General features: G+C 40.4%; 2 protein-coding genes across 11 annotated transcripts; one reads left to right on the top strand and one right to left on the bottom strand.

The window, feature by feature from the left end:
• The first annotated feature begins 25,062 nt into the window (after nucleotides 1-25,062).
• MAP7D3 (MAP7 domain containing 3) lies at nucleotides 25,063-80,067 on the top strand. Of its 9 annotated transcripts, none has more exons than XM_075187275.1 (21): nucleotides 25,063-25,169; nucleotides 43,143-43,241; nucleotides 43,321-43,401; nucleotides 43,599-43,762; nucleotides 46,529-46,634; nucleotides 48,852-48,884; nucleotides 51,100-51,204; nucleotides 52,527-52,625; nucleotides 55,723-55,818; nucleotides 56,879-57,004; nucleotides 60,495-60,643; nucleotides 61,226-61,356; nucleotides 62,753-63,006; nucleotides 64,191-64,326; nucleotides 64,758-64,938; nucleotides 71,643-71,747; nucleotides 72,351-72,404; nucleotides 73,981-74,038; nucleotides 74,673-74,877; nucleotides 75,942-76,225; nucleotides 77,926-80,067. In XM_075187275.1, the coding sequence occupies exons 1-21, from the start codon at nucleotides 25,124-25,126 to the stop codon at nucleotides 77,931-77,933; spliced, it is 2,520 nt and encodes an 839-aa protein (XP_075043376.1). In that variant the 5' UTR covers nucleotides 25,063-25,123; the 3' UTR covers nucleotides 77,934-80,067. The 9 variants fall into 9 exon arrangements, with proteins under 9 accessions (XP_075043376.1, XP_075043375.1, XP_075043374.1 ...); XM_075187274.1 differs by having other exon boundaries at nucleotides 48,789-48,884; nucleotides 60,519-60,643; XM_075187273.1 differs by having other exon boundaries at nucleotides 48,789-48,884.
• Nucleotides 80,068-83,824: 3,757 nt separating this feature from the next.
• FHL1 (four and a half LIM domains 1) lies at nucleotides 83,825-141,012 on the bottom strand. Of its 2 annotated transcripts, XM_075187284.1 has the most exons (7): nucleotides 140,997-141,012; nucleotides 140,587-140,609; nucleotides 89,598-89,779; nucleotides 88,049-88,223; nucleotides 87,375-87,544; nucleotides 86,234-86,420; nucleotides 83,825-84,790 (listed from the first exon to the last, which is right to left on the bottom strand). In XM_075187284.1, the coding sequence occupies exons 3-7, from the start codon at nucleotides 89,751-89,753 to the stop codon at nucleotides 84,636-84,638; spliced, it is 843 nt and encodes a 280-aa protein (XP_075043385.1). In that variant the 5' UTR covers nucleotides 89,754-89,779; nucleotides 140,587-140,609; nucleotides 140,997-141,012; the 3' UTR covers nucleotides 83,825-84,635. The 2 variants fall into 2 exon arrangements, with proteins under 2 accessions (XP_075043385.1, XP_075043384.1); XM_075187283.1 differs by lacking the exons at nucleotides 140,587-140,609; nucleotides 140,997-141,012 and adding an exon at nucleotides 102,607-102,712.
• Nucleotides 141,013-144,179: the final 3,167 nt, after the last annotated feature.

Raw genomic sequence — 144,179 nt, 5'->3', positions numbered from 1 at the left:
GAGTACATTTGTTCTTGGACAAACCATGTTACAATGCAAGGGGTGCAAATAAGTTTATTATTTTACGTGTAAAAAAAATACTGTCTGCTGTTTCATGTAGTACACAAATACTTGGCAGCTTTAGGATGCAGCAGTGCGACTTTATTAACACTGACACTAGCATTGTTTCTTTTCTTATACAATGTCATTTGGTGCTGTAGAATTGTCTGAGCACAATTCCCCTTTTTTGCTCATACAAGATTTAGGCTTATGACTTGGTACATGTTCATGTTCATCTGACCAGCTTCGAACATGGAATATGTGAAAATGCGCAGCAGCTCCATTTCGGCAGTACTGTACTATGCAGCAGCCGCGGCACTGTCAAAGAAGCGTCCGCGGCGGTGCTGTATACAATACAGCACCGCCACAGAAGCTTCTTTGACAGCGCTGCGGCTGCTGTATAGTACAGTGCCACTATGTAGGGCACTTTTTTAGCGGAGGAGATGGGTTTCTGGAGACCCAGAAACCCCCCCCTGTGTGCGCCCCTGCTTTTTCTGTCTCCTGTCACTGTAGTCCTTCCGCGGCGAGCTGTAAGCTTCTTGCTGAGGAGATCTCGTGAGAGTGAGACTCACGAGAGCTCCTCAGTAAAGAGCTTACAGCGCGCGGTGGAAGGACTACAGTGACAGGCTCAGCAGCATTGATCGGGCAGGGGACGCCCCCACCCCCGCACCAATCAATAATGCCGCTGAGCACTGTCAAGGGCCCCTTGGATGCCCGAGGCCCCTGGGATGTGGCCTACTTAGACCTCAGGTTAACCTGGCCCTGTTTATACTCAGAGGTCGAGGTGGACATTTGAAAGTGACAATATGAAAAATGTAATGGGAATGTAAGTGAATGGAATTTGATAGGTTTACAATGAAGGCAGTAGGAGGAGTGGTGGTATGCCATACTAGTGTATACACCCCCACTTCTATCACTGCTTATACTGTAAATGATTGTAATTTAAGATGTACTTTGTTTTCAACACTGCTAAAGCCTGATATATTGTTGTGAAACTCTGCAAAGGTGTGACTAAATTAAAAAACTCTAAATTACAGTTTGATAGAGGGAATGACATCCCTCCCAGCTGTCCCGATTTAGGCAGGACAGTCCTGATTCTGGGGGACTGCATCCTGTCCTGGCAGCTGGGACATTTGTCCTGACTGCTGAAAATTTAAAGGAAGTATGTCCCACTGGTGCATGTGGCAGTGCAAGGTTGTATTCAGGGGGAAAGGGGGATGGGTGCAGCCTAGCGCTTCAAATGCGCTAGACACAGCCCCAGAGGATGTGGCCTTGCCCCTATTGTGGCACTGCCATGCTCCCTTATGGCACAACCACGCCTCCACTGTGAACTAGTCATGCCCCTATCCCGATTCCAAAGCTTGGAGCATTGGGAGGTATAGCATGATATAGATTCACAGGTATCACTGACATCTGAACTGCAACCATGGGCTAGCCAGCTTATAGTTTCATGAGTTTGACTCATAACTTCTTAGCTTTGGCTTAAGGGTAGATTTGTTTGGGCTACTTTGTTATGCATGTTGTCATTGTCTATAAAGAAACTGATAGCCAAATCAATAAACTTGATAATGTGACTTGTGACAAAAAGGGCTTAAATTAGAGGGAATGAACAGAATGACTAATGATAATAAATAATGCAGTAAAAAAAAATGTTGCATCGATAAGTGCATTGAAAAAAATATATCAGTTGAGATACAATGTATTTTCGGATAATTATATACTTCAATAGCATAAAACACTAATGACAAGTGCAGAAAAATTGCATTATTCAGCAGTAAGTGATTTCTAAAGTAGAACACCAGTTGAGCTGCCTACAGCATACCTCCCAACTGTTGCAATTTAAGAGGGACTGTACGGAGGTATGCTGTAGGCATCTGCCAATGCAATGCACAGCAGTTCAATGGCCATTTAAATTGAAGAGGGGTTGGCACTAGATATGCCCCTGTGGGGAGTGGCACGTCCCCAACATGGCATGACCTCACTTCCACGACTGCATTATGCCATGGCGGCATGCACAAGTTGTCCCAATTTACCCTGAGACAATGTTGGGAAGTATGGAGATACCAGTGCTTTGCCTGTATTGCAGAGACAAAGGCATTTGCTTATGCCAGTGTGCTGTAAAACAATACACTCTTTGAGTGAGCAATAGTAAGCAATGGATAGCCTGGGGTATTTAAACATCTATATAAGTAATAAACAGAAACAATGGGTTTTAGATTGATTAAAGTACTGAATTAAATAAAAGGAGATCTTTGAAGATATGGGCAATTTGTACAATGGATAAAAACCTATAGAAATATATTTAACTCAGGAGGATGTAAAATAAAACATAGACAGATCCGGGCAATGCAGCTGAACTGTTCAAACATCTATATACCAAATACAGTGTACACAACAATGGGAAAAAGTCAGTGGCCATTGATAGTCACAGCTCACAGCTCAGGTTACCAGTCACAAATAGCATTCACAAATGTTTTCTCCTTAAATAAGAGAATGGGATCCAGAATGAAGGCTATAAACGTGACATTTATTGATGGTTGCTGAATGGCTTATTTACATTCCGTGCACTGTGATTGGCCCGATTCTCTAATAAGTGTAAATTATCTAGCGGATTTTGAGCAACTCTGCACCAATTCACAAATTAACTTCCAAATAATGTTATCACTTTGATTCACCCATCTCTATACACACCTCTAAATACCCAAATATCTATCCATTTGGAAAGGCCAGAACCATGGCCTCCAACTTAGAAGAAATATAGATATTGTTTTATAAAGCACAGTGGTTAAAAACTCCATTTGCCTGATATGCGTTAAGCTATCTTTGACCTGTGCAATGGTATAGGATTACTTCAGCTGGTCGATACCATAGTTTGCTGCCATATGGAAATAGTTAACCAATTTCTTTGCTGAGTTGACAAGGCATTAAATATAAAACCAAAAGTAGGAAAGGGATTCCAGATATCCCCACCATGCTGCAAGCCTTCTTTGGGGGAATTCAATTCCCCCCGAGGTACCGCCGCGCTAAAACTATTACCGTTATTACAGTAATAGTGCGCCTAATTACCATTACTACGGTGGCTCTAACGCCGGCTTTTTGAAAGCCAGGTTAATATTACTGTAATAACGGTAATATGTATAACGTGGCGGTCCTTCAGGGGGATTGAATCCCCCCCTTTGTGTGCATCTGTGTCCACAGGACTCTGCTTGAGAAACGCAACAGTTCTGCTGGCACACTATGGCTCGCTTTTATTCTCTTGCCCCTTTGGAGGGGCCTTGGCTTGGGCAAGTGTCACAGCTCCTTCCCTTACAACATGACCACTCCCTGGTTCTACTTGGATGTTGGACAATTTGTGTGGGAGCACCACCTGGAGGGAGCTAAACCAGACTTGTGGAAGCCCAAGGCTATCCACAAGCTCATCAGAGCTAAGGACACGATGGAGTCTGCTCCAGGGCTCCCTGCAGCAACTGTACAACATGTGTGGGAGAATGTGGCCTCTAAGAGGCTGACTAATAGACACAATAACTTGGCATGGATGGCCATCCAGGGGAGTTGCCTTTCAGGACATTCATGCACTCCCGGGACCTGTGCAGATATGTTCACTGCCCTGGTGCATTGTCATCAGGAAGCATCTCAGCGTATTTTTTGGGACTGTCCCACTGCATAGGCACTGTTGGAGATAGTGTGCCCAGTACTTGCCTTTCATAGCATTCAGTATTTTATGGATTATTTCCCGGGACTCACACGTATGGTGAAATCCACACTTATGAACAGTTTCTAGATTATTTTCCTTCTCCCACCTTGTGCCTGTTTTCAACAAAGCTTTGGGCCTGCGACTCCCCCTCCCTTACCCCCTCCATCCCATTCCCCCATCACACTGTTTGAAGTTTTGTTTATTGTCTCGTCTGTATTTATGCCCATTATATGTGTCTGTCTATCAATAAAGCTTTGGGCCTGTGATTCACCCGCCCCCCCCCCCCCCCACCCCCCAGCTTACCTACTTTACCTACCTCCCCCTCACATATATTGCTTATTGCTTGTTGAAACTGTTGTCTTGTTATAGTGATGCATGAATAGTACAGTACTTGATGTATAGTGTAGGATGTCATATCTTGTGCCATAGGTCTTGTGTTGTGTATAAAGTATGTATGATTTATGTTTCACAGTGTACTGTGCTTTCAGCTGTGACGCAGTTCACTTGAATGTAATGTTTTATGTCTGTTTTTTTATCTGTATGCAAAATAAAGTTACGTTTTTCAAACAAAAATACATTCATTTTACTGATTATATGTGGCCTATTCAAGAAATAGAGTAGAAATACCTCGTACTGACATATGTACATATTTGTTTACAAAGTGGAAGGAAATTCTTCCCATATAGAGACGGGTAATGAGGAGTCAGCTGAATTCCTAGATAATGTATTGAGTACTTACAACACTTACATAAAACCAACTTGTTCCCTGTCAATAGATGCTGGCAGAATAAAGGTTGATCTATTCTGTAGTGAATCATTTAAGATCTGAATTAAAGAGCAGTATTGTACAGGAATGCTGACAAATTCTTTGGTAATGATCAAAATGATATGACTGGAGTGGGCAGGCGCAGGCTGGGCTGGGGGCAGGGGGCATCTGCCCCCCAGGTCGGTCCCATAGTGGGCTACCTTGGGCTGGGTCACTGGGCCACCTGCATTTTTTTTTCCTTTAAAATGTTCCTTATTGGCTGCTGAGTCGAGTCTTGCCTCCTGGACTAAAATTTGCCAACCCTCTCCTGTACCTGGCTTACTCCCATAATGTTATTAAGTAAAAAGTAGCCTTTGAAGATATAATTTTATAAAACATTTGGGTGATTATGTTACCACACAAATGTATCAGCTACCACACATAATGCATTAAAGTTGTAATATATCTATCAAACAAGGCACAGTTTGAAACTCTAAGGGGTATATTTACTAAACTGCGTGTTTTGAAAAAGTGGAGACGTTGCCTATAGCAACCAATCAGATTCTAGTTATCATTTATTTAGTACATTCTACAAAATGACAGCTAGAATATGATTGGTTACTATAGGCAACGTCTCCACTTCTTCAAACCCGCAGTTTAGTAAATATACCCCTAAGTCTTCATGAATTGTGGTTTAGCTGGTCACAGTCAAATTTTTATATATTGCTGACAATATAATAAACTTAATAATATACAATTCCCAGCAATGTCTGACTAACACTGATAATGATGATAATGAAAGATTGGTTGACCCCACTTTGCATTCAGCTCTGTCGTGTCACATTGCTGCTAGTAGGATGTAAGACCGTTTTTCCTGTCAGCTATTTTGACCTACTATATGCAGGACTTCTCTCTTGCTGACCTGTGCTGGAATCTGTGTCTGCAATGCAGAGAATCTTCACTATCATTCTTGGCAAACAGACAAACTGTAACATTAAGATCCCACCAGCAATCTCTGCTAAAGGCACCCCCTGCTTTGTGAGAATGAATGCATAAAAAAATATAACAAATACATTTTTTAACATGCTACACAGTAGTTAGTATTGCTATCTTACAGTGCTGGGGTCATGGGTTCAATACTAGTCAGGGCAATATCTGTGTGGGGTATGTATGTTCTCCCGTGTTCATATGGGTTTTTTTTCCAGAAGCTCTGAATTTCTTCCACAGCCCAAAAACATACTGGTAGGTCATACTTTCCAACATGGGCAAGATGATTCCCGGGAGGTCCGTGGTACAGGTGTGTGTGTGTGTGTGTGGGGGGGGGGCTAATTACACAATTCATCTAGCCCCGCCCCCAAAACGGACATCACTACTCTGGGCCAATAAAAACAGGGGGTGGGGCCACGATAATGAGTGGGTGACATCAGTAGGCCCCACCCCCTCTGTTTAGTTTACACAGCCGGCCAGTATTAGGGAGAATTGCCTGCCCTCCCGGAAGTCCGGGAAAATTCCCAGAAGTTCGGGAGTCTCCCGGATAATTCCGGGACAGTAGGCAACTATGCTGGCAGGTATGGGGTCTTCTGAAAAAATTTACATGTGTGTTTGTGTGGTTGAAAATTTAGACTGTCTACTTTACTGGGACAGGGACCGATGTAAAATACATTCTCTGTAAAGAATGGTGTAAAATGTTGGCTCTATATAGAGGATAGAAGAAATATTAATACACAATATAATGCAATAAACTGAGCCCTGAGAAACTCAATTTGGTTAAGGTGTGTAAAATGCACCAAATTTATTTTGATTTTACTATCATCATCATCATTTATTTATATAGCGCCACTAATTCCGCAGCGCTGTACAGAGAACTCATTCATGTGCATGCACTGTAGGGCTTCCCAGCCCCTCTCTCACAGGCTGGCGCTCCAGCATGGTACGCTGATTGGGTGCCGGTCACGTGACTCGGCCCCGACAACCAGCTCCGCTGGTCAGATCACCAAGTGTGCTGGCACAGATAACCCCTCTCTCCCAACTAGCCCATTTCTGCTGAAAATTTGCCAAGGGCAAGCGAGGCTGTCCCTGCTCCAGCTTGGATTCTCCCCTTCCCCTCAGCAGACATTAGGTCCAGCCTCAGTGGCTATACAACCGGGGTTACCCCATACCCATCCCTCTCATTCCTATCCCACAGTGTACCGTCCGTACCCGTGGCCAGGTGTAGTGAGGGAATCCAATATCGAGCCATCCTTAATTTTGAGCTTGCCCAATAGGGACAGCCCGCCAACTCCAGGTTTCTTACCCCATGCCCTAGGACTGCAGAGAGTTCGCCAGCACTCCCCCTTTTCCCTCAGTTTCGCACTCGTGACTTAATCTCCCTTTAAAAGCTAACGTGTCATTGTCTTCAGTATCACAAGTACCGTTATCAGGCCCGTTATCAGGCCCGGCCAAGTCCTGCACTAGGAGGAAATCCTCCAGATGTCAGGGGCTACACAGCAGGAGTCTTTTCGTCCAGCAACAGCAGCTTATGAATCAGTGCATGACACCTCTGCAGACGGTGGCGGTGAGTATGTTGCTGCTAGCATATTACACACACTCACTCCAATTCCTCCTGTTTACACTACTAGTGATAACTCTTCCTCTTCTTCAGGGCAGGGCCCATGTAAACTCATGAAGATTCTCAACACATACTTTGGGTGCAATAAGAGTCATAGATCCAGTCATTTAGGCCAAAAACACCACACCGACACCTCCACAGTTCCCATGGTTCGTGTTAAGGAAAAAATTAATAGGGGTTTATATGTGGACATGTTTGAACTTATGGTATCAGCAAAGAAAGATTTGGATGCAGCCTGCGCCAAGGGTGGCAATGGGGAGCAGGCCCATAAAACTTTTGCGATCTGGCTCAACAGGTATTGCGTCTTTTCAGCATGCTATATTGAGACAAGACCAGAGGAGTCGATAGATGTCTGGAAATACCTACACCTTATTAATGAAATGCACATTTTGATAGTCCAGGGACCTGGCGTACATATGATGAGACATTTAGAGGAAAAGTTGGCGGTAATAAGTCCATACCCCTGGGCTTTAAGGACGTAGAAATATGGATGGCACTTAACTGTGCAGCCTTGTCCACTTCACAAGGAGGTCACACGTTCAGGTTTCAGCAAGTGGGGAGACGCGGCGCTCCTCAATACAAATAAAACAGATGCTTCGCATTCAATACTGCACCTTGCGGAAGGGGAGAATCCTGTCAATATCATCACACCTGCTCCAATTGCCTTGGATCACATGCAGCCAAAGAGTGTCCACGGAATGCTTTTGGAAATGGAGGGCCTTTGTCAGGTCAATTAGTGCCGGGCCGTGAGTCTGTTGGAGGACCATGGCGGTGGGTGGAAGAGCATCGCAGTCAGCAGTTGGTTAGCATTTGGTGCTGGTTAGTGTTAGGTCATGGGTCACTACTCCCTGTCAAAGTCATCAGACTCTTGGTCTGCCTGTGAGGAGGACACCTTGGCCGGATTTATACAGGGCACACCACTGTCGAGTCCAGAGGGGGGCGCAGTCAATCCGTATGACAAAATTTAGCACCGACCAATAGATAAGGTTTATCCTGGGTTGGTGGTATAATGGTCTGACCTTTCCACCTTTATTGGTTTTGCAAAGACTGGGCTGACTGCCCTGCTCTCCCCACCACATATTTACAATTTGTATTCAATAAAACTGTGTCCTTCTTCCAAGCCTTAGTTTGATGTCTGTGTCTTTTATTAGGTAATGCTAAGATTGTATAGAAATTAGTTTGATTGGGTTGTGGACTAATAGGAAGCATCCACGCTATGCATTTTATGAAACAATGGGCTCTTAATCTGTGCTCTTCAAAAATACAGGTCAGCAACCCACATCCAATACCTCAAAGCTGGAGACAATACCTTCCAACAAACCTCAGAAACAACAGCGGAGGGATTCTGATGTTGCTCATCTTATCTGTACATTAACATGTTTGAATTGTCCTGGCAAAATATACCAGGATTAGTTTGCCTAAACTCTCAGCTTGTAGATGCACTGGAAAAAGACATTTCAACAAGGGGATTTCTTTGGTAGTTAAGTAAGCCCTGATGAAAAGCCCTGGGGGTATATTTACTAAACTGCGGGTTTGAAAACGTGGAGTTGTTGCCTATAGCAAGCAATCAAATTTTAGTTATCATTTATTTTGTACATTCTACAAAATGACAGCTAGAATCTGATTGGTTGCTATAGGCAACCAGGACGCCAAGAGGAATTTGGGGCCCCGGTACAGCAACTTTTTGGGCCCCCACCTCCACAGGCATGCAGGAAAAGAGACATATGCCGCCATGCAGCGTCGGCAGTGAAGGGGCGTGGTCGCATATTGTTGGGGGCGTGGTCAACATGGGGTGTGGCATAACATATTGGGGGAGATTCAAATGCTGGCGATGTGACACACAGATATCGTGCAGCGCACATTGCTGCCTATTACGGTAGAAATCTCCGCTCATTATCCCTTGGGAGGAGAAATGAATGGTGATTTCTGTCAAATTTCAGCCGCAAAGTGTCTCGAGGACGTTTCGGAGACACTTTGCAGCTAATTGAATTCCCCCATTATGTATTAAAATGTTTTTTACTCTCTCCTACCGGTTATTGCAGCTGTCACAACCTGGTACTGGATTCTTGCATAGATCCTGGAATGTTGAGACCTGTTGGAAAATGTATATATGGAAAACCGAGCAATAAGTGACCATCGTACATGACACAGATCACAAAGTATAAAATACATACTTTATAATAAAATATCACATTTATCACCAGCTACATCATGCCACCCCTCAGACACATCACGCCACATCCCGCATCACGCTACCCCCTGCCACATCACGCATCACACCACACCACCCCCCAGATAAATCACGCCACCTCACCGACAAATCACGCCACCCCCAGTCACATTATCATGCCACCTCCCAGTCACATTATCATGCCACCCCCCAATCACATTATCATGCCACCCCCAAGACATATTATAACCCTCCAAAACACATTATAACTCCCCCCAGACACATTATGACACCCCCCAGCCCGCTGTACTTACCTATGCAGCTGACATAGCAGTAAAAAAAAAACGCTTTGCAGAGTGAGCAGGTAAACTCTTAGGGCTAGATTTACTAAGCTGCGGGTTTGAAAAAGTGGGGATGTTGCCTATAGCAACCAATCAGATTTTAGCTATGATTTTGTAGAAGGTACTAAATAAATGAAAGCTAGAATCTGATTGGTTGCTATAGGCAACATCCCCACTTTTTCAAACCCGCAGCTTAGTAAATCTAGACCTTAGTCTCACGAGATTTGGAGCTCCAGGTCTGCTCTGCCGGCTGCTGGACAGTGTATGATGAAACACACTGTCATCACACACTGTCCGTGGACAGCTCCCCCCAGAGTTGGTTTAAGGCATTGGGGGCTGGGCACTTAAGACAGGGGGGGCACTATGGTCTAAAATGAAGATCATAGTATCATAATTCACGAAAGAGAGAGTTACCTACTAATCCATAATGTATCAAAACTTTACCATTCAGTCGCTCAGCAAAAATTATTAAAATCAGAAAATTGAGGTTAATGCCAACCTCAGGTTCAGTTTGGTGGCATCATTATTATTATTTATCATCGTAGATTTGTAAGGCACCACAATCCTCCATAGCGCCATACAGTAGGGAAATAGTACATACATTAAACAAGGACATACAAGGTAGACAAAATAAATGAAGACATGAAAACAAAGGATATGAAGCATCCTGCTCATTAGAGAGCTTACATTGTAAGTGGAAGAGGGCACAGCTTAAACAAGAGGAGTGAGTGTGCTCAGATTGGAGATTAGGACAGTTGTGAGGGTGCATTAGTGTGACTAGTGTTATCGAGGATAAGGTCACCGTTAAAAAAGAGACGGGTTTTCAGAGAGTGTCTAAAGATTTGACAGCTGTGGGAAAGCCGGATTGGGCGTAGCAGGGAATACCATAAGTGAGGAGCAGCACGGGAGAAGCCTTGTAGGCGGGAGTTAGAGGTGGCATTGGACATGGTTGTGCACAGGGGAAAAGTAGATGCTGGGTAAACAGTAGAAGAAGGTGAGGAGATACATGAGATAATAGGGGCAAAGGGAGGCAGACACCCAAAGGGGAAGAAGGAAAGGACAGACACCCACAATGCAAAGACAGAGACACAAACACAAAGAGTATAGAGGTGGGGTTAGAGGGTGCACAACGCATGTGTACAAAGAGGCCGTGCACTGTCTATATATGGCATCGTGCAACCCTGACTGACTGTGCCTTGAGCATCTAGTGTGCTTTACAGAACTGGCAGAGCCCCAGAAAAACATACATATAGCAGCTCTGGGAGGTAGTGCAGCTCTAAAACAAACATTGTAAGAATATTCCTAACCCTAGCTTACAAACAACACTGTCGGATTATACCGCTCATATAGAGCTTTAAATACCGGAGACCAATAACTTCATAATAATCAATCTCAATAACAAGTTTATTCTGACTTATAAAGTAAAGCAAAATAAATAGATATGACAGTATATTTCAATATCTCAATATATCAGTTAATTCATTAAGTTGATGGCTAAATAACCATCATCAACTAGAGCTAATCAGTTAATTAATTATATTCATTAAATAGTGTTTGCTCATATATAAAAAATAGAATGACATTTCCAGATGGTTTGTGTTCAGTATATCACAGTCGTCTTTTTTATGTTACCTTGCCTGTTGTAGCACAGTGTAAAGTGCTCCAGGCTTCCTCGTTCAGACACTGCAGGCGGTCCTGAGCAGCATATAGCACCTCCCTGGCAGATTTCAGCCCAGGGGGTGCACAGGCGGCCGCATAACATCGCGTGTCATGTGATGCGGCCGCCTGTGCGCTGACGCGGCTGCATCCTGTGTCATGAGATGCGGCCGCCGGTAAAAACAGGCGATATTGCATCCGAGGGGCGCCTAACAGCGGTGAGACTGAGTGGCCCGGGGGGGGGCGCTGCCCCCCTGCCCCCCGGTCCAGCCCGCCCCTGACCCTGCCATGTACTTGGCACCGGAACGCTGTCTTCTTCACTCTTTAAGATGGGTGCCCAGTTCCTGGTCCGTGCCCCCTGTAACAGTCACCCCCCTACTCGCGGGTGCGTGTGCCACCTACTGGAGGGGGAAAAAGTACTTTCTAAAAAATAAAAATAAAAATAACTATACCACTCCAATGACGGCCCGGGCCCCCCAGGCAGCCGGGCCCTGGTAATTTGTACCCCCCATCCTTCTCGGCCACCCTGTAGGCAACATCTCCACTTTTTTAAACCCGCAGTTTACTAAATACTGCTTATTAATACAAAAAGTGTGTAGGTGATCATATATTCCATAGAAGCTACTCCATACAACTGTATGTGAAGTTCCTGTTACTGTGTGACCTCCTGTTACACGTTAATTTATTTATCTTGTGCGATTGGTCATAAATAGACAACAGTGTCGCTTAAAAAAAATATGCCCAGCTATAGATTTACATTTCTATTAATTGTGGACCATAAATTGTACATTAAGGTTGTAGTGAATAGGCTGCATCCCATCCTTTCACCATTCACTGAACAAGTAGACTTTGTCTCAAGACACTGAGGAAAGGACAACAGTACGATGTGCAAACAGGAATATACCAAGCCTGGCTAATCCCATGGAGGGGTTATTAGTTTAAACAGCAATCTCTGCAGCAATGGTGGTCCAATTAAACTCAGCATTTATAAAGTGCATACTGAGTTGAATATTGAAATAATTGAATGTATATTATACTTACAAAATGTTTAAAAAGTAAAAACTTAATTACAGTATGATACTGTATCTATACTACTATATTTTGTCTTCTGTTGCAGAACTATTTATTTGCACTTATCTATTTAGCAACTGGGCCCATTCCATATACCAGCATTGCATGTATATATTGAAAGAAATCATTGATGGTGACAGGAAACGGAAACATTCTTACTAGCCGATACTCTGCCGTTCCATGTTGGTCTGGTGAGTCATTTGGCTGTCTATTCATGATGCCTTTGTACCAAGTGCTTCTGACGGCTCCAGACGGAACTAGCGAGCCGTGGGCCCAGGTGCAGGTTAGCAGGGAGGAGGGAACCTGGGCCCACAGCACACTAGTTCCCTGTGCAGCAGGCCCCATTACCTCCATGGGCCCCGGTGTACAGCACCTGCTGCACCAATGATAGTTCCGCCACTGGACAGCACACCATTGAGGGCTACCTTTGCTTAGAGTTTACCCTTTTAATCTGTAAGCCCCATACTCAGGATTAGTTGAGCACAGAGTATCCCTATCTATACTTTTCTTTGAGGAAACTGGACTACTTTCCTTACACTAGCAGCTGACTCTCCTATATTTGTTGTAGAGTTTCCATCACTAAATTTATTATATACTGCCAATACATTAAAATATACTAATTCATCTAAGAAAAATGTTTCCTCTGATGTTCTTTTCAGCAATGACGAGAAAGTCATTGAACTTGATGCCTACAATAGTGGCATGGATCATGGCCCTATATACTAAGCTAATGGTTGGCTCTTAGCATAGGTGTTTATGCACAATAACACCAGGCAGGCATGTTACCTGTACCTATCACAATATTTAAGGTTCTGTCAAGTAGCATTTATTTTAATTAAAATATTGATGATAGAACCCAGAAAGCACAAAACTCTCCTACAATATCTCTACCCAATACATTTTCGAAAGATGTCACCATTTTGTTTAATTTTAAAATTATTTTAACCAAATTAAGAGCTCAATTAACTTAAACTTCATTCTAGAACATTGAATGTAAGTCCCTTTCCATATAGGTCCTCCTACTTTATATATCTGTGCGTCTGGCTTCCAGAAGATTGTGGTCTACTTCATAAGCTCAATTGTAAAGCTTTCCCCAATGTAGTCTATGTTCAGTGCTGGGACTTTCCGCTGTCAGTCGTGTTGTGGAGATTCAGGTAGGATGAAAATCCATTTGATTTTAAGTCAGTCAATATTCATTCAATTATTTGAATTAACTTTAGGACTTTGACCAGATAATAGTAGGGCTAGGATTTTCTGAGATTTCAATGTTAGAAACTCCAAAAACCTTGACGAAATTAATTAAAAAGGCCATGACTACATATCCTGCATTTATGGCACCCTTGATAGGCGGCTGGGCAGACTCACAGGAATTATACAAGTTTGGTTAGTAGTTTATTAGCTCACAACTTTTTAATAGATGGGGATATGGTGCCTGTAGTGGACATTCATGACTATTTTGGCAATCACCACTGGCTGTCACTGGCAATATTAGCAAGTGAAAAACCTCAAAAGTGATGAGTGCCTTAATGGAGTGGACAATGGGCCACTCCACCAGAACACTCACCACTTTTGAAAAGTCTTCTGGCCATATTCTAATTATCATGTTCAGTCCTGGACCAGCAGCTATTCTCTGAAAATTCTAGATCACAACTCTTATAAGGGGTTTGTAAATGTTTCACTCCTAAGAGTTGTCACTCCAGTCTTTCTACACCCACATCTACACGGCTCGAGGTCTCCGCCACACTAATCCTCTCAATTTTGATGCAAACATCGCTGACAACTGGCTCCAGTTCAGGAAGGAATGGAAAGTATACTGCATCGCTAGGCTATCTGAGAAGTCGAAAAAGGTACAACTATATACATCTACAGTGAGACAACTGCACCACTAAGACAGCTCCTACACCAAGATACAGAATGGTGCTGGTGCAGGCAGCAGTTACAAAATTAAAATACCTGTTAACAAGACCTCCTGTACTTCAGTACTTTAATGTGCATTTACCAGTGGTGATCTCCACAGATGCCTCACAACACAGACTGTCACTGTTGGGACGGACCATCAGCCACTCATCTCCACACAGAGGAAGCCTCTGCATAATGCTTCTGACCGCATACAAAGAATAATTCTCAAGCTACAGAGATACCATCTGGAAGTCGTATACAAGCGTGGCAAAGAATTATTTGTGGCTGATGCCCTCTCCCTGGCTTACTTACCTCACACTGAGTGCCCACCAGTTGAGGATGAATATGACATCATGTCTGCTCAAATATTATCCTCCAACTGAATGGATAACTCAAATCATACTACAAGGGTGATCCCAATCGTCTAGGGAGAGCTCACAAGATTTGTGCCCCTTCTTTGCCATGAGAGATGAGCTTACTCTGTCTGATGGAGTCATCCTGAGAGGTCAATGATTCATAATACCATACACCCTGCAGAAGCAATATGCAAAGTAGCTCCACCAGGGGCACCCGGGCCTTGAAGCCACCAAGCGCATGGCCAGAGAGTCACTATATTGGTCCACCATGTTCAGTGACATTAAAAGAGAAGTCTCCATGTGTATCCCCTGCAATGCCCTCAAAGCACATCAACCAAAGGAAACTCTGCACCTACACAAGATTCCTGACTTGCCCTGGTCTGTCACTGCTGTAGACGTCTTTGAATGGATATTAAAGTAACATCTAGTTTTGGTGGACTCAAAAACTCAATAGACGTTTTGGTATCCCACAACAACTCATCGCAGATAATGCCATGCAATTCATGAGTAGAGAGTTCAAAGGGTTTGCAAATACCTGGGACGTTCAACACTCTACCATCAGCCCCCACTATCCTTAATCCATTGGGCTAGCAGAAAGAGCTGTTTGCTCAGCCAAACATCTGCTGGAAAAATGAACACATGATAACTCTGATATCTTTGCAGCATTACTTAACCTAAGAAATACACCACAAGATGGTTTACCATCATCTGCCCAGCAGATATTGTCGTGCTGCACCAGGACTCTCATCCTTGTTATAAAGCAACAATTGCAACAGCAAATACGAACACAAGTACAAACAGTAGGTACCTCAAAACGTCTGTCCAATAAAAGAAGTTATGCCTGAGCAGCACATCATCTTCCACATCTTATTCCACGTCAAGCTGTCTAAATGAATATAATTGACCTCCCACCATCCTCAGAGAAAATTGCTTGTCCCAACAGTTACGTGGTACAAGCTGAGGGTGTCACCTATGAGCATAATCATCGCTACCTGCTGAGTGTGCCTGAGAAAGTCCCTCCAGCAACCAATTCAACTATGTTTCACTCCTGAGAGTTGTTGCTCCAGACTTTCTACACCAACATCTACAGGATCTTTTTACAACTTTAGGCTCTAAAAAAATGGGAGAAAGTGTTGGAAAGTATTCACCAAAATATTACTATAAGCTGTTAACTACATGTCACAGTGTCACGCTCCAGACATTCGGCTTCCATTACCGAAGCTTGGCGCACTTACCTGCTCCCCGCTGCCACCACGCTCCGCCCCTGCCATCCACTATCTTATTTTCAGGTCTGCGCATGCGCAGACCCGATCTCCTTATTTCCTCTGCTGCTTTCTCATTGGCTGGCTAATTTGGCTCCAAACCTTAAAAGGTACTTTCTCCAGCTACTCAGTGTCTGTTCTTTTAGTTACCTTCCTTAGTTCTAGATGTGGCTCCTGTATCTCCTGCTGGATTTCTGCATCTCCTGGTATTCGTCAGATGTCCGCAGACTATTACTTCTCCTGTGAACACTCCATCATTCCAGTGGCAACCTGCTGTCCGCAGACTATTTCATCTCCTATGGACACTCCACCATTCTAGTGGCAACCTGCTGTTCTCAGACGGATTCATCACTGTGAATTCCCCTCTATGTCTCGCCTGGTACTCCCAGTAAGGGTCGCGACTTGTGGTGCAGATGCAGCTAACACCAAACCACCTTGCGGCGGACCCTGGTGAACATCATCTACCCGTTAGATTCCGCGCCTTGCTGGAAGTGTTGCTAAATTGGGCAGATCAAGGATCCAGACCTAAAAAAATGTGACACACAGCACTGGATGGGGATATGGTGAACAACTTCATACATTTGATCAATCATGCTCAAATATATGCTTGTACTACAAAGGGTACACCTGTTCTACCATGTAGGGGGGTTTCCATGCCATGCCACCAGTGTATGCATGGGGCGCAGCTATCATTTGAGACAATGTTAGGCTGTTCTCTTACTCTTGCCATCCCTTTCAAATACACGGGCAATGATAACCAACTGTCCAGATTCTGGTGGGGTAGTCCCATTTTTATGTGACTGTCCTGCTCAGTCAGGGTTGAAAGGATAGTTTGGATGTATGTCCTGTTTCACACTGTACTGCTTATTAAGGGTGAACTGTGCATACAGCCAGGCCCGGCGCTCCCATTAGGCAACGTTAGGCAGTTGCCTAGGGCGCCGGGCTCTGAAGGGCGCCACAGGATCAAAAAGCAGGTATACTTTATACTGTAAAACTGTGCGGCGACCACGGGCATACCTTCCACGGCCGCCGCACAGCTATGGATCACCATCGCCGCAACGGCCCCCTGCAACAGCTGATGGGGCGGGCGCACCTCCGTCTCCTCCACTCCCCCTCCCCTCATTGACTGTTGGGCGTGACATCATCATCAGGGCCCGACAGTGTCAGTGAGGGACGGGACCCTGCAGAGAGGAGCAGCGTTATGGAGTGTAAGGTAAGGAAAGTCCTGGGGGCGGATATTTGGGGGGGTGGCGTTTTTTTTTTTTGGGGATGGGTGGCGGATTTATTTTGGGGGGGGGATTTCAAAATTGCGCCTAGGGCACCGGGGATCCGAGGCACCGGCCCTGCATACAGCTTGCCTGTAACAAGCAGTACAGTGTGATGCAGGACAAAGTCAGGGCTGAGCGGGACATTCAAACAAAAATATCACTGTCCCACCAGAATCAGGGCATTAGGCAGACTGTACTGCTGTCTCCTACCTGTTCTTGCAGCTTTCGCTACCTGCAGCTACTAGTCTCTTAAGCACAGTTGCTGCTTGTCTGGATCCTGGAATGTTTGGAAAAAAGGGATTGGTACATAAAATATGGAAAGTCTTCCTCGCCCCAACCAGCACTGACATTCACTAATCAGGCCTCCCTACCTGAAACCAGCCCAGACATAAATTAATAAATACACATATTTCCAACAAATTAGCCCCAATATTAAATGATTAACATTCCCATTTAATGATTAAACCTATTTCCCCCCAAAATTACACCAATATAAAAAAATTGGTAGTCACAATTAATAAATATCCCTACTTCTCCATAATCTCAGCCCTACATTAAAGTAATAATCCCCAAACCAACCTAGCATTAATTAAATAATGTCATCACAGCACCTTAAATTAATAGTCATCGCTATGACCCCACTATTAAACTAAATAGCCCCCCCATAAAATTAAATGCCCCACCAATTAATAGTTTCCATCTACTATTAAATGATTATCACCCATCCTCACCTTTAAATTAATACCCAGCGTACACCCCTATTACAGTAAGAGCCCCCACCCCCAACCTTACCTTCTACCATCTGACTTCAGAGTAGATTTCAGAGGCAGACTCTTCGGTCTGCCTCTCATTTCCTGCACACGTGGGACTGCACTGTCATGTGCTGCATGCCCTACGAAAAAGGGGGACGGGACGTACACTGTAGAATGGAGGAGATAGATCCGTGGCACTAAAATGGTTGGCCCTGAAGGATAGCTGCATATATTAGGAAACTATTACAAAAACCTCAGTAACTGCAAATTAGACCAGGATATCTCATATCAAACTGCTCTTTCTTAACAGTCCCTATATTGCCCATCTTTGAAGGGATTTCCCTGGTATAGCATTGTCAAAGTCGTATAATTGTATGAAAGAAAGTATATTGATTAATATTGTTTTACTGTGCAATGGCGATCAGTACGCCACGTGTTACGTGTCATGGCGTGATCGCACGATAAAACACGCACGCATACAATCGCACTTTCACATTCATTTATTTATATATTTCATATTTATAATGGTTCCATTCCGCAGTCATTTATGAGCAGATGTTATTTGGTTTCTAGTTATATATTATAAGGTTATATGCACACTTTAGTGATATTTTAAGTTCAGGTCACAGGAAGTATGTCATGTTTAGTATCATTCTAATCCCCAATTTATTCGCAGACATCCGATGCAATCGCCAAACAGAACGCACATTGCGTATGGTAGTTATAGATTGTAGGGAATAAATGATTAGAATGGTATTGTCTGTGTAGTGTAAATAGAGTAGTTTAAACTGGATTCTGGCCGGGAAAATCGGAGTGCATCCCCTGGAGAGCTGACCCCCACCTTTGGATATTTTCGTTTGAACTGGCCTATGACCTGCATTACACTGGACCCTCCTGTCTAGCAAGCCACTATAGAAGCAAGCCACATCATCTGTATTGTTTTCTCTGTATCACTGAGTGTATGTATATATATATATATATATATATATATATATATATATATATATAGCTCCTTGGGACCAGCTAAGACAGTCATCACTGACCACAGTCTTCTGGACTGAAGGACTGTTTAGCTGGATCCAGCAGAGAGCGCAGCGTATGTATGTATGCATGTATGTATGTATTTATTTGGTATCGGCTGTATTGTACTTGTTTATTGAACTGCTAAGCTTTTGCTTTTTGCTAAATAAATTGCTTGTGTTTTGTAACCACATAAATCGCTTAGACAATGCTTATTGAAAAACAATTAAATTACTTTAATAGCATTGCTTGTCTCCTGGTTTTTCTGTAATCTTGTATTTTCACTTATTTTTGTCTTACCCTTTTGTATCTTCTTCCCCATTCTCTCCTGTCTTCAGGATATATTGTTGTGATGAACACATGAAATAACCACAACTGTAAACAGGGAAACACGATCTTACTTCACATAGGTGGTTATATTGGCTAATCTTCCCGTTATGCAATGTCATACTGGTTGTTCCCTTTTGAAAATAATTATAAAAACTTATGAACTAAATAAAAGATAAATACAAATAGTACTGGTATTTTAAGAATTGAAAGTGAAACCCCCAAATCGGTCTAAATCCAACTAACGACCAAAATGACCAAATTATTTAATTCATCTATACTGCAAATTTAGATAAGAAATAGTGGAGCCCAAAAAGTCTTATATGAATTAAAAGTTTAAAAACAAAACATAGAACAAAAAATATAAACACATTAGAAGATCTAAAATATTAATTATAGTGTAGTATATCTCAGGTTAATAATCATAACTTAATCTCCAATCCTCAGACAACACTATATTCTGACTAGGAAAAGCAATCAAGGAGAGCAAACATGGTACCCCCCACACTTAAATTGTTAGCGGAATTGGCTACTAATTGAACCTCCATTTATCACTCTACGGACAGCGCATCTCTCATGACTCAGCAATGTCACTAATTGCTAGAGATCTCGGCCGTCCCAGATAATGGCTACCTTCAAGCTCACTGTGTGAACGAGTTTGCACGATGCAGGAATAATGTTTGACGCAGAGACTTCTGGGACGAAAAACAGACAACTAAATTGAGGGGGCCCTTTAACTCCTTGATTTAATCCTATTTATACTTAGGGCATGGAGTTTCTGCGCTTTTTATGAAGCCTTCATAAAAAAAATAAAAGAAAGCATGAAAACAAAACCCTCCAAGGTCCCCTACATATGTGTGACATTATCACACCTGGAAATGCTTAACTTCAGGAAGAAATAAATCCCTTTAGTTCTGGAGTTAACTGGATCTGCCCTGTCCAAGTCAAATAATTAGATGAAAGAAACTATATATAATATTGTTTTACCGTGCGATTGTGATCAATTCGCCACGTGTTATGGCGCAATCACACGATAAACAACGCACACGTATACTTACACATAGATAATTTTTATAATAGTTGCAACCCACAGTTGTTTTTTAACAAATGATATTGAATTTATAGTTAAATATGATAATGTTAGAAGCACTTTATTGAGATCTAAGGTTCAGATTACAGGAAACATATCATGTTTGGTGTCATTCTAATCCCCTATTTATCCTTAGTGATCCAGTTCCATCGGCTATGAGATCGCACCTCGCGTATGCTAGTTATGGAATATAGGGGGTTAATGATCAGAATGGTATTGTGTGTATAATGTAAATAGACCAGTTTGAACTAGCTTTCGGTGGGAAGATTGGTATGCAGCTGTTGGAGAGCTGACCCACACCCTTGGAGGGCATTGTTTGAACTGACCTATGAACTACATTATACTGGACTGTCCTGGAGACTGAACCTATGGAAACATGCCAAGTCATCTGTATTGTATTTACTGTAACACCAAATATATATATATTGCTCTCTGGAACCAGCATACAGTCTCTTTGACCCCAGACTTCAGGATTGAATGACTGTAAGCTGGAACCAGCATACAGTCTCTTTGACCCCAGACTTCAGGATTGAATGACTGTAAGCTGGATCCAGCAGAGCGCGGCGTATGTATCGGCTGTACTTATTTATTTAATTGCTATTCTTTTACTTTTGCTAATAAATTGCTTTTTGAGTTAGAACCACACAAATCGCAGCAGACAATGATTATTGGTAAACGATAAAATAACTTTAATAGCCCCATCAGCAAAAAGGTTAATTGTAAACCAATAACAGAATACAAATGGCTGTGTATGTATTGTATTGATAATGCCACACAGACCTATTAGTGCACACTGAAAAAAAAAAGACTGATTTTTGTTTCACAGCATAGGTTTTGACCTCAAACAACAACTAATAATCAATACAAACTGAATGAAATTGCATTTAAAAAGTACTAATAAAATAAATAATGTATTTGGGTTATATTTTTTGATTAGGGCCTATACACTAACTGTTTTTCACAAACGTGCAAGAATTAATAATAGCAATAACGAATCCATTTTTATCACATTACTAAAGGGAAACTTATCCAACAAGCTGTGTCGATAATCTGTGTCTGTAATAAGGCCTGGTGCATCATGGAACTACAGTCAATGACAAATTAGAGTTTCTCCTAAACCACCAAGGTGGGCATGCATGGGCATTATACAACTGTGGTACTCTGCTAGGAAGGTGATGTGTGCCCTTCCACCCCCCCCCACCCCCCCCAAAAAAAAAAAAGACTGCATTGACTTTTTTAATTAAAGGGGAGCTCCAGCTAAAATTTAATTTTTCTCAACAACCCTCCAAGCTTCATGGCGCGGTGTTGACAATCAAGAGCAGTTCACATTCAAGCAATGCACTGGTTTGGCAGAACCGTGGATCTGTGCACTCAGCATCTATGTTAGAAACTGACATGTCAGGGCAAGGAGCATGGTGTCTCTAGTGGGGGTGGGCTCCCTAAAATAATCGGTGGTTTCCCTAAAATAATTGGGACCTAGGCATTGAATCTCAACAGTATTGTGCAGGGGCAAACGCAGGATTTGTAGAGGGGGGTTTCCACACCACGCCACCAGTGGGCGAGACCAGCATGCATGGGTGCGTGGCTATAATATTAGACAGTGCTTGGCTGCTCTCCAACTCTTCCTATCCCTATAATATACATGGGCAATGCTGCATGCACTACTGTTAGGTGCACACAGCTCTCGCTTTTCAAGCGGAGTCATGTGAAGTGGGTCAGGGTTCTTCCACTTCAATTATACAGTGCCCCAGGCTTGGGGGGGTTTACAGGCACTAGGAAACCCTCCCTAGCTTTGCCTATGTTGTGGATATATCGATTCGTAACCACAGGATTTGACACAAAAAACGTTAGTTACCCGTTTAAGTGCTCTACACTAATGATACTTATTAAGAATTTATACCACAGCATTGTTTACTTGCAGTTCAATACTGTTCCAGTAAGCAATTTTCATGTCCATGACTCGCATTACTGGCAAATTACATTGTCCCCCTTCTTGAAAGAATACGACCTGATGGCATTTACTTATTTGGGAATCCAAGTCTAGATTCTACCAGCAGAAAATATCACAATAGTTCTGGACTTTAGCTTTTACTTTAATACAGTTATTTATATGCAATATATTATTATAAGCCTAAACTGTTGGCTATACACAGCCATTTATATATACAATGCTGCCTATTTTAAATGTGCTCTAGTTCAAAAAGATATTTTATTTCAAAAATCAATTATAAAATGTACTTAGGACTATCTGTCACCCATAATTATTTATATATATTGAATAGAGCTTTGAAAAAAAAATATTGAATGAGAACTATATTTAGGGCCCTTATTCACGGTGGTTTTGTGGCATGCTGCCGAGAGCTGCATTTACCAGGAAACCAAAGTCATTCATTACCAGTTTTTTTCATCACTCAAGCTGTGTTCATCTTCTGGTGAACAAAAGCAGAGGGTCACACACCATGGACAGGATGTTAAACTGCCGGTGAGGGGCATATTAACTGTGAACAAATTGGTAAATTGTGTGGCTGAAGATTTTCTGTTGCAGCAGTAGGAAGTCTTGCAGGGTCTTGATAAATGTACCCCTATGTGTGGGAAGCAGTAAGCTGCTGCACCTGTACTTTTTGTTTGTTAATAAACTGACTTGACCAGGGGTTGCTGGGTATACCTAACCCTTACCTGACTGTACCATGCAGGGTTGTGGTGTAATATCCAAAATGAAGAGAAAATTATGAAGTGTATAATTGACACTGTTTAATCGACTAGGGGAAAATGATATTGAATATTATAAATAAATGTGTCACCTAAAAAGAAGAGACTACTCAGCCTACTTACCATTCTCTATACAGAGTGGGTGTGGCAGAGTGGGTGTTTTTTCCACATTAGAGGAAGGGGTTAACTTCTCCAAAAGCATGGGATAGCTCCGTCATTTCCTCAAAAAAGACGGGCTTATGACCTTCAAAAGGCCCAATATGGGATTGGTTACTAACAGGAAAGAGTACAGTATGTTGTCTCACTCTGTGCTACTCTCGGGTAGTCTAAATATATAGCACATAGTATATATAGTCCCTCAATACCCAATCTTTACTTCTGTTCCTATATTGCTGTGTTTGGTTTTCCTACACTTAAGTGTAACAAAATAGATGTCAAACTCTACGGGGTATATTTACTAAACTTTAAAAATGTGGAGATGTTGCCTATAGCAACCAATCAGGTTCTAGCTTTTATTTATTTATTGCATTCTTCAAAATGATAGCTAGAATCTGATTGGTTGCTATAGGCAACATCTCCACTTTTTCAAACCCGCCGTTTAGTAAATATACCCCCTAGGCTGTTTTCCAGAGTCCACTCCATCTCTGCCCTCCACAGTGGGGAATACGGTTTACCAACTGAAGTACTCCAAATTACCACCAAGTATATGATTGTTATTGTTCTGGACTTGTTCATCTTTGTTTAAAGTTCCGAGTTCCATCTCTACTTAAGGTTCTGAGATTAGTAAACAATGTAATATCCATAAGGTTGTTAAAATCTCCCATAACAATCATAATTTTTGTAACATTTTGCTACTGATGGGTATATTATTTTTATTATTATCCTTTATTTATAAACAGCTGACATGGTACACAAGGCCGTGCATTGAGGGGATCATGATACAAACAAATTATGTACAATGACATAAAACAGAAGCTAAAGATAGCCCTGCCCAAATGAGTTTACAATCTAAGAGGTGTGGGGAACACTTGATAAATAGATTAGTGGAATAACATTGTTGCAGTTGAGTACATATGAGCATCAATTTACTTTTGATGACTATATTAGTGGCATATCACCCCTCTGGGAGATCTCCAAAGTTGGGCGTGCATATTATAGCAGGGGGCAGGGCCAGGATGACGCGATTACCACCGCTCCCCCCACTTCACCAAAAATTCAGGGTCTCCCGGATATTCCGGGAGTGTAGGCAACTACGATATTACTACTAGTGAGTGTATTTTACTGCTTATGGGTATATTAGTGTTATTTTACATAAAGTGGTCAGTCCGGTCACACTTCCGCAGTCACCGGGGGTAAGGGGGCACATATGGGGTCCAGCGCATGTGCAGTGAAGCCCTGTCTGTGGTTTCAGCTCTAGCCCCCATGGGTTTCGCTGCACATGCTCAGAAGAGTGGAGACTTCTGGAGCAGATTACCAGGTCTCACCCCACTATTTCCTATGGGACCCAGTGTTATGCCCCTGGCCCTAGGTCAGGCATTAAGCTGGTGGGGAGGGGTGTGCGAGACCCACTAATTAAATTAAAATGTTTGCTCTAATGCTCTTCCTCCTCTTGTGTTGTTAACATTATAAAAATGTTAATGACTGACTAAACCACTATAGACAGCAGTAACAGCAGAACACTTATACCTGCAGGGTATAGAAAACTGAGCAGATAAAACCCTCGCAGTACAGTAAAAATAACAGATTGATACAACTAATAAAACTGGTTATTCTTCTAATTGATAAATCACACGTGTTAAAATATATCAAATATAGTATTGATAGTTTTCCTTACAAAAATCTGCAAAAATATAAAGTAAACTAAAAATAAAAAAGAAACTTCCCAGAAATCAATACTAATGACTACTCCTCCAGGTAAAGCCTGCAGGAGCCACAAGCAATCTGTGGGCCACTGAGGTATGACTGCAGCCTGCCCCGGCAGGGATGGGGTTAAGCCTAATCACACAGTTCTCCCTAGCAACAGCAGCAGCAACAGCCGCTGCGCGTGATCCCCGCCGGCGCATGCGCAGCCCGGGGCTGGACAGAGAGAGAGCGGCAACACCGGGGGGAGTGGAAGATGGCGGACAGCAGCGGCAAACTCAAGGGTCTGCGGGAGCAGATGGGTAAGAGAGACTAAGCCGTGGCCGGAGGAGGTGGGTCGGGCGGGAGAAGGGTGACAAGGCGGTGGAGGGAAGGGGCGAGCCGCCTGCTGTGGGAAGACGTGGCCTGTCATGGAGGGAGCACTTAGGAGGGGCTGCTATAGGCTGTGACCGGGGGTTATAGAGGGAAGGGTCCCTGTGTGGTGGACGTGTCACCCAGACCCCAGCTCTTATCGGTGTCCTCAGTCCCTGATTGTAGTATCGTCACTCATCTGCTGCAGGAAACTTTACACGTCTCCTTATAGGAGAGCTGCTGTCATTTGGGAGATCTGTAGGTTGCAGTCCAGCACCAGCCCATGCAATCCCCTCCCCATGTCTGCTATACACTCCTGGGATAAATGGGGCTGTAAAGAATGTTTAATGTGACTTGATGTGATCACTGACTGATGTCTGTGCAGCTTCCTCTCACTGCTGTGAAGATCTCTGCTAGCTCTGTGGCTGGTTTCCTTCCCATCACAATGACTACAAGAAGGCCTGAAATGTGACAGTCATTACATTTCCGGCCTTTTTATGAGTTTCCTAAGGCATGCATCTGAGATTATTGCACATTACTTATGTTCTGATTCTGCCTCCATAAGGTTTAGGTGCCAGGGTTAGTATTATACACCATGACTTGTTTATCACCTTTATTTAGCTGCTGCAGAACCTTATGAGCATAATATCCATCATTGCTAGGTTATGCTTTAGGAAGCATAACAACATGTTTCCCAGTTGCAAAGTTGTTTCAAGCACACTTCGGTGAGTGAAATATATTTTTTGCAGTTCAGCTTCTTGGAAATGTTGGTACTGTGTTGGATTAAACCAGTATTTTTAGTTTACCACATCTGCCCTGTTTTTAAGTAGGAATTCTCTGCATTCTGTAATACAATAGGGTCCATTTATAAGAACTGGAGCAAAGTAAAAAGGTGCTCTTAGCAACCACTCAATTTGTAACTATCTAGTGCAGTTTACAAAATGAAAGCAAATATTGTGGGTATGTGTATATAATATATATTAGCATTCCCCCCTTATGCATGGGAGGTGTGTAACTATTGCTTTAAATGTATTACACAGTTTTAAATATGGCTCTTTCCATATTTTGGGAGTGCTTTCAGTGATAACTCAGATTTATGTATCAATGCATAGAATAAGGAAATATACAGCAACATCCCACAAGAGGAAAGGATAGTAGTTCTGATTGTTATCATGTTGAGTCATCCGTCTGCTTTGTTCCTCTGGATTGTAAGCTCTCAAAGCCTTGGCATTTATTGCATGCATGTCTGAAGTGTTTGTACTGGCCAAATATAATAAAAATAGGTTATGGCTTATGCTATGAAATACAGTTTTGGATGTTTTCATGAATGGATAACTCCACTTTGAAACAAGTGTATATAAGTATATTAAGTCCAAATATGTGTATTTGCTAACTTAGAACATAGTTAAGATTATCCAGTGATGCCTGACTATCGGAAGAACCATATGGTTGCTGTGGCTACCATACACTGCTATACAGTTTCGGTACTATCTGGCCTGTCCACTCCAACTTGAAACTCCATTTTGCATTATCTTTTCATCAGGTGTTCACAGAATAGAAACATTAGATGGGGATGTCACAGGGAAGAGACAGAGAGTGTGTTTAGTAGTTTTTGCAATGAATTATATGGGTTGTAGATTAATGTCACAGCGCTATGCAATAACTGCGACATCACAATAACCTGCTCCTCCACCACTAAAACTGCATTTTGGAAAAATCGAAAGTTTCTACAAGGATTCACCAAAGCTCCTATAAAACCAATTTCTGGTGTCACAACAATAAAACAAGATCATGGGCATTGGACATTTCTTGGGCATATATTGGCGTTATTACAGATATTATTCTCTTGCCCCATCCACTTGTTTCCCACCATCTCCATTGTCTCTATTTGTTCCCTGCCCCTCTAGTATGTTAGCTCTCACAAGCAGGGTCCTCTCTTCCTCCTGTCTCTTGTCGTCATGGAAAAGTTTATTTACGTTCTGCTCTGTCTCTTCCTATGTTATTGCTATTTTCTCATGTCTCATACTAATGCAAATGTTTGTTCTCTTGCTCCTATATGTGTTTGTATGATGTATCTTGAACGCTTCTGTTCTGTGTATTGCTGACTGTAGGGCGCTGTGGAATCTGTGGCGAATCATTAATAAACAATAATCTTATTTAATCATGGAATTAACTCTTAAAGCCGGGGCCTGAGTGTGAAACTGCTTGAGCACAGCGCACCACTTTTGTTCTGGGATCCATCTTGCATACATCTATGACATATGTCCATTCCCCATGAATTACTTGTGCAGCACTAAATTTAGTTAATAGTTTTTTTTCTTGCGCTATTGTTTGGTGTCATTCATCATCCATGTTGATCTTACTATAAAATGTCATTCAGAGATGGATGAAGACTGCTAGGTTGTATTTGTATTCTTATTTATGTGACCTTTCCAATAAGAATCTGCCATGCGAACAATGTACAAATGACATTAAGTGACAAGCTTCTAAGATGAACTCCAAATGAGATTCCTTCCCTGAAGAGCTTCATTCTTTTGTGTCTTGTCAAAGGAAACAAGGTGATTGTTTGTAATGTGGTTCATTGTTGCTCTTTCTGTAGATTACAGAAGTGTCCACATGTTTAAGGTATTTAATAATTTTCAGGTTTTTTTAATGATGTGTTGGGGTGTCGGTCTCCCTCTAGTTGCTGATAACGCAGATAAGGAATACAGCACATTGTGATAAGTTCCTCCTGCAGAGTCTATCAATGCGGTTAACACTGGTGCCAGATTAGGGCTAAAAATATCAGGTTAGTTGAACAGAAAGTCTAACATGGTTGCCTATCACTATTATGATTTATATGGTGCCCATCTTTATTGATCTTCTTATAGGGTAAAAGTTTGGGGGGGGGGGGGGATGTATCGTGGTCTGTAAAAGTGTGTTGCTAGTGTGCACAGCACAAGTGAAAAAGTAAATACTTAATCTGTGTAATATGGCAAAAAATTATAGCGATAACATGCTCAGCATAATGGCCTCATGTATACCACAGTCCACATTCGCTTCATGACCACTGTTCACTGTTGCTCACATATTATTCACAGCTCTGTGCCCAGATTAACAGGCCTGTGCCAACTATACACAACCCTCTACCCAGCATACTTTTCTCATTCCCACTATATACAAAATAGATACATATGATATATATGTCACTTTAAAACTGCCTTAATGAGCTTTTTGGGCTGCAAAATGGAGTGACCTGTGACACTTAGCAGTGTCTGTACAGCAAGAGTTTGTAACCTTTCAAGGAACAATTTATCTTCTTGCAATATATATTTTAGTTATACAGTCACCTACAAGAAAACAAATATTGTTGCTTGTTTCATGAAATTGACATATTGTCACCCCAAATATACAGGCCTGTGGTTAGTCTTTTATTTGAAGTTCAGAAACTAAAGCCTGCCACAATTATACATTGTCAGACCATGAGCTGTTTCCCACTATAGAAAGTATAGTCCACATATTCATTCACATACATATATAATTATATTGTACATCACCACTTGAATGCTACTGATACTTTGAGATTTATTTAATAAATTAAGTTATGCAATCAATACAAGCTGCCAAAGCCCTCTGAATTCTAAATTCCTTGTATTTAGAACACAATCCAGTGATAGATGGACTGACCTAGCAAATGAATTCGGATGCTGTAAATTGTTTAGTGATTTGAAAGTCTGACATACATAAAGTTTAAAAGTTGTGTTTTGGAGGACAGTATATACACAGGTGTTGGCCGAATAATCAGATTTTTTCATCTTTAAATCCTTTTTTCTCCCCTCCTATAAGCACTTCGTACTAGCAACGCTCTAGGTCTGGAGTCTGGTTGTCTCTTATTGGATCCAATGTCCGGCACGCTCCCTATTTCCTCCTTCTCGTCGCTTGTGTCCGCTCCCTCTCCATGCTGCTGCCCCACTCTGCTATAGTGGGTATTAGTGGGTGTTCGGCTGTTCAGGCAATTTATACTTGTGTTCGTGTGGCCGCTGACATCACTAAGCACGCCTAGATTGACTCTGTGAGTTCCTTTAAACCCTGCTCAGTGCACAGTTCAGTTCCAGAGTATTAAGCTCCGTACCTGTACGCCAGCATTCATGTGCATACTCTTGTGGTTGTTTCCAGTGCTACCAACCCAGACTGCTCTTTGACCGTTGTCCTGCCTGTCGTTTTGGTACTCTTATTTCTGATTGTGCTCCTGACATTCCTTGTTGTCCTCAAGTTTTGGCGTTGTGCAGGCCGACCATGTACCAGTTCCGGATTGTTGACCAGACGTCTCTGCTTGGCACCAGCTTGACACTTTGGGGGAGCAGAGGGTTGTGGATCTTCCAGCATCAAAGCCCAAACCTCCTTGTGGGGGTCTCTGGTTAAAACTGAGACCTCTGGTCCTGCCTGCGCCAACCACGACTGACAAGAGACTTCACTGAATTCCATGCTGAGATGGTTAAAACCAGCCTGTTTAGATATATACTTGCCCAAAAGTGTTCCTCAAGTTCTACTGCTGCAATGTTTATTACTCAGCCTTAATTCATTACTATGCAGAAGTGCCAGTCTTCAGTCTTATGTACAGCTGGGAACAAGCGTTAGCTACAGCAAGCATAGGTGCACTGATCTCTGCCACTATACACATCCAGTGATTGCACACTGCTGCTGCTACTACTGACAGCCAATCACATCTCACAGAAGCACCATCCCTTCTATGAGGTTATGTATAACAGTTAGAAAGTGTTGGAAGGATAGACATAACCCCGGCCTCCAGCTGTGCATTGCATGGAAGACTGGAATTACTAAGTGTAGGAAGATGGGCCACCATAGTAATAAATCAAATATCCTATAAACATGTGCACTGCAGCAGCACATCATGGAACAAAAAAACATCTACATCAACAGTAGTGCTGTTTTATCCTCTGCTGCTAGGGGCATGGAGAAAGTGGCTATACCTGTGAGAATGTGTATGTTTCAAAGATATCCTGTGGTAGCCTCTTCTGTGATTGTCTAGTGCTTCACGTTAGCTATATTGAGGGGGCATGACACTAGATCAGTTACCATGACATTTTATTCACATAAAACTGTTCTACGGCATATTCTTTCTGGTTGCCTGAGTTATATTAGAGCACTTATAAACCGTTTTAGGTGACGCATACATAAACATGGACATGCTTGATAAGACCATAACCTTTTCAGAGTATAACTTAAATCCTTTTTAAAAAGGTTACCCTTTCAACACATGCCAATCCATGTGTGTGTGTGTGTGTGTGTGTGTGTATATATATATATATATATATATATATATATATATATATATATATATATATATATATATATATATATATATATATATTATACAACACAACTTGGGATAGATTTCACTTGAATATAGTCCTATCCATTATGCCAACCAGAACCCACTGAACAAAGGTAAATATTAATGTCTCCATAAGTGACAGCGGAAAAGAGTGTAAAAGGAAGCTGTTTATTTTAGTTCAGCTTCGCTTGTGTGCCCCAACCATCCGCTTCTCAAGCCCCCAATATGGAGGTTAACATAAGACATCCTTATCCTTTGTTTTTTGTTTACGCCACAGTGGTACCTGCTGTAGGTGATAGATTCAGTTCACATCAAATCTTCTAACCCTGAATTGATGGTTGAATGTAATTTTTCAAGTGCCGATTTGTGTGTACAACCATACTGTAGAAAAATGCCTAACCTGATCTAGTTTTAATGGTGCAATCATTTACCTTTAAATAACTTGCCATGGATGGCACTGCTATGCTTATTTCCTTGTTTTGTTATAGCCCTAACTCCTGAAGATATGACTTGCAAGGAATGACAATTCCCAGGGCACTAAACAGTGTACGTGTTGTTTTGTTGAGGTATTTCCTCACTTGCCGATGCAAACCACAGAAAGCACAACAGCCTTCATTTAAATCTAAAAGTGTGGTGATATAGAAAAAGTTCAAATGGCAGAGTATATAATATGTTCATTATGCTTGACTGCTGACAATGTCCCTATGTGAATCCACCAATCTGCAATCTGTACTCAGCTGTTCAGACACCCTGGTGGTTGCAGGCCAATGCTTTTCAAGACAAGTTACATATAGTGTAAACACTCCATTTATTTCACGTATATTATAGTGGTGCAAAGACTGATCTATATATATTACAGCGCAAGTCAAGCCACTATTTGACATTAATGGATATCGGAGGATTTTTAATATTGCGCTGAATAATATACATGAAATAAGTGTAATGTTTATACTTAATGATGAAGACCTTGTGAATGACCTACTAATAGACAGGTGATTAAGCCCCCTGATGAAACACGCCAAGGTGAACACAGACATCACTAGGACTTGTGAATATTATTACCCTAATACACTGGCCTACCTCTTGTACCTATAAGGCGGGAGAACTTGGCTTCCATCCTGTTCATCTACCTGGGAACTTGTATTGATCCACATAAGTCTTAATGGGTTTGTGTTTTTGTTTTTACATTTATCTAACACTTGTAAACTTTGCTAGACTATGTTTAGTATTTATTGTCTGAAATTCCAAGTTTCTCATCTTCTACAAACAAATTATGGGAACCTTCAGACTGATACATGTAAGCCTACTCAACTCACATATTGATGCCATTTCAGATGTATATACTTTTTAATGTTTGTGCGTTTGTGTTATTTTATTATTTGAAATTCCACTGTATCTACATAAGTGTATCCTCCTCAAATGAAGAAACTGGGAAACTCAAGACTGATACAGATTCGCCTTATATATTCATATGTTTGATATGATGCCTCTCACTCTCTTTACTGTGTACATTACTGTACGATAAACTTAACTCATTGTTGGCCTCCACTTACAGTCTATTAATTTTTCGAGAGACCCTTACATCTGGGAAACTAAAGGTGCCTCAAGGACACCTACCACCCTCAATAAATAGGGGAGTGAAAGTGTTTTTGTTGTTACTTTTTCAAATTCACTATGCTCTTTCCTTCACATCAAATTGCCATGTTAGAAGGGAGGGGTTTCTATAGCAGCCACAAGTGACTGACAGATTGTCAGACTTGGTTCTGTGTAGATTGGTTGATTTATACATAGGGGCAGAGCCAGTTGTGTCAAAGTAAATCAAATGACTACTGCAGTGGATCCCAAACTGTGTGCCGCGACTCCCTGGGTGCCAAAGCCGGTTGTAAGCAAGGTGGATGACTACTTGGTAATTATTTTGGTTTAGGAGTGCCTTGAAAAAATTATGGAGACCCTAAGGGTGCCTTTAACTGATAACGTTTCGGATCCACTGGACTACAGTCTCTGAGTTTTATCTGTATTATTAGGACTCTGTTCTGAAGATATGGGTGGAGCTTCAACTGTCTGTAATGGAGAAAGGAGGTCATGCTCTTTAACAGCGCTGCACTGGAATATTGGCTTAATACCGAATAACCTTTATGGCTTATGTCTGAAGAATGAAAACTTTCAGTTTAGTTTTCATTTATTTGATACCTATTGCAGCTACCAAACTAAACCTATGTGGATCAGTGTGGGAAAACATATTTTTTTTCTGCGAATATAAGCCTTAATTTTAATAATCTTTCATTAAAAATGCAGATTAAAAACATGGTTTGAACATCTGTGACGATCACAACTACTTGTGATCACAAAAGAATATAGAATGTTAAGTGTATATTACTCCAACATTGTGTGTGTGTGTGTATATATGTATATATATTAGAGATGCTCAGGCTGGGTTCCTCGAGAACCGAACACACCCGAACTTAGGGGATCCGAGTACCGAGCCGACTGTTGCGCGCCCTCGGAATTGAAAACAAGGCAAAACGTCATTGCGACGTCTTCGGATCTCGCGATTTTTTTAATTCCTTTTTAAGATCCAACGTATCGAGGGGTGGGAGGGAGTTCAGACCCCCACTTTTCTTTCCTGCCACAGCTGTGTGCCAATGTTCCCTATATGTTCTAGGAACTGCCGTTTGTTTGTATCATTGCTCTATCGCTTACCTTCCAGCCAGGTCGCTGCAGTATTTGTCCGAAAGTATATGAAAATAATATTGTGACCTGTGAGGTGGTCAAAATTGACTGCAAATTACTTGAAATTAGTGTTATTGAGGTTAATAATAATGTAGGGGGGAAAATGAGCAAAATTATGTGATTTTAGCATATTTTAGGATTTATTTTTTTTCTAAAAAATCCAAAACCAAAACACAAAGCTAATCCAGATCCAAAACCAGTTCACGGAGGTCAGTAAGCATCTCTAATATATATATATATATTTGACAACAAGATGCAGTATTCAGCCATCACAAGTTACTGTAGTAGACCCTTAGCTTTCAAACAGGAACAGTTGTTTATCATCGCACCTCAGGACTTCAGAGTACTCCAGCTATGGAAACACACGAGTGCCTGCATGTACTGCATGTCAGTAGTTGAAAAGACAACGTTCAGAAACATTTGTGTGACACCAGCATTCGTGGTTGCAATATTTTGGTTCATTATTCTTATCATTTTAAAAATAATAATTTAATATTGCTATTAATTGAGAAATCTTTTGGCACTGTAGTATTTTGCTGATCATAGAATTCAACACAATTTCCTGATAAACCGGAATTGTCACAATTCTCTGTGTATCTGATAATGTGATGATTCCCATAAAAAATTGTAACTGGAGCATCCACAGTCGAAAAGTGGACGACAATCTTGAAATAAATATCCTGTTTATAAACTAGGTATCATAATTCAGGATAAAATCTGATGCTCGCAGCAAAGAGGCACTGTGACTAGTCTAACCTATGCTATAAACATGACAGTGGATTATAGCCCTGTCTTCATGTCTTATTGTACCTTACAGGCTTTTTAAAGATCTAGGGAAGAAGTTTGCATACAGGGAGAGTTGATTCTCGGTGAAGTTTCTCCGGAACGGGCCATGAAGGCATTCTGCTGCGATGCATCTCCGTTCAGTTTCCCTCACAACCCATAGAGGTGACAGGAAAATGAGCGATGCGCTTATTTCCAGTTACTACGGTACATGAGCATCGGCACACATAGGGGCATATTAGGGGCATATTCAATTCTTGGCGTTACTGCCAAAAGTAACGCGCCGGGCGCACTATTACAGTCATTACGGTAATAGTGCTCGTAAATACCGAACGGTACTTTTCTCGCTGGATTTCAGCTCGTGGCTCAGGGAGCCGCGAGCTGAAATCCGGATTACTATTACCATAATACTGGTAATAGTTTTTTCGCTGCGGAAACTGCGGAGAATTGAATATGCCCCATAGGGGCGCGTTACTTTTGGCAGTAACGCCAAGAATTGAATATGCCCCATGAAATCTTTCACGGAATCTATAGAAATTACTCTTAACAGTGAGCACCATGACTATCTTGCTCATTGTGGCTTGTCTACAGACATTTGGTATTCCGCACAGAGACACTTATTTTTAAGAGCCTTTCTGTTTATTTTCTAGCTAAAAAAAAAAACCACAATACCAAAACAGGGCCTGAAGTAATTGCTGAGAAAGAATCCTCTCTCCTGGTTCTCTCAATAGAAGAGGTTGCTCATAAGGGGACTGTAGGTTCAAATAATATAATGCATGAACTTCCCATAATGATACTTTTCCATCCTTATGACTTGGTTTTTGTGTCATAGGCAGTGCTAAATATTTGTATCTATATAGGGTATCTTTCTATACATTTTCTCTCCTGATCCTCAATTTATCACTCGGGTAACTTGCTGTAGTAGACGTTCTTGTTCAGCTTTAAGTGGGATAGCTGTCAGTTTGACATAGTTGGCGATACCTTGTTTTTTCCCCCACAGCCTTGCTGTGCATCAGCCCTGTAAGATGAGCATTGCTGTATTCTGCAACTGCCTGAGGAACATTTAGGCATTGTTGGCATTTCTTTTCCATTCATGTGAGTTGAAAGTGTATTTAAAGTATTTTTTCAATGTAGTTTTTGTGTATTCTGTCTTCAGTAGGATTGTGCTGTTTGCTGTATGCATACTGGAGCAAAATGTGACTTGTGGGCTTTTATGTCATGCTTTTGCTCACTGCTAGGGATTACTGCCATTGATAACCCCCAAGAATGACCACAGAAAATAGAACTTATTGTAATTGTTCATCTTCCCTGGCAGCGGGACCATTGTAAGTCCTTATAAAGATATAGCACGGGCATGACACAGGCAGCATGGTGGCTTAGTGGTTAGCACTTCTGCCTCAGAGCGTTGGGGTCATGAGTTCAATTCCCGTCCATGGCCTTATCTGTGTGGAGTTTGTATGTTCTTCCTGTGTTTGCGTGGGTTTCCTCCGGGTGCTCCGGATTCCTCCCACACTCCAAAAACATACTAGTAGGTTAATTGGCTGCTATCAAAATTGACCCTAGTCTCTCTCTCTCTGTCTGTCTGTGTGTGTATGTTATGGAATTTAGACTGTAAGCTCCAATGGGGCAGGGACTGATGTGAATGAGTTCTCTGTACAGCGCTGCGGAATCAGTGGCGCTATATAAAATAAATGATGATGATGATGAACAGAGGCGGAGAGATGAAGTCATACATAGTTTTGGCCTTTTTGTCACATCCAGTGCCACAAGCTTATTTATTGTTGAAGGAACAGGAATGCCATATATTGTAATTATTAAAATGCTTTTTTCTGTTTATATCTTTTACAATATGAATAACAACTGCCAAAATATATGATTTGTAGCAATGACAGAACATACAAATATATTTTAATAGCTTTGTACCATATAGTTGCAAATTAATGCAAAATACTGACCTTTGGAGTGGTGTGTATGTCAGCATGCTAGTGCTTCTCTGTTACTAATGGGAAGAGAACCAATGGTTTATTCATCAATCCACAAATTCTGAAGCATTAGTTTGTCTATATAATCGATATGAATGGTAATTAGTGAGCAATGTTATTTTCCAGGTTGTCTGCTCTTGGCAGGGACCTCCTAAATCTCCGTCAGGGCTTGCTGACACTTATGTGCTTTTTATCTGGTTTCTAAGTAGCCAAGCTTTTCAAGTGTAATCCATTATGTCAATCTAAGGTAATATATTGGCCAGAATATACTGCAGTAGCAGGTTATTACAGCCCAGGAGAGAGAATGGGCTTTAGATCACAGGAAGAGCAAGTATTGTCTTTAAATGGGGTTATTTAAAATGTTTTTTTTTAATTGCGCAGTAACATCTAAATGCTGTATAACAACATTTTTCTGCATATCTTTATTAAAATAAATATAATCTGCATATTGTCTGTGTAAGGGATAATTAAATGTATATGTAATAGCTTAGAGTGGGATAGCACTCATAGTGGGAAAAGTATCAATTAAAATTTATAATATCTGCTTATTTTTAAGATTCATTGACTTATGAAAAAGTATGCCTTGGATAATACTTGTGTGTTTTTGTTGTTTTTTTTTATTCTAATTTCAAAATGTCATGTTTCACTGTGTTTCTTTTTAATGTTGTTGCTTATACATCAATTTGGTGTTCAGAGCTTGGTCAATGTCTTTGAAATAGAGCCATTTTGACAATGTTTATTGCTGCACTGCTGACCAGCTTGTATGTTCTGTGCTAGATTCTGGGAGGAGAATGGTTAACAGCTTTCTGTTTATTCCCTGGGATATAGAACAGTAAACTGCATGCTTCTGCACTCCTGCCTGTTCAATCACATGTCTGCTGTTGTGTCAGAAGTAAAATGAAATTCTAATGTTCTATGCAGTGATTTGACTCAGCACAGTAGTGTCCTTATGATGAACCAGCGTTCAATAGATACATTCAAAGGTTGTCAAAGCAGCTTTGACACTTTTTAATGTGTCTTCAGGTCCCTGAAGAGGTATGTATGGTGGTATATATCTGCTGGTGTGTGCTGACCACTACTGGACATTCTCTTTCTGTGCGGCCGCAGGCACGCGCTGTGCATTCTCTGTCTGTGCGGCCGCAGGCAGGCGCTGTGCATTCTCTGTCTGTGCGGCCGCAGGCACGCGCTGTGCATTCCCTCTCTGTGCGGCCGCAGGCACGCGCTGTGCATTCTCTGTCTGTGCGGCCGCAGGCACGCGCTGTGCAGTCTCTGTCTGTGCGGCCGCAGGCACGCGCTGTGCAGTCTCTGTCTGTGCGGCCGCAGGCACGCGCTGTGCAGTCTCTGTCTGTGCGGCCGCAGGCACGCGCTGTGCATTCTCTGTCTGTGCGGCCGCAGGCACGCGCTGTGCAGTCTCTGTCTGTGCGGCCGCAGGCACGCGCTGTGCATTCTCTGTCTGTGCGGCCGCAGGCACGCGCTGTGCAGTCTCTGTCTGTGCGGCCGCAGGCACGCGCTGTGCATTCTCTGTCTGTGCGGCCGCAGGCACGCGCTGTGCATTCTCTGTCTGTGCGGCCGCAGGCACGCGCTGTGCATTCTCTGTCTGTGCGGCCGCAGGCACGCGCTGTGCATTCTCTGTCTGTGCGGCCGCAGGCACGCGCTGTGCATTCTCTGTCTGTGCGGCCGCAGGCACGCGCTGTGCATTCTCTGTCTGTGCGGCCGCAGGCACGCGCTGTGCATTCTCTGTCTGTGCGGCCGCAGGCACGCGCTGTGCATTCTCTGTCTGTGCGGCCGCAGGCACGCGCTGTGCATTCTCTGTCTGTGCGGCCGCAGGCACGCGCTGTATAAATGTGAGCATTGCTGCTACATGCTGGATACTGTGGGTGTGCGTTAAATGCATAATGAGTGACAAGATGCTTGGAGTTGCTCTATGGGACCCCGCTATGAGACCTTTACTGCTCTGATAATTGAGGGCTTGACAGTTTTTACAAATACCTTTTTGTGTTTTCTGACTATCCTCCTACTAGCAACTAATCTGGTAAAATGACTGTGCTCATAGCTCAGGTAGCATTGATTAAATGTAATGGAAACACTGAAAAGCTTTAGTTTAAGCACGAAGAGCCGTAATATAGCTTCCATCCCAGTGCGGTGTTGTGCGAGCAGTTGGTCCTGCTAGGCCTTTTCTTTCTCTCTCATCTGAGAATTTCAAACTGCATAATATAGGAATTCATCATTAGCCTTATATCCTTCACTGAGTTTCATGTTCTCTCACTTTACCTTGGGGACTCTTCTTATACTGACAATACAAGTTACCATGGTGAAATGTTCTTTCCTTCCTTTCTACTTTATGATTGCATAGTCGCTAGTAGACATAGACTATGGCCTGTGGAGTACACAGTCATTAGAGAATTGAAGACTGCAGCTGAGTCAGGAAACGGCCCACATTTTTATATTAAAGTTACAGTAACTCATAGGAAGCAAGTGGACTTTGCAGCAAATACATGTTATTATCCTTGGTTTCACTCTCTCCAGTCTGTGTTCAGCCTTCACATTAATTGATGAAAATGAATGAACTGTAAAGACTTTGCTTTCTGTAAAATTGTGGTTTACAAAAACTAACTCCATGAAGCAGATCCACCATATGAATTATCCCAGGAGCCAAGTACCAGGGCTCCTTAAACAAATAAATGAAATAATAAAGAAGAAATGCTGCTGCCATCTAACATTTAGGAATAATTTCGGTTGAGGTCGGTGGGCGCAAATCTTCCTTGGCTCCTAGACTTAACTAGCTCCTGGATTTGGTATTGTCAAACCCTAAATTAACAAATGTATGACATAACCCAATAGCACCTCCTACCCTTTACATACATGTCTGTATTTATTTTGTGTACCTTATGTCCCAGTTTTATGTATGCTCTGTCTATCCCCCCTCATGATTTTCAATTATATACCTAAAACTAGTGACACACAGGCAACACTGGTACGAAGTAAAGTCTTTTTACCTGCCCCTCTTTTTTTAAATGATCAAACTTCTCAAGACTTGATCAGAATTGTTATATAAATGGAAGCAGACCTTATTGCTTGACGCATTGAGTGAAAAGAGTACCTGAAGAATTTCCGCCATTAAATGACAACACTTACAGTGCAGCACAATCCTAAATGCAAGCAGTGTAATTACATTACTCAGAGAATAATTTGCATATTACATCATAGGGTCCAATAAAGGCAGTCTATGTTGAATTGGATTTAAACAATTTCAGTCCCTCATCAGTTAAAAAAAATGATGTGTATTTGGTGATCTATTCCATATATGGATTGGGTCTTCATTTTAAATTGATTCAAGTTGTGGTCCCCATATAATGAATGTATCACACAGCATCAGACCATGGATGCATGTCATGAGCCTCAACACTGTAGAAAAAATACATATTCTACAGTATATTATTTGTATATGCTTACAGAAACACTGAATCTGTGTATGGATAGATAGATATGGGTATCTAGCTATTAGAGAGGCTTCGTGCACTATACTTCAATAGGCCTAATGATAGAAATGCTGGTTTGTATAGGAAAAATGCTTCTCCTGCTATATCCTTTCCAAACATACAAATGTTTCCAGAAATAATTGTGAATGGTTCCTGCAGTTCTTTTACATCAAAATAACTTGCATTTTAGGATTGGTGGAGATGGTGCTTTAAAATGTTATATAGTGACCTTGTTCTCAGCCCTGCAGATGGGAATTTCTATATATAACGAGTTCTTTGTAGATTTTCTGCTGCCTGGGTGGACACTTGTCATTTGTTTGCTTATACTAAATGGACTTTTTGTTTTCCCTATTTCTGAGGCTTATCCCAGCGACATAAAGACATTTGCTTATTCTGATGTCATTCTGATAGAACTGCTTTTATATAGAATTTGTTGTGTCAAAGCAATTAGCAGCCAAATTGTTAGTAGTAATCAGAAAATAGCTAGCTATAAAACTATATTTTGTACTTTAGACTTTTTAAAGCCTGATAACCACAACGCTTAATAAAAGTACATCTTCATTCATTCAGCCTCTTGTTGCTTGTTTGGTCAGGCCGATGAGATCTGGAGGTGGCTGCCAATTCATTCAATTAACATTTTCTTTTTTGATTTGCAGACAGACTGTTAGTACCAGCTTTAAGTGCTTACCCCATGTATCATTTTGAATTTAAATGAGTTGTAAAGTTTTCTTTAACAAGATTCTACTTAGGCCGAATACTTGGGATCCATGAACTGATTCAGAAAGTGTACTTGGCTGCTATTTAGCGGTCTGAGCACGTGTCACTTGCAGTTAAAGAAGAGCTCCACTCAAAATATTGAGTCCTACCCCACTCCATTTAAAGCCACCTCCGCCACAGGTTACAGGTCTGGTGGGGATCTGTTCACTGAGACGCTTATTTTACCATCAAAACTGAAGCAGGGTCTGCAATTTTCTGAACCTCAAGGGCACTTGAGAAATTGAGACATGGAGGTAGATTCAGTTAGCCGCAAGGTACTGCTGGACATCGCCTCTATCTGGCTGCGCACATTGCCAGCTAGTACAGTACAGAAATCTCCACTAATTTTCCCTTTGCAGACGTGAGGAAAATGAGAAGAGATTTTAGTAAAAACTGTCTCTGCGAACTGTTCCGGTGCAGAACGCGACACCTTGCGGCTTATTGAATCTGTCCCATGGAGTCAGATTTAAACTAGTATCTGTGTGGAGAGCACACAGAGAGCGACACCTGACTGGATTGCACGAACACCTGCTTTCAGGCTACATTCCCCTTTAGCTATTATCATTTTAGTCATTGGATCCCCACTCCAGCCAAGGGGAGGCTCACAGGACCAATCGGGGTGGATGGGTGTCTTCCCTAGAGTGAAAATGACATACTTCTGGGTCATAATTAAAAATATATTGTAGGCTGGATTTATTTATAGTGCATATGGCCATAATCACAGTTCCACTTTCTTTTTCCTATTTTGCTCCAGATCATGCTGAAAGATTCTCCTCTTGCAATCATTACAATAATCTGTGTGCTTTTTTTGTTGTTCGTTTTTTAGTCTTACTGTGTGACTGATAATAAAACAAATCTACTTATGTCATTTTCAAGGTGGAAGAATTTTTACAAATCAATCCATAGTTTTCTTTCAGTCTAAGGTTATGGCATCGATATGCAACCTGATACGCTTCAAGGGTCACACATTACTCTTAATGTCGGTTATATATTAGAATAAAATCTGACAATTCAATGTGACTTCTGGGTGACCAGATTGTCCACCTGCCTTTGAAAGTTATTTGTAAGGCTGGATCAGGCACAACACAATTCTTCAGAGATAGCCATCAGTCATCCTGCTGTGCTTGTTTGTAAATGTCTTTTCACATGTGTAAGTGGAACCAAAAATAGACGACAACTTTGTAGTACACTGGTACTGGTGCCTATGAGGGCCTGCCTAAGCACTCTTTGGACCTTTAATGAAATAAGCAGGGATCGCACAGCTAATGTCCGCAGTGAAAAGAGGGAGACCTTGTGGTACAGAATACATGTCCCCCCCCCCCCCCCCCTTCTCTTATGTCAGATGTGTTGATCACACTGCGTGACGTCCCAGCGTTGTACCAAGGCACCACGTGATGCGGAAGTTGGCAATTCCGGGCAAAAAATATATATACGCAAGTTCAGGCTTAGTCTCTGTTTTGCGACTTGAGCTTTCTGTACGATATATAATAGCTGGGACTGATGAAGTGTAAATCTGACAAAAGGATCGACTGGGCATAAAGAGGGAAAGAGCGGTGGGCAGCATGTGGCCCATCACTGGGTTATAATAACCAGATAGATCTTCATTCCAGTATTACAGACCTGTAAACATTCTCGTAATTTTACTTTAATGTCCTAGGTGATTTAAAGATGCCTTATGTCTGAGTTGTATTATGTTCTCAGGGTAGACTTTTATTTGCTTTACATGAAAAGCTGCCTGAATAATGAGGTGTAATTCGCTTTTGGTTGTTAGTTTATCTGACCTCTGCCTGGGTATCTCTGTTTACCTATGAACAGCACTGCAGGTTAGAAGTTGTGGCTTCTTGTGAGCTTGTTGCCTCACTTAAAACAATGAAAAGGGTTAGGGAGAGTTTTGTGGTCCTCCCTAGAGACAATATGCAAATAAGCAACTGATGTGGCATTTCTACTGTACAAGCAAATGAAAAACTGCATTTATTTCTTGAGCAAATTATAAAGATACATGCAGATCAAGAGACCAACCCACACTCCACTATAAGAGATATCAGCACTTGTGTGTGGTGCAAGGCTCCTATAAAGACTCAGCAGGACACCTTAATGATTGCAGGTTAATAAAGTTAGAAACAATAATATGAAGTTTATTTTTTTGTAGTATTATGTGAAAAATATTAAACTACATCTTAAAGCGTAGAACAGTGGCACTCAACTGATTTTTTTATTTAGTTCTTTTGTTTTTGCTTTGTTCTTTGTGGGTTTTTTTAGCTGGGACCCCAAGTGCCAGTATGTAACTGTTCTGGGACCCTGAAAAAGGCAGTACATGCCTATCTGAGCACCTGGGAGCCCCAAAAATCAGTTTTTGGTACCCCACTGACCCACAGCTTTGGTGTAAAACACATTGTTACTGTTCATTTAGTAATTCATACAATAAAACACATGGATTGGGCTGAGCCAGCCAGTTTCACACTTCCCACAGTACTTCTGTTTTCTATTTCCTACAGAAAAAAAATGTAGTTGATAAATTGTATCCATCTCTACAACTATTAAAAGATAAGTGTACTTTAAGTCCTTTATTGTTATTGTTACTTATTATGTAATATCAGCAAACTACAAACAAACATACACAATAGAGAGCTGTGTACACATACTCATAAGTTACCCAAGATAAGTTTTTATTGGCTTAGCTGAATATTCTTAATAAAAGGAATAACTGTTACATATGTTGATGTCTTAAGAATAAGAACTAATTTTCTTTTTATAATCAGTGGTAAATGGGAATATGTTCTGTAATTACTGCTTATACCCATTGCACTTTCTTCCAGTATTGCAGTTCATGTCTGACATTGTTTGTATTATTTTGTACAGTGGCCGCAGCACAGGCGCTAGCTGATGAGCGGAGAAACCAAACTGCCTCTAGTCCTGTTCCTGTCCCTTCCTCAGCCAGTACAAAGACAACTAAGCCAGGTAATCTTTATCTCCTATAAAACATTGTGTAAGGTGTAACACAATGCTGCATTAATCTGTCATGTCTGTCTTTTTATAGTAATTGATGGCTCAGCTTTAAGAACTGATGAGCGGCAAAGATTAGCTCGGGAACGCAGGGAAGAGAAAGAAAGACTAAGTGGTAAGCTTTTAGACTTTGTTACAAGCTATTACATTTATAACTATTATATCTTGGTAACAAAAAAAACACTAGATCCAAAGCCTTCCATTGTCCAGTGCACCAGTTTTAAATGATAACAATTTAAGTGATCTCATTCAAAACCGCTTCTTCCGCATGCGTATTGGCTATAATAGTCAGTTTTTGTTTTTGCAATGCAGCTGCCAAAGAGAAAGATTTAATTGAAAAAGAAAAAAAGGCAAAACTTCAATATGAGAAGCATATGGAGGAAAAGCAGAAGAAACTTGAAGAGCAGAAACAAAAGGACGAGCTAAAGAGAACAGCGGCAGAAGAAAAGAGAAAGCAGAAGCTGCTGGAAGAAAAGGTTTTCCGCATTTTCATTTGTGCCAGCGGGGAAAGCCCCACATTAATCACATTAATTTCAAAGTGCCAACTTAAGAAACTCAAATGTCTATGAAGTTGTTGCACAAGCATAGAATAGAGTAAACAAAACTGGAATATTTTTAAGGAGTGGTACAACTAAGACATACTTAACCTGGGTCTGTATTGTATGTCTGTTGCACATCATTTTCTAATTGCTTAATTAAATATTTTAGTCCCAGTTTGTGACACGCAAGACCTAAGAGTCTGGTTGCTGCATGTTCTCCTTCCATGAGCCAAATAATCTAATTTCGAACACAACTACAATATTTTGTTAGTTGTACTGTGTATAGCATCGGTGAGTCCTAAGGTCAGCTGTTCAATGACAAAGTGTATGTATACATTTTCCATTAATTCTGATGTTTCCTTATGAACATAGTGGCTCAGTAGTTAGCACTTCTGCCTCACAGCACTGCGGTCATGAATTTGATTCCCGACCAGGAACTTATCTGTGTGGAGTTTGCGTGGGTTTCCAATGGGTGCTCCGAGTTCTATGTACAGCGCTGCGGAATTAGTGGCACTATATAAAAAAAATTATGTTGATGACTATTCAGTGTGAAAGGTTAATGTAGGAAGCGTGTTCTTGGGCTACTTCTGTGGTGGAAGAGTTAGGATCACTGGAGACTGGAGCACAGTGAGCTAGACCTAGGTGTTTGTAAATTAAGCAAAACCACCAACAGGGTAAATAAGGAACATATTTAGTACATTTTATAGGGGTGCACTAAAATGCATAGCCATGACATTATATATTTTTACTATTTTTGTCTAATTTAGCCGTTAACACTAAAAATACAATAAAAGGCTTTTTATTAAACAACTGTACCAAAATAAAGCACTATCTGCCATTAACAAAAGTTAAATTCAGTCCGATAACCAAAGTAATAGAAGGGAAAAAAAGGTCATTAAATATGCTTTGTGACAACACTACAAAGTACTCTGTAATTTTTTTAACCCCTTAGTTGCGTACAGTCATGGCCAAAAGTTTTGGGAATGACACAAATATAATTTTTTTACAATGTCTGCTGCCTCAGTTTTTATGATGGCAATTTGCATATACTCCAGAATGTCATGAAGAATGATCAGATGAATTGCAATTAATTTCAAAGTCCCTCTTTGCCATGACAATGAACTTTATCCCAAAAAACATTTCCACTGCATTTCAGCCCTGCCACAAAAGGACCAACAGACATCAGGTCAGTGATTCTGTCGTTAACACAGGTGAGTGTTGACGAGGACAAGGCTGGAGATCACTCTGTCATGCTGATTAAGTTAGAATAACAGACTGGAAGCTTTAAAAGAAGGGTGGTGCTTGAAATCGTTGTTCTTCCTCTGTTAACCATGGTTATCTGCAAGGAGACACATGCAGTGATCTTTGCATGGCACAAAAAGGGCTTCACAGGCAGGGAGGGATATTGCTGCTAGTAAGATTGCAACCTAAATCAACCATTTATCGGATCATCAAGAACTTCAAGGAGAGAGGTGCAATAGTTGTTTAGAAAGCTTCAGGGTGCTCAAGCACATCCAGCAAACGCCACGACCGTCTCCTAAAGTTTATTCAGCTGAAGGATCAGGGCACCACCAGTGCAGAGCTTGCTCAGGAATGGCAGCAGGCAGGTGTGAGTGCATCTGCACGCACGGTGAGGCAAAGACTTTTGGAGGATGGCCTGATGTCAAGAAGACCAGCAAAGAAGTCGCTTCTCTCCAGGAAAAATATCAGGGACAGACTGATATTCTGAAAAAGGTACAGAGGGATTGGATTGCTGAGGACTGGGGTAAAGTCATTTTCTGTGACGAATCCCCTTTCAGATGGTTTGGGACATCTGGAAACACGCTTGTCTACAGAAGAAAAGGTGAGCGCTACCATCAGTCCTCTGTCATGCCAACAGTAAAGCATCCTGAGACCATTCATGTGTGGGGTTGCTTCTCAGCCAAGGGAGTGGGTTCACTCATAATTTTGCCTAAGAACACAGCCATGAATAAAGAATGGTACCAAAATATCCTCCAAGAGCAGCTTCTCCCAATCATCCAAAAACAGTTTTGTGACGAACAATGCCTTTTCCAGCATGATAGAGCACCCTGCCATAAGGCAAAAGTGATAACGAAGTGGCTCTGGGATCAAAACATCAAAATTTTGAGTCCATGACCAGGAAACTCCCCAGACCTTGATCCCATTGAGAACTTGTGGTCAATCCTCACAAGGCGGGTGGACAAACAAAAACCCACACATTGTGACAAACTCCAAACATTGATTAGGCACATTGGGCGGCCACCAGTCAGTATGTGGCCCAGAAGGTGATTGACAGCATGCCAGGACGAATTGCAGAGGTCTTCAAAAAGAAGGGTCAACATTGCAAATATTGACTATTTGCATAAACTTAATGTAATTGTCAGTAAAAGCCTTTGACACTTATGAAATGCTTGTAATTTTACTTCACTATACCATAGCAACCTCTGAAGAAAGTGTCTTAAAACACTGAAGCAGCAAACTTTGTGAAAACCAATACTTGTCATTCTCAAAAGCTTTTGCCATGACTGTACAGTAGTACAGTTTTGCTAAATTTACTTTTTGTTGGTTAAGAGGAGAGCATTCATGCTTTGGCTATTGATATTTTAGTTCTGTTTCTCGAAGTATGGTAATGAAGCAGCCAAATGTGTGTTTCTGATGCTCTCATGGCACAGTATGTTGCAACTGGAGAATTGTTTGATTTAGGAACGTCGGGAGGCAAATGTACGACGCACCCTTGAACGCAGCAGCCAGTTAGATCACAGGCAGAAACGATGGTCTTGGGGAGGATCAGCAGAAGGTGACAAACAAGGTAAATATAAAATGTCATTCTTTTTAAATGATACATTGACATTGTGTGTTCTGACATCAAAGGACTCCCTCTCCAACCACCACCAAGCTCTTCCCTTTATAAGATGACTACTACTTGGAAGGAGATTATGTGAGGCAGAATAGAGAAGAGATGGCTGGTGATTGGTGATCGAGGCCCTCAGTTCGTAACTGACAGTTCTGACTTAGACCAAATAGGTGTTTTGTGAAATATCCATATGTAAATGAGGGCAAGGACATTGCAGAGATTTAAAGATCAGGTAGCATTGTTTCCTATAAAGGGAAGGAGAAATACATTAAAAGTGATACACACTATAAACACAAGATTCTATTTAACTAAAGCAAGTATCACCCAGTGCTGCATTTGCAGTGCCTGAGTAGACAGTAGTATGAAGACCATCAGTAGTACACACTATGTTGTGGATATTTCTATAACAATAATGATAGAAAGGAATGAGAGAATCTACCAGTGGAGTCGTCTTAGTGCCTAAGATATATTAATAAAGCTAATAACTCTTATAATCATGCTTAATTATGTAACCTAGATGACTAAAATTGTATATTCATTAATAATCACATAATGTATAGTCCTATATGTGCATTATATTGACAATAAATTCCTGGATGATATTGAAGTACTATAGAAGATTAGGTAAAACGTTGTCCATAAATCATAACCATTATGTTTCAGGGATGTTAATGTCTCTGCTTTGCATAGGTAAGATTTTCTTTCCTTCAGATACAAGTCATTAATGTTTTATCTAGATTCATTCATATATCTTCGTCCTCAGTTTTACTAGTAATACCAATAATGTGAGAGAACATCGGATCTTTTAGTGCCTTTTGTTGATTACCGCAAATAAAATAAATAAAGTACCAGACTAATCCCCAAAACTGTTGCATAGTGTATAAACTGGGTTGTACTTGCACTTAGAAGTTGGATCTTCTTCCCCTTTATTGGGTTTGTTGTGTCTTGTGCTGAGCCTCAACCTAATAACATTACTGATGTGGGTTCTCTTTTGAATAGGGATATCCTGACTTCCTGTACTGTGGGGAATACTGTATATGACTACACCACAAACCCAATTAATGGGAAGGTGGAATCCTTTCGTATCAACAGACAAATCATTCTTTCGTGGTTTTGCCTAAATCTGCACAGTGAGCGTCGGAGGTTGCGTCTTGCGTTACAGGCCATTCGTACTATGTATTGCTGGCCACTTCTATGCGCTACTTTGTGCTTACTGTCACTTTATATACAGCCGTCCTGAATACCTTCCCTTTTTCCATGCAGGCCCACTTGCTATTTCCATTTCTTAGGCACTATTCAATACGGCATCCCTCCACACTTCTGTCATGTGTCTAGAGCTGTTAGGAGGGAGTCAGATTACTCCTTCCTCCTAATGGTGAAGTGTAGATTGCTGCTCTGTACCTAAAATGTATTTTATTTCCACAAATGTTTAAAAATGGATAGCTGACTTTGCTAAAATCCAGTGCCTAAGCACGTGTCTTAAAAAGTATTTAACCAATCTATCAAAACATATAACTAACATTTAATGCGTAATACATTTTAATAGATTATTGTATTTTAAAATGTCTTAAATTGCACTGTAAGGGCCACTTACCTCTCTGGCCACAGTTACTGTGCTGGGGGGGATCTCACATGTGGTTTAGAGGAGATTTTGTATAGGTAATCCGCTGAATGTTCTTAGTGTGGCAGATAGCAACGTCAAAGCCTAATGTTAATGTACTATGCTTTACATTTTAATGATTGCAATTGTCAGCAGTGTGAACATTTATTGTTTTTTATGTTTTATATCCAATACATTTTTGTTTTCTCTTCTGTATTGTATGATTATAACTCTTAGCCTTTCTGTACAACAGACATATTATACATCGCTTTACAATCCAAGAATGCTTATTCATCTACATCCTTTCCTGCCCCAGTGAAGTTTACAATGTAATTTCCTTACATAAGGCGTACAAACACACACACACACACACACACACACACACACACGTTTGTAGCTAGAAGCTAGTTAATCTACCTGTGAATTAGAGTTGCTGTTTATAAAGTAAGAACACATTTGTCAATGTCATTTGTATGTCCCCCTGTTTACATTTTGTTGTTCTTGCATAGGTCTACCTGGAAGTAGTTCTCCCAGCCCTGTAGATATTATAGACAAAATTTCTTCCTCCACAGAGCCGCAGCCTGAAGATAAAAGTGGATATGGCGGTATTTATTTCATTTCATTCTTGTTGTCCCTTGTAAACTAACCTCTAACATTCTGGCTATATCTTCAAACACTCACTTGAAGGGGTTAGCTACTTTTGGACACACTCTTCCTTACCTACCCTCCCCCAGTATGGAATATAGGGAGGGTCCTTCCCCTGGCACCCCCACCCCCACATTCCTGAAAGCTGGGAGCCATATCATGCTGTGAGTACGGAGTGAATCCGCCCAGTCCTCTTCCGTAGGTATGCATGGAGGGAGAGGGCAGGTCGAAAAGTGAACAACCCATTTAAACATGGGAAATGTCTTACTCACAGCAGTTAATATGATAACATAGTCAACCAATTTATGTTCTGTTATTGTAATATTATGTAGTTCATTGCATATTATTGAAATGGCATTAAACCTAATTGAATGTCACAGCTGTTAAATTATTACTTATCTGCATGGTTTTAAAATACTTTTCATGCCTGCAAAAACAACTGGTTTAATGAAGTGGTCCTTATAACTAGGTCAGTGTCCTCCCCAGCTCCTATTTCCTGGGTGCTGCAGCCGGCTGTTTTTACTTGGAGCCCAACAGAGTCCTATTATAATAAATTAAACCATTGTTTCTCCTGTTAGAACAGGCACCATATGAGCACTACAGCCAGACCACTGACCACCAGTCCTGGCAGGTCCGGGCAATAACCTCCAACATTTTTATTTATTATTGTAAAGTATTACAACTGCCCCCATCCGGCTGCTTCTTAATGCCACCCAGCTGGCAAAATTTTCTAGGGAGAGCACTGTAGGTTGCTTTCAATGGAACATACCTTTCCACATATTACATTTTTGCCATGTAATTTGTTAGATCCATTTGTTCATAGGTTGCATGTGTACTTCATTTCATCAGTAATGCCTAGTACAGGGAATGTATATGCTGTCAGCTAGATTTGTTCTCCCTCTGTGCAGGTTATGAGCAGACTTGAGGTTGCGTCTACTTGCCAGCAATCAGTCATATTTTTGGTCCCTTCTAGACCTGGCCATGCCCTCCATGTGGAATGTGTGTGACACATTCCATGTCGCTAGCCCACTCCCCTTAGCTGTTTTATCACCAGAGGATTATCAAAACTCAACAAAACAGGACAGGTCTAGGGAGAGAAACTATAGAACTATACTAAATGGTGAGCTTTGCAAGCGCACTTACTAGCAGCATGATGGTAACTAGACAAAATCATATAACATGTATCTTTTATTCATTCTTGTTTACATTGCACAAATGCAAATAAAATAGAGGTAATTCATTTTATAATATTGCATAATCTGTAAAGCAGTTTGGATCTGTACAGAATCTACTTGTAGATTCCATGCTACTTGTACCATGTACTTGTAGATGCCTTCTTTTTTTTATAGAGCAAAAGCCATTGCCTTTAAGTGGAAGTTGTTTTGATTTTTATTTACTCCTATTTGTATTTTATTACTCTTATGTGCACTCCATAATATACTAATAATCTTGTTCTGCCAAATATTTGTTTTCCACTGCTTCGGTACTTACCCTCCATATCCCCATTTAGTTCACTGTGTCTAGGTTCGGCTTTATTTTACCCTCGTAGCCATCATCTTGTTGATTTTCAAAAGCAATCTCAGGTCGGGACTCATTTTTGACCTGTAGACTCCCACAGTTTGAGAGATAACATTTAAGATAATGTTCATATTTGTGATTTTGTGAAAATTTTCAAATTTTAAATGCCCGCATTATAAATATATTTGTAGCATCCCTTGATACCTCTACCTGTCCTAATCAGTAGGTTTTAAGAACAGAAACAAACTGGTTACATCATGAATGTTTTACCTGTGTATATGACTATTTGCAATGCTCTTTGAGTTCGGTATTATCTAACTCCGTAATGGGCAGCCTGAAACACTTCACGACACCTATCTGTAATGACAGCAGGCATTTTAAACAAGTGATACAAGTTATAGCAAGCAAATCTGACAAAGCAGAAAGGAGCTGGCGTCGCAGGTAAAGGCTCGGAGGGCCGCCTGTTGTCCATCACTGATCTAACTAGTGCTGGCCCCACCTCAATTTTTATTAATGCACACCCTAAGCATTCAGGTTTTGGTTCCTATATCCTTTATATGTATAGCATCTAACAGTGTTTGCATGTTCTTTTAACTACTGTCTCACTGAGTTCCACATCCCCCTGCTTAACATGTTGTACATGTTTTATCTCTCCAGCAAACAAGCGTTCCACATCCTCATCTAACCTAAAGCAAACAGACAGCGTCATACATAAACGTTTGTCATCATCGTCTGCGACTCTTTTGAGCTCTGCTGAAAAAGGTACATTTATGGGTTAATTATTGATCTTCCTGCTTATGAATTTCTGTGGTTAAGTGTATTATTTTCCTGGCAGAAAAGATTGGTTGTGTCCTGGTTTTTGCGTATGTTCTTAATTAGACTGCTATGAAAGCTGTGACTTTTAATATTCAACTATTCTTCTTCCCTTGTTTCCTGCTCATTCACTATTGATGCTTTTTTTTTACATTCGTAATGATGTAATTCATAAAAACCTGTTTTATATTATTATTTAATTTGCACATAGTACTTTTTCCAGTCTGTCCATTTCAATAATTCACAAGTTACATGCAAATATTTTTTTTAAAAGATAATCTAAGTAGTGGAGGAGATATCATCCTTGTAAGCGGTAATAACCAGTTTTCCTTACGTGATTGTTGGGTGAAAAATGAAATCAATCTATTATTATTCAGGGCACCTCTATTGAATATTGATTCACCAGAGTTGAATGTACACCTAGAAAGCGCTTTCCGGACAGCCCATGTCATTTTGTGTTTTTGGAGTAGGGCAGCAAGATAAATGTCCCCCACTATATGTGTGACACAAGTATTCCATCTGCATTCACAGTATCTCAGTGACATCCATATATCATTTGTATATTTCTGCTATATTGTAGTCTATTGACAGATGGGGGGTAATATTACAGTATTAGAACTGTATTACTGTGCCATGACCTATGTTAATTATGGAGAAATGGCAATATAATGGTTTCAATTTTTTTTAAAAAAAAGTATAAATGAAATGTAGTGAAACTAAAAGATTGGCCCTGTTGCAGAAGGGGGAAAAGAGGAGGCACTTAGGACCCAGGGAGACTGGAAGTAAGGACAGGCTGTTACTGCAGAGTTATTCCCTTTGCCATTGTTAATGCTATTTAGAGATGGCATTCATTTTAGGAGAGACTATATGTATATCGTTGCTTGATAGTTAATATTTTCTGCCCCTATAGAGCCTTGCGAGGGACACAGACTCATTTTGCTTTCGCTGCCCATGTATCGCGGGAAAAGAGGCCGGTTTGCCAGGCATAACCCCCATTTTAACGGCAATAGGGTTTTCGTCCTTTGGTAACTCTGGCCCACAGCACAAGGCCCCAAACTCTTGCTGATTTTCTTTCAGTCCCTTTGTACACAGGTTTGAGATGGTGCAGTATTGACAGTTTTTTGTTAGCAGTTTTAACATGAATTGTTTCTGCATTCCTGATTACATTTAAATGTTTTATTTACTAATTATAAAGACACATTTTCATCCGTTTTTTCCAGTGTGTTTGCAGAATCAGTGTAATTGCTGTTGTTAACTGTGCACTTTTACAGGTACCAAGCAGAGGAGCTCATCACTAAGCAGGCTGAGTAACAAAACTCCTCTCAGTCCACAGTCTCCCTCGCCTAGGGTTTCAAACCTGGAAAAGAAAGGTGCAACATATGAACAGCATATATAATTTTAATAACAAGTTCCATTTAACCCTTAACACATCCAGACTCAAATGAAGAAGCTTTTATAAAGCTTTGGTCACTTACATTTCTAAAACTGTTTATTATTAGATCTTACTTCGTCATACTTTATGGGGCCGATTCAATTTAAGGCGATGTGCGTTAGGCGTCTCTGTGATTTCCGGCTCTGCATGTTTTCAGGTACTTCGGTACCCCTACATCAAAGATTTTTCCTAGGCACCTATATGGGGTGTGAGTAAAAATCTGCAGTGTTGCATAGCCGCGGAGTGCCATCACGGCCATTCCGGAGGCACTCCGTGATTCATGGCTTTTTAATTGAATCGCCCCATTGATGTCTAGTTTATCACCTTTTACAGATTTTTTGTCAATACCAAGAGTAACTATGTCTGAGTTTAGCCATCTCCAGTCCACCTGATAACGTTCAAATACAGTTGTTTTAAGGGCAAAAACACATAACTATTTAGATCTCACAGATTACTTAAAGGTGACGTCCACTCATGCTTAATATTTAATTAAATCCCCCTGAGCAACAAAGTGGCCAGGGTCCAATGTCAAGGAGTCCTGCAATTCAGAAAATAGCAATGTAACTGATCATTCTTCTGCTACAGTCGGGAGATTTTATACATCTCTTAACTCTTGTGTCAAAGCTTCTGATTGGATAGGTGCCTCCACCAACCGGTCAACTGCTCTCAACACTGTGTAAACTGCCAGTAGGAGAATGATCAGTAATAGTTACTGGAGGGTTGAGTGTCTCCTGAATAACAGGAGTGCTCAGCAGGGTATTTAGCAATAAAGGGGTTATCTATTGGGTTGATGACTTCGCCCCCTTCTATTACTTTTACTTTTTAGTATGTAGCATTTCGGTATTGTTCTCTCCCTTGGGACTCCTACCATGACCCATAGCCTTGGATCTAGACTGCACTGTTTATGAAAAGGAGCTGCTACCAATTACAGAGCAGCACTCTGGTCTATTCATGCTGATTCAATCTGCCACAATCGTATAATGACGGCCTCTACCTAGACAGGAGTGTCTTCATCCAGTCACTGGTGACGTTCATTTCTAAGTTGGTTTGGGTGAATGGAGTGCAGCAGCTATCTAGACATAGAGAGCGTAGTCTGACCCCTGGCGTCTTTCAACAGTGGAGCCCCAGGGGAATGAACCCATCCCATTGAGGGATGCAGGACATAAAGAGGAGACTTATCTAACTTTGCACTCTAGATTCTGGGAATGTCATGGGCTGTATTTTAGACCAAATATGATTTAATAACGCTTTATGAAATAAGTGTCCTTTAATTCACAGCATGCCAAAACAAGTAAGCAATTAACACTTAAAGAGGACCTGTCACCATGGGGGAGAGATTTTTTTTTTATATAAAGTAGTTACTGTTAAAGACTTAAAGGAAACCTGCTGCAAATATACATATCGCACATAGATTTTAAAATGTGTGTGTATATATGTGTGCGTGTGTACATGTATGTATATATGTATGTGTGTATATATAATATATATCCACACGTGTGTGTACATTTTTCTTTATTTTTAATGGGTTAATGCTTGTTCTGTTACATTTTTATTTTTGTTCAGTTCCCCTTCTCTAGTATAGCTAGCGAGGTCACTTGGATTCCCTAGCAGTGCTGAGCAGCTGTTTCCTATTCTGGCTGATATAGGAAGTACAGGAAGAACCCCAGAGCCTACCTGAGTTGTACAGGGGGCTCTTGATAATCAGCCTAAGCTGCTAATTGGCTTTTTGTTAAATTATTAAAAGCACCTTCTCCTGATGTAAGGGGTGTCCCATTACAAAATGGGGAGTATAAAAAAGAAAAGCTATATGAAAGGTGCAGGGGGTGTTGGTGGAGTATTAAAATTGGCATCTAGCTGTGATAGAGCTCAGCCCCATAAATACTACTGGCCTGGGCTTGTAGAAATGGGGTAAAGAGGTTAGCAGAATCTATGGTCATGTCACTAGAAGACCTCATCTCAGAAGGAAAAAATATATTAATATGGTAAAACTATACGAAGCATAAATGGCTTTAGGATCCAGACTAGAACACTAACAATCCGGTCTGAAATCTAAAGTAATTTATGGTGTATAGAAATTATACCAGAATCTGCCTTGTTTACTTTTAAAACATTAAACAATGACCAAGTTGGAACATTTTAATTTGCTCTGATAAAGCTGCCATTAGTTTTATAATTTCACCAATTTCACCGGAACAATACTGTTTATTAGCTTGGTTAGGAATGCTGATCGATAGCGGAAGGGCTAGAGGTGGAGATACTGAGCGCTAAGTGCTCAGGGGCAGTTCTAATCCACTTGTGCTGCTTTCCCTTTGTCTTCCAGTAGACAGAGGAGAAACACAGAATTTCTAGGGAGGGATCTTATCCCTATGAGAGAAAACACTTTGCACCCATCTATCCTGCATTATGGGAAGTGTAATGTGCCTTATTGGGGTATTGATTCCTAGTGTGCCTGTGACTATAATCTTCCTGCATCAGTATGACAGGATATTCACATGACTTCTGTGCGCCCTTCACTTTCCACTGTTTGTCTCTGAGTATTGCTTCCCACTTGCCCTCCCTCGTTCCCCTCCTCACATCATGACACTGTCCTTACCACATGCAGCCCTGTCATCATTTACACAATCACACAAGTGTACTGTCCAGATTGCTGCACAGTCCCTGAAATACTCTGTGACTTTGTGAATATTTCAATAATATCAGATTGGATGAGCAGGAGATGAAAATTGAATACAAGCTTTTTAATGAGGTGTCTTGACGTTAGTAAAAATGCATCTTTAAAAGCTGAATACAGCACAAGTTGAAGTTTAAGGGAGGGGGTTTATTTCTTACTAGCAGTATATACTTAAGTAAAAGATAGGCGCTGGGTAAAAGGAGACGGGTCCTCTTTAAGAGAATGTACTGGAGATGTTTACAGATTTTTAAAGCCCAGATGTACAATGGTAAAGTTTAGGAACCGCATTGAAATGATTGATCATGTACAGTGTTTTTGGTGTGTTTCCGTTTGACAAGCAGTATTTTGTTGGTTTGACATTTAGGCGGAGCAGGACAGAAGAGAAGCTCCTCCCTCAGTAGACTGAATAGTAAAAAATCCTCTCCGCTTCTAGAGGGTGTGAAAAAGGAAGAAACCCCAGGTGTTTTGTCAGTCTGCTTTGTGTGCTTAGCAGGGCTCCAGTCTAACAACCACTTGCTGTGTCCATGACACCCAGCCTCCAATGCACAACACACAATGGATTGGAAATGATTTATCCAAGCGCAAACAATTTACAATATAGATGAATACACAATGCATACATACTCATACTTACAATTGCAGAAATACAACTACTCTTTTTTTCGTTTCATACGTTGTAAAACCACACAAGTGAAAATGAGTCACTTGGCATTTCAATCACACAACCTAAATTACGAGTTGAAAACTTTTAAAATTTATATTTAAAAGTAGGGTTTCACCATAAAGGGGCTTATTCAACAACATGGTGTTATGTGCACAACAGTGTGTAGTCCTCATCAGCCAAGCAGATTCTAGCTGTTTATCTAGGATTGGTTAGAAGATGAAAGCTAACATCTGATTGGCTGCTGCACATTTGTACATATTACTCTTTGTCGTTAAATAAGCCCCAAGGTTTGTGTTTGCTTACAAGCATGATTCTCCATGTAATGATATGAACCTGCGTGTGTGTTGCTGGCCTGCATTGTTATGCTTGGAACTAATATTTTGTTTCTTGTACCAGAATTTAACTACAGTTGTTGTTGTTCTAATATGCATCACTGCTATGTATCTATTCTATCCTGCCTTCTCTAACATGCCATTTATAAAGCATTTTTTTCCAGCCGTCTCCTTATAAGAATGTTAAATAATGTCAGTTTTTTGTGCATGATTAACACGTTATTATTACAACATAATATTTGTTACAAAGTAAAAACACAGTGTTACTATGATGTATGGTCAAATCAGTTTGAAAAGTAATGACTTTCAAATGTTAATGCTCTGACTTTTTAATTTTGTACTAAAATCGCTAAACAAGTTGCCTGCAATTTCTGTGGATGATATCACTTTTTATATTATTTCCATCTAACTTTTAATACTATTTTTTTCTCTTGGTGTTTTGATCCAGTTTCTACCTTTTTGTTTATTTGTATGTTTTGCATTGTACATATTCATGACAAAGCCCATTTGATTTGTCCATTTAGCTCATCGCCCCCCGACCAGTCCTCTGGACAATAGTATAATCAGTCGCCTCCTCGCCCCCACTCAGTCTTCCCTAGCTAGGAGTAAGAGTGCTGCCACATTATCAGCTGATGGAAAAGATCCGCCAGGTAACATCAAGAGCCTGGAATTTGCACTTGCATCTTCTAACCTGAGTGCTCCACATGCAAATTACTAAGTCCATATTGGAAATCTGTGTCCTGTAACGCAAGCATCATGGAGAATGGCCCCTGATCTCGCTTTTAAAGGCCTGAGGGTCCAGTAATGCTTTGACCCATTTTGCAGCACAGTTATCATCAAAATTAAATAAGTTAGGGGTTTTAATAACAAAAGAACACTCCCCAATATTCTGTTGCTAGGTCCAGAAATAAATGGACAATGACACAATTTTCATAATTTTTGCTCTGTACGCCACCACAATTGGTTTGAAATTAAACAATGGAGATGCAATTGAAGTGCAGACTTTCAGCTTTATTCAAAAATATCATATGAAACATGAGGCATTGCAACCATTTTTATACACAGTCCCCTATTTTCAGGGGCTCAAATGTAATTGGACAAATTAACATAATCATAAATAAAATGTTCATTTTTAATACTTTGTTGCAAATCCTTTACAAGCAGTGACTGTCTGAAGTCTTGAATCCATGGACATCACCAAATGCTAGGTTTTCTCCATTGTTTTGCTTTGCCAGGTCTTTCTTTAGTTGTCTGTTAGTGGGTCTTTCTACCTTTAGTTTTGACTTCAAGTGAAATGGATGCTTGATCAGGTTGAGATCAGGTGATTGACTCGCTCATCGCAAAATATTCCACTTTTGCCTAAAAAATACAAAACTGTTCTGCTGCTTTCACAGTATGTTTTTTTTTTTTTTGGTTTTTTTTTTATCATTGCCTGTCTGTACTGTGAAGTAGTTTCACATCTCCAAAAAAATGCTGTTACAGAACCAGGGTGCCCCTTTTTTTTTTTTTTTTTTGGTTTTGCAAAGTCTAACTGGCCTTTCTAATCCTGAGGCTTGTGAATGGTTTGCACTTTGTGGTGAACCCTCTCTGTATTTGCTCTAGTGTAGACTTCTCCTTGTGGTTGACTTGGATAATGATATTCCTACCTCCTAAAGAGTGTCCTTCACGTGTCTGTATGCTGGGAGGGGTTTTTCTTTGCCATGGAAGCATCCTGTGTCTTCTGTGGACATCTAGGATCTAGGCCTTTTAGTGCTGCCGAGCTTACCAGTTTGTTCTTTTTTTTTTTCTCAGAATATACCAAACTGTTGATTTGGCCAATCCTAAGGTTCCCGCTATCTCTGATGGATTTTATTTGTTTTTACAACCTAAGGATGGCCTGTTTCACTTGCATTCTCCTGTGACCACATGTTGTGGTTCACAGCAACAGCTTGCAAATGCTAAATGCCGCACTTGGAATCGACTTCAGACCTTTTGCCTGCTTATATGATAAAGAAATAACGAAGGAATAGCCAACACTTGTCCATGAAACCGATTTTGAGTCAATTGTCCAATAAACTTTTGGTCCCTTGAAAAAGAGAGGGCTACATATTAAACTGCTGTAAAGCCTAAACCCTTCCTCCAAATGGTTGTGTATCACCTCAAATTAAAGTCTGCACTTTAAACCCATATTCATTATATTACTGAGCTAAAAAAAAAAAATGTGTCTGTGTCCAAGTATATATGGACCTAACTGCATTTCTTAAAATATTTCTTATTTCTTTCATCGTATGCCGGTTTAAAACCTGCTTTATTCATTTCTTCTCGGAGTAGCAAACAAATCCCTGCAGAGTCCTATAGGTGTTCAGTATAGTTATATGTATTGGTTCAGAAAGGTGCATCTGTAGCCTCTAGTTCTCTCCCCCAAATTTTAATTATTTATTTAAATAGGATACAATTGACACAAACAAATGTAAAATTGTCTCTTCAAAATGTTGTATATTTTATTTTGAAATTGTCATATACCCAATACACAACAATAATCACAAACATTTTTTGTACTGTTTCTACTTTTATGTGATACATCGGGTCTATTTAATAATTTAACCAATTTTGTTGTTGTGGTCATAATACAGTCTGTGCACAGAGACCTTACTTTGTGTACTTGTTACATGCTGGCCCACTTTCACCCCTGTAAATCCTAGGAATGTGTCCCTGTTTTTGTCTTTCTCTTACCCATCCCCAGCAATAAAGACACTTTTATTTCCACATGGAGACCACCTTGTTGCTGCAACATTGTTTTATTTCACATTGCCTATGTCAGTGCATTGTAATTAGCCATAGTCAAAATGTACAATGCAGTGTATTGTGGATAGCAGACTTGACAGTATCCATAATTCTTTGTACTTGTAAAGAAACTTGGATGTGTCTAATTGCAGCGCACGGACAATGTGTGTGTGATATTCTGGGTGATTGGTAGGGCTTCTCTCCAATCTCCCTGTGCCTACATTTTAAGATTCAACTCCCCCCCCCCCCTCCCCCAAAGTATTGGCGCTAAACCTATTACCGCCACGATGGTAAATTTAACCCGGCTTTCTGCTAGCAGCAAAAAGCCGGCATTGAAACTACCGTTCTAACGGTATTTAAGTGCACATTACCGTAATAACGGTAATAAAACTCCCGCTCTCCTTTCTCTTACCTCATGCTGGACTACACTTAAGGGCATATTCAATTAAGGGCAAAGAAAAATCCATAAGGGGGTATTCAATTGTTAGCGTTAACGCTCTCAAACGAGCGCTCATAAAATCTTAGCGTTAATACGGTAATTACTCGCGGAATTTCAGCTTGGCGAGCTGAAATTCCGTGAGTAAACTACCGTATTAACGCTTTTCGAGCGCAATATTACCGTATAAACGGTAATATTTTTTGAGCGCTCGTTTTTTAGCGTTAACGCTAACAATTGAATACCCCCCATAGTGTTGCGGTACCTTATTGACATAAAAAATGTTCAGCAGCGATGTTGATCGCTACTTGAATAGGCCCCTTAATGTTGCTCATTCTCTCTTGCATTGCACACAGTTCAAAACTTCCATAGAGCTTTATTGCTGTCTAACGTGTCATGAAGGGGTTATTTTAAAAGTAGGTAATCCCTGTAAGCAGCAACAATGTTTCACTATTATAAATAGTCCTCAACTGTGACCTCTAGTAAAAAATGAAATAGATTACAAGCATGATTTTCTTTTATGCCGGAATGTGTTTTCCAGAAATATTAGATTTGCAAAACATGAATATATATAATATGTAACTGCTTTAAAGATCATTATTTGCAAAGACTAGTTGGTTAATTGAAAGTGCACCTATCACTTGAGGAAATTATCAATGATATATTTGTACCCTATGAAACATTTTTCAGAAAAACCTCTATTAAATAGACCCTGTAATTTTGGTCTCAGTTTTCTGAAGGGGTCTTTCTTCCAGTTGCTATTGCTTCTCTGCACTAAATGTATGGTGATGGTGTTTTGTGTGACCTGCTGCACTGCACACTTCCTATGGTGCGCTTCACTGCCATTTCTAACACACAATCTTTCTCTCTCTTTTTTTTTTCCTCTGCTATGCTCTGCACTTGGCTCTCTGTTTTGTCTTGTCCAATTCTTAACTTTATAGAATCTCACCTCTGTCCTCGTTCAGCTTCAGCCACTACCATCAGTACCCCACCTTCCGCCCCTAAAGGTCCCGTACGCAGCCGCAGCATTGACAGATTGAAGTCCCCTCGAAGTGCGGCATCTGGCGTTATCGCCACTGAACCTAGCCAGGTAGAGGAGATGATTTTGTTTCTTTTTTGTGATAAGGCCTCACACTTTTACTGTTATTTACCTCTCTATATTTTGAAACATTACCTATTGTATATAGTTTTAAAGTGTTTTGAGTAAAGTGTCTTATCACAGTCTTTAGTTTGCTCTTTCTATTGCTATGTTCTCAAACTTCAGTGTCGTGCAGCATCTTGAGATTACACAAGTGTACACCCATTAAAGGAAGTTTTCTCTTATGTTGTTTTAAAATAATTATATAGTACCAATTCAAATGGTTTGTTTTTGCAATTATATCTGTGGCAGATAAGGACATAAAATAAAATTAAGATCTCTAGTCTGACGTTGCTGATTTAAGCCTTTGTCCTGTACCTTTGATAAAACCATGGTTTAAGGAGCCACTTGTTGCTAATGTCCTGTATAAGTAACATGTTGACAGGTCTGCTCTGTTTATGGGCATATGGGTACAATTTTAGTGTGTTATTTCTTAACCTTAGCATTGTTGACTGCATTCAGAACATAACCGACAGGGTTACAGCTATGTTTTATATTATTGTATTGTAAATAAGATCTTAATATGCCTTCTAGAAGTCAGAGCTTGAAAAACAATCTCCACCTTCTGTGGGGAAACGCCCTCCATCTCCTACTGTGACTTTGAATAGAAGATCTCCCTCGCCCTCCAATGTAACAAAACGAGCATCATCGCCAACACTTGAAAAGTAAGTTTTTAATATATATGTATTCGCATTTCTCCCCCAAAAAGTGTTAAGCTAGGAAACTTGTTCTGTGTAATAATCAGAAGTGTACATCTCATGTGACTCTTGATGAAGCAGAGGTCATATGAGCGTCACCTATGACCTTATTTCTCCATTACATCATCTTTCTAGTGAAACTGGCTGAAGCACTGGTGTGGTGCTGCAAATAGCTGTGTGCCAGGCTGGTTCAGATTTGTTGGAGGCTTGTTTTAGAAAGTGACCTGTAGGATTAGGCTGTCATGGGCTAATTTGAGACTCTAGCTGTGTGAACGTGCGACACTGGTGCACATTGGGAAATGCTAGACATAGTGCACATAGTTGTACAATGCAGTTTTCTACTTTATAATATTTAGTGCAAATGTATTGTCCAGCAACCACCAGTTTGTATTCAATGGCCCTATAATGTGATAAATATGTTAGAACCAGAAACACAGATAACACCTAACTGCACTGCTGAAAAAATAAAATCAATGTATGTACTGCTGCTCAGAAAAATATATAGGGTGTTCCTCCCTATGTTTAAATTGATACAATAAAAAGGATTCTGGTGCACAACTGCAATATATCAAATATACTTGTGTATGTAGAAATGTTAGACATTTATTTGAAGGTAAAGGAATAAGAAAAAAACAAAAACAATAAAAATATGTGATAAAGTTAATATATAAAAAAGCAGGTGCCGCATATGTGGTAACTTAGTACTGTATGATGGAGAATCTATATTCAAACAGAACAAAAAAAATGCACTATATTACTATTCCATAAAACAAAATAGCAGGCCTGCTGGGACACAAAGTGAACAGTAAAAAGATAGCCTTGTATCCATGAAAAAACACGTATTTTTGTTGTTTTTGTTGTTTTCTTCTTCCTTTTGTCTTCAAATAAATGTCTAACATTTATATATACACAAGTATATGTGATATATTGCATATATAGTTCCACACTTAGTTGTGCGCCAGAATCCTTTTTATTGTGATACATATGTTGCCCATCATGATGAACTTTAACCAGAATCTCTGATTAGCCTTCCTTATTTCCCACACTTATAGATGCAATGTAAACTGGATCTAGTTGCAGCAGACCTACCAGATTCTATTAGATACCGTGTACAACACTCCAAGCACAGGCTTTCAGCATTAGAATAGAGCAGTGCTGGGAGATAGGATCCCATTGGAAGCTGCTCTAAATTGATGTAGATGTTTTAATTAGTATGAAACACCGTTTTTACCAATTAAAGAAAAAGGAGAACATGAATTGATTGTGTTTGGATATTTTCTCCACCTAAGAATTATTTTTCCCGAGGGAATTAGGGAAACTGGGGAAATGTCTGACGTTTGTATTTCTTTAATATAAATTTCAGAAGGACCAGTAGCTCATTGGCACACAAGAACCGTCCTCCATCTCCAAGTTTGTTGAAGCAGCGACCTCCCTCGCCCACAGTGACCCACAAGCCAGTTCCCATCCAGCGTCCCTCACTCACACCAACTGTCTTAAGTGCTACTAAAAAGAGCACTGAATCAGAATCTAAACCAAAGGAGAAATCTCTGGATGTGATTAGCTCAGAGCTTAAAACTGTGCAGACTACGGAAAAGGAGGCAGCAAAGACCAAAGATGGTAACTGAACCTGTGTATATATGTGAAGCATGATATCTGGTTTTGCCCTGTTTTTAAATCTTTAGGTCTTAAATTTATATCTACTGTATTTCCTTCTTCCTTATGGAAACAAAATATTTTTGTATTCTGTGGATGATAAAAATACCTAAATAGCTATTTAAAGTTAATATTGTTAAATGTAAGGGTCATTTCATCATCATTTATTTATTTATATAGCGCCACTAATTCCGCAGCGCTGTACAGAGAACTCACTCACATCCATCCCTGCCCCATTGGAGCTTACAATCTAAATTCCCTAACATATACACACACAGACATAGAAATAAGGGTCAATTTGATAGCAGCCAATTCATCTACTATGTTTTTTGGGTTGTGGGAGGAAACCGGAGCACCTGGAGGAAACCCACGCAAACACGGGGAGAACATGCAAACTCCACACAGATAAGGCCATGGTCGGGAATCGAACTCATGACCCCAGAGCTGTGAGGCAGAAGTGCTAACCACTGAGCCACCGTGCTGCCCTCATTTATGCAAAAGCATTACCTGCCTGTTTATTGTTTTGTTGTTTGTGGGGATGGGGAGTGTTTGTACACTTGCTATTCAATCATATCTAAAGGCTCCTCTCCTCACTGTTTAGAATGCTTTGTATGGGAAACCTTTTGAACTGTAGGTACACCTGCTGCAACCTTTATCAGACATCACCGATATCTGTGTCAGTGTTGTTCTGTACTTTGTGTGTAAAACTGCAGGTAAGGTGCATGTACACTGTCTCCTATAGAACACATTCTAAACAGTGAGGAGAGAGGAGCCTCCTCTACTTCTATAACGATGCAGCCTGAATGTTTTCTTAAATTACTTTGGAACGATTATACAATTCTATACCATATTCTATTAAATATACTATTTAGTTTGAGAAAATGTGGTTTTATTTCTTATATAAGTTGTATTGCTTTGATTGTTTGTTTTACATTTTATAGTCCTCTCCATCAGATAGAATAATATCTTACTTTTTATTTGGTGTGTGCTGATTCACCAACAGTGATGTGCTGCAGAAAGATATATAAACACTACAATTATAACAAACTTTTTGGGAATACATATCGGAGACATGAGTTTTTTTGGAATATTGCAAATGTGGTTTACAGTTTGACTGGAGGATGATTACTTCTATTTTTTGTTACTAGAATCCAGTAACAAGACTATATCAGGGAGCACTACTGCTGAGGAAGCTGCTAAAATATTGGCGGAAAACCGGCGTCTTGCACGGGAGCAGAGAGAGCGTGAGGAACAAGAGAGAATTCAAAGACAAGAAGAAGAAAAGTAAGGCTTTTTTTTTCTTCTGATTTTCATTTTCTTAGCAAGTTTTTTTAAAATAGGGAGTTCAAAAAGTGACTTGTTTCTAAACTGACTGTCCTGTGAAACCTCTTCAGTTCATTGAAGCATCTTCACTATAAAATATACTTCTCATTAGACAACATACAAAGATTTTATTGATTTTGTATATTTATACTTCTCGCTTCATTATGCTGGGCTTCAATTACAACACAGCAACTGTAAGAGGGAGCCCATCTCCAGCTGGTCTTCTGGCTGACTAGGATGAAACTCCCTTGTGCCGTTTCTTCAACGAAAAGATAGCGGCGGGGAGCCATGGGCCAAATGGGGAGCATAACCGCAGCAATGTAGGCTGATTTAGTTGCTTGTGGCTGTCCTATATCACAGGAGGTCTTTAACTGACAAGTGTCATTTGACAGGATAAGACAGGAAGAAATGGCTCGCAAGGCAGAAGAGGAGAAACAGAGACTGAAAGAAGAGGCGATATTATTAGAAGAAAAGAGGAAGTTAGAGAGAGAAGAAGAAGAACGAGTAGCTCAAGAAGAAAAGCTCCTCCGTGACCTAGAAGAACAAGAGCGGCTTGTAGAACTTCAACAACAGGCATGTAAAAATAAACCGAATATATGTTTAAAACCTGATACATTTGTGTAAACTATATTTGATATGATCACCAATGCTGTGTTCCTTGGGAAATTATCCCTATATTCAATATAAGGCTGGGTACACACTACGGAAAATTTCTCCCGATGCGATATAGTTAGCGATTTTACCAGTTACTGGGGAAAAAAAGAATTAAAAAAAGTCCTGATCAGCATACTGATTCATGTGTACACACTGAACACATGTTACAACATTTATTTAATCTGTCATAACAATCTGCTGAAATGAATGTGACTCTGCACACTCCATAGAGATCTATGGACACTGCCGTTCGTGAGTGCATACACACTGCAGGATTGGAACAACAATGTTCCATCGTTGTACAAGATTTTTAGTTGGGTTTAAAAATCAAATGAAACGATACAATGTGCTTTGGAACGATAATCGTTCATCGTTGAAGCGTACATACTAATGTGATATCAGGCCGAGCGATTGTTTATCGTGTGATTGCCCCGATAATCGGATGAAAAACCTGTAGTGTGTACACAGCTTAACCATTATACTATTAGGAATAACATGCTCATTCATTTTTTTTTTTATTTTTTTTTTAAAAAGATGAATTTCCCTTTCATCCTTCTGGGGGACACTAATACCATGGGGTTGTAGTGGGGAGTGAGGGAGTTGTCACTTAGCTAGTTAACTTGTTACTTGTGACCTGTTGACAGAGCCCTCCACTCTGCAAACCCCTCTTCAGTGTAGTTTAAGTACCTAAGGAGTTGGGCTTACTTCATTACTGTTGGCGTAGTGTAGTAAGGTTTATTTTCTTTCCATATCTTTTTCTTGTTTTTACATAGATATATCACAGCCTGTTTAGTGTGCGATTCAAATCGGTACACTGTAAAAAAACAAAAAGACGCACAGTCTGTTCCCCCTTTTTCAGAGTTAAGGAAAATTGTGGAGGCAGGTTGGTCTCAGCCGGACCGCAAGATAGTAGTTCCTAAAAGATTCATGGCATTGTTCCCTCTACAGTTGGAGGATGTTAACCGTTAGGAACAAGGGTTGACACTCGGGTACCACGACTGGCACCTTACACCACTTTGCCAGTCCCGGGCTCAGCTTCCCTTCAGGACGCTACTGACAGGAAAGTGGATGGATTTTTAAAATCCATCAATGTATTTTAGACCTATGTTATCCTCGGCATAGGTTACCAGGGCCATGGAGTCCTGGGCTGACCAGCTCGCGGCAGCACTTTAGGATTCCGACTTTCTCCCCCTTGCGCTGCACCTTAAAGGGGCAACAGGCTATTTATATGAGGCGGCTCAAAATGCAGCCTCATTGTCTTCCACTGCGTCTGGCTCAGCGGTGGCAGCAAGACAAACCCTCTGGCTTAGGTCCTGGGAACGCCGATGCAGAGTCAAAGTGCTCTCTTAAGGCAACAGTGGATAGCGTCCTCCCCAGATCAATGGATTCAGGTGATCATGACAAGAGGCTACATGATCAGGCTAGAGGGTCAGGCCCCGCGTCTGTTCTTTCCCCCCTCTTTAGATCCCATAAGGAGATAAGCGATGTTGGGTTGCGTCGCTGCTCTTCTTTCCGCAGGGGTAATTTTTGCAGTTCCGGAAGTGCAGAGACTCCTAGGATTCAAACCTACTCTTGGTTTCAAAACCGGATGGTTCCTTCCGCCAAATTCTCGATCTAAAGTCCCTACGTTTACACCTGCGGGTGGAAATATTTCACATGGAATCTCTTCAGTCTGTAATAAATGGCCTGGAACCAGAAGAATTCCTGGCATCCATAGATATTAGGGATGCCTACTTGCACATTCCAATATGGGAGGGACATCAGTCCCTACTTCGTTTCACGATAGAAGCATCCCACTACCAGTTTAGGGCGCTCCCATTTGGTTTCTCATCAGCGCCAAGAGTTTTCACAAAGGTCATGTCGGTGATGGCCAGTTGTCTTTGTTCCAGGGCGGTCAAAATAGTGCCCTACCTGGACAATCTTCTCTTCAAGGCTGAATCTGCTCATCTCTTGAGTCAACATCTGGATCTCGCAAACAGGGTGTTCGAGTCTCACGGATGGATCTTAAATCTAAACAAGTCTCAGTTAATCCCTTGCCAAAAGATGACATTCTTCTGTCTCACCATGGACACCAGAGAACAGAAGGTGTTGCTTCCCGAGGACAAAGCCCAATTCATTCATATCTTGACGACCCAGGTCTTGTCTCAACGCAATCCCTCTATGCTCCTCTGCATGAAGCTCCTAGGGAAGATGGTTTCGACATTAGACACTATCCCTTACGGAAGATTCCACTCCAGACGGTTTCGGCGGGATGTTCTATCGAAGGGGTCAGGGTATCACCTCAGATTGGACTTCCAGCCAGTCCATCTGTCTCAGGAGACCCGGTCGTCCCTTCACTGGTGGAGAATTCGGGACCATTTGATTGTTGGCAGGTCGTTTTCTTCAGTGTCCTCGATAATCATCACAATGGATGCCAGTCTTCAGGGCTGGGGGGCGATGACCCATCATCTTCGCCTCCAGGGCCTCTGGTCACAAGCAGAAGCTGCACTTCCGATAAACATTCTGGAATTGAAGGCTATGTTAATGGCACTAAGGGGGGGATCAGGCTCTTCTTCAGGGATTTCGCCTCCAAACCGACAATGCCACAGCAGTGGCATATGTCAACAAACGGGGGAACCAAAAGTGCCAGGGCAATGCAGCTGGCTACCCAGATCCTGGAATGGGCGGAACTATTCGTTCCCTCGTTTTCGGCAGTATTCATCCTAGGCGTGCTAAACTGGGAGGCAGACTTCCTAAGTCGACACGCAGTTTTGCCAGTAGAATGGTCTCTGCATCCAGAGGTCATCCAAATGCTTGTTCGCAGGTCTGGTCTTACGGATCTGGACCTAATGGCATTGAGACACAACCGTCAGGTTCCCAAGTTCTGCTCAAGAGTCATGGACCTCCTGACAGTGGATGTCGATGTCATGACAATGCGCTGGGAGTTCAAGTTGGGATAATTTCCCCCAATCCCAGTTCTTCCTTGCGTTCTCAAGAGGGTTAGGCAGGGAGATCTGCCAGTAATACTAGAGGTGTCCGGATTGCCGCGCAGGGTCTGGTTCGCAGACATTCTGTCCATGGCAGTCGGTCAGGGGTTTCGGTTACCTTTATGCGATGACCTTCTCCTTCAGGCACCGTTTCGACACCAGGACCTTCCTCGGATAGCTTTACCGGCATGGCTGTTGAAGCCGGCCTCTGGAGGTCAAAAGGGTTCTCTTCCAAGGTGGTGAACACTCTTTTGCGGGCTAGGAAACCTGTTTCTGCTCGTATCTACCACAGGATTTGGCGAAACTACATTCGTTGGTGTAAGAGTAGAGACCGCCATATCGCGACTTTTAATCTTCATCGTCTTATGGCTTTTCTACAGCATGGTCTTGAAATGGACCTCCGGTTGGGTTCCTTGAAGGTTCAGGTGTCGGCTTTATCAGTCTACTTTCAGTTGCGGTTGGCGGACATGCCAGACATGAGGACTTTTCTTCAGGGAATGTTGCACATTCAGCCTCCCTATGTACCACCCACTGCTTCATGGGATTTTAATTTGCTACTTTCAATGCTTAAGTCTCCTCCTTTTGAGCCTTTACAGTCAAAGGATCTGAAATTCTTAACATGGTTTTTATGCTGGCAATTGCCTCAGCTCGTAGAGTATCGGAACTTGGGGCACTTTCATGCAGGAAACAATATCTGGTTTTCCATAATGATAGGGCGGTCCTTCGTACTGTTCCGTCTTTTCAACCTAAGGTGCTATCGGGGTTTCACTTAAAGCAGAAAATTGTACTTTCAGTTTTTCAAGAACCTTCTACTCCTGGAGATAACCAGACGGAGCTTTTCGGGCTGCACGCATTAGACGTTCAGATTCTCTGTTTGTACTATATGATCCCCATAAACGGAGATGGCCTGCTTCTAAGCAGAGCATTTCCAGATAGCTTATTTGAACTATTAAGTATGCTTACATAAGTGCGAATCAATCTGTGCCCAGCCGCATTACTGCCCATTCCACCCAGTCAGTGGGAGCTTCTTGGGCCGCGCAAAATGGGGTCTCGGCGGAGCAGCTATACTGAGCGGCCACTTTGTCCTCTGTATACACATTTATTAAATTTTATCAGTTCAATGTGTTTGCGTCCTCTGACGCTAGCTTTGGCCGTAGTGTTTTACAGGCCGGGCAATCGGAGCGGTCCCTCCCTTATGGAGGCTGCTTTTGTAAGTCCCCATGGTAGCAGTGTCCCCCAGAAGGATGAAAGAGAAAATTGGATTTTTATACTCGCGTTAAATCCTTTCCTCTGATTTCATCTGGGGGACACTGTGTTCCCTCCCTTCTGCTCTTCTGCTGTTTGGTCTTTGGTTGTTTTTCTCTCCTTCCTTGGGGCTTTAGAATTACACTGAGGAGCTACAAGGGGGTTACTAAGGGGAGGGTTCTGTCAGCAGGTCACAAGTAACAAGTTAACTAGTTAAGTGCTAACTTCCTCACTCCCCACTACAACCCCATGGTATTAGTTTCCCCCAGATGGAATCTGAGAAAAGGATTCATCGTGAGTATAAAACTCCAATTATTTGTATGGTGACCTCAGTTATATACATTCTATGCAGTCGCATAACTTCTTGGTAATATAGGAGAACATGCCACCTTATTTCAATTCTAATGAAAAAAACTCATATGTATTCCACGTATATATAGGGAGAAAGACACTCTGTTTTTGTTTTCTGCAGGGCACAGAATGGTGCTGGAGGTGAACAGTAGTGCACAGTAATTGGCACTAACAGATATCTCAACATATTTACCATTTAGAATCTTATGTGTTTACATAACTTTTATGATTGTTTTATAGTTTTTTTGTTTTGTTTTTTTATTGAAGACTTTTTTCCACCACTGAATGCCTACAGAAGGAAATTCAGGACCATACGTTTACATGTGTAAATTAATATCTGGCCTAATATTTGTAAAATAAGAACAGTAACTAAATAGTAACTTACTATACTGTATTAACAAAATACAACAAAATGAGAAAAGAGGATCATTTTACATGACCACCATTCAGTCTCATAAATTTGGATGTTACTTTATCACCATATTACATAACAAACGGTCACAATCAGTGCCTGCTATATAGGTCATGTGAATATTAGGCGGAAACCAGACACAATATAGTTAAGGAAGTTACCAAAAGTATGTAGGACATTTGTATTAATTAACATACTACCATAGAGGAGAGGCTTAGAGGGAAAGTGAAGCTGTCTTTTAAAGGGCTTATCCAACAAGCTGTCTTTTAAAGGGCTTATCCAACCATGGCTGCCATATATATATATATATATATATATATATATATATATATATATATATATATATATATATATATATATATATATATATATATATATATATATATATATATATATATATATATATATATATATATATTTTTTATTTTATTTTTTTATAATTTTGTTAGGCCACCACCAATGAAGATGAACCGGTTTCTTAAGAGCTGTTTACTAGTTTTAACCAGTAACTCGTTGTGGGTATGTTAGGCCTTCGTGGCAAGGAACAGCGGTTCATGTAGCATTTGTTTGTTTTTTGTGAGGAAGATTTAACTCTTCAATTCGAGCAGGCAGACGGTGAACCCCATTACATTGTAGATTCATTTAGAAATTTAATGCAAAATTTTAATTCAACAGTGATCTTCAGCTACAGGGCATTTCCAGGGAAGAATGATAAAGTGTCTTCTAACCCATGACATTTGTTGCTTCTCCTCTGAACATTGGTCTGCACTGGATCTTGTAAATATGTCCTCTCCGATCCCTCCGCTTTCACAGCAAGCCTTTTTTGCCGTTCTTTCTGTAGAAATGGGATCTTTGGAATAAGCTTTGAATCATCTCAAACCACTAATGATGTTGTTGTGTTCTACAATGTGAATGGTCTCAATATTTGAGCATACATTCGGTTTGTCTCTGGAGTAAGTAAATAGGAATATTTGAGTTAGTTTGAGAACCCAGTTTAGTGACAACATATTTTGAGGGTGGTCAAAGAAGAAATTTTGCTTAATCAATAATAGGAAGAAGGTGCCAGAGGTAACAAAAGTAAAGTCAGTACAAAAAGCAGAATTGGATGAAAATCGGTGCATGGGAGGATGAAGATGTAGTACACTCCCAATCCCACTACTGTATCTGAAAAAGAGTTGGGTAGGACCAGCAGAGCAGTCTGTTCGCTGGGGGACATATTTGTCTAAAACTTTCTCAATAGTTACTAAATTCTTCTAGCCATACAGAGAGGGAGTATTGGACCATAAATACTGTTTTCAGCATAGCAATGTTTCAGTGCAGCTGGTTACTTAGTGGTCTAGAGGAGTACAGTTAGCAGTCCCTTGGGACCCAAATTGAGAAACACCAATTTACACTGCAGGGTCCATTACCATTATTCTTAGTAGGTTAGTGGCATTGCATTTTATTTTTTGAGTTGTCCAATTTCTGTAGGCTACTGCCCCATCCTCGGCGGTTGCTGATATTATACAAGTTCATCATACAAGTTTTACAATAGGAGACACAACCTTTGGGAAGTTGTGACCAATAAGCCATGCTATCGTGAGTTAGTTTAAAAAGCTGCTGCTAAAGTTCAGCAAACTATCAACATTATCTTTCTCATCTGTTTTAAGAGAGAAGAAGCAGAAGCCAAAGCTATGGAAGAAGCTGAGAAGCAAAGACAAGAACGGGAAAAAATCATGCAGCAAAACATGCAGGAAAGACTCGAAAGAAAAAAGGTATACAAGTCCCATGATGTTTCTATTCTAACGATGAACAGCCATTAGCACGCTAGATCTCCCATGTTACTTCAGCAGCCAGCGGAGCATTCAGGGGAATGGTGTTAGCAATACAGTTGTACACTCTCCTGCACCTAATGAGAGAATTATTATATTACAGGTCTGGGCAAATTTCTGCAAAACTTAGAAGCCAAGGCCAAAAGTCTCTAATTTAAATACGGTCATAACCAATGCTCAGGTTCATACTTGCATGGAGTACATTTGTGTGTGCCTACAAAACACACAACTCACACTTCTCTAACCCTAATTACATACGCAGCCCAGGAGGTCGTAGGTCACTGCATCTCCATACCCTTACTTCACACACACAAGTCTGTCCCTGATCTGCCTGCCATAGTGAAAGGTTCATGTTGTAGGCATGTGCAGCAACAGTTTTGGGTGAGCACAAAATTACAGCACACAGCCGCACCTATATTCAACTGCAAATCAGGCCCTTTATGTCTTTCAGGCATCAGTGCTTCTTGCATGGAGTATTGCAATAGTTTCATGTTTGGATTTTGTGTCTCTTGAATGTCATTTTCAATTGACCTCTTGTTTTTTTAGAGAATTGATGAAATAATGAAGAGAACTAGGAAGACTGACCAGATGGATGCTAAAGTAGGTGAATTGTATGGGTGCCCTTGTAACTACAGCCTATGTATTAGCTGACTTCTCAATAGAATACACGTAGAAAAACTGAACTCTATACATTCCTTCCATCATATTCCAAACACCTGCCTGATATCTCTTCATTAGTCAGTAACTCCCTCATTCTACCTCCTTCCCAAGTTTTCTGTGTCAACCATGCTCCACACTTTTTTTTTCCTTATATTTCTACAATCTTCTTCCCATGCCACTTCTACCTGTGCAACACCTCCAGAATACGTTCTTTCCTCACATGTAATGTGTTTCCAAGCTCCTGATCCTTGCCCTTATAACTTTCCACCTTATTTTGCAACCATCTCTGTCTGGCTGTCCAGAAGGAGACTTATGCCCCTTGCAGTCAATCATTAACGCTGCTGTGAGACTCCTCTACACTTCCTATCTGCTGCTACTCAGTTCAATTACTTTGTTGGCTTCCCATGAACTTCAGAATAAAATTTAATGTACTCAGGTTTGCCTACAAAAGCCCCTTAAAACTCCTGCCCCACCTATGTCACCAAGTTCACACATAGGCACCCTTCCAGTGTCCTCTGTGCTCCTTTAGTCATCTACTAACGTCTGCTCTCATAACCTCAACCCATGCACAGCTGCAAGACTTCTCTCATACAGATCCCCTCTTATGGTGCTCTCTTCCCTTCCCTATCACTCTCCTTAAGCCTAAAAATACTTAATCTGTCACTGAACATGTGTTTCTTCAAAGAAGCCTATTTCTCTTCTCTTATACCGTCACACACCATCTGCAGCTACAATTATTCTGTTACTTTTATGTATCATGTAGTCGTATGTCATTTTATTTTGCATAATGATCCCAACAATATGCAGATCTACGTATTATGTCGGTGCTTATTAAATAAAGAATAATGGTACGATATTGCCTTAGAACTGCTGTGACTTGTGCTTTCTATATGCATGTAGTAGATGATTTTGTTATGTGGGTACAGAAGTCATAGTGATTTAGTCATGTAACACATATGATCCATTATACAATAAAGTGATAATGTCAACTATACTTCTGTAACTAATATCACTTATCTGGTTGGAAGTATTTTGTATATTATTTCAAGAGTATAATTGTTTCATCATACATTATGGCCACTTCCCATAATAATCTATATTATACCTAGGGAGATGATATAATTATTGAGTCCACCCCCTCTGGGCCTCTACCTGGTTACCTGAGGCTGGGTGCTGGCAAGTGCCTTACCCATAGCACGACAAGAGTTTTATGGATGCATAGAGCTGCATTCAGCAATATGCTTTAAGTGACTGGGTATGTGAGAGGAGCGATCACTCCCCCAGTTATTATACATTGCAGACAGATTAATTAAGATGGGGTGGTCCTATAGTGTATGACCCCCTTAAATCATTACCTGGCTCAATGTCACTATTTTTCTATTCACATGTAAAGTTTATAGCAATAGGCCACGTGGCAAAGAAGAAAAACTAAACCTACATTTTATTATAGTTACTCATGAAAAAATATATTTTATCAGTATTGTAATTAATGTCATCATTGCTCCTTGTTTGGAAGGGTGAAGACAGATCTGAAGAGGATGAAGAAATGTGCAATCTAGAGAGAGAACTACAGGGTAGGTCACATTTCTGTATTGGGCATATAGCAGTTACAGAGTGAGTGTGGAGCTCTTGCGAGTGTGCATTCATTTCTAGTGTACATTGGTTCAAGTGTGTGCGTTAAGATTAAGTGATAAGATATTGAGATATTGTATAGAGTATGTTTAAAGAATTGAAGTCTGGGGAGGGTATGATATAACAAGATACATTATATAAGAGGGAGTGAGGCGGTTATCAAATGCTATATGGGGCATAGGTCAGAGGTAGCTCTAGGAGGGCATGAGGGAGATTTGTTGAAATTTACGAGCATCTCGCTTGTTGAGTGATTTCCTTAATGAAGGGTTACCTGTGTTGGTTACTACTTTTCTCTGTCAAATGCAGAATTAAAAAATCGACAAGAGTAAATTGGCACAATCCCTGACAACATGGAAACTTGTCATTAGTCACTGTAAAAAGCAATAAAACTTTATGTAGTAGTACAAGAAACCAACCGTGTTGGGTTAATTTTTATTTATCTGGGCACCAGAACCGACTAGTGAGATTCAGACTTATATTTATGTACTTATAGTCCCAACTATAAAGCACTGTGGAGTATGCTGGCACTATATAATTACATTTACTAATACTCTGTTATTTGGTGCTGCCTTTCAGGAGTCATAAATGGTGTTGATTTTTGTGAAGATTCAGACAGTCCCAGGGAGTTGGAAGAAACACCTGCTCTGACTTCCCCGAATCCTTTTTCCCAGGATGCTGCAGTGCTGGAGAGGAATGAATTATTTATTAATGGGGACAGTCCAGACATTGTTCAGAAACTTAATGGACACACTCCAGAAACTGCACCTGCACAAGAATCGAGGTCAGTGGAGACGAGGCAGTGTACATTGTGGGTTCTACATGGCATTAACATTCATACTAAAATAAGTGACAGGCAAAACTTGACCTGCTAGATCCCCAATTTTCTCTTTCCCATCAGCTAAACAAGGTCAGCCATGTTACCTATCAATGGATGGAACTTTAATGAGTTCCCCTGAGGATGCAGCAATGGATTACTGTTGGAGTGTGGTTGAGATTTGTTTTTCTTCAAGACTGGGTAGGGGACAGAGGAGGGGTTTGTGACAAGGATAAGTTTAAGAAACTGATGCAGAACAATTACAGGGGGACTCAGGATACTGGAACAGATGTTCTACAGTAGTAGTTCTGTCATGGAGGGAGGGGAGGGTGGAGTCCTGTTTATGCCAGAACAAAGTGTATTAATTTGTTTTGGGGCATTCCAGATACCTCCTGATAAATCAATTAAGCAGGTTGTCCTCTGCCCACAGAGCACCCACCAAGTCCTATTGAACATTTAATTTACATGCGTCAGGCAAAGGAAATAGAGGGCCTGTCCAGTGTAATTTAAGGGTCACTTTGCCTATAATAACATTACTATGAAACAATAACAAAGGGCATGACCCCAGCAGCAAACAACTGGGGGGATACCCATTTATGGAAGTCCCGTCTGTCTTTCATGAGACTTCAACCTATTATAGTGCTGTCACTGTGTGTCCAGGGATTACACAGTATCGGGCTGAAGCTGCAGGAATGAGACAGCCAGGACGTCCATAATGGGAGTGGATATCTCACAGGTGTTGTTATAAATGGTGGGTTACTTAGAGCACCACTCAGCAAAGCGACACCAGTGTCTCCTAAGTAGATAACAGCTACAAAGGTGCTTATGATGGTTGTAAGAATGGTAAATGTCTGCTTTTTAGATGTCACATCTGTTATTAGAAGAAAAAACAAATGGTGGAGAGCTCCTTTAAAAGTACATACCTATTTAATTAGTTTGTATTAGTAATTACAGTAGTAGTAGTGACTTTTGCAAACAATTGCAATTAATCTGTTTTCCATTCCTAATCCACATAACTCATCTAATTACAGCCAGATGACAAATGACACCGCTATACTGAGCCACGATCAATCGCATCTTAATGAAGATGATAGAACAGGAGATTGTGTACCTAATCTAAATGGGAAATCTGGCACATGGACATTTGAGGAAATTATTCATCTGGGAATCCATTCCAAGACTGCCAGTTTGTCTGATTCCATCACTACGGACAGCTGTAACCAGGACCTCCTAGAAGCTGCTACAGTTCCTCCAAAGTTAGCGTTTGAAGAAGGACAAGTGAATGCCTTGTCCACAACCATAGAGTCTGCTGCAGGTACATTGTGTATATAAAAGAGGACAAACGGACCACAGGATGGTTGATAATTTAATATTCTTTTTTTATGCTAAAAAGAAAAACTGCAAGTCCATTGGTCGCTGCCAGGATAACATAGAGGCTCCCAAAGACACTCCAAAGCAAATCCAAAGTTTCAGAAGAGATCTGGTGCAGAGGTCCCCAAAAGAGAAAAAATGCCAAAACAAGTGCACCCAAAATAGGCGTTTGACATTGTATAAAACATTATTCCTTCTTGATGTGCAATGTAGTAATGTGTCCTGTAAATAATAAAACCGCAATACCTTTCTCCTTGTTTCGTCCGGAAAGTGACTTTCCTGATGAAGCAAGTTTTTATTTGTGAAACGCGTAGAAGTGGTGACTGAGCGGAGACTAAACATTTTCTCTTACCCCTGAAAGCAATACACAACATGATTTGATATTTGTGAAATTGTAGGTGCATTCTCAATTTTACTTTATATATGTTGAAGATACTGTGCCATGATTTTATCAGAGAAAAATAAGAATTTTCTCTTTGAACAATGGATCTCTGAATTCAGAGATAGAAAATCCATTCAATATCCCAATTGGGTGAGTGATTCCATAGTGTGATTATTTATCATTAATACCACAGATCACACTGTATTTTTGTGTTTTTTATTTGAGCACAACATTCCTAAAGGGTCACTTCAGGCTGTTGAAGACAATCACTTTTAAATTCTTAAAGGTATATTTTCACCTACCCAAGGTGAGTAGTTTTACAGTCCTCTTAGTCACTATTTCCATACAAAGTACAGTTTTGTGTATTAACAGAACAGATTACTACACTGGGAAGGAATAATTATACCATGTCTCCAAACACACATTCTGGGTGAGTTTGTATTCACATACTGTATATATGTCCTCTGCGCCAGATCTCTACTGAAACTTTACATTGTATATAAAACATGCTGGACTGCTACAATTACACATATAGGGTCAAACCACTAATAATTTATTCCTTATCACTGTTACGAATGCATGTTTATATATGCAATGTAATGAGTAGACTATGCTACAACCAGTACTGCTGAGCTGGCATGGATACTTCTGACTTTCATTAGGAGAGGGACTCACTAGAAGACTTCCTCTCAATATACAGTTTACCTCATTAGGAAGTCCCCCTAACTGTGCGTTTAGAGGTCTGCTGGAAGCCCTTCCCTGTACCTTACTTTCTCCGCTTGAAAACAAGTCGGAGCCACCATTTCTGAGCCTTACAAGGACTGGAGAGTAACTATGTAACGTGCAAACGGTTGTCTACAAGAAGAGTACACTGCAAGTTCACCTGACGGGATCTTTAATGCCTGACGGGTACCTGTACCCAAGCACCACGCTCTTTACATGGTTACCATTGGCAACTGTTCAAATTTACCCTGTGGACCCACTCAACAGCACTCCTGAAGATTGGGACCTTATGCTTACTTTTAAGTGTCTGGTAGACCAACTACTAGATGTCTTTAACATTTTTGTTGGCCTGGTCACTCAATGGTGACACCAGTTCCTAATCCATTAATAGGTTGAATATTTATTCAATCCACAATATTGCTGGATAAGTGATGGGATACACTTTAACTGCAAGCTCAATATAATTTTAATAATGCATATTTAGGTGATTAACTTTTATTTAGGTAACAAATACTAATCAATCTCTCTTCTGTCCGCAGAGATGTGACATCTCCACAGCCGGCATCCTCTGATTGCACTTCACTCTCCAGTATTTAATAAAGCGCTGAAGCCTTGTTGTTAAAAGCTGCTACTTCATCATATTACTTACATGCAGGAATCACCTGGCAACAGAAGGAACTGAGGTTATACTTACATATTTCTTCAGGGAGATGTTGGCAATATCACTTTTTGTTGTGTTAGGCAGTTACACAGGGTCTCACAAGTTTAGTCCTCATTTTGTTACTTCTAACTTTGACAGAGCTTTTCTTTTTTTTCCTGGGATCAGTAAAATGCTGTACTCTTGATGCTATGAATTCCTAGCAATCCGGTTATCGTCATTGGATGTCCAGTTCTAGAATTTACTTGGCAATACTAAATGATTGTCCCCTGCAACACAGTTAATGCTTTGTATAAAGCGAGAGTATATGCTAAGAATAATTCATTTTAGAGCTGCTTAGAAATTAATGAACCAGGGTTTTTTTTTATACTCGTTAATGACTTTCATCCAGTGCGCAGTAAGAGTACCCCATGGCTGATACTATGAAAAAATAATGTTCATAAAACTGGACCACACATGTACACAGAATGAAGGCAGCTATTTTGTGCCCTGATCTAATTATTATCCACCGTATGAGTTCACTGGGGACTAGTGACATTGAGGAATGAGGCACTAGTCACGTGACTAGTTCCTAGTGAACGGATAGGCTGCATTCACATGTATATTGGTTCAGCCCATAAAATGACTGCCTTTATTGTGTGTGAATGACGGGTCTGCTTTAAGTGTCTCGTGCAACTTTGCTCTTGTCACAATTTTTTTAAACATTTCATTTTTTTTTTCATTTATATGTATTTAAGTTGCATATGTAAGTATTATTTTATTGTGTACATAAACAGCAGTATTAGACAACTACTTGATCTTTTTGATGTTTCTGTTGGTTTTTAAACTAGGTTTTACAGTGATGTAGTTGTGAGTGCTGCCACAGGGTCCTACCTGCAGCAAACCAAGACATTTCAGCTGATTGATTTCACCAGGCTTCACATTAACCATATTATTATTTGAATGAATCTGGATAATGTCTCCACTAACTGACCTCTCTGCTCAGTCAGTGGTATTTTCCAGCATTCTGATTCATTACCTCTAGCTTAACCAGTCTTCTTTAATACTCTCTGAACTCCTAAAGAGCCCCACATAGTGTTTGATTTACAGAGACTCCGATAGTTACAGGTTCTGAAACTCTGCTAGGTAGCACAATATGGATGGGATTTTTTGAAACGCTAATTTGTGGATTGTTAAGATAATATATATTGCTTTGGCAAGAGTTCTGTATTTTCAGTCCTCAAGTGCCTTTAGCGAGACACGATTTATTGTTTTCCTTGCTTTCACGTGGTGCACCACACAGTACAAAAGTTGATTTTTGCCAGCGTTTATGAATATACATTTAATAGCTAACTTGTGGACTAGTTTTGCACCACTAGTTAGGCGGGATTAACGATTTTCTGGTCTCCATGGGCTGCTTGTAGTACAAATTTTTCAATTTAATGTAGCAGGTTTCAAGGTGACGTATGCTTTGACAACAGAGATGAGAATCTATTTATTGCAGGCTAATCCTTTTAATTCTGCTAGCTACAGTTAGTCATAAGACACAAAGTGATGTCACTTGTTCCTAGTAAGCTGGTAGGCCGGGTTCTCAAGTTTTGTTCTGCACACAACACGTCTGTTTTCATTGTGTGTAGGCTATAGGTACACTTTAAAAGCACTCAAATGCTAATTTCATTCATTAAAAACTTGTGCGGTTATCTTGTCAAAATGTCTCTCTTAAAAATATTGATATCAACGAAACAGTTTGTGCATGTTGGTCATGGGGAACGGTAGAAGTCCCTCACTGTACGATAAAATCCCATTCAGTCTTACACCCGTCATCAGATTCAGCTTGGTAGAATTGTTCAGACAGAGCAGTGCCTTAGATAAACAAAAAGTTTATGTATTTTTGTATAAACACTGTTTAATTCTAGCAGAGACAATCTAACCAGTAAATTGCTTATATTTTGTGTGCAACTGTTACATGTTAATTTCTTAGTTTACAGCTACTTATGTAAATATATATGTGCACTGTTAAATAAACTTTACAATTTAAAAAGTGTGATTTCTTAAACCCTTGTTACAATAATTTGTTTAAATATTGTCAATGGGGGGGGTTATCCCATTTGAGTTAGTTTATCTTCAAAAGTTATTCTTTGCCTTCACATCACTGTTTTTTTTTTTATTTAATATTTTTTTATTGAGTAAAGTAATATAACAAGATAGAAATAATACAGGATATTAGTACCCAAGTTACTATTCAACATTTCTCAAATTATAAGTGCGTTTGTGACTACTTTGAACGCTATCTTATATTTGAGTTGCACACGCTAATACCCATGTGCATCCAACTAAGAAACCAGGGAATACTAACAGACTGGGTAAGAGGGTGCGAACTGAAATAGTGCTGGGAAAAGGTGGTTAGTGGTCAGGAGGAGGGGGGCTATTGTATGTACTTTCATAGCTATAAAGGCTCCTAGTGCAAAGAGCAGTCTCCTTTCCAACCTCCTGCTCTGCACTTAGAGGTAAATGTTCCCTCTTTGCCCTAGTCACCCATTGATCTTATGGGTAAGTGTTTACCTGCCACCTCCACCATAAGTAGGTGGCACAGAAGTCCTCATACCTATTGTCAGCTGCCTAAATAATTTCATCCATGTTCTTGTAATAATCAGTTCTACTGAACCAAATTTTTTAGGTTTAAGGAGGATCTCCATCGAGTGTTATCATGAGATATCAATGCAGTTATGATTACTCCTTAAGGTGAGTAACTGTGAAGTAACTGTGTGTAAGTAAGCCAGGGTTAATAGATGCTGAATTTAATTTAAGACCTGTTATTATATTCGGAGAAGCCTGGTATCCCCCCGTCACAATTTAAGGTCATGAATGTGCAGACCTAGCGCTATAGAACAAAAATGTTCCTAAAGAATGCAGTGATATGATCCCTACGGGGTTTGTAGGAAAATATTCTGGGTTGTGTTTATAATCAGTACATGGTAGTACAGTTAAAATACAAAAACAAGATGAAATAAATGATTCTCACACTATAACAGTATAGGTGTGGGGGAAAACCCTTGTGGTGGGGAGGTTGTCTGTTGGGAAACTTATACTGTCCAATAACCAATTAAATCTCTTTGCAAATGCAAAGTGGTTTAATCGCTGTGAGATGAATCTCTAGTTTTTTCTATGTTCAAATAACAGTTGTAACAATAAAGTACAAGCAGTGTGCATAGCACCAACTGGAAGTTCTTCAGGTCCTGTTATTGTCATACTGAATTCTTGGGAATCCAAATGGAGAACGCTGTAGAAAAACTCACCTCAAACTTTCCACCAGTATGCATGTGTGTATGAAAAGAAACAGCTAGAAAATGTCTAAATTAAAAGGAAATAACATTTTATTAACAAACTAGTGCTTGAGGCAGATTTTTATATATATATATATATATATATATATATATATATATATATATAGTTTATCAAGTCTTCTCAGAGCTCCTGTGTTGTGAGCAGCAGCATGTTTCCACTCAATCCGTGTGCGTTCCAGCTTGTAATTTCTGTATTCCATTTCACAATAGTGTCTGAAGACGTGGTACCAATGCGCTTTGTCACTGTGGAGGTTTGACTCCAGGGGGATATCCTGTATGCGTACTGCGTGTTGACAATTAGATGCCGGGTGGATGTTGCTATGTGTCACCATAGCAGCAAGCATCTCTGTTAAAGTAAATATGCTTTTCTTTTGTATCACAAGAGTTTGCGTAATGACGGGCGTTTTTTACAGTTGTGTCAAAACATCTTGTCTACCTTTAATTGCTGCAATATTTATCCATTCTGTTGATATTGCTCGTATCATAACATTGTCCAGTTGGAAAACTAAAATATGTCAGAATGCTGTGCAATATAATAATACCATAAGTGTGTTGCCTATACACATGTAATATATCTGTGCATACATGAGTAGCTAGTAAATGGATTAGCCCTTCAGATCGTGGTCTTTCTACATTGTAGAAAATTACTGAGGTATAGGTTGATCACACTATAAGTTATACAGATTTTTGGTAATCATGATGTTATTAATATAATGTATAATAAATCACAGGTTGGGGGTCACATTTCATAACAACCACCATCTTTAAGAACATCATTTTTGTTATATAGCGCTAAATCTACCCATTTCTAATTTGCTTTTCAAGGTCTGGACACCCTTTAGATCTCGGCAGTTGTCACCAACATTCCCCAATCCTAGAACACCTAACCTGTATGTGAGATATTATCTACAAGATAAGATCAGCCTGTAACTATGGTCTATGGCACAACTTGGATGCTGTGAACGCAAAGAACAATAGTTGTGGTCACTCTAGTTCCTTTCTTATAGGGAAAATGCATCAAACTTATTCACAATCCATATTTGAGTAGATACATGTACATATTTGTAACTAGGAGAACCAGTTGCATGATATACATAATCAGTAGATACCAACCCTATCAGGGTGCATGGAAATACCCTATATTCTTAAAGAAACTATATTGCATATTAATGTTTCTTATGCCTGTGTTCAGGGAACCATAAAGTGGTGGTTGAACTTATATCTCTGTGAGCATTCAGAGAAACGATATCCCAGTCATAGAATTCCTTACTAAAAGCTTGTGTGAACAGACAATAAAAACATCTTAAAACTGATTAGAATACTGATAGACTTCTGGACGGGGAGGCTAGGAATGGGTTTGGCAACAGACAGCTTTAAAAAGTCATGAAATTTATGTTGAAAATTGACAGTTCCTGGAGGGTCAGTATGCTACTAAGGTTCTGTTCACTTTCTAGCCTTCCCATATCATGAAAAGTTGTGGAAGTTTTTCGTTTTTATTCTTGTATAAGAAACTGTTTGCATTTGTGTTTTCTATGTCAATATGTTGCTCTTGTTTATATAATAAACTTTTTGTGACTTTGATATTAAATTCAACTAAATAATGTTCTGTCTTTGTGTCCTTAACTAGTTCACATGCCATATGGCCTTTAAAATGTATATTTAATGCTACATGTAAGTGTTTAATTTATAGAAACTATTTAAAATGCAGTTGAGATAGTGTTTTGAGACAAATCAAGGAATAACTGAAGATTTCGCCAGAGTGCCTGCTGTGGAACTAAATCTTGTTGGCAGAAGTGGTTTGTTAATATTGAGAGAGAGCTCTAGTTTTGGGTATACCAGGTGGTTTGTTTTGGTTAACTTTAACACCCACACGTCACACATGCCCAAGTGGGTGTTGTCATGACAATGCAGAAATAGCTGTGATTCAAAGATCATACCCCAGTTATTTCATCAGTCACTATATCCAGGTCTCTCTCCCATAATTAACTTATAGATTGTGGAGTGTGAGCCTCTGTGGAGCCGTGCAAAGACCTTTTAATGGGGACAAGTTCTCTTTGAGCATCTCACAGGATCTATCGATTCCATAGTGGTGGATTTGTAAATGCTTCCAATGCATGGTCCCATTTAGTTCACTGCTACTGATGTATGATTTATCAGCTACACTTAATGTTTGTATTGTCAATCTGTGACACGTATGATTTTTATTCTTTCAGTTAAGTTTGGGCTCAGTGATATCACTGTACCTCTCGTGAGTACACTTTTCCCATGTTAGGTTTTTTTCTTCTGCTGCTTCAAACATTTGAAGAATCAAAACATGGCACTTTTTTTTTTTGTTTTTATTATGTTAAATATTTCAGAATGTCAAACCGTTCTATGGTATAATACACACATTTTGACACCGTACTTATTAAGGTTTTAAGTAAAAGTTTCTTCTGTTTGTTGTTTTTTTTTTTACAGTTTTTGTTCCAAATCTTTAATGTAATCCAAACTGAGTCAGTACATGTGACAGTGAATAGAACATTGAGAACTTTATTTCTTAATTATACCCATTTTAGTCTGTAACTATGTACCCAAGTTCCCTGTCTGATTTTCTTTCTAACAAACTCTTAGCTGAATTTTCCCCTAACTCAGAATGAGATACTAATGTAAAGCTTATGGTTCGTGGCATTTACATGTTGCACTTCAGTTTAGCTTTTACACATTTTAAAACAGGATTTGTTATTTGTATCATGCTATGTAATTAGGATTCTTAGCAATATAGGACGCATACATGAATACTAACAATGTACTTTATTCCATACATGCATGTTTGTAGCAGGCATGCTAGTATAAGTTGCTTACCATAGCTGTTTCAATCATTTGTATAACTGTTTATGAATGTATGTATAATCATTCACAGGATTTAAGTTCAAAGCCAAAACCTACTACTTGGTTATAATGAGCCGCTTCTGTGAATAGCAATATGAAGCCTGCATATTTAAAAATGTTAATAGCCTTGATTATCTTTCTCGTGCAGTTATGCTATACATAGTACTCCGATCAATTTAAAAGCTAGATCTAAAAAAATAAACTTGAACAGACTTCATCATGCATAAAGATTGTGTATTTATATGTAATAAGGAAACTAGACGGGTATATGCTTACAGATTACATTTGATATAGACAATATAGAGTCCATGCATATTTGTTATAGTTGTAGACTTTAAAGTTAATCATTTAATTGCAAGTGGTCAGCATATAGACGCTGCAACGGATGTGGTGTGCCATCTTAGACTTTCTTGGCACAGTCAGGACAGTAAATCTGCTCGTTATGGCGTACAAAACGCTTGTTAGCCAGAGAGAGAGAGCACTTCTTACAAGTGAAACAGTACTCGTGCCAAGAATGCCCTTCATAGTTCACAACGTTGGATCCCTTTCCGAACCCTGTTGGTGGAAGAGAATAACATTAGTAAATCTTGTACGACCAACCCTTGGATTAGCTGCATGCAGACAGTTAAACTAGAAAGGGGTTTATCTAGTGCTAGGGACTCCTTGTCTTAGTATTCTAATCTGCTTGCCACCTTGTGGAGAGTATAGGCACAGAAGGCAGCTATGGGGGTGCGTGGTATTTTCAGTCTTAGAGGAGGAAGGGTAACGTGAGCCTATCCAGTTTTTTTTTTAAACAAAAGATGGCTCCTATGAGTATAGGTATATAGTTTTGCTAATCTGTAACCCTTCTACTCAGAGTTTCAAAAAAACAAAACAGAAAGCGCAAATTAGTGCTGATGTTTGGGGACATGTGTTACAGACATGGGGATAAATGCATCAATGTGTGCGATTCTGGCCAATCACAGATATTCTCCAATAGTGCTGGACAAGTTTAAAACAGCACCTTGATTAAAGACAAAACCTGCCTTTTAATTAAATTGCCATTTAATTTACCCCATGGTCTATAAGTGTTTGTACTACAATCACTGCCCTATGATGAGGTCTGGGTAAGATTGAAGTGCGAGTAGATTTTAGTCTTTGTGCCAAATAAGGGAAGCACCCTACTCTGTGTATCTGGAAAATCCCAAGCGATCCGGATAATAGTCCAAGTGCCTGTATACCAAACTATCCAACAAAATGGTTCCTCTAATGGGGATGTAGTGTGTAAAATACTCACAACTACATGGACCAGTTGGAGATATCAGATAGAAAGGAAGTCATGTAGAATTCGAGTTTCTTTAAGTGTGTGTATATAGATTGTTTTACGTTTACTAACCGACAGGGATATCTATCTATAGATCGCATAAAACCTGTCCCACAACATGGAATATTTTGACCATACACAATTTATGTTGTGTTCTTCCTACTTTATTTAGCTCTTATTTTAACTACATAAAAAATATTTGAGGTGCTAATAAAGTACATTCTGAGCCTTTGACCAAAGCTGCTGAGCAATTGCTAAATTTTAAGAACCTATTCCTCATTTAAAAAAATATGGACAATTATACAGGGATATTTTGCTATTGGTCAGAGGACTCCTCTATACATTTCTGTGTAGACAAGCACTACGCTCAACAAGGTGGTATTATAGATATTTCAGAACAGTGCTAGGTGTTTATTAGAGGACAATACTCTAACATGCTCTATATGACAAGTATATGGCTACTGAATGCCTTTAGTGAGTTGTCAAATCTACAATTTACACTGATGACATTAAGTCAAACACTACAATTTTAACTTGTGTAGTTCACTGATCATTCGCAGAAAAATACATTTAACCCACACATATTTTATCCTTAAATACCTGTGGATCACTGACAATCAGTGAATATAAACATACTTAAAGCATAGCCAGACTGTTTATAATCTAAACATTTCTTTTCATTAAATAAGATGTACCTGTTATGGGGTTGTTACAGCCAGAACACTTCTTTGCTACGAAAGTCTTGTAGCAATCCACACAGTAGTAATGATCCTCAACAGCAGTGAAGCGCTGACCAGCCAACTTTTTGCTGCAAGTTTCACACACAAAGCAGTCACCATGCCATGGCTGATCCTGGTAGGTTATCCCTCCAGAAGTTATGGGCTACAAAACAACCATATTGTTAACACACTAATGAAAATGTCAGGTTACAAGACTATTAAGCCCCTGATACGCAATTTTATGCTACAAACATTTAGTAACCACACTAGCAATTCTCTTTAAAACTGCACTACCACCTGCTGAAAAAGATTTATTTATTTTTTTACTAATAAGCTCCTCCAAGCCTTTTGCAGACTGGCAAAAAAAACCCAGGGGGTGTCGGAAGGAGAACCTAAAACAAGCTACCACTTGCCACGTATGAAATCCTTGTAATTGTACTGCAGTATATCATAGCAACAACAACAACTAACAAAAAGGTCTAAAAACATTGAAGCAGCAAACTCTGAAAACCAATACTTGTCATTCTCAAAACTTTTGCCCATGACTAGGCTCTAGTGCCACTTTTACTACCCAGTAAAGGCAATTTACAGTAGTATGTGGTGGGAGTAGTATAGCGTAGAGGCAGAAAGCTGGGAATAATTCCTGCCTACATATAAAAAATTAGCAAATAGAGGTGCTGTGGATTATTGACAGTCCCAGCACTTGTTTAGGTCATAGTGCCAGTATTGCCAAACAGAATGATATGACCAAGGAAAGAAATAGGAATAGTCACACGGGCAACCTCAGAGTACAGAACTTCCCCTGAATTTCAATACATTGTGTGTTAATAAACTAATCAAAATTGCATGCCCAAGTACAAGGGTATATAAACATAGTTACACACATCTGTTGTGCAGTTGCATGGCTGAATTCACCAATGGTAATGGCACAGCCATGTAACAGGCTAATCATATATACAAATTAATTCAGTATAATTATTGTCCAGATTTAGTTATTCGTGTGATTAGTTTTTGGCATTATACATTGTGTTTCCTATGTGTGTTCTCACCCACCTAAACACCGATAACTTCATAACAATAGTGGAGAATGTTTTGAATGATTGAAATCAAAACTTACGTTCTTACACTTTACACAGTGTTTTGCAAACTTCTGCTCGTGGCAGTTGACACAAAAGACATCCGTTCCCTTTGGAAAGAAACTCCCCGTCCCTATGGACTGCTTGCAGTTGCTGCATGTGAAGCATTCTTCATGCCAAGCGCTGCCCTTATATTCAACATTTTTTCCACCTGTAACAAGAACAGAAGAGTCGCAATATAAAAGGATGTGATGAAACCTGGGTATCAGCCTAAAGGTTGGATCTTTTATTGTGACAATGCCGCCTATTTGTGTGGTTTGTAGATAACTGCGCACACAGGCTGATAAAAGGTCTCCTTTAAACTGCATCTACCACCGTGTCTGAGAACCTGCTTATTATCCTGTACGTGGGATGTTTTTGGACCACACATGGTTATTTCCAGATATCGCTGTAGCCAGCAATAATGGTTAAATTACACGTAGTTCTTTCCAGGTACAACATGCTAAAATACTTTGCAACTGCTGTTGCAGGCAATAGTAAGTCACCAATGGGAATACAAAGTGGATTCTGAGAAATGACACCTGAAGAGATTGCATAAGTGTAACAGGCGGTATTGTCATTGTGATGTTCTCTCTGTGACAAAGATCCAAAACAACTGGACTGTGCTCCCTAAACTGAAAAGGGTGCTGGTGGAAGGAAGTGTATTGTGATTTACCTGGCTGGATCAGCTTGTGGCATCCATTGCAACGCAGGGAATCCTCTCTGGTCGTACACTTAGAGCACAGGATTTTATTGTCCTTGGCGACAAACTGTTCATTGGCCAGAGGATGGTAGCATTTGGCACAGCGGAAGCAGGTATCGTGCCAGTAACGGCTCTTATAATGCAGTTCCTAAATATTGACAGAAGCCAATTATTATATGGAAACACGTACCTAGAAACAGCTCAGTGCACAGGCCGTGGTGAAGACTTTTTCTTTGCCAAATGACACATCCATAGAAATGCAGGACAATGGTACTTAGACATTTAGTAGTTTCACGTATATAGTTTGGGCAAAATGGGTTAGGTGGACCTTTAAAGGAAAATCAACCTTGGCCATTGTATTTTGTCATGTAAACATTTTAATACAGTTTTTTTTTTTTTTTTACCTAGTGTTGATATATTACAATAATACTACATCATAAATGAATACATTTCTTCCAGTGGTTGCTTTTGAACTAAAATCTTGTGCCTCAGTCATGTCACTGATTTCTAGTGAATTGATAGTTATTTTGTTGAGAACAAGTCTGTCACTACTGTATGCAGAAGATTGGTTTATGCCTAGATTATTAATTTATAGTCTAAAAAAAATGTTTAAATCACATTGAGTCTTTAGGATGTCACCACTAGGTGGCAGCATTTGATCATTGTATTGCCAAATAGTCAGACACTTCAGGTCTGTGCATGTCTTCTCCATGTTTTCTGTGCAGCATGGTGTCATGTGCAAGTTTTTGAAAGACAATTTTAACAAGTTGAAGTAAATATAATATTTGTGTAGGAAGGACTGAAAGTTTAACACTTTTGAAAGTGGGAAACGAGAGAAAAAAAATAGCCTGTTATTCCATATTCTTTACAGCTGGTCCTCGAGAGCTACCAACAGGTCGTTTTCAGGATTTCTGTCTGTAGAAACAGGTGGGATAATTACTGACCCAGCCACCTAAATTATCTCACCTGTCCTGAGGATGGAGTCTGGGTATCTCTGCTTTTATAGTATACTAGATTTTTGGGTAGGCACAAAAGAAGCTACTTGTGCAGCATTAATGATCAAAAACAGTGCCTAGGACACCAGATTTAGTCCTAGTAACTAACAAGACCATCTCCAATTTGTGTTCTGATTGGATGACAGATCAACAAATCAGAAGCAGATGTGATGCGACTATAGATTGTGTCAGGCCACAGCAGGGAGATCAGTTTCACAGATACCCAGCTGCTAGTTATACACAATAGGCAATGTGCCCCTATGACGCTCGTAGCAGGAAGCCCGTGTATCCATAAGACTCAGCTGCATAATACTAGCTTTGTGAACCTTATGGATATGGAATAGCTGCAACCGCTTTATCTACAACAAACTTGATATTTCATATTGGAGGAAATATAACATTGCTGCAGCCATACTCTTCATTCCCTCCTATCAGATGGTAACACATTGATTAGGGTACAGAATTCAGTCCAGGTGGCATGCAATTATATTGTTCATCTGTTATATATTGCCCTCCCCCTCTCTAACCTTGGAATCCACCCCGATGGGTTTCCTGCACTCAGCACAGGTGTTGGCACAAATCTTCTCAAAACATTTTACACAGCAGTTGTGTCCGTCCTTCTCCACATACTTCTTCCCTTGGAGCGGGGCTCTACAGTAGTGGCAGTCAAAGCGTTCGGACATTGTGCCCGCGGTATAGTGGCGTGGACCTGCAAAAATAATTATCGTTAGGGGGGAACAGTAAGTATTACGGATGATGTGAATGCATTCTGTTCTGTCAAATTGATAATGGGGAAAAGTTGTATGCAATCTGTATTTTGACAGCTGTCTGTAGGGATCATTGATCCCTCAAATGGACATGTAGCTTGTATAGAAATAAATATATAATTAGCTTGTTCTCCATATTGGACCGGATCATCCATGAGGTGGCCATGTGCAAATGTACACGTTGTTCATCCGTCTGTTTTAAAGAGGGCCAATCTTGCCTTCATCTAGAGCAGGCCTGTCCAACGTGTAGCTCTATTGTGAAACTACAAGCCCCAGTATGCTTTTCCAGCAGATAGCCAGCAAGATATGCTGGGACTTGTAGTTTCGCAACATCTGGAGAGCCAAGGGTTGGTCAGGCCTGATGTAGAGTGTCAGGATCAGACAAGTTGGATGAGATCACTTTGGAAGAGAATTTCATGCACAGGCCAATAGCAGTGATCTTCTGCCAGTGGTTTTGGGCATGATTTAATGTTATTTGGAATATCATCAATCATCATGCTTGATTTTAGGCCACACAAGCTCAAGGTGTGACCACTTGCCTGATATCACCACATATGTGCCCAATTTAAAAGTAATGAAAACCACATCACAGTACTGCGAATGGCAAAGGGATTCTGGCCAAAAACGTCATCCCAGAATTGAAAGTGATCATCACATGATTGGCACTACCCTCGCGGATGAGCTCTGATCCAGGAACAAATTGCCGTTTACAGTTCCCTCTGCCACAATGCAATAAATACTGCAATGTGCCGGGGAATTCAATCCCATTAAGACCTGATTGTGTTTTTTTTTTTCTGCCACCCCGTTTCTTTCTAAACAAATTCCAAAAGTATAAAACTTTCTAGAAGAGGATACATCTATCTAATTGATTTTGGTGCCACAATAATTATTTCTCTCCTAGGGGATGGTACTGTGCTGTACCAAAAAATAATGTTGCTGTCCGCAGAGAAGGGAGGCAGTAGGATCTGATCAGGGGCATATTCTGATTGGTTACTGCCTTAGTTATTCCCTGTAGCTACAACCAAGGACATCCTCCTGATGAAATCTTTCTGGATAAAACCATTGAAGCAGAGTGCTGCCTTGTTCATTCTAGCTGTTTACTAGGTGACTAGTCCTCCTACATCCCCCTGTAACCTCTGTGGTACTCCAATTACAGCAGTGGGCCTTATCTTATCCTAAGCTTATTTATTAACTCATATTTTCTATATAGCACTACGTAATATGTAATCATACACATCTTTCCCTGCCCCAGTGGAGCTTACAATCTATATTCACTACCACACGCACATACCCTAACCAAGTTAGAATTCAATTAAACTACCGCTATGTCTTTGGCGTTTGAGACAAACGCAAGGTGAAAATACAAACTCCACAGATACGGCCCTGGTTGGAATCAAACCCATGACCCACATCTCCGATGACCCATATATCGGAGTACTGCTATCATTACTACTCTACAATTAGTGCAGACACTACTCGAAGGATACTTCACCATTTGGTGCCTCTTTACCAGTTTTGTATACAGACTAGGACATGGCAAACAACAGGTTTTGAGAAAGTCACCGCCCTGTCTGAGGAGTGAAGAATGTGTATTTTTTCTGCATTTGTGACTGTTGACTTATATACATTATCATTATATACACTGCATGGGTTTTGTGGTACTTTAGGTATTTATCTGCATACTGCCAGAGTGAGATTTGATCTCCTTCCTATATTATTTAAACGTATATTTATATATTTCTACAGCCCTCTCTGTCCCAGACACACTTTCTATATTTCACTCATTTTAATTTTTATATTCTGCAGTGTTTCTATTTTATTAATACAAACATATCAACCATTACTGCCAAGGGTAATACTAGGAGCAATAATTCCAATAATAAAGTATTTCCTCCAATAATAAAGTATTTCCTCCCCTAGAACCCTACCACTTACTGTAATTCTTACCACACCCACTGGCGTCTTTACTACTAAGGAGAGAAGTCCAAGCTATATCTGATGACCAGGATCCTGTAGAGCAGGCCAGGCCAACCTATGGCTCACAAGGTGTTGTTAAACTACAAATCCCAGCATATTTTCCCAGCTATCGGTGGCCTATCTGTTGGCAGAGCATGCTGGGATTTGTAGTTTCACAACACCTGGAGATCCACAGGTTGGCCAGACCTGCTGTTGCGTATAGAATGAGGTATCACAGAGAGCATATAGGAAGGTGGGCAGGGGCCATATTGAGTAACATTTGCACATGGCAGCCAACTGGAGCTATAGAATGGTAATCATTACTGACAGATTTGTATTACTTTAAAGTGGCAAAATAAATAAATAATAGTCCTGAGAAGGGTCGGTAATATGGCAGGGTTGTGTACTACATAACCATGCTGGAAATGCCGACAGTACTTAGCGCGACATGATTACATCGAAGACCACATCGCCGACTGACTGGTAACACAGACTGCTTGAAACGGAGTCTTAAAGAAATTGCGGCAGCTGAACATCCCGACACGGTCCGACGATGGCACGTTGAAGGGACACACTGTCATTCGAGCTGTAAAGGTAGCAATTTAAGGATGTGGCACCTGTAGAATGTACATGACTTAGTAAAGAACCTTGTACCGATGGCGCTTCCTTAAAACCCTACCTTAACAGCTCGGATGACTGTGTGTCCCTTCAACGTGACGTCATCGGACCGTGCCGGGATGTTCAGCTGCCGCAATTTCTTTAAGTCTCCATTTCAAGCAGTCTGTTACCAGTCAGTCAGCGATCAGGTCTTCGGTGTAATCATGTCGCGGTAAGTACTGTTGGCATTTCCAGCGTTGTTATAGTGAGTACCACCAATAGGGCAGCAGATATCTTACCCAAACATACATATACATCAGACCACAAGGAGGAGTACTTTGAAAAAGGTAGAGAAGGTAGGTGTACTACATCCCATTATATAATTGGGTTTAAGATTAAGGACTGTTGCATGTGTCTCCCAAGTCCTAGGAGAATTCAGTAACTAGTGGCTGTAACCTTCTTTGTCCATCTTAAGCTTAATATGGATTAATATAGGTCCATTAGTTCTTATCGTCCAACAGCTAGTCCATTTACAGCAAAGGGCTTAGTCCTTCACTATAACAACTAAACACAAAGATGATGGAATGTGTAATGGGTCAGGACGGGGGGGGGGGGGGGATTAGCATGTGGGCGGCTTGATCTGTTATGAAATGTTTATTAACAGTGATTCATCTGCTATGTACTTCTATCCTGCAGGAGCATTCTCATACACTAAGCCAAGTCTTAAAATGTTACCCAGGACAGGAGATACCGCTGTTGCTGAACACATGCTGATTAGGCATTTTACTAACTTTTACAATGTTTTATAATTGTATTTGATGCACTAGTGTCTCCTTACTACGGTCATTAGGGTCATTTACGAACGTCGTATTTAGGTGCAAAATATGCACTGAAACCATAGAATCCAATCAGTAATTAACTTGCACTATCCAGATAAAAGCTATGTAATAAAAGCAACTGACGGATTGGCTGCTATGATTTAGTGCAAGCTTTGCACCTAAATGAAATTTTAGTGAATCAGTCTCAGTGTTTCACTACATCACATTCTCCATATTAGATTGTTACATTTTCTGGAATATTGTTTGTAATTTTAAGAGTTTCGAAACATACTGGCCTAGGCTCCTGGAGTGTCAGAGTCTCCGTTCTTGTAAAGTGGGCATGAGCCGTGATGATGAGATATGTGCAAAGCCCTACCTTCGTTGCGCGAGGAGGCTATTTGCTTCACCACGCAGCAACAACAGCAGATGGACCTGGTGATGTTTAAAGCATCATCATGCAGCACAGTGGCCACAGCACTGGGGTCATGAGTTCGATTCCCGACCATGGCCTTATCTGTGAAGAATTTTTAATGTTCTTCCTGTGTTTGCGTGGGTTTCCTCCGGGTGCTCCGGTTTCCTCACGCACTCCAAAAAACAATTGGGCGCTATCAAAATTGACCCTAGCCTCTCCCTCTGTGTGTGAGTGTGTGTCTATATTGGGGAATTTAGACTGTAAGCTCCAATAGGGCAGGGACTGATTTGAATGAGTTCTCTGTATAGCGCTGCGGAATTAGTGGCGCTATATAAATAAATGATGATGATAATCATGACCCTGCCATCGTGAATTGCCTCATTGCGCAGTAGTGGATGGGCCTGTGATTATACATTTTGCATCATCACACACCCCCACATTTGCCTCTTGGACCTGTGATCTACCTGAGGTTTTGTCCAAAAAGTAGGCAAGTAAGTTTTAAAGACAAGGGTCCAGGGTCACAGTTATGGGATCTGACCATCTCATATTCTGACTGGGGGCAATCAGCATGTACTGTACATGTGCAGTATGCAGAGTGCAAAGAGATATCAGTACAAGCATGAATGTTTATCAAAAGACAAATAGCTAGAACACGGTCTGTCTGTTTCTATGTATACTGATAACCAATTATCCAAAACAAATGATTTCCAAGGAAATGTACAAATAAAAAGGCAATTCAATTCACCCTATAGTAAAATTAAATTATGCCTCCTATATCCATAGGGGCTGGGTCGCTTTTCTCCTAACTAATAATAATAATTAATAATAATTCCTGCAGAACGAGAGTAGAGATGTCTGCCTTGCGCTGCATCATTCATACAGCGCATCTTATGTAGCACGCGGCTCAACTAGTCGTAGTTTGGAATTTAATTCATGAACTGTCAAACCAAGCTTTGTGGATGCCAAAAGAACTATACCACCTCTACAGTATAGTTCTTTGCTGTGAGACAACATAAATATCAATATGTACAATACATTTTACTTTATTTTGTAATTTCATGACACAAACATGTTAAATAGTGATGAATAAATATGGTGTACTATAGGCATGACAAAAATTGGTAATCATAAGAAACGTTGTGTTTCAGTTCCTATAATACATTGTATATTGTGCATTATCATTCATGTTTGAACGCAAGTCCGTTTGCATGCGGTATCTTGCATGTGATAGCTCTGGGCTTGCGCCAACAAATGCAATCGCATGCAACTCATGTCCAAGTGCAAACAATGCCTTCAACTTGGTGGATATTATTATTATTATTCATTTTTATTTATAAGGCGCCACTAGGTATCCGTAGCGCCGTAGAGGGACAGACAGAAACACAATACAGGGTGAGACAGCACGGTACAGTTAACAAAAAGCACAGTAACTCGGAAGCTCAATGTACAGCTAGATGAGAGGTGAGAGCCCCCAGCGGGGTAGCTAGAAGGGTAGAAGGGCGGGAGGACCTCACGGAGGAGACAAGTAGCTGGAGAGCAGAGTTAAGGTGGTGGAGAACAGGAGGAGAGGAGGCCCTGCTCAAAGGAGCGTACAATCTAAAGGGAGGGAGGACGGACAGAGACGCCAGGGTAGGAGGAGGAAAGGGGGAGAGGAGAATGATGAGGAGGGAGGTAGGAGGAGGGCAGGATAGGGAGGGCGGTAGGTGGGAGGCTGGAAGGAGGTCGCTTAGGAGGGGGACTGGAGGGCTTTAAGGAAGAGGTGTGTTTTTAAGGCCCGTTTGAAGCTGGACAAGTTAGGGGATGTTCTGATGGAGCGGGGAGCTGGTTCCAGTGGAGGGGGGCAGCTCGGGAGAAGTCTTTGATGCGAGCATGGGAGGAGGTAACCAGGGGGGTAGAGAGGCGACGGTCATTAGCCGAACGCAGAGGGCGGGATGGAGCGTGGATGCAAATGAGGTTGGAGATGTAGGGAGCAGTGGAGTTGGAGAGGGCCTTGAAAGTAAGTGCGAGGAGCTTGAACACGATTCTGTAGGGGAAGGGGAGCCAGTGAAGGGATTGGTATAGGGGGGAGACAGAAGAGGAGCGGCGAGAAAGGAAAATGAGCCGAGCGGCCTCGTTGAGTACAGAGCGAAGGGGAGCGAGATGAGTGCGGGGGAGGCCGGTCAGGAGGAGGTTGCAGTAGTCCAAGCGGGAGATAATAAGAGTGGACAAGAGCCTTAACCTGGGTTGGGAAGGGGTGGATGAAGGTAGGCAGTGTACAGTAAGGGCTTACTGACACAGATGCATTTGGAATTACACGTATGCATGCCATGATCTGGCACAGAACATGTGTATGCAAGTACGATAGACCATAAAAAAAATTGTATGTACCGTACCAATTATCATCTTGATTTGTGTATTTAAATGTAAAAATATATATATTTTTAAACCAACTATTTTTATTAATAATTATATTGTTTAGAGTTAATTTTTTATATTTTTACTGTTTGCGTTCTGACCTTACATTACACACATGCTTGTGCGTATACTGCACTATGTTCTGTTAATATACATCAAGTACCGTGTAGGTAGAGCGTACTTACACCCAAATTCAATACTAGATGCATCTTGAGAGCCGCTTGGATATGAATATTGTCAGAACTACGGAACTATCGTCATGTTCTGTGATCTATTTGTAATCTGCAGGTTGCATGCAAAGGCCTATACATTTAACAAGAAGTCTGTAATCAAATGGTAAAATCATGGGTACACGCATGCAGAGCAGATTTAGTACACTTGCTGAACCATTTTTTTTTTTTTTTAAGCATCTGACGACTGGGAGTAAAGCACTAATATCCCTATACTAGCCAATAACAGACTGTAACCAGACACCATATCAAACTTAAAGTTGACCTTGTTCATCAAGCTTTTAAAATAGTTGCTTGTCACCGACTACTAAATAAAGTGAGTGAATGTGTGAAATGCTGGCAGCTTCTCTGAGGAAGGGGTTTACAGATAAAAGGTTGCAAATAGAGGGCTCCTGTGACCTTTAGTAATGTCAACAGCAAACAAACTGTACATTGCAGTCTTAGCAACCTTCTGCTTTTGGAAACCAGCTAGAGGAATGCATGAGCATGGCAGCCAAGCACAATAGTCATCATCCATTTATACAGCATTTGATTTCCTAGACACGACCTGTTGGGGCCATTTATGATTTTCACTCTGGGGAGACACAAACTAGAAGTGCACCTCGTGGGCTGTAAAATGGAAAAATCTCCAGGAGGTGCCATATGCAAAAGTCAAATCAAAGTTCAACAGCCTACAAATAATATCACTCCTTTCACTGAAATACACTTTTCTGGTTTTCTCCTGAAACATTGCTTTGTTTAACCTCATTAATGACTTAATCATGAGTGAGTGAGAGTGAGGAGAGATTAGGATCTTATTACATGTAGGTGAGCACTTAGGGGGGTTTCCAGTTGGCCAGAAACTCCCCTCAGTCCAAGGATTCCACTTTGCTGCAGCAGATCCACAAATCTGTTCCGCCACTCCCTTCTACACTGTACGTCGTGTCTCCTTCTTTGGTGGGGCAGGTAGCATGACATAGTGAAGTTTCATGTCTGCAAGAAGCAACAGAAGCAGACTGAAGGTTCTGCCTCTAATCTACAGAGCGATACAGATGATAATTGGGGGGGGGGGGGCATTCATTTAATGGTCCATTATCGCTGGAACACTGCATTTTTTATTAAATTAATGGTGAGGATGGGTGATAATTATTTAATAGTGGGTGTGGAGATATCAATGTATTGGTTGTGGGAGCAATTTAATAGGGGGTCAGTATTTAAGGTTGTGTGATGCAATTATTTAATACTAGAGTGGTTTGGGAATTATTATTTTAATGTGGGCTTTTGGGAGAAGGAGGGTTATTTGTAAATTGTAAATACTAACTTTATTATTGGGGCAATTTGGGCGGAAATAGGTTTAATTATTAAATTGGAATACTAATTATGTAATAATGGGTCTGTTTGGGGGTAAATGTGTATTAATGCTATTTAATGTCGGGGCAGAGCGAGGGGGGGTAGGTCTATATTAATTCTGAATTTAATGTTGAGGCTAATGAGGTATATTTAGTTCTATTTATTAAAAGTAAATTATATTAGTTTAATTTAGGGGCTAGTTCTGTTAGTGAGACCTAATTATTAAACGTAGATGCTATTGATTTAACCCTTAGAGTGGGAGTGGGTAAGGCCTAAATGGGCTCACTCACTGCTATGTTTTCCATATTTTAAAGTACCTATCCATTTTTTCCCCAAACAGGACCCCAACATTCCAGGATCCAGACAAGCAGCATCTGAGCTTAAGAGACTAGCAGCCGCAGGTAGTAAAAACTACAAGAACAGCTAGGAGAGCGCAGCATAGTCTATCAACATGCACTACAGTTAGATGCAGCGTGCCCTTAATAAGCTGTACAGTGTGAAGCACAACATCCATCCCAACTAGCCTTGCAGTTGAAATAAAGTCCTAACTGAGCGGGACAGTCACATAAAATTGGGACTGCCCCACCAGAATCAGGACAGTTGGCTACCACTGCCTGTGGATTTGAAGGGGATGGGAAGAGTTGGAGAGCAGCCCAGCACTGTTAATGATAGCTACACCCCCTGCATACACTCTTGGCGGTGTGGTAGGGAACACCCCCCCCCCCCCCTCTAGGAATCCTGCACTTGCCTCTGACATGGAACACTTGTATACTTGTAGATGCAAAATGGGACCCAGCAAAAGTGCAGGATAAGACCTAAAAGACCATCAGCTCTGTGAGGGTTCAAAGTACTTTTGTGGAGTGGAAATGAGTGGGTGCCCTCTCCAAGACCCCCCCCCCCCCCCTTGTCTAATGTCCGTTAATTTGCATACAAGGAATAGAGTCAACTATACAGATTAGGTGACTTTATGACATATGTTTCACATGGAATGTTGTGTAACATAAAATACACAGAGAAGCTTGTGTACATGTGAGACATTATTTACAATGAATCCTCTTGCTTCTACCCACACAGTTTGACATAAACAGGCTCTATTTCCCTAAATGCATTTTTTATGGCATAGCAGCAAAGGAATGAATAGATGGGGTTAAATGTGCAGACTGACAAACATGAGATTGTAGACTTTGAATTCAGTAGGAACCAGTAACACATCAAGTCAAGCCTCATAAATTACAGTGATGTCACTGGTTTCTAGCAAATTGATAGAGTGCAAACTAGTTCAACCCACAACCGGTATGTCCTCTGTGTGCAGATGACAGATCCACTTTAAAGTTATACATTTTGCTGCTAAATGTTTGTCTAAATTTGACAAAGAATGCTACTTATTATATTAAGCTACTATTGAAAAGATAATTTACAATAATAAAATATCCCAAAATAAACCCCACTTATGGAATCCTGTGAACATTCATAACTGCTTCACACGCTGGAGTAAAAATGTTCCTTTAAAGGACATTGCAACACAAAACTGAAAATTCTATATGCCAAGTAAGGCCAGTCCAAACACTGTATTTAACTGAGCCCAACCTTTCGTGCAATCCAGTGGATCCCATCGGGATCTTGCTTTCACCTCTCTTTGCTTAACTCTCAACTATGTTAGCTGCTGACTGTCTGAAGCTCTGTACTCCAGCTTTTAAAATGAATGTCCAGCAACCAGTAAGGCCCCATGTGAGAGATAATGTCATCACATACACATGGTCACCCCCCGCACAAAGTATGTAATAACATTGTCTGTACGCCATTATGTTGGGACATTTGTTCCATTTTGCGCAGCATGAGACTTTGCAGCCACAATGACTCCATTGTGACATCATGGATGAGTGCACCAGAACAGGTGTGTAGGGGGAAGGGATGAGTGTGTTTGATAGTACAGTTCCTTTACACCAGATAGCCCACAAGAAAGTAAGTACTTCAATTAAAGTAATTGGATCAAAAACAATACAGGATTGGTTTGGGGAAGTTTTTTTCTTTCTGTCTGTCTGCTTGTTAGTTAATAATGACCAACTTCAGAGTATATGTAAAAGAGAGAAAGAAATATTTCTAAAGGGGCACTCAGGGTCCATAGATCAATAAACTTATTATATATAAAACATACCAATAAAAGTTATGTATAAAATCTTACAAATGAATAATCCTCCTCAAAACTATGAAAAAGCTAGCGAAATATTAAAACCAAAACAACATATACAGTGAATTAAAAATCGCAGTTTTGTTTGATATTTTTCCTGGTGCGGTTATGACCTTTTTCCACAACTCCAGAGTATATCTCCTATTGGTTTCTATTGTTGGATGTTTTGTTTAGAACTGTACAGCAGCATTTCTCTTTTGTCTGTTCATATTAACAACTGCCCAATACAGCTCTTGTTCTGTATGCTGGATGTGATTCTCTGTAACTATCCTTTGTTGTGTATGGACAAATGCTTAGTACGGCTCTCTTGTTCTGTGTGCTGGATGTGATTCTCTGTAACTATCCTTTGTTGTGTATGGACAAATGCTTAGTACGGCTCTATTGTTCTGTGTGCTGGATGTGATTCTCTGTAACTATCCTTTGTTGTGTATGGACAAATGCTTAGTACGGCTCTATTGTTCTGTGTGCTGGATGTGATTCTCTGTAACTATCCTTTGTTGTGTATGGACAAATGCTTAGTACGGCTCTCTTGTTCTGTGTGCTGGATGTGATTCTCTGTAACTATACCTTGCCGTGTATGGGCAACTGCTTAGTACAACTGGTTATATTTTGTATAATGACATTTTTTTTTCATTTTTGTATGTTTTCTATACATGTGGAATATACCACCACCTTTCTGGATTTAAATGGTAAATTAATTATCAATTTTAGCAGATTTGAATACTGAAGCTATTGTGTGAATTAAACTCCATTGCAATGATAAGAGAACCATTTCCTATTATTATCATCATCATCTGTTCTCATGCTTATGTACATAGTTTGTACATGCATCAGCTTTGCTGGGGGCCTGGTATTACCGGTATAAAACGTCACACTTTTTTCTTTTATTAACATTATAAAATACAGGTTTAGAATTTGAGTATGCTCATATGTAGGTATGTTGGATTTCAATGCTCATGCATTTTATCATTGAACACTTTAAATTGGTCATATTACAAAACATGGCTGGAGTCTGTTTATTTTGTTCATATGACAAAGTGAGCAATTCTTTAAATTTTTGTGCTAGCAAAGTTTTATACACATATTAAATCAGCAATAAGAGAGAGGTTTCTTTTATTTATGTTTAAATAGCAAGTTAAGTACCTTTAAAGCAGGCATACAATAGTCATTTTTCTTAGCTGTCCTTCTACAAATAATTATCCCCTTTTTCAACATCTCTCTGGAGGTTGCAAAATGTGACCGCTATTTACATACACAGGCTCACAGCATGTCACATAAGGGGAGAGGAGGGAGGGGAGGATTTTACATTAGACAGAACAGAAAGAGCTCAGATGGGCGTTTCAAAGCCTCTCTGCTCATTACATCATGTGGCTGTTGTTGCCATGGTATTCCATGGTGCTGGGCAGAATTATAAATCATTTCATAGGATTGCTGCACAGGGAAAGTATAAAATTATTTAAAGGGGTTCTCTACTCAAAAATTGTTAACCTTCTACCCAAGGATTTACAGTTTGAGTAGTGATGGAATAAACAGTTGAATAAGTATTAACAAAAATTATTTCCAGTATGGACATCACAAATTGGCAGAGGAGTGAGAATTATTAATTTGGGAGGAGAACTCCTTGGAGGAAAGATTAAGAGCCAGTAAATCCAGCAATAATACAGCCATGATCTCTTTTTACGGGTCATCCTCCCAAATGAGGATTGACAAATGTTTCCGATTGACGAAACTATGTTGAATGTAAAAATACAATAAAAAATAATTAAACAATAAAGAACAAATACAAATACAAAATACAATAAAGAATTTTGAAAGGTACAACAAAGAGGAAGAAGAAAGGCTATATGTTTACTTTTATGGAGGACAGGGGTCCCTTTGTGTCTACTTATATCTGTCCTAATCCTTTCTTCTCCACTGTATAGAACTCCCTGTTGTTCGTTTTCTATTAGGAGAGCAATGTAGGTCTCAAAGCTGCCATAGACTTGGGTAACCTGGTGATGCTGCTAAAACGTATGACCTTATCTAACAACACCATGCTTTATTTATTATATAAGTTTAATATACCTAAATACGGTTTCATATTCTGACATGAAGGGAAACTTTAACCAAAACTCAAACTTTTTTCCTGATTAATCCCCATTAAATAGTTAAAATGCCATCACTACATAGTACAACACAAAGCATAAAGTATATTCTTCATTCCGTGACTCCTAAAGGTAGAGGACCATGGGGAGCATAGCAGCAGCACAGGCAGATAGTGTACTCTGTCTTCATCGTTCACTGCATCCTATTAATTGCCAATAATTGCTTGTGGATACAGGCTGGTGTGGTCAAAGCATGGTAATGCGATTTAATGTGTTTACTATTTAACACATAAAGAAACACCATGTCCGTAACATATCTTATTACATGCATTCTATAACATCTGTTCTATAAGAGATCCAGTCGTGCTTAATTGTCATTGCTTCTAATGCTTTCCTTTTCCAATTTAAATCTATTATGGGCATATACTCCTTGGAATGTATATAAAATTCATATTGAAAAAAAATAAAAAAAAAAATAAAAAAAACCCAAAAAAACAAGTTCAACAATACAAAAGGCTGTTTATGGATTACCCAAATGCAAATAGCCTTACAGCTCTGTAGAAGATTAAAATGTGTATGGCAGCAACATAGATAAATAAAATAAATATAGACAAAATGAATGTGAAAGCAATTAATCACAGCAGCTACTTTCTAGGTGTAAACGAAGGAAAGGACATCCATATATGTGTCTAATATCCAATAACTTCATACATGTCCTATTATGACACCAAATCACAACAGATTAATAATATTTTATTTACCTGAGTGTCTTTCAAAAGCCATTGTACCAAGAAGTTCCCTTAGACAACTGTTCTGTCCTTAGCCGATACAAACCTAGTGTTTGATAACAAACATTTACTGGCAGCTATTAATAAGGAGCCAGAGGCAAATGTTCACACCCCTCTCTGGAGATTTCATGTGTAATCCTGCTTGAGCAGCAAGACCATTTTTGGTTATCTTTTGGGAGAAGAATAGGGTCCAAAAAAAAAGTGAAGACAAAATGCCCACCCAATTACTGCAATTTCTAAATTAGCTCCAAAGCAGATGCAGTTGCACAGAAGCCCCTTCCCCCTGCTGAAATCCAATATCCCACTCACGGATCAAAGAAAAGATGTGGTGCATGGTTTATCAATGGAAAATATAAGTCAGAAGTCAAAACACAGAATTACTCGTTGTGCTTCCCCTCTCCTATAGTTATCATAGGAGATAGCAGCAAGATTGGTTTAGATTAAATTGATCCTTGGGCAAAAATTATTTTGTACCAGCAGCTAAGAACAATCTCACAGCAATATTGTGCAAATTAAAAACCACATTTCTAAAGCTTAACATGTTCAAAACAGAGATCATCATCTTCTCTCCTCCCCTCAAATCTCCGCAATTGTCAATAACGCCACAATTTACTCAGTCTCCAAAGCCTGTCTGCTGCCTTGGTGTCACACTGACTCTGCTTTATTCCCCATATCCAGTCTCCCTCCCACTCCTGTTGTCTCCACCTATATCAGGAATACTTCATTTAGTTACCTTACCAAAACTTTAATCCACTCCATCACCTCACACCTTGACTACTACAACCTTGTCCTATATGGCATTCCCCTCACTCATCTATCACCGCATCAATTCATCTTAAATGTTGCAGCAAGATTAATCTTCCTCACTAGTCACTCCACATCTGCTGCACCACTTTGCAAATCCCTACACTGACTCCCTGTGTCCTCCAGAATCCACTTCAAATTACTCACCCTTACCTACAATAAAAAACAGAAAGATACTATATAACTCCACCCCTTCATGCCCCTCAAAATACTTGCCCTACTCAATCTACTTCTGGCCTGTGCCTCGCCTCTGGTAACCACCTCTCACTGCCACCTAACAAGACTTCTCCTATGATACTACCCACTTATGGAATTCCCTACCATGTCTGATCGGACCCTCCAACAGCCTTCAAACGCTCTCTGAAAACTCTTCTATTAGAGCTCATCCTACTCCCACCTGTACTACTCACACTAATGCACCCTATCAACAGTCCCAACCTCCACTCTTAGCTACAACTGTGCCTCTTGTTTCAGTTGTGCCCAATTAGAATGTAAGCTCTATGATCAGCAGGGTCCTCCCTACCCTTTGATGTCTGCACTTATTTTGTGTATCTTGTATGTCCCTTGTTTTATGCGTGTCCTATATTCCCCACTGTCCGATGCTGCGGAGCACTGTGTCGCCTTACCAATCAATTATAATAAGCTACATGTATGTGTGATATGCCCATATGCTCCACCATTATTCTCTCACTTGTTTTGGGGTCAAACACAGAGATATAGAACCAATCTGCCAATATTGCACGGTGGCTTAGTGGTTAGCACTTCTGCCTCATAGCACTGGGGTCCAGAGTTCAATTCTTGACCATGGCCTTATCTGTGTGGAGTTTGTATGTTCTCCCTGTGTTTGTATGGGTTTCCTCGCACACTCCAAAAACATACTAGTAGGTTAATTGGCTGCTAACAAATTGACCCTAGTCTGTGTGTGTGTGTGTGGGGGGGGGATTTAGAATGTAAGCTCCTGTGGCAGGGACTGATGCGAGTTCTCAGTACAGCGCTGCAGAATTAGTGGCGCTATATATATATAAATAAATGGTGATGATGATGATGATATTAACAGTGGTCACTGCGTCTTGGTCAGCTTAAAACAGATACTAACAATTGCACAGAACGTGCAGTTTTGAAATGAAGGGGCAGAATGAATGGACAAGAACGGACAGGCTCCATTGAAATTTTGGTCCATTTGTCTACTTTTATGTCTGCTCATATCTCAGCTTGTAACTCTGCCAGTGCACTACATATGACAACATCTATTTCACCTTCGCACATTGGATACTTTGCAGGAACCTCTATAGATACCTTACTGGCTACATCATCTGCACAGTTAGTGGGGAAACATTTGTGCAATAACATATTTGAACTTAGCGAGTTCAGGCTTTCAATATGGAGCACCGACTTTTTGAATTAGAACTTTAGGCATAAATCTTTGGAACCTTTTAGATCACTAGTGGATTTCACTGGGACGGGAAACCTGGTACAGTGCTGCCGCCTGTCAGAGAGTCCCTGGCACCTATTGCCAATGTACTAACAGCCCATAGAGTGAAATGGCCTTGCACCCAACACCAACTGTGATAGTACAAGGTTCATACTCCATTTACATGGTGGAACGGATTGTCGGTTGGTTTCCTCTAGTCCCCCCACCCAGGAAAGACTATTTAACATCACTGTAGGAGTATTAGTGATAGAACACAATGGAAGAGCCTGTTGTCCAATCACCTCTGCCAGTATCGGACCTCTGAACTGGAATAGGTGTCATTAGTGTCATTATTAGGCATAATGCATGGCGTGTACAAATAGGCTTTGAGAGATCAGACACACGCTGAATAGTGTACGACACTGGCTGAGGTTTAGATGATAGTTTGTCTTCTCCCCATCATAAAATGTTCACCTGGAGTTCATAATCTATTCACTTGGCAGGATACACTGCAGTATAAATAGCTTTTGTGTTGTCCGTAGCTAAGTACAGTATAAAGAGCATGCAGTGTGGAGAGACAGATATTCAGGATGGGAGCTTTATGTTGGGACAGAGTTCAGCAATAAAATGCCAGTTCTATTGAAGAGCTATGAGTCAGCATCCTGACATTAAGCTTTCATGCCTGGGAGATAACACAGGCCAAAGCTGTGCAATGGGGATGTTCACAGCAGCCTGATACTAGGAAACTAAGGAGAAGGCGTTGTCCTTTGCACCCTTCACTTACTGAATGTGATAGTTAGGCTACTGGTTTCCATCAACGGATATCAGGTTTTTAACCCTTAACCTCATTATTGCTCAGGAACTTCTTGCCAACAATGACTGGTCACGTTCACTTATTTAAAAAGGACAACATCACACTCAATAAATTGGATCAATTAAAATCTTAAAATAATGGCCGACAGGGCTCCTCCCTACTGACTGTATAATTTGAATTGTAGGCGAATGCAGAACACAGACAATGTGCCCAGATAACAGACATCACTATTATGAAAAACTATTGGTGCTGGGTATTTGAAACCCCAGTGATGTTGGGAAAATGCTATGTTGTGCGCTGCCTTCCTCTCCATACAGAAGGTTGCTCTTGGAAACGGTCACCAGACACATCACAACAGACAATATAGGATCTTTGACGGATCTGTCCACAGATCCGAGAGCTGAAGAAGGGGATGTTTTTTTCCTATGAGCAAAGCCAGACACCTAGCTGATCACCTTTGAATAGCCTGGTTGGGACTTGCTTATAAAACTACTGTAAGCAAGATACCTACTAGGGCGGATCTAGACTCTTATTTTTTGGGGTTGTAGCAGAGCCCCCCCAGAGTTCTCTATTGGTTTATAGTTCCAACCATTCATTAGAGTTTGGTGACCTCCCGCTACATCCACCAATCAGTATACTACTGTCATATCCAGTGACTGTTTGGCCACACACTGCATGGCCGCAGACGGTGGCTGAGAAGCAGCCTCTGATTGTGGGCATCAGGTACATCTATATCGTGCACGACCGCAGCCAGCTGGCCTGCAAATTTGCTATTGGGGATTGCCCCCTCTGGACCCGCTCCTGATCCCTACACTCCATATTAACTGTTTGGTAAGACACCTAACAAGTAAAATGCACAATTTCTTTAGTCCTTGAAAGGCAATCTTCATTTTATAAACTATATATTTAAAAGCCCTAGACCCCGAGGATCATGGATGTACCAGAATTAACTACCTGCATTTTGACTGGTTACATACACTCTTTTAGAAGGCTACAGCGCCAGGTATGGATATAGTCCATATGCCGTTGCTCTTTCATGGTGATAATCACTTCATTATATTAAGCGGATACAATTGATCTACAATTCATCTGTAACTTTTCCTTTTGTGAGTGTGTGACTCCCATGTGTACAATAATGCAGGTGCTACCTTTTACATTCACAACGTTACCTTGTTGGGCAAATGTTTTCATTGACAACAGGTTACTTTCAAAATGAGTTATATAATGGATATAATACATTTAATGGGTATCTTTCTGGAGACTGAGCAGCAGTGGTATCTTTCGCCTGTTCCTTATGAGACCATCATGTTTGTACTTATCCACAAGTCTGTCTTTAACATATTCTAATGTCAGCTTATCACCAGGTTAGGCATCAAGTGCTGTGACTAGTATTCCATTGCAATGCTGCTCAAAGTACTCTTTCTTCTATGCAGGGCCATCTTAACAACATTATGGGCCCCCGGGCAAAGCAGTGCACCGGGGCCCCTAGATATAGATATATACATGTATACAGATACAGATATAGATATATAGAGATAGAGAGATAGAGATAGATAGATGTACTTGCTCAGTGACCCTTGAAGGTTTTTTTCTTTTGCAGGATTATTTATTCTCATTAAGAGCCGTGCCTGTGGGACCCCCGGGCAGCTGCCCATCATGCCCAATGGAAAAGATGGCCCTGCTTCTATGCCCCGCAGGTGCATTTTATATAGCCCTACATATGCTGGCTTTTCATCAGCTCATTCTTTTAGAGCTTTCAAATTAAACACAATTTATTGCTGAAATGTGCTTGTTTACTTTCTGTAGCAACTTCCACATTTCTTTTGTTGTTTCACACTTGAATAGGTGTAATATAATCTGATCATCATCTACCTATGTTATGTTGAGTCTGATCATCCATTAGGTAACTAGGGCCCAGGAGGCACTGAGGGGCCCAGAATACTCTAAACTGTTTTTATAAGTTATTTTCCACAAACTGAGGGGGAAAGGGGGGCCCAAAACCAGTATCTTGTCCAAGACCCCCATCGAGTCGTAATCTGGCTCTGATGCTATGGGCCTTATGAACGTTGTCTATCCATTAGTGTATTGGGTCTACCCTTTTGTACACAATGTTATGTGGCTTTGCTGAGCAGCATCTTTATGTGAAACCTCCGTGACTAGTAGCTCTGGCTGGTCAGACAAGCTGCTGTGAAAGGTGTTGGAGCAATGTTAATGGTCATTTTCTTTGTGTTTTGTTTTCGCTCACCTGATAATTCCTTTTTACAGACTATTTGCTCCAGCACTGGACTGTAGGGCCATAATTGTTAGAGAAGCTTCTAAAATCAGAGCACTGTCCGGTCATGTTAGATACTGCAACATATCGCCCAATATTTTCAAAAGTAAAATTGGGACACAAATAAGACAATCCCTGTGAGCTTCAAAAACCACGACCAGACCCACAAAGCACTACCAGATCAGCCCAAATCTGCACCTAGATCTGCTGATCCCTGCCCACATTGTTCAAGGTCCCTCCCTCTTTTTGGGTCCATGACTTGGGAAGGGAGTCCTGTCAAAATAGGGACTGTTGTTAAGTAAGCTGCAAAACATGGATTCCTTGGTTCCATTTTTATACACAGTGAGAAGAAACTTAATTAATCTTAATAACTTCCTGATTCTATCACTTGTAAACAGCAGAGCATAAATTGTCGCACATACTCTAAAAACTCTCTCTATGACAGGGATCCTAATGGCTCTTACCTCCCCACTGTTTACAAATGGTTCCCATAGGAAAACATTTAAACTGCAGGGACATGTGGAATACCTTCCCCGGCATGTCATTGTCCCAATTCACTGGGGTTTTAAACACCTGGTGGCAATAGCTTTCCACACTGGGTGTTTGGAACCTCAGTGATGTTGGGAAGGCATTCCATAGACTACAGTCTCCTGCAATTCAAATGATTTGCTAAGGAAACTATGGCACATGGTCTTCTATGGAAACAGTATATTTTCTAATAGAGAAGAGTATCTAAACAACAAAAAGAGCCATAATGTCTAGGAGAGCCATAAGGTCTTGTATATATTTTAGATATGTACAATTTACCAAAGGTAGAGTTACTCTTTCCTTAATGATGCAAACAGTGACTGGCTGGCAGCGGTCTATGTAACAAAAATGCTCCGTAGAAATTGGTGGCCTCGAACTCAGAGGTGTCATCTATGATGTCACCAAGATTGATGAAGCATCCTGTCTTTTGCCAATTAAATGTATTGGTCCCACTCAGCAGCCTTGTACCCTCTGCTGCTAGCCCTGGGAATGTGTTTCCCCAGATGTGTGAATGTGTTTTGTAGAGGAAGGGAGTTAATGGTCTATCATTTTTTTTTTGTAAAAGAGATGCAGTCACCTTTTGGATTAACCTCCACTTTAGGGGTAAAAATGAGAGAAGTGTGAAGCACCAAACCATGTCAAGCTCCAAATAAATGCACTACTTTGTTCAGCGTTTTATTCAGAAAGGTTGTATTACAAAGCTGGCATTTAGCAAAAGTAACTTGAGATGTATTTTAGACAATTGGCAGCATTTACTGTTTAAAAAGCATTAGCATTATTCAATTTACAACGGTAGAAATGTGTTTGCATTACTACTGCGCAGCATTTTGTATCAAAAATAACAAACCCGTTACAAAAATATTTGGATAGTGTAAGGTCTACTTACAACATAAACATATTAGAAGGGATTTTAAAATGGCAGGTTATATTTGGCCAGGATTTGACTTAAGCTGTCAAACAGCCAACAAAGAAAAAAAAAAAAAAAACAGTTTGTTTGTGGATGTGGACTTTGTAACTTGATGTTAGGAAAGGAAATTCAGAAGCAAAAAATAATGAATGGCCACAGAAACCATATCTATACTTTGACTATAAGGACTGATCAAACTAGGTTACAGTCACAAGTGACGTTCATACCATGCAACATGAGAACCTAGCCAGTGGCTGAACTACCATTGGTGCGGCAGGTGACGTGGCCCCGGTTCCCTCCTCTCCACTTCCCTGCACCGGGGCCCATAGCTCAGTAGTTCTGCCTCTGAACCTAGCTCAGGTGGCAATGTGGTGAAGTGGCACATATTATTATTTATTTTTTCTAAAAAAAATAAATAAATATATATATAGTAGGATATAAATGGTAAAGGGCGGCGCCTTCAGGTGTATACAATGTATATGAACATATAAGCACAAATATACGCAGAAATAGTCCAGAGTGGTTAGAACAGGACGGTGTCCTTATCTGCACCGCAGGTAACTAAAAATCACTGTAGTACAGGATAAATATATTCAAAAGTTGATCATACAGAATAAATAGAAGTGGTGTGCGTACCAGATATATAAAATCAAACCGCTTATCTGTATAGTAGCTCCTTAGAAATCCCGGAGTATGATCTGCAACCAATTCTCCTTAACGATGGTTAAAATGTATGTTCTAAAACAGCCGCGACACCAAACTTATCCGCTCATCATAAAAGGAAATATATAAAAAGCTCTCAGCTCAGGTCAGTAATTTTCCCGCCATTCTATCTTACTGACCTTCTGAGCTGAGGGCTTTTTATATATTTCCTTTTATGATGAGTGGATAAGTTTGGTGTCGCGGTTGTTTTAGAACACATATTTTATCCATCGTTAAGGAGAATTGGTTGCAGATCATACTCCGGGATTTCTAAGGAGCTACTATACAGATAAGCGGTTTGATTTTATATATCTGGTACGCACACCACTTCTATTTATTCTGCACGATCAACTTTTGAATATATTTATCCTGTACTACAGTGATTTTTAGTTACCTGCGGTGCAGATAAAGACACCGTCCTGTTCTAACCACTCTGGACTATTTCTCCGTATATTTGTGCTTATATGTTTATATACATTGTATACACCTGAAGGCGCCGCCTGTTACCATTTATATCCTACTATGTTAAGCGCCGCCCTTTACCATTTATATCCTACTATGTTATCGGACTAACCATCCGCTTTTAAGGTTGGCTGCCACACGCACATTGTGGAGGTGTTGCTTTTAATATTATACATTCATCTATATATTTATTTATTGCCTTATACACGCATATGCAATTCTGTATTTGTGTTATCTTCCATATATTGGGTAAGCGCCATCTGTAGATATCTTGTTTGTTCTCTCTAAATATATATATATATAGGTAAACTATCACCAATAAATAAAAATATAGATTTTCATTTTTGGCTGGGACGTGTCTGCAACCAGGCATTTAGCTACCTCTCTAGAACCTTTGTTACTTGTCATCATACTCCAGTTCTGATGCAGATAGGAATGGCGCCCTGTGATAGGTCAGTAAAGTACAAGATCATTGTCTGACTTCTCCTACATCAATCAGAAGCATACACCTGTAAAGTCAGAAGAGAAGGTACTCTACTTCCACCGTCACCGGCATCAGGAGATAAGCAGTGATTGGCCCCTGTTCAGTAAGGAGGGCGACAATAAGAGCCAGTAAGTGATGGTAAAAATCCAGTACTATGTCTAGTCACAATAAACAGATGGGTTCTAGGATATATAAAACTCTTATTCATGACCAAATATGGATTTATACTGGTCGTCCAATACTGCTCTCCAACAATGAAACAACCTTGTTTAGCTCTTTCCTTGGTTGCCAAGCTTCTCATCAAAAGATCTTATTCTAGAAGACTTTTGCTTACAGATTGTACACAGGGACATGGTTTGTATAAGGAATACAAATACATTTGAGAATTAGCTGTATTTTTATAGTCCCACCCTTGTAGTGTACGAAGAATATTTACCTTCTACATTCAGCAAATTATTCATATAATAAATCAACTGACACTCATCATTAAGTTTTAACCCTTTACACAGAAATGTGTGTTTTATTTTAATTAGTGTTGGAAAATGTGCCATGTCCATGCCAAAACATTCAGCATGTTTAATTATTTGGATTTTGGCCTGTTTGGGGGGGACTCGCGTTAATTAAACAGTTCCCTCTGAATAGTCATTAATAAACATATGACATACTTGTCAGCTATCCTGGAATTTCCAGTAGACTCCAGAATTCAGAGTAGGTCTCCAGTGTTCCTGGGAGAGCAGGCTATTCTCCTGTACCCTGCCAACTTCCTAGTGAAGTGGGCAGGATAGCGGCCACCTTGACATGATTTGTGGTAATGAGTGTAACTTTCACCCCTCCGCAAAATGATGCAATTGTGGGGGCAGGGCCAAAACAACACAATGGTTGATGGCTCAAGTATACATCATACTTGCCAACTCTCCCTGAATGTCAGGGAGACTCCCTGAAATAGGGGTGATCTCCCTCCCTCCCTGAAGAGTCTGGCATTCTCCCTGATGCTGAGCCAGTACGAGGCGTGGGTGGCTTCGCCATCCGTGGCATGATGACACAGTTTAGAAATTTTGTCCTATGTCCATGTATTGATGCCTATGGAGGTGGCCATTTTCATGGAGACCAAGATTTAATCAACGATTGACAGGTAAGACAACATGACTTCAGTAATGGAGACAGAAATGTAAAAGACACGTCAGTCTCTAGAGATTCATTAGCTGCTTTTCTTTAACGCATAGTTGCCTACTCTTCCGGAATGTCCAGGAGACTCCCTCATTTCTGGGAGACCTCCCCGTTCTCGCCCCCGCAATAGATAAAAGGCGGGGGTCTTAATGATGCAAATATCGCATCATCTTAGCCCCACCCCCACTGTAATTGGCCAAAATTGTGACAATCGTTTAGGGGGCAGGGCCAAAATTATGCGATTCGTCAAGCCGCACACCCACCCCCCCGGATCTCCCTGAAGCCAACGAGGAAAAGTTGGCAAGTATGATATACATGTTGAACACACAAGCTGTTTGTTCATTATAGAATTTCAACGCATGTATGAACCTCTGAAGAATTCTAAATCTGCAGTTTACAGGGGGTTGTCGCATTTTCACGTGTTCAGGCTATTAACAGAGGATTGCAGCAGATATCTCTGATATATGAAGATGGCATTAGCCGTTATATCCTATGGGGAAAGCATTGCAGGAGAGTGATCTTCATATCCTTCCTCGGCAGGCACCCCGCTTCCCCCATCGTAAAATCAGTCAGGCCATCAGAACCTGTGAAGTGATCGGGACTTTCAGTCGATAGTAAAATCGTTAACAATATCGTGAGAATTTTTCTGTAGTGTGTACCTAGTTTAAATATGTGCACTTATCTTCCTTTATCTAACACACTGTTCCAGCAATTAGAAACTTTGAAGAGAGGTGTGTAAACTTAATTTCTTTATTTTATCAATCAGGATTAAATGGACATTAGAATAATCCAGTGCTTATCACTCATCTTTAATCTTGACCACAGAAGAGATCAGTGACAAGTCACAGAGTACAACTGTACAATGGTAGAAAATACACTCTTTAAAGGTCATTTAGCAAGGTCAAGTGCTGTCATCTGCCATTGATGTCCTTACAGCTAGGTACACACTACAGCAAAAATAAACGATGAGCAATTTTCCAACGACATGAACAAGCCTGCCGATTTATGTGTACACACTGTACACGATTACCTCCAGATGTCTGCTCTTCCTCTGTCATAACAATCGTCTGAATGGTAACAGCAATTCCTGTCTTGAATGACAGACTGCATACGGGAGAGAGAAGAGGAGGAGAGGTACAGGGAGAGAAGCTCCCTGCATGCACGTTATCTGGGCAGGGTAATTACTCGTTTTAACTTTAGTGCACCTTTCTTGTTAGAAACTCTTCTTCAAGGCTGACAGGCAAATTTCAGTGAGAGGTTTCCCTGCACATGTCTCACCCACTCCCTCCTTACTCTCTGCTGATGGCCTGAACCATTGTGCTGCAGTAGTCAAGCTTAGACCCCCCCCCCCCCTCTGAAAAGTTATGCTACCCACACAGCACGGGACCAGTATACAGGGCAGTATTAACCCTACATGCACCTCACAAAACATGAACAGCCTCCGGACCCCAGCTGTCAAACGTCAGGTAAATAGGTAGACTATCGGTCCATTTCTGCAGAGTGCATATACACTGCAGATTTGGACAGACATTCATCATCATCATCATCATCATCTATTTATATAGCGCCACTAATTCCGCAGCGCTGTACAGAGAACTCATTCACATCAGTCCCTGCCCCATTGGAGCTTACAGTCTAAATTCCCTAATATCACTCACACACAGACAGAGAGGGAGAGACTAGGGTCAAATTTGATAGCAGCCAATTAACCTACTAGTATGTTTTTGGAGTGTGGGAGGAAACCGGAGCACCTGGAGGAAACCCACGCAAACACAGGGAGAACATACAAACTCCACACAGATAAGGCCATGGTCGGGAATTGAACTCATGACCTCAGCGCTGTGAGGCAGAAGTGCTAACCACTAGGCCACTGTGCTGCCCATTGTTTATAACTGAAAGACATTTTTTTAAACAGTATGACCAATCATCTCAAATAATGATCTGTGCTTTGGAACGATGAGCTTTCATCGTTCCAGGATACACGCTACTGTGATATCGGGCCAATCAGTATTTTATCGTCTGATTGGCCCAATAATTGGCTGAAAACAGTGTAGTGTGTACGCAGCCTTACTCTAGTACACAGTTGTTAAAAAAAATTGTGTGCATTTTTCATTTAAATCCTATTGAAGTGTATGGAGTAGCCCTTAAGAGATATAAGGTGTCTCTAATATTGCCGAATAAACAACTCTGATTGGACAAGCCCTAACAGATTGTTTGCAATTATACAGCCACTTACTGGCTAAATAAAGGCTACTGATATATACCGAGATTGGCTTTTGTATAAGAAACGTTATCTTTCCCAATAATAAATAAAATGCTTCTATATGAAAATTTAATGTCAACTCGATCTACTTGCCACTAACAAATTGCAAAGTGTGGGAGTACAACAGGAATACGAAAACATTTTGTGACAACAAATCCATTAAGTTCTGAATGAGAGGTAACATAATCAATACAAGAACAGCACATAACCCTCTTCTCCTCCCCCTGTTTATCAGAAGAGCTGCTATTATCACACTGACCTTCTCATTATCTAACAGGATTAAGCCAAGAACTCTGCATTGTTGAAGGAGTGAGATCATTGCTTATTTCTGCTGCTGCATTAATACCAGCGAGTGACATTCATCCTCACAACCCCACATCATAATCCAAACTCGTAATGCATAAAACACAGCATCTTTAAATTAAGAAGTAGTTAGTAATACTGACAACACACCAATGTTCTATCCGGAACATGACCTGTCAGCACACATTCCACTTTTTCATTATGGCTTAATATTTACAAGAATACAGATATTAGTTCTTAACTATTTGGGGAGAAGGCTTTATTATGTCCCTTGGAGAACCTTAACAATGCCAAGATTTCAATCCATACATTTGTCCTATACATCCTACTAAGGCGGACTTACATAATTATTTTTATTTTATTTTTTTAAAGTATGTAATCTTAATATAATGCTCAAATAAAAAAAAAAAAAAAAAAAAAAAACACAACCACAACCCATGCTGGCCATAGACTGATATCAGCAGCGATACTGGGCAGATATTTTCCTGCACTTAGGACCAAACTTTGTTTGAATAAGTGTTATCCTACCTCTACCCTCTCATACTCTATGGCCTTACTTTATAGAGTTCAAACAAATCCTCCTCTCTGCTTGCCACACCCCCTTTCTGCAGCCTTTTTTGGGTTGGTACACACAGCATTTTCTTTCATTACGTCAATCTCAAGTTTGTCTACAGAGTTCACAAGTGTAAAATAAAATGTTGTTCTGTGGGAAAGCATTGAGTACATTTTCCATTATGCTGCATAGCAGTGAACAGGTCTAGAAACTCCCCTGCAGTGAGGTCACATTACATATGTCTCAATGAGAAATGTTTTTTAATGTGTTGTGTGAGTACGTAGCCTTATTGTGTCCTGACCTTTAACAAGCAACCAGTCTTATCAAATGTTTATAATCTAGGCAGGGGTGTAACACTCCATTGTCAGGCCCCACAGCACAATTTGGCGAAGGCGATGCTGGTCTATCTTCCCATGATCTGAGCATGTATGAGGCCAGCACATACGCAGTGAAGCCTGTACGTCCCAACACAGTTCTGCTCCGCTCCGGAAGATCATGAAGGGGAGCTCCGGAGGGGGAATTGCGTCATCATGGTCCCGCTATGTAATGCCATGAATGGCAAGAGAAGTGTATGGGTCAGACTGGGTGGCTGCTCTCCTGGAGGGCTGAGAGAACTCTCCAAAACGCCATTAGAGTAGGACAGTATGGTGAAGTTCAATTATGGATTTTAGTTCTCAGGAGCAGATGGACCAGCATTGGTGGGTCATCCTCCACCCTTGGTCACTTAGCCGCAAAGCCCCTGCAATGGTGGTAGTACCGCCAATAGATCTAAGTAAAATCTTCCTCCGATAGCACATTTTTTAGTACCAACATATTAATAAATGCACAAAATTTTCCTCTCTAAACCATAATATGTCTATAGCTTCAGTGTTCTAAATCTCTTCCTCCCTTTTGTAAGATTCCAGGTACATCTGGGTAGCACTCTGGAAAAGTTTTAGGGATATATTTATCAAGATAAGATTTTCAATCACTGTTAATCGCAATAATCAAAAATCCTTTTTTTTTTCTTCAGACAATTTATTAAGGAACGATGACCAGGGCAGCAGAGCGATGCTCAGCTCCTCAGTTATACGGATCGGCAACGGAAAAAGGAGTCTTACCGCCTGCCAAGCCAGTCCTGGGACTCTCCGACAGGCCGGCCTGGGCATGTGCACTGGAAGTGGAAGATGGAAAAAAAAATGCTTTATATTAATAATAAATGTAATGTATATATGACTTGGTCACCTTTGATCAAAATCCATATTCCACTGGCAGTCAGTATTTAGGATGTAGGACCTGCATATAATGAGGTGCCCTTGACACTGGGATGCAGGCTTAAAGTTTTGATCAAAATATGAACTAATACCTCATGTTTTCATTTTGCTAGACACACACAGATATGCAGTGTAAAGGACAAGCGCTGACAACTGTCTTTTTGTTTTGTATACATATATGGGCATTTATATTGCCACGCAGCTGGTACCACATACAATATGGGATATACCAAGCACAGGCTTGTTTTTTCTCTAGTATTTAGGAACACCTCTTCTGCAGAAATAACAGCTTCCATAAGTTTCTAGTAGCCAGCTAAGAGTCTTTATATTCTTGCTTTAGGATTTTTCCCCCTCTCTTCCTTGCAGAACCCTGAAGAGTTGTGGCCTCCATTCCAAAACTGTAATCGTTCATTCCAGCGAGTACTCCATGGGATATGCTTTGGATCCTTGTCTTTCTGAAATATCCATCCTCTTCAGTTTCAATTTCACCACTAACTCTGGGAAATTAGCTTCTAACACTTATTGATACTAATAGCCATTCTTCCTTCCACCAGGACAATATTTTCGGCGCCACAGGCAGCCAAACAAATACAAAGTGTAACAGATACACCAGTTTATAACCAAGGTTAAGTTTTGTGGTTGTGCCTAAAAGTTACATTTTGTTTTGTCAGTCAACAGTACTTTGTTACAAATGATTTCTGACTTATCAATGGATTGTTTTGCATATTTAAGATGTTTACTGTTATGTTCCTTCTGCCAGCTCTGCATGCAGAGTATTTCTGTGTAAGTAACGCTCTGCTGTAGACATCTACACTAATATTGGCTAAACATTTCTGTAGGGCTTTGTATATCTGATCAAACGTTGCCTTGACTTCAACAGGTAACGTTAAAAACATCATTAAGAAACGGCAGTTAACGTTAACTTCCATTTCTTAATAATGTTTCTGACAGTGGTAATTCCAAGTTGGAAGCTTGCTTTGTAACAGTGCATAATATTTATTTCCTAATCCTCAGTTAGTTGCTTAAAGGAACGTTGGTTGGCCTCAATATTAATGAATCCATTGGAAAGGTGCTCAAACTTAAGCACATCACATTCATAATTTTATTTTTTCAATAGGTTACATGTAACTAAGAAAAAGTAACTGTGCATTAACATGTTTAGTTTTGCATCATGTGGAGGTAGTTTTATCTTCTTCTCAGCTAGGGATTCAGTGAAACTTTCAATTTGATCAAGACTGCTTAAACTTTTGTATACAACACAATATCAAAGGAGCAGATACATATCTTACATAAAAATATATCTATTACTCAGGCAATATAATACAACACAGTATAGTGGAAACTGAAAAAATAAATAAAACTTAAGGACTAATAGATGTTGCCCTATACATACCTCCCAAGTGTCCCGACTCCAGCGGGACAGTCCCGACTCCAGCGGGACAGTCCCGACTCCAGCGGGACAGTCCCGACTCCAGCGGGACAGTCCCGACTCCAGCGGGACAGTCCCGACTCCAGCGGGACAGTCCCGACTCCAACTGCGCAAACGAGAAGTTTGTGGATGGTGATTGACAGGGGGCGTGGCTTATTTGTCCCCCTTTCAGAACTCCAAATGTTGGGAGGTATGCGCCTATATAGCCATTGCTGGCTATGAAATGCATTTGTCAGCAATAAAATTATATAGAATTTTTATTTTTTAATTGCAGATTATAAGCAGATACTATAAAAGACAAAGGGGCTTTAGTTTTAGGTGCAGAACCACAAACCCAGCACACCCTCCTGCACTGCAAGAGATGTACCCACCTACTGGCCAGCCTTATTTTTACACACACTCCTCTCACAACTACATTAGGTTTTGCATTTTACATTTTCCCTCCTGTAGCATAAAATGGTTCTTCCAGGTGCAAATTTTGCACCCAGTAGCTGGATGAACTCCAGACTCAAAGTCAGCCCAGAAAGTCTACATTTACTTACATATTAAAATGGTGGCGAGCAGAAGTACTTTAATTTAATAAACAGTGAGATGATTATGTATCTCTTACCTTTTCATTTATTGCGGAAGACATAAAATCATTATAAATTTGGCAATAAACATGCCCTCTGCACACTGTTTAAAACAACTTTGTACAATTTCTTACTAAAGTCAATGATGTGTTTTATGTGAATTATTAGATAACTGATCGGACACTGAAACACATATGCCATTGGGCGTGGCATTGTTTGTGCAAAACAGGGCAATGCTTGGGTGGATCAGGGGTGTGGCCTAATTTACCTAGATTTGACATCAGAAATGCGGATATGTATGTATTGACAATGATCCAGGGAGGAGACCAGTGAGTGACTAAAGAAAATTATGGGTCCAGGACAGTAATTTAGATATAAGCTCTCCCCAGTACACCACTCCATTACCATCTCCCGCTGCAATACCAAAATAGAGTCAGCAGCCTTTTCTGCTTATATCTCCCATTATATGAATATATTATTTTACAATACCTACAAAGCACTGGCATTTTACATGACGCTGTACAAATAGTAAAAGGTTAAATACATAAACAAAGGTTGTGGCACACGGAAGGCAGTTGGAGATAGTTCTGTACTTGGTTTCCCACCTAATCATCTTTCCACAAATGTAAAACATGTAAAAAATTGTGAAGTCTGTGGGAAATTACATGGTAGTGCCAAGTAGTGTCATCATACCAAGGACAAGCTTGCAGAAGACCTACTAAATACCATCTCAATTCAGCAGGTGGACCAGTGAGTTCAACGACCACTGCTGCTGCCACCTCCATCCCTCTTTTGGTGATCTCTGCTGCCACCGAACATGGGGAACAACTGTCCTTGGTCTATTTCCAGCTGTGAGCATGACACTAAAGGAAACCACTGATCAACACAGTTACTCCAAACCGACAACCACTAGTGAGCCTCTGCTGCACAAAAGCAAAAAAAGTCTCCACTAGAACCAGCAGAGCAAATAAGTTCTGTTAAGATAAATGGTGAAAGACAGTCGTGGTTGTCAGCAGTTGACATTGGTACGGCAGGTGCCATGCACTGAGGCCCATGGAGATAATGGCATGGCAGATGCAGAAGGTAGGGGCAGATGCAGAGGGAAGAGGGCCTTGGTTCCCTCCTCCCTGCACCGGGGCCCAGAGCTCACAAGTTCCGCCTTTGAGATGACCGTTCTAAGATTTGCACAGTCACTGGTTCATGTTTTGTGTCTCTGCCTTCTGATGTCTCTGCTCATCCCTACCATACTTCACTATCAGTACCTGCACAGAAATGCCAGTCGCCAATGACTGCTTTATTAGTGGCTGCCAATAATGCTGCTGCCTAAGAACAGCCACAAACCCTTTCCCCACCAGAAACTACAATTGTGATCCCACTACCTTTTGTATCAAGTTTTCCGCGCACATCTTAGATTGTAAGCTTATTTGAGCAGTGCCATCCTTACTTTTTGCTTCATATTATTGTGATTTGCTCAATGTATCAGGATTCCCGCAATATCCAGTGTGCGTAATATGTGACCACATTATAAATAAAAGATAATTATGGCTCTTAAAATGCACATCCATAAATATATCAAGTATCTACTTCAGACATAATTCTGTCTACATCAAAAACTTTGTCAGCAACTGAAAAGACGGGTGACAAAGTCATCTCACTTAGCTTTGTGTAGCTTGCTGTACTTCTAGCTTCCTTACCCAAGTCCTTTGTAACGCTCCAATCCACCAGGGACTATGATGAAGTTTAGAAAAAAAAGGAGTATCATTCAGCTTGTCCAGTCTGACTTTTTCCAATTTAGCAGTGGTGCTACAGCTACAAATCAGAAATTAATAAAAGGCTCAACTTCAGAAAAAGCCGCCATGGGCACCAGAAGAAGCCGCCATGGGCACCAGAAGAAGCCAACATGGGCATCCCTTCAAGTCATCGCCCTTTTGAACAGTCTTGTATTAGAAAGCTGGTTAGGAAATAGGCATACCTGGGAACTGAGTACCAGAGTCACAGAACAGTGTAACAAAGTAGGTATGATTTACCCAGCAGTACAGGGTCTGTGTGAGATGTAGATATAGTAGGTGCTGGGTTCACATAGCGGAGGGTCAGTTTTCATTAGTACCATTTTATTGCACAGGGATTTCTAATGATTGGACTGAAATTGAAGCTCTTAGGCCACGTGAGAGCTTGTATTGGAGGCTTTGGGTCAAATCCAGCAAATTGCCAGGTCTAAAGATGGGACACAGTGCTCCCACAGAGGTGTCCCTTTTAGCAATAGTGTAGCCAACATCTCCCTCTTTGATGAACATTCCATTCAAGAGTCTAGCCGACCTATCAGCCCACGTAAGCCAGTGACTTATTTAGGCTCAAAAAGATAAAGTTACAATCTCCTTTACTTTGATCTCTATTGGAAACCAGCCCATTCAGAGTCCTAAATGTTATTTCTCTTCACGGTTACTTCCCCTGCACCATATCACCATATAAATGAAGCTAAAAGAGTTCTGTCCATGCATTGTCATGTGTATTGATACAGAGCCGTAATTTAGAATTCTAGTGCCTGGGGCGAGAAAGACAAATGCCGCCCCCCTAGCACTCAATTTTAACCAAATAAACCTAACATATTCCTAAATTGCGCCCCCCTTCAGCATTGCGCCCTGGGCGATCGCCCCTGTCGCACAGCACTAGTTACGGCCCTGTATTGACATGTGTCTGTAATAATGTTCCCCAATTGATCCAGTAACATTGGATATTAGTGATGAAGAGATCATATTTTCTCTTTAAAACACTTGGTTCTAATTGATGCATCACATTGAAAAAACTATGAATGTGAGGAATATTCTACCCAAATTTCTAAACAGGAATGGGAGCAGGTATGTAATCAGATTTTAAAGATTTAAATGCAATATTCCAAATATTACCACAGGGACCAACCTTAACTTGGTTACATTGTCCATTGGCAGATAGGATTTCTTAAATTTAATTAAATTTGTAAAAAAAACCTTGCAAATTTAGTACCTCTAAGCAATTTTGTCATCATCCAATGTCTTCTGGATTAGCTACTATTAGTAGGATATTAGTATTTAAAAATAGAACCATTATTAATTTTTCACAGTAATATATTTTAATAATTGAATATTGAACATTTATTTCATTAAAAAACATGTGTTCAAATGGCTTTAATCCCGTGGCAGACTGGCCACTGGTTTTCACAGTAGGCCAGTGGCCCCATGGACTAAAGGGGGCTGGTACCATTATTACTGTTTCCTGGTGGTTAGCCCCTCCCTATTACCAGCCGCCTATGAGCTATACAGAGGATTAGCAATTGTCCCTCCTCTCTCCTCATTCCTTCTTCATCCGTCCTCTCCGCACAGGTGGCTGGCGCACGGAAGTCAGAGAGAGAAGTTCAAGAATTCATGAATCAGTAAGCGTTGGTGTTGTCAGTATGCCAATTTAATAAAGGGGCATTATTAATGTTATGTGGAGGGTGTTAATGTTATGCAGTGTCTGGTGGACAGTGTTATTATATGATGCCAGGCACAAATGGAGTTCACTAAAAAGCCACAATTCTGGCCATATGAAAAGCTGCAACTATTGCTAGGTATGTGCAGGTCTGCAGCAGTTGCTTGTGTGTCTGGTTTACCCAAGCATACATCACATACACTTATAAGTTTATAACAAATTGTTTTGTTTGCAAAATCCGTATACGCTGTTAGGCATCGATAATGCTTCAAAAACCCTCTAATACAGGAGAAACAACTCCCCCGTTTGTATATGTGAAAAAACTACCATAAAACATGCACACACCGGCATGAATCATGAACGTGCAACGAAGAAAGCACCTATCTGCATCATTCACGAACAGCCAATCACAAGTGGTTCGCTACTGCTCGCGACCATCATCATCATCATCATCATCATCATCATCATCTTCCAGCTGCCCTTGACCACATATGAGTCAGTGCCCTGGTCCGAATCGGTTCAAAATTGTAAATCTACATAGACGTATATGCATGTAACCACTTTTCTGGACATACCAAAGCGATTTTCACAAGATACGATACAAAAACTGGACTAGTATTCACTGCATCAGCCCCTCTCACTGCTTAATAGGTGATCACTAGTAAAAAAAAAAAAAAAAATTCATACTGCATGAAATCATAATACTTCAGGTAAAGCAAATATCACAGCAGATTACTCTAACGATTTTCAAAGGTACACAAAAAATTATATCAATTCAGACATTTCCTAAAATATAGTGTAAAAACCTTAACCCATCTCGTGACACTGAAAGGACACAAAACTAACAAGCAAGAGCAAGTTATGTTTTAGACAGTTTTAGATTACTTGGCACCTCTGAAGTCTCTTTATTCAGCACCACCCCCTGGTGGACATGTTGTGCAACAATTAAATGAACAGGCAAGACAGACAAGAAGATTAAGGGGTATATTTACTAAACTGCGGGTTCGAAAAAGTGGAGATGTTGCCTATAGCAACCAATCAGATTCTAGCTGTCATTTTGTAGAATGCAATAAATAAAATGAAAGCTACTGGCGAAAAAGCGATGGCCTTATCTGATTAATGGAACGGGATATGATGTAAATTTTCTGGACACATTTACAGAGCAGACAGACACACAATTTGCTGGTTTGACAGGAATTATAGCAGAATTTTTCAGCCAGTTAGCTTCCAATACTGTGATAATAATCGCCCGCATCCGTCCCTTTCTCTCTCAGGAGGCCACCAAAACCATCATACACGCACTCATCATCTCCCGCCTGGATTACTGCAACCTCCTCCTCACCGGCCTCCCCCACTCCCGTCTCTCCCCCTTCCGCTCTATACTCAATGCGGCCGCAAGACTCATCTACCTCTCACGCCGCTCCTCCTCTGCCTCCCCACTCTGCCTTGCCCTACACTGGCTCCCCTTCACCTACAGAATGCTTTTCGAAATCCTCACCACCACTTACAAGGCCCTCTCCCACTCTACTGCCCCTTATATCTCTAACCTCCTCTCCATTCACACTCCCACCCGCTCCCTGCGCTCGGCCAATGACCGCCGCCTCTCCTCCACTCTGATCACCTCTTCCCATTCCAGAACTTTTTCCGTGCAGCCCCCCTTCACTGGAATGACCTCCCTCACTCCATCCGCCTCTCTCCTACTCTGTGCTCCTTCAAACATGCACTCAAAACTCACCTCTTTCTCAAAGCCGACCAACCATCCACTTAACCCCCATCTCCTCCACTCATTCTCCCCTCTCTCCCATTCCCTCAACTGGCTCCTCTTGTGCCTGGTCTGTTTAACCCTCCCTTAGGATGTAAGGGCCCTCTTCCCTCCTGTCTCCTTACCCGTTCTTCTGCTCCGTGTCTATTGCATCTGCCTGCCTGGAGTTTCTGAAGTAATGGTACTTTTGTTTATTGTTCTGTACTGTTATACCCTGTATAGTCTACTGTTTGTACGGCGCTGCGGAAACCTTGTGGCGCCTAACAAATAAATGATAATAATAATAATAATAATAATAATAATGTGATGGAACAATACATTTCTGTAGCAATAGCATCACCATCATCATTTGTTTATATAGCGCCAGCAAATTCTGTAGCGCTTTACTTTACAATTCGAAACAAACACTGTAATAAAACAATACTGGGTAATACAGCCAGAGAAGTAGGAGGGCCCTGCCTACAAGCTTACAATCTATAGGACAATGGGAGACTGATACATGAGGTCAAGTGCTACACACTGCATATTGGTTCAGCCAGAATGCAGAATTATATAAAGTGCCTAGTGGGCCATATGATCCAATCACACAGTAATATTGGCCAAGGGCTCAGAGGGTTGTAGTCTTGTGTGAACTGTGCAAAGGGTGGTAAAAGGGCATACTTGGCGACTTTTTAAAACTTTCCTCCAGGAGATTTCAGAGGAGAGGTTATGCGGCATGGGGTAGCATTTCATGTCACGGGGTGGGGCTTAATAATGCGACATCACATCATTAAGTCCTGCCTCCATCATGTCCAGGAGGATGCCTAATCTTTGTGGAGTCCGAGAGGGGTCCCCAGAATTCAGGAGCCTCCCTGAAATTCTGGGAGTAGGCAAGTATGTAATAGGGTAACCTAGGGAGGTTAAGAGGGTGGTGGAGGAATATTATAAGCTTGCCTGAAAATCAATACTACTTGGGTCCCTCACTGCCGGGACATCTAGACAGAGGGAAGACCTAAAGCAACGGTTTCCCACCTTATCGAAACTGTGACACACACGGTCATATTATTTTTAAGTTTCTATTTGTGCGCACATCATAGTTACATCATTGTAGAAAGTAACATTTATATCATAAATTATGATTATATATTTAAAAACCAATGAAAATCTAGTACAATCCATTAAGTTTCAATTAAAATATAATATATATTATTTCTCAAGACATTTCCTCATATTTGTCACCTTTCACTATCAACCTTCCGAGAGATCCCGGAGGGGTGGTGAAGTGAAGCAGCCAGTGGACGGGAGCTAAAGGACACAATTTTTTACACCACACCCTCTGTGATGAGAGGCAGTGAACACAGCTTCGAGCTGTGGGGTCAAGGCCAAAAATTATGCAAATCACGTTGTTGAGTCCCCCGTCTTATCCACTTCACAAGGAAGTGGGCAGGATCTGGGAGAAAGGCTGCTCTCCCGTGGCTTAACCCGATGTATGCATTTCTTATATTACCTATAATTATTATAACACAAACATGTCCCCCAACAGGTTGGTTAAAAGACCTGAAACCCAAAGTTGAACAAAAAATTTTTACGTTCCTGTGTATGGACATCAGTGTCAGGATCGACAAAATTGTAGCGATGATTTACTTTGAAATGTTGAAATCCGTCCTTTTCCAGTTCTTCAGTCTTGAAGGCGCACCAATTATCCGAGTAAATTATAGAGCCTCTTTCGATATTGTCCAAAATCGCCTTCATTAACGTTTTCGCACTGCGATCATCCACTTTTACCAAAAAGCACTTGTCCCGACAGAGTCCTCCGAAGATCCACGGCTGAGGAAGCACTCGGCCGGCATTGTTCTTGCGCTTAGCGAACAAGCTCTTGTCGATTTCCATGATTAATTCTTCACCTCCGATCTTCTGTTTTGGCTGTCCATTGAGGCACTCTGTGCAGATTTTCTCGCATGTAGTTGTTTTGCACAACTTGATCGATGTCAATTCCTTGGCCCAGCAATAGAAGAAGCGAACGCTGTCATGAATGGTAGACGACTGTCGGTGAACCAATTTCCCTGGCAGATGTTGACCTTCTTTCGACAAGTAGATTTTCTACAATTCCAGGAAATACAAAGTAGAGCTTCATTTCATGATTCCTTTGACACAGCATCCTAGCTGGCAGTAATCCTCTCTCTTGCAAAAATGTCACAGCTTCTCAGAGTGAATAAATTCATTTTTAAATGTCGGTTGTATTTTTTTTTTTCTCAAATGGCTCCAGATAATAGGAAAGTTTTAAATGTGAGTTGAATTTTTTTTTTTTTTTCAATAATCTGCAAAAGTAGCCATTTTTTCAAATGGCTCCAGATACCAGGAAACTAACAAAAAAATATAGATATGACCACCCTCTACCACTAACTGTACAAATTTTGTCAGGACGGCCCAGATTCCTGGATCTCAATAGGAGCGGGATTATATGAAACCTGGCAGAGTTTTGCCCAAGAGTGAGAATTTCTGGGTGGATCAGGGCATAGTTTGGATAGATCAGGGTGGAAAATATTGTGTCCCGATTTTACATGTCTAAATGTTGGGAGGTATGCTGTACCCATCTGGGACCCAGTCACCCTAATCACACTGTGGGTAGTTCTTCCCCTGCCCATTCTATATCAATTGTTCCACCTTCAGATAAAATTAACATATTGGCTGCAATCTTATTGCTTTTCTTTGGCTGTATTTAGATCATCAGGCAAAATAGTTTACGTTTGTTGCCATGGGAACAAAGGGGCCAATCTCTGGAAACAACTGTAGAGCGGCATCGTATCAAACGGCAACCACAATTATCAATTATACCCAATTATATAAATACATTGCTGAAACACAACAAAAGCAATAAAGCAGGATGTAACATACAGGCTAATAAAAAATTCCTTTAAACCATGGATTTCAGTTACAGTGGGATATGTCTGATTTGTACGCCAGTCACCTGTACTTAAAACAGGGCATTCATTGTTCAGTGTATTGTTGCACTGGTCATGCCTGCTTGGAAAATAAACATTACATCATATCAATGGCCCATTTCCGGCTGCCGATATCAGGCAGATCTTTTGGAAAGGGTGTGTGTGAATGAAAACATGCATTTTCTCTAAATAGCAGAGAGCTTCAGGAGTGCGGGGCTCGTGCAGCCATCTGGATAAAATTCCTTCCCAAGCGAGTGTAATCTAAGCAGAACATGAGGTGCCTTTTTCCTGCCACAGAATTCTGCCAAAAAAAAAAATTTGACTTTCAGCATTTTTTTTCTCCCCCCTCTGTTTAACCAAGTCAGAGTTTTTACAAGTAGTTAGCCTAGTAAACATCACCCAGACAAACACGCAAGACCTAATTTGGTAAGAAAAACTGAAATAAAGAACAAGAGGCTTTTTCCTTCTCATTGTTAGCAAGAATGTCTCGTGCATCTTGATGAAACATTAACTTTCCGGTCATGCATGAAGCCCTTTCTATCCCGTGCCTATAAAAACTGCACTGTATACACAACACTGGTGGAATGTATGACATATAGAATTGTTTTTTTTATATATATTATTCAATAGCACTTTGTGCCTCACTGGCTCCTAGTGAAAGGACGGCTGTCTCTATTGTGGGAAGGTGACAGGTACAATTTAAGATTGTAAATAAACAGACCCCACCTAAATACCGAACAACAATTATTTTGTTATGTGTTCCATGACGGAATTCAGAAAATAATAATGTGGTCATGTCAGGCATTCCTTACAGCCGTGTGTTTTCTATCCACTACTTTCACACCAAGTTCTTCTATCTCTAGAATGGAATCATGGGAACAGACAGAATGAACATTGGCTACAGTCACCCCCAGGTCTATGTCCTCTTTCTCTTACCATAAAGTAGTTTGTCTTTATGGTGGAAGTCACAGCAAATTTTACTTGAAAAAGAAGCTCGTAAGATCGAACTATATGTTCTTTTGGTCCTGGACTTATAACTTCAGAGAATTTGTAGATTCCACATACATTGGCAGCACGGTGGCGTAGTGGTTAGCACTTCTGCCTCACAGCGCTGGGGTCATAAGTTCAATTCCCAACCATGGCCTTATCTGTGTGGAGTTTGTATGTTCTCCCCGTGTTTGCGTGGGTTTACTCCGGGTGCTGCGGTTTCCTCCCACACTCCAAAAAACATACTGGTAGGTTATTTGGCTGCTATCAAAATTGACCCTAGTCTGTCTCTGTCTGTCTGATTGTGTATGTTAGGGAATTTAGACTGTAAGCTCCAATGGGGCAGGGACTGATGTGAATGAGTTCTCTGTACAGTGCTGCGGAATCAGTGGTGCTATATAAATAAATGATGATGATGAGGATGAGGATGATGATGATGATGATGATGATGATATTCCTACACTCTGGTAAAAAGTATCGAAGTCTATTTTGGGCTAACTCAAATTGTTAAAAAGTAACTGTAGGAAAAATCATAGAAAGTGGGCATCAGCCAGCATTACATATAAAACTATATCTATGTACTTAGGACTTTTATTCATTAAAAATCAACAAAGATCAGGTAAATACAATAAAAGAACAGATGTAATGCATCATTAGGTGCTAATAAATAAATGCACTAGATTCTCTGCTGGCTGAGAAGCAGTTAATACTGTACAAGCTGGTGGTAAAATATTCTGCTATGTAGATTTCCTGATTATTCAACTAAATACACAGATCTCAAGATGATGTCACTCAGGAATGCAAAGTTGTTTTCATGAATCACAGGGAATTTTAGGATGAAATAGACGAAAATCTTAGAATCCATATTTGGTTACAGTTCAACCTGAGTTATGTGCATGTATTGGGACATTCAGTGAGGCTGTTGAGAGGTCTGACCAGGTGCCAGTTTGGGCCAGGTTCATCTGAACATAAATAGCAGCTCTGTGCATGAGCAATGAATTCCAGGAGTCAAACGAAGATATGCAGCTAAATAAAAATGATTCAAATTCAATTTAACTTGTAGCTAGCTGTTCTTGGTTTTCAAGTTTGATGTTAAAAAAAAAAAAAAAATGTATATATCATTGGGGATCTGCTCAGAGGTATTTGGAAATTGACGAAGCTTTGCAGATGTATGAATAGGTTTGTAAAGTACAAGTTTGCAAATTATCAATGCAAAACATAGAGAGAGATGTTCTGCAAAGTAGGAACTATTAGGGTCCAGAAATTTATGGCTCAGGACCATGAAGACAGGAAAAACATAAAAAAGGATCTCCTACCAACTTGTGTAATGAATTCTAGAGAAAGTAACCCACGGTTAGTATAATTAATAATACAAATATAACTATTCCAGACCAAAACTTTCCAGGCTCCCTGTGTTCAGGAACAACAAGGAACCGGTTAGTAGGACGTCCATTGCAGAAGCAAGTCTTATATCTAATGCCTTATCCGAATACTGTGCTAATGAGATATTTCCCACTCAAGAGCAACCCACCCATTAGCAGTTTATTTTGTTTTATTCTGTGCAGGTGTTTGACGGCAGGGAAATGAGGGTGATCTGATGTCAGTGGCCTCAGTGAGTGGATGGACAATGTATTTTGCGGATTCCTCATTAGTTGATGGCAGCACCTATGGGAAAAGAAGATATTTTCCACAGACCAATCACAGACTCCTGAGTCAGCAGAACGTGTTAAAGCTTTAAGATTCTGGGCTCTAGAATGTACTAAATAAATAACTAGAATCTGATTGGTTGCTATAGGCAACATCTGCACTTTTTCAAACCCACAGTTTAGTAAATATACCCTTACGGCTTAGAATTACTAAACCTTCTAAAAAGAAAAATGGAGGTGTTGTCCATAGCAACCAAACATATTCTAGCTATTATTTCCAGAATGTGCTAGTAGAATGCATCTATTTAGAGTGTATCTAACAAATGGACTTTCCAGATGCATTCATATGTGACAGCACAGTTCTATGAGCATTTTTTTTACCAATGTAATAAAAATATTCAAATGTACAATAGTAGCACGTGATAAATGCAAATCTGTCCCCGAACTCAAGAATATTATAAGACATAAACAAGGCCAAATCAAGCAGTATTTTAGGGTAGAAAACAGTTTTAGTGGGTGTTACACAATGGTACTAGGCTGCAAGATGGACCTAGCTTTTTGTCTGGGGGGGGGGGGGTTCATGCCCAGACCCCTTTTCTCTGTCAGCCACACACTATATACTTGTCCTTATCAGCAGGGACCACATAAAGGATGCTGCCCGGCTGCTCCGAATGTGTTTTACACACAATCAGAGAGGTGGCCGGGCAGGATTCAGCCGACAGGGACATGAATATAGTGTGTGACTGCAGACCGCCCGCACCTGCTGGAAGGGGAGGGGGTGATTGCCCAACCGCCCCCTATTGGATCTGCCACTGCTAGTGCAAAGTCAAGCCTTTTTCTACCATGCATGTTTTCAGCAGGACAAACAATCTCACAAATATAGTGGCAGATGGACTTTATGAAGACAGTTGCAGAATGCAGGCGTGCTACTTCATAAGGCCGGCAAGTGGTCACATTCGCACAAAATGTAATGCTCTGTATGCCTTAATGGTTCGTATATTACTTTTATTCCATACCTCCCAACAGTTTAAATCACTAAATTGGGACAAAATAAGTCCTACCCGTTCTGTCCAAACTCTGTCACAAATGAGCCAATTTGGGTTAAACGCCACCTACTTTTTGTTGAGCCCCACCCTTTGGCAGCCCTCAAACCAGGATGTCCTATCAAAATCGGGACAGTTGAAACCGCACCCTTTCAAGCACCTGCAGTTAACCTATAAACTTTCGTTTCTGTAAGGTCTGTTATTTAGATCTGTGCCTACAATATGGATAACATGGAGATAATCTTGATCTACTATTCTTATGTTAGGGATGTTAAAAAGAAAAGAAAAAAGAACTAACATGAGTCTGTGCACTACAGTCTTATTAAATAGTTAAATAAATGTATGTAATGTGAATACCCCGTATTTTAATAAAACTTAACCTTTATTAAATCCTCCTAAAATAGTCTTGTATATGATAAAAGCAGCGAAATTTAGAAAGTGTTAGGTGAATTAAACTGTGAATTAAAAGGCTGTATGTGTTTTTCCTTATTTCCGTTCATATAGTGCATCAATTAAGATTTGATATTTTTAAATTGATATATAAAAGGAACCAATACGGATGTCCTTGATATTCTGAATGTGATATCAGTTCGGTCATTAGCAGGGATTATATCTGCTTAGTATTATGCAGTTCCCTGTATTTGTTAGATGAGGGGGTGAATTGCTGACTGCCTATAAATTGCTAATTCTCGGGGTTTGGGCAAGTTGTAGCAGTTAGTTATCGATTAACCGGAATCTCAGCATAAGTCCAAAATGTTCCAATAGGCTAGTTATACAAAGGAGGAGAAACACATACAGAAAACGCAGATGGGCGTTCCGCTGCTATCTGCTTTTTCTAGGCAAGTAGAAAAATGGGTCTTTGCAATGGTGCCTATAATCACTTCCACCATGATGGGGGGCAACAGTTTTCTCTCACCCAGGGAACTAAAACGTCTAGCTACGGCTCTGTTTATAGTTATATTAGTTACAAAATAATGATGTCAGTAAACATTGTTGGCTGTTAGCACATTTTTATAAATTTGCCAAAATATTTTCAAAGGTTGGTTACTCTGGTTAGCAGATGTGTCAGAACATCAAGAAAATAAAAATAACGCGTTAGCGTTTAAGGCATGCAAATTCTGGCTTATTTTGCATAAACGTAGATGTATGTGACTTTGGATGGCATGCCAGTAAAACTGAACATAAGTGCATTTGTTTATACTACTTTGAGTATGATTCCCTCTAGCCCTGTCAAATGTTGGCTACAGTACAATATGTCTGCAGTTAAAACATAACCTGTAATGCTATGTAATAAAAAAGCAATTACCTCTACCAGGAATGTTTATTCTTCAGTACTTCGTTTTATTAGGTTGTGCCAACACTTTATACTTGGTTATGGGAATGTATTAAAAGATGAATTTCACCTTGTGATATTCTGAATACTTACCCTCCCAGGGCCGGTGCTAGCACCAGATGAGTCTAGGGCACAAAGCATCACGCAGTGTTTTTACTTTCCCTGCTGCACCCTCAATGGAGCACGGGCCGCCGACATGGAGGAGGGGAGAGCCGGCAGCTTGTAACCTGTGAAGCTGCTCCTCCTCCATGTCGGTATTGGCTGGGAGTGTGGTATTGGGCTATACTGTCTGACCAAGGGGCAGAAGATGCTCAGTCATTAAGCCACACCATTTGGGCCCTCCAGTAATGAACAGGTTAATACAATATCAGTGGAACATGAAAAGTAGATACTAGTAGGTTCATTGGCTGCTATCAAAATTGACCTTAGAGTGTGTGTGTGTGTGTGTATGTATGTTAGGGAATTTAGACTGTAAGCCCCAATGGGGCAGGGACTGATGTGAGTGAGTGCTCTGTACAGCGCTGCGGAATCAGTGGCGCTATATAAATAACTGATGATTATGAAGTATGGATCATGGAAAATAGCGTTGAACAATCACAATACAATACCTCTTATCCGGAATTGATGGGAATTAAGGTATGGGCGACAAGGAGGTTTCCTTGATTTGGCGCAACGTGTCTATAATATACTAATGTAGATACAAATGTTACAAATGTTATTTTGTCTATTTCTACATATGCCGTTTTGGTTACCAAGAGACCTTACTGCTTGAGTGTAAGTGACTGCTATCTATTTAAAAGTACTCAACAGAGCTCTGCTATGTGGGGATAGAAGTGTTCTCCATATGTGTGACTCCAGGTGCTTTCCAGTGCCCACCATCCAAAGTGATTTATATCCAAATTTGTGTCTCACAATAAGATGTGTTGTAAGGTCTGGTAAGACAATGCTTCCTGATAGGATGGCTGAGACCGTCCCTATTGGCTGGATTTCTAGTAATAAATGTAATGATGTCAGTGTCTGCTTTGTTTTAATCAAACTATTATATTTGTTGTCTGCTGTTAACAAAATGTATAATTGGAATAAAGAGGGCATAATCTGTAAACTTTACGGAAGCGTCGCAACACGGCGCATGCAAAGTTTACAAAAGGCATACGTATATTTGAAATAATATGGATTTTTTTTTATTTAAGCCAACATAAACCTGTTCTCGGAGACTGGAGATCTGGCACAACCTCTTACACAGAACAAATAAATGAGAGTTAATTTTCCTCCCTAATGTTTCTCTGGAAACCCTCAAGACTGTAAATAGCATCATTTTAGCCGCACCCACTTAAAGGACATCTAGATGGCAAATAAAACCAAACAATAGTTACAACCATTTATCAAACAGATCTTGAACCTGTCAGCTCTCCTTTAGAATTATTTGCTTTACTATATTAGTGCGTATGCAAAGGTCTCATGATGTTAGAAATACCATATTTTAAAGTTTAATCCAAATTTAGCATTACTTAGTATTATGGGACAAAACAGACAATCTGCTTCAGCACTGTTGATTATCACATTAGATAATGTAGATTTGTCGGCTGTTACAGTGGACCTATCACCAAGGAGAGAGCACTGGATGTGGTGCACCATGCTCTCTCATGGGCGGCTTCCTTTAGCCCGTTCTCCAGTAGAGGAAGCAGACTGGCGAGCAAATAGAGTGCACAACTGGACTGAGACACCGACGTGGGTATACATGGACCAAATGAGTTTAGAGATTATAGGTCTATGAACTAATTTTTTTAATTTGCTCCCAATTCACCCAAACTTGGCAAATAATTAACGCACACTGGAGAACTAGGCCAATCATAGTACACAAGACATAAATTAACCAATTAGCAAGCCTATTATTATTATCATTTATTTATATAGCGCCACTAATTCCGCGGCGCTGTACAGAGAACTCACTCACATCAGTCCCTGCCCCATTGGAGCTTACAGTCTAAATTCCTTAACACACACACAGACAGACACAGACACAAACACAGACACAGACTAGGGTCAATTTGTTATCAGCCAATTAACCTACAAGTATGTTTTTGGAGTGTGGGAGGAAACCGGAGCACCCGGAGGAAACCCACGCAAACACTGGGAGAACACACAGATAAGGCCATGGTTGGTAATTGAACTCATGACCCCAGTGCTGTAAGGCAGAAGTGCTAACCACTAAGACACCATGCTGCTCTGCCTAAAAAAAAAATTCACACCCATCAGCTTATAACAGGATCTAACAGCCCCTTGGAAAACCCATGTGAGATGCACAAGTGCAGGGGTGCAACGTTTGCTCCAACTAAGGGGAGGAACTGCGTAGAGCAAGGGCGTCCCATACTAACTGCAGACCTGTGCAGAAACAAGAGTTTGTTTTGCAGAGAGCGATTATTAAAATAAAATAAAGGGGTGAACAATGCACATATTAGGGGCAACCTTTGATTTAAGGCAGGGAGCACAGCCAGGTACAATCCGCAAAGGACACAGGTTCTGCACTAGGTCAGAAATGGCTGGATTGGGTTTAGTCCCTATATTTATAAGTAGATGCACTTTGCACTGTTCATTGGTACATCTGCAAAAAAACAAATTTCTATGTGCTAACATCCCCTCACTCTACCAATTACAGAGAAGGACAACAGCGCACAACATTGTGGATTATAGCAACAATGTATTTGTGATAAAGCAACCTAAAACCTCCAGTACACTTTCAAATGACAACAGAGTTAAGACGACCGACAACAGCCGCTTCATGTGCAGACAGGTACACGTTATGCAGACAGGTACGCGTTGCGCAGGCAGGTATGCGTTGCACAGGCAGGTACACATTGTGCAGGCAGGTACACATTGTGCAGGCTCGTAGGAACAGAAATGATTCACTTAAGCCATAAATGAGGGTAAACTGAGTATTATTGTCAGGGAAAGATGGAAAAGTGTCTTTGATGAAATGAGTGGCTCTAAAGTGCTAGGATGTTGGAGTTGTTGTGATACAATCCTAGGTGCACTTACAGTTTGCGAGACGTCTCCAAAAACTGGAAACTTGTCGTGTACTCTAAGGCTGGGTATTCACTACAGTGTATTCAACCGAGTATCGAGCCAATCAAATGATAAACGATCTTTCAGCCCGATATTGTATCAGTGTGTATGCTCCAGCGATGAACGTTCCAGAGCACCGACCATCGTTTGCTTTGATTGTTCAACAGAACCATAAATCTCGTTCAGCTATGGAACGACGTCCTTACAATCCTGCAGTGTGTCAGCATCGGGATCTCTATAGAGAGTTTACAGAGTCACGATTTTTTCAGCCAATGGTTATGACAGATAAAGAGCACAGATCTGACGGTAAATCTTTTAAATCGTGTATAGTGTGAATCTCTTTGTAGAAGACATCCCTTGGACAAAGGCATGATTTCTCAAATATATAGCAATCTTCTCATTTCTGCCCCTCCCTCTCCAAATCCTCATGAAGACGAGTGGGAAAAGGACCTTGGTCTGCCCCCGGATGAAGAGGCTTGGGAGGACATGAGACTGGGGATAGCTAAATGCTACCAGGGGCTTGCTGCCGACAGCTGCACACTGTGCAGGTCCGTTCAGTAGTGACAGTGTGCTGCACGGCTGCTCTGATTGTGTTTTAAACACAATCAGAGCAGCGGGACAGCACACTGCTACTGCTCAACGGACCTGCACATACAGTGCAGCCACCGGCAGCCATAGACATCAGAAAGGGGGCGGGGCCTAAATCGCCCCCCCCTAAAATCGCCTGGGGTAGGACAAATGTCTAGATCCGCCCCTGCCTCCGACCCATGTGCGATGACCAAATCTCTTCCCGACATGTACTCCCCCCCCCACTACTATAGGCTCAACACACCCTAGTTACCCTCTAAATACTTACAGTGCTTATCTTTGTGGTCCTACCCCCCTCCCTCCCCCCCTCACAATCCCTTTTGTTCCTACACCCATTTTATATTACTCTTTAAAACTGGTCATTTTTTGTCTAAAGGTTCCCTAGTATGCGATATACCACAATTACTGTTGTGACTTTATTGTGTATGTTACACAGTGTTATCGTTTTGCTGTCTGTATTTTCTTGACTGACCACTGAAAATAAAAAATTATAAAAACAAAACAAAAAAACAACATGTATAGTGTGTACACAGGAATCAGCATGCTGATCAGGACTTAACACATTGGTCAAAAAAACTCTGTAATGTATACCCAGCCTGGGCGATCCAAGTAACCTTATAGATAATCAATGATGATAGTGCAAAATTAGAGTGATCTGCAGTGATACATCTTGTGTTTCTGTAGGGTTAAGGGGAGCCTGAAAAATACTGGAACAAAACGCAAAGGAAGGCAAATCACAATTCATCAGTCTACACTGCACCAAGCACCATATAGTAAAGCAAAAAAATAATGCTAGGGGACATGTGGACGGGTATTCCCTGCCTTTTCTGAAGAGATAACAGTCACTGCTGCAAACAGATTGACTGTGTTTATTCTACAATATTGTTCAATGTCATACAGGACTAAGTTTATGTACCTTTATAGACTGGTATTTACAGCTTCACAAGATCTTTATCACATGCATATGTCCATAAGATGCGAGAAGTTAAAAATTATCAAATTATTGTCCTATTAAAGAAAATGAAAAATATAAGACATTTCCAAAACACGTACATTGATACTAGTTAGTCCATTCCTGCTCCTCTATCTTCCTGTTACTTTGTCCTGTCTTTTCTGTGTCTCTGAGCTTTACCTTTGTCACATTAATGTTACCCACCAAGTTTAATACAAGTTAACTGCTACAACATAATTTCTCCACGGCCATTCCACCCTCCCTTCTCCAAACTGTGTCAACAGCTCACTACTTATTGCATATTAATGTTGTATATTGTATGTAGGATATGACAGTCTGTAATATTATGCATATTACCTGCACATAAAACTGTACTCCCCCAAACGTCAAATGTAATGTTTAAAATTAAATTTTGATGACTTTAGCAAAGATACCTGATGCACTTTATTTATGTAATGTGTTTTACTAATTGGGCCAGTGAACCTGAATGTGTAAACTACTGCTGTAAAAATTATTAATAATTGTGTATATTTCTAAGTCTCTGATAAACATTATACTCTTATCGATATAAAACATTTTTTTATTACAATGCTGCCCTACTTGTATGTTGAGTTTTAAAAACCATAATCCATTACCATTATGACAAATTACAGATACCTGCTTGGGTAGAAATACCCCTTAAAATTGTTAACAGGTGTAACTGCGGTGAGCACTGATAATGGAACCTACCCGCTAAACTGAAGATACTGGAAATGTTGTGGCTACATTGGGCTTGTTACATGCCCACTGGTTGCTAATGGTTGGCATGAGGAAGTAAATTATTTAGCATGTTTTCATCATCATCAATTTATACAACGCAACTAATTCCGCAGCGCTGTACAGAGAACTCACTCACATCAGTCCCTGCCCCATTGGAGCTTAGTCTAAATTCCCTAACATATATACATACTGAGAAACACTAAGGTCTATTTAATAGCAGCCACTACTAGTATGTTTTTGGAGTGTGGGAGGAAACAGGAGCACCCGGAGGAAAACCACGCAAACACGGAGAGAACTTACCATGGTCGGGAATTAAACTCATGACCCCAGTGCTGTGAGGCAGAAGTGCTAACCACTACGCCACCGTGCTGTTTTATGCTTTTATCAACAGTTAAACATTATCTGATAAAGTAATTTGCTGGCAAGAATGTTCGATACAGCTGTGACTCAAGTTCATGGCTTTCTCATGTCCTTATTTGGGTGGGTCTGCCTGGGTGTAGTTTGTATTTATCCTGGATACCTACTGTAGTTATGTTCATTTGTCGAGTTGTCCAGAACACAATTTCTAAGCTGTGTGTTCTGCTGACAATGATGTAATGTTTAATAATGAAAGTTGTACTAGGTCTTGTATATAAAAGGAAATTAAATGTAAAAAAAAACCATAAAACTGTAGCTCCCATTTAATTAAATCATCAAGATAAAATTGGTCCTATAGGAAAGGGTATTTAAGTATTCACAAGATTTTAAGCTTGGCGAGCAGGTCGTTCTCACCTCTTTGTCTGTTTTACCCAGTTTGTTTATTAGTTTCCTATGTTTGTCCCCAATTGTAAAGCGCTACGGAATATGTTGGCGCTATATAAATAAATGATGATGATGATGATGATGAAATATGAGGTATTTGATATTATGTTATTAAAGCAGCAATGCCATATAGAAGATTTTATTCTTTAAATATCGATTTAAGTATCTTTTAAGTAAACATCTGATCATTTTTGTTAGCTGTCCTCCTAGAAATCATTAACTCCTTTTCAAAACTATCTGGTTAGCAAACAAAAATGGTTGCCAGACAGATACAGTCAATCTGCTACACAGACACTGGCTCACAGCTTTTAGCATGTCATGTGATGGCAAAGAGGACAGAAGAAGGATGTCACAGTTCAGGCAGAGCTCTCTGCTCACTAGATCGTGTGCCATGCAACTGTGGTTACCATGGTAGTCCGGAATCATAAATTATTAATAGCAGCCCGAAGAAAAATAAATCAAAGACAAATGTTGGTATTACCATTTTCCTTATAGCCTACCACAATAAACTTTTTTTCATAGGATTGCTACTTTAAGCCAATAGGATTTTCTGTAAATTATAATTTCATGATGATATTTACAATTGATACCATCCCTAGCTGTAGATATAGCTTTAATGATAGCACAAGCACTGGGTTTAGCACAACATTTACAACACCAAACTCTTGTAATGGCTATAGAACAGTGAGAGCATGTCCCATTCTGCTTTCAGACACAAAACATTGGAATAGGAGATAGGAGGCCACGCCGGGATTAATAAAAGCTCTACATTTAAAAATCTGCAATAAAATTTGCCAAAAAACAATAGAATAGTCTACTGTAGTGATGGGCAACTTGAAAACTACAAAAGGACGCACATGTCCCTTAAAGAATGAAAAAATAGCCACAGCCCTCACATTACTCATCCCAAAATGCCCCCACAGGCCCCTCACTTGCACCATAATACCCCCCCACATGACCCCAGACCCCCACTTGCCACAAAATGCCTTTACACATGTCCTCAGACCCAAACATGTACTCCGGATCTCATCCACATGCCACTCAGAACTCCACGCCTAAAAATACTTACTACACAGCAGTAGTCCGCGGATGAAGGAAGGAGAGAACGTAACGCACTGTACACTCTCTCCCTACAAGGTGGAAAGTCCACTTTAAGGATTTACTTGTTTTAGCAAATGTGGTGTCAATTTGAACATATGTAGATGGACGAATTATCACACTCAACAATCAAAAATAAAATGTTAGCAAAACTAGTAGTTTATGTCATGAAAAAATAACTGGATCCTTTCTTGTAGTTGGCAAACAATAACTTTAGAAAACAAGAGCTCTTATTTCAGTCTCCAACAAAATCATACAACCATAGCGTAGAAGATCCTTCAGTCTTCAGTTTGGTTTTTTTAGTACACTATATCCCCCGACATGAAATTAATCATAATGTGCCTGTCTGTCAACAGGCATATGTACACAGTGTGTGGCCGCAGGCAACCTGCCCCTGTTAGGAGTGAAAGAGGGGGCGCTAAATCTTCCCCCCTTACAAAAAATCTAGATCTGCCCCCGGGCCCATCCCTATGACTCCAGTGCTTTAAAGACCCAGGTTACCTTTCACGGTTTAAAGATTAAATAAAAAAGGGCTTCTGTTGATTAGTACTAAAGCTGATGTAAAGGTACACAGTTTCAGTCGCTATAACTCTCCATTAAAAAGCAAGACAAGTCACTATATGAAACGAATATATACCAAAAGCTGTGTATCACGGAGTTGGATAATATACATCCATCTTTCACCCCTCTGCAGCAGGTGGTAATGTTAGGAGGGAGATGCTCCCTTACCTGAGCAGTTTGGCAGCCTTGCTGTGCAGAAATGCCCTGTGTGGATTATTGAGTCATACACTAGGACCAGTGATGTTACAGTAATTCACATGCCTATAGAATCAGCTTTTGGACCAGCATTTGGTCCCATCAGGACATTGTTCTGAAGATGTGTGGACTTTCTGCTGTGTGCCGTGGAATGTCAGGATAACACAGGACAATTGATTTTACCTTCATGGTTCATATATGAACATTTTAATTTTGGGCTTAGTGGCACTTTAATATTACATATAAATGGTAACAAAATATCTAAATAAATAGGAGAAAAGTTATTAATTTAGAGGGGTGGATTTATCAAACCTTCTAAAAGGAAAAGTGGAGGAGTTACCCATAGCAACCAATCACATTCTGGCTATCATTTTCTAGAATGTACTAGATAAATGATAGCTACAATCTGATTGGTTGCTAAGGGCAACACATCCACTTTTCCTTTTTAGGCTTGATAAATATATATATATATATATTAATGTATATTAAAGGATGCCCTATTGGTATGAATATATTCATGGGTAGAATCAAGCAAATACATATTCCTTTTTAAAAAAAAAATTACCAATTTTTGCCAATAAAAGTAAAATAAAGATATATTTATTTTAAACAATGCCCTATCTAGCACTAAAAAATACATACATTTCACCTAGATAACCTAACACTATATCCAGAAGGATATTTTCCCTGGGCATTATATCTGCAAAGTGAGTCAAATAACAGCGTTTTTCACACTCTTCCTCCAACCATTGTAGCCAACACACCTGAGAATAGTGTCCTGATAGCCATACCTAACAAATAAATGGTATCCTTGGTTTAATTAGCACATAGCAAAATTGAGGAACTTGTGTGGTCATGAACAAAGTAAGTAAGTACCTCTGATCCTGAAGGATTCACACCTGTGGACAGACAGACAACAGCATATAAAGAAGATGGTTTGATAATCAGGATCAGCTTATTAATAAATGCTAAGAAAATAATAAAAACAAATATTAATTTAGCCCATTCTCAGCCTCTAGATCAGATGAATAAAATCTAGAATATAAAAATAGGTTTCATAACAAATAATAACTTTGCTCTTAGAAATCCTGCTGGTTAATCTTATTGCTTCATACGTTTGCTCAGAGAGTTTGGACCTCATAGTTTGTAAACACATATAAAAAGAGTAATAAAGTTTTTGGATGAATGACTTTTACTAACGCTGTTGAATAGTCTAATGCAATACTGTAATCTGCTGCAAAGTGCTACCCAGACAGTGTAAGTAATGTGCAGGAAGAGAAACTTACTGTGTGCTGTCTGCTCCACGGACAGAGATGAAGTGCTCGGGGAGAGTGCAACAGAAACCACGGTAATTAAAATCATTGCATTATCTCCGCCCCCTGCTGGACTGTGCAGGAACTGTACAAGCACCAAGTCATTGGTCCTATCAGATGGTGCAGTTCTCGTAAACATCCGCTGTATCAAATACCATTGTACAGTACAGACTCTTGTGTAACACAAGGATTCTCAGTTATTCCAAACCATTTACTTTTGTTATCAATGTTTGATTTAAATTGTAAGAAGTTGTTTATCTCACTTTTGTTTGTTTGTAGTTGACATTTCAACATTGTGTCAAAGCCAATGTAGTTATAATAAGTTATTGGGAACCACAGGAACAATTGGCTGGAAAGAGCATTAAGTCATGTTTACTAACCAAATATAGGAGCTGCCAAATATATCTAGCTGCTGGCAGGTGCGCACAACCGACACTATTGTGGCTCATTTAAATGTTAAATCCACCTAAACTGTATTTACCTACCTTTACCAACCCTGGCATAGGTACCGCTCAGTTCTGCTCTTTGGGGTGATGGCGGTTGTTAGGGGAAAAACACAACAAAAATATTTTAAAATCGAGTTATTGTTAGATATTGGAGCTGGATTGTTTTCATAACATGGTGTAATGTTGACAATAGTGCTGTGACCAGTAGCAACCAATCAGATGGTATCTTTTAATTTACAAGCTATATAAGAAAAATGACAGCTGCAAACTGGTTGCTTGGTATGTGTGCACATTGCACCTTATAAAACCCTATGTTGTAATTAAATTAACTGTATTTTTATTTTTTTAATCTTAAGCAACATCAAGCTTTGGAATTAGGTTATCTTCATCCCCTTGATAAGTTTCAACCTGCCAATAGCAATCACTCGTTCCTTTTTGAATCTTGTATTCAATACAAACGTTGTAAATGGTATATAGGAAATACTGTACCCATTACTGTATGTTATAAGGATATAAGTAATAACTGAGGAGTTCTGTGATCATATTAAGGTGAAAGTGCTTTTATGCAGTTCATGGAACCCTAAGTAAACTAACAGTAAATGATGTATTACTCCTAATAACAGTACATTGTATTATAGGTGGAATAGGAAGTCAAACATATTGGTTAAAGTTTTGGTGGAATAAAGTTTTTTTATTTTTTTTAAATAAAATGTGACTGAAAAGGAAGCAACGTGAGGTGACCAAGGAGAACGCAGTGTGTTTTGTCAAAGGCAAGAAGCACTTTTGCGGCTAGATTTACTAAGCTACGGGTTTGAAAAAGTGGGGAGATTGCCTATAGCAACCAATCAAATGCTAGCTTTCATTTATTTAGTACTTTCTACAAAATGACAGCTAGAATCTGATTGGTTGCTATAGGCAACATCCCCACTTTTTCAAACCCGCAGCTTAGTAAATCTAGCCCTTGATCTTGTATAATTCTGTACGTTGTAGTTAAAGCATATTAGTCTCCGGCTCTTCTAGTGTTATTATTTTGCTTTACTGCATAGGTCTTTATGTACTAAGCAAAAATAGAGTTCACCCATTGCCCTGTTCACCTGGAAGACAGTATGTTATTCAGCGTTGGAGAGCAGTGACGTGTAAGGGAAACCAGCACTTTAGTCTGACAGCTCTTCCTTCGTGCGGCTGGAGTTATCCTGCTCGAGAGCGCATAGTGCATAATGGAGCTTGGAATTGAATGCTCTCTCCTAGGTGAACAGGAATGTGGGGAAACACAGGACAGGGCACTATATAGTATTACGAACAATTAATGCTAGACAGCCCTGGGGACAGGTCCACTGGAAGAAAATGCCTCGCCTTCTTATGTCAGTGCTGAAGTGCACAGTTGTCAGTAGAGGCAAAGTACACCAAGACCTGCTTCTACATGCCTACCACCCTGACTCAATTTAACAGACAAGTAATAACACTTTCTACTTTTCACTCTAGGGGGCAGTGGCGGATCCAGAGGGGGTCAGTTGGTACAATTGCCCCCTCCCTCCCCCAGCAGCACTCTACATATCATTGAATTGCTTATCAACACAAACGAGGGGGCAGGACCGACCAGTCAGAGTGAAGGAGGGGCGTGGTTATGCTAAATCACACCCCCCCAAACAAAATCTAGGTCAGCCCCTGTATACACCTGTTAGAAGACGTATGTTTTGCACCTGCTATAGGGCGTATGCAAATACTCACTAATTAAGGGCTAATCATGATCCAGGCACATATGCTGCAGATGTGGAGGCTCTGCATACGGGCGGAAAAACTCTTGTTTTCTGTACTCTCTTTAGTAATTTACTCCCATTTTGCGTCCAACGCTGCATTGGTCCCTAAGTTTCCAATTTCACATGGGTGGAATATGTTAATTAATGTTAAAAATACCTTTAACTCCACACAGCCCAGATTATTGAAATGTGAAAAGCAGAAGTAAAGTTTTATCTTACCATGAAAGGGAATCAGAGAGGCAGGAATGCAGCTACATGGTAAATTTGTTATTAATGATAAGTGACAACAAATGTACCCAGTTTTATGGGTATGTGTGTGGTTAAACGAGATATTAATATCACCCTAACCAGCTTGTCCCTCGTTTCTCACAAAATGTGGATTATAGTATGTACTTTTTATAGCCTTGCTTTTGTTCCCCAGCTCAAGAGAATACCACTGCAGTGTCTAATTACATGTGGATAAGGGGACATTCTATCTCATTGTAAATATGTATATTGTTTATTGTATCTTGTTGATATTGCTTGGAAGCTGTTAGTCATTGTCCTTAAAGTGAAGCCAGGTGGGTTATGGGTAAGGATCAGATTGCAGGATACAAGTGAGGGGGAAGGGCAATTAGTATCCATTGTTCTCAAAATGACTAGTTCAGGCATTTTGTCTAGAGTCCAGCAGGGTACCTTCTGTGGAAGTACAGCTCATCTCCACTTCCTCTCCAACCCCCAGATACAGCACCCACCAATGGTTAAGAAGGATAGACCCAGGGGATTGCCCAAGGAGGGGAAAACACTGTGGAAATTAGACCCTAGATATAAGGAGCCACTCCAGGGGGGGAGGAGATATTCATTCTGAGGATTAATTTGTGGAAGGTGCAGTGTAGTTGGTTTTGAGTTTTCGTTCTCTACCAATGGACTACAGCTGCAGCTAAGAGAAGAACTCCATGGTTCTTTAAGTCAGG

This window comes from Mixophyes fleayi, chromosome 9, assembly GCF_038048845.1.
Source record: "Mixophyes fleayi isolate aMixFle1 chromosome 9, aMixFle1.hap1, whole genome shotgun sequence".
Taxonomy (NCBI): Eukaryota; Metazoa; Chordata; class Amphibia; order Anura; family Limnodynastidae; genus Mixophyes; species Mixophyes fleayi.
The sequence above is the reverse complement of the archived record's forward strand: the minus strand, read 5'-3'. Positions and strand labels throughout refer to the sequence as shown.

Bases quoted from the DNA above. Each gene is read 5' to 3' on its own strand.
- MAP7D3 (XM_075187273.1), top strand. From the start codon at position 25,124: ATGGCGGACAGCAGCGGCAAACTCAAGGGTCTGCGGGAGCAGATGG. The intron at 43,402-43,598 runs GTAAGCTTTTAG...TTTGCAATGCAG, and splicing joins AGAGAAAGAAAGACTAAGTG to CTGCCAAAGAGAAAGATTTA. The intron at 55,819-56,878 runs GTGTTTTGTCAG...TTGTCCATTTAG, and splicing joins GAAAAAGGAAGAAACCCCAG to CTCATCGCCCCCCGACCAGT.
- FHL1 (XM_075187283.1), bottom strand. From the start codon at position 102,628: ATGGCTTTTGAAAGACACTCAG. The intron at 89,780-102,606 runs GTAAATAAAATA...TTATTTTTGCAG, and splicing joins GGCTTTTGAAAGACACTCAG to GTCCACGCCACTATACCGCG. The intron at 84,791-86,233 runs GTACATCTTATT...TTCCACCAACAG, and splicing joins CTGTAACAACCCCATAACAG to GGTTCGGAAAGGGATCCAAC.